We start from the raw sequence: 122,338 nt of genomic DNA, 5'->3' as shown, positions 1-122,338 counted from the left end.
TAAACAAAAAGTGTGAAGTAGAGGAGCGCGACATACGCCTATTTTCCTGAAATAAGTCACATTTGTGTACAGCTTCTTATTGGTCGATTCTGATACTTTCTTAGTGGGAAAAATCACACCAAATGTTCCTACAACAAGTTTCCAACTCGGAAATGTCAGAGTTTTCAAGTTCTCTTGAACACGGCATTATACACAGTGGCCATTTTGTGTCAATATACAGCATCTTTGTGACTGATACAGGGGGAGCCATTTTGTGCCTAAATGGTCATCCGGGGAGCCACACAAATTAGAGACCGCAGCACAGACACACTGTTTACCTGGGAGGTCTGCAGCTGAGTAATACATAACAGGACACTGATGTGTTTAGTACAACAGCTAAATATTTGTGAAGCTTCTGTCGTTGTCAGTTTTGGGGGCCAAATGGGAATTCACATTTTTTAGGCCAGGCCTAGCCAGATATCCACAGATGGCATGACTAAGGGCAAATGAGTTGAGTTAGAAGACTCACATGTTCGTTCACTTGTCACCCTAGTTTACATTACACGGTGAAACCAAACACAGCAAAGTTTGGAGTTATTCATTTGAACAGGATACACCCTAATGCTTTAGAGATTCAACTCAATACATCTGTCCACTTAGGTCTCAATAGTCCCACTCTCCTCTCCTCTTGATACTTATTCAAGATGAGGAGACGAGGAGAGGAAACCACTTTAGATTATTGAGATGAACCCTCTGCATCTAGCATCCTGTCCAGGGGGTGTACTTGTACATACATCTGCCTGTGTGTGTGTGTGTGTGCTGTCCAGGAGAGGAGATGGGTCATTCCATAGAGGAACACATCAACTTCCTGGATAAGTCGTGTGCAGCAGTCCACTTCACCTGGCGGTCATGGGAGGCAACAAGGACATCATTGAGTTCTGCATCCACAAAGGAGCCAAGATCGACCAGCAACAGGTACATTAAGACAGGGGGATCATGTGGTTGTTTCAGTCACCATTATTTGAATAAATATAGGCCTACTACAGCCACATTTAAGTCAGTCTAAATACAATAAATGTGACCGAATCGGTTCGGTTCAGCGTTATGCAGCAACATTTTAACTCTTCGAGTCTGGAGCTTTTTGGCCGTTTTTGGGTACCTTCAATTTTTGCCCTGATATACTACGATAAAGAAATGTTTACCAGACCAATGTCGGGTATCTTTTTTTTTCAGCACAACCTCACCTATATGATCTGTTAGTAAGTTTTCACTTTGACATACTATTTCAACACACTGGACCCAAACACACACAGAAAACACAAGTCTGTTTAGAAAAAGATGGTTTTTTTATTGTAAAACCCTCAAACATGGTGAACCAAGCATTTAAAAAAGCTTCAAATTGAACCACAAGGTGCAAATATGAACATATAAAAGTATTTTGGTGATATATACAAGCAATACACAACTATTTACAAAAAGTAGGTATAGCCACTGGCCTTACCCTATTTGTCACTCTTCAAAACAGTTCCTGTCCACAATGACACAGAGAGCCACATCACAGGCCTTGCACTTCCATGGTGTGACAAACCTCTTCTTGTCAACTTGTTTACAGCGTTGACAAACCCTGCGGCCTGCTGTGGCTTTGTCTTTGGCCTCTGCAACATTGGCAATGGCCACAGAAACATGGCTGGTGCTTTTTTGAAGTGGAACCCCTGTCTGGGTCACTCCGCACAGCTGGGCCACAAGTTCTGCCACAAAGTTCTTGGTGCGTCATGGGTGTGACTTGTTGGTCGCACTGATGTCACAGTGCAGGGATGTATGCATTTGTTGTTCCCATGTCCAAAAATGCAGGAAGAGGGTACGTACCAGCGAGCAGTTCTGCGATGGGTTGAGTAATACTGGAGAAGCTGGTCTGACAGGTCAACCCCCTCCCATGTACTTATTGTAGGCCATGATGGGGGGGTAGGGCAGGGAATGTCTTTTGCTACCCAGCCCAGGTCCTTCCTTCACCTTCCTCTTGATTGTCTCGCCCGAAAACGCTGGGTGGATTGTGGAGCACACCGACACCTCCCGCGTATCCATCCACTTCACAAAGACCAGGCGATCCTCTCTGATCCATCTCACAGACCCCCTCTTCGATTTGCTGGTGAGGGCATTTTCTCTGCCACTAGGACACCCCTTTTCTGTTGCTTCTGTAGGTCCCACAGGCTCCAAACTTCATACTTCCCAAACTCAGGAACAGTTTGGGCTGGTGTAGAAATTGTCCATATAAATATGGTATCCTGTACCAAGATGTGATGGCTGAATGAGGTCCATAACAGCATCATATGAAAGTCCATGCACGCTGGGTGTGTGTGCTTTCCCAACATACACGTTGAAGTTTAGAGTGTAGCCATTGTTAGACTCTGCCAACACAAAGAGCTTGATCCCCATTTGTTAGGCTTGTCTTCGTGTACTGGGTCATGCCAGTTTTGGCTTTTGTAGCCACTCATCCTCTCAGCCGACTGACAGTTCCTTCTTAGGATGGTAATGAGCCTGGCAGGCAGTGCGAATGTCGTCCATCAGAGGTTTGACCCTGAACAGTTTGTCATGCTGGGGTGTACCTTTGCGCTGGTCATTTATGACATCCTCCTCTGGATCACTTAGGTGGATGTTCCATGAGATGGACCGGAATCTGTCTCTTGGCATGACCTTCGCTGGCAATGAAACAGACAATATGTGGCTTTGTTTCCAGTAGTCCTGGATACTAGGCAGAGTCACCAATGAGGTGTAGATGAGGAGACCCAGAAATCTGTGCAGTTCCTCCACATCAACGTCAGTCCACTGATATTTGCTCCCCTTCTCGCTGATTTCTTGCTGCCTGTTTGTTGGTGTTTCTGCAGATTGTCCTCATTGTATCTGCGGCGAAGTAGAGCAGGAAGAGGTCCTTTGGTGTGTGCCCTGAATGCAAATCCACCTGGGCTCCTGGTGGTCTGGGGCATGAACCTACTGGCTTGTGGGGCAGTGTCAGGATCAGTCTCTGTTTTCCATGGCTCAGAGCTCTGTTCTGGCTGTGCTGCTGACTGGGCTGGAGATCTTGACCTGGTCTTGGCCTGATCCTTCCCTTCCACGCCCCCTCTGTGATGGCCTCCGTCGGCTTGTTGTGGGGGGTGGGGGCTGTTGATGGCCCAGGCTGCTCGTCGTCGTCGTCGTCACTATACAAAACAGGTAAACGGATTCAAGATTATTCAAAGTTCAAGATGTTCATTGGCATTTGCACTACAGTGAAGTAGAATAGAATACTATAGTAAGATAAACGAAAGCAATAAAACAAATTCATTTTTAGAAAAATGTTTGTCTTCTTACCTCACGTTTTCAGCAACAAAATCAGGGTCCTCGAAGTCATCCTGGCCACTTTCATTGTCTGACGACGAACTTTCCAAAGTTTCTTCATCGCTCATTTGGAATAACAAGTCGACGGCTTGTTCAACGTGAAGTGTGCGCCTCATATTGCTTCACAAAAACGATACTGCTGACAATAAAACTCTTGAAATACTAACAATTGAAATACTAACTCGTGAAAAACTCTCCAAAACTACTCATGAACTGAACTAATTCCTCTCGTTCGTTCTTTCGCAATGGCTAGTTGTCGTGGGGAATGAATGTTTATATACTCGTGTGCATCCTGAAGAACCGGGTTAGCACAAGCACACGTTTTTTTCCGTTCCTTTTTATCACAAAAAGACGACAAAGTTATTATAATAAATGCAAAGCGCTCATAAAAGAGCGCATATTTTGACGCACTTTTTTCATGGAATTGAAATTATCATAACTTTGGTTTTAGTTGGTGTATTTACATGAAACAAACACTCAAAACGTAGCTTCGGGTCTCCATTTCTGCATGAAATCGACGCAGCCCTCTGCGTCACTTGGTTTGGATGCTGCGCGGTCCTAAAGCCGGCCCGCGATTTGAACGCGCCGAAGCGTTCGCCGACTCGGAAGAGTTTTAAATTGTGTTTTTTACATTGGATAAAAGTAGAGACCCAGAGCTAGAAAATGGCACATCATACACTACAGTTGAGGAACAATGGAAAAGTAATTCTGCTTTGAAAGTTCATAAACTTGTAACCCCACTTTTGAGAAAAATGGACCTTTGAATGTTTGGGTACACCTACTGAGAGCTCTTCTTTGTCTACACCCATTCAGCATCGTTCACACCCTCTTAAGCCTTAGCCCCACCCATCTCTTTAAGGATTCACATGTGAGGCCATGTGGTAAACAGACGCTATATCAAATAAAATCTAAGTTTATTTGTCACATGCACAGGATACAGAAGGTGTAAACGTTACACTGAAATGGTTACTTGCATAGTAGATGGGTCATGTGAAGGAAATGCTATAACCCACACCCCAGCCACATCTAGCTAAGTGGATGGGTCACTATTGTCTAGATATGTACACATGTTCATGAAATACAATAGATGACCGTAATCACCACCAGACACACCCTGGCTAATTTGATGGGTCATGTAATAATCCGGCCGAAGTGGAGTCTTTTGTTTAGACATGTTCAGTGCCTTGTAAAAATATTCAACCCCCTTGGCGTTTTTCCTATTGTGTTGCATTACAACCAGTAATTTAAATTGATTTTTTTGGGGATTTCATGTAATGGACATACACAAAATAGTCCAAATTGGTGATGTGAAATGAAATAAATTACTTGTTTCAATAAATTATAAAGAATAAATAACGGGAAAGTGGTGCGTGCATTGTATTCACCCCTGGGCTATGAAGCCCCTAAATAAGATTTAGTGCAACCAATTACCTTCAGAATTCACATAATTAGTTAAATAAAGTCCACCTGTGTGCAATCTAAGTGTCACATGGTCTCAGTATACAGTGGGAAAAAGGTATTTAGTCAGCAACCAATTGTGCAAGTTCTCCCACTTAAAAAGATGAGAGAGGCCTGTAATTTTCATCATAGGTACACGTCAACTATAACAGACAAATTGAGAAAAAAAATCCAGAAAATCACATTGTAGGATTTTTATGAATTTATTTGCAAATTATGGTGGAAAATAAGTATTTAGTCACCTACAAACAAGCAAGATTTCTGGCTCTCACAGACCTGTAACTTCTTCTTTAAGAGGCTCCTCTGTCCTCCACTCGTTACCTGTATTAATGGTTATCAGTAAAAAAAATACACCTGTCCACAACCTCAAACAGTCACACTCCAAACTCCACTATGGCCAAGACCAAAGAGCTGTCAAAGGACACCAGAAACAAAATTGTAGACCTGCACCAGGCTGGGAAGACTGAATCTGCAATAGGTAAGCAGCTTGGTTTGAAGAAATCAACTGTGGGAGCAATTATTAGGAAATGGAAGACATACAAGACCACTGATAATCTCCCTCAATGTGGGGCTCCACGCAAGATCTCACCCCGTGGGGTCAAAATGATCACAAGGACGGTGAGCGAAAATCCCAGAACCACACGGGGGGACCTAGTGAATGACCTGCAGAGAGCTGGGACCAAAGTAACAAAGCCTACCATCAGTAACACACTACGCTGCCAGGGACTCAAATCCTGCAGTGCCAGACGTGTCCCCTGCTTAAGCCAGTACATGTCCAGGCCCGTCTGAAGTTTGCTAGAGTGCATTTGGATGATCCAGAAGAGGATTGGGAGAATGTCATATGGTCAGATGAAACCAAAATATAACTTTTTGGTAAAAACTCAACTCGTCGTGTTTGGAGGACAAAGAATGCTGAGTTGCATCCAAGGAACACCATACCTACTGTGAAACATGGGGTGGAAACATCATGCTTTGGGGCTGTTTTTCTGAAAAGGGACCAGGACGACTGATCCGGTAAAGGAAAGAATGAATGGGGCCACATATCGTGAGATTTTGAGTGAAAACCTCCTTCCATCAGCAAGGGCATTGAAGATGAAACGTGGCTGGGTCTTTCAGCATGACAATGATCCCAAATACACCGCCCGGGCAACGAAACAGTGACTTCGTAAGAAGCATTTCAAGGTCCTGGAGTGGCCTAGCCAGTCTCCAGATCTCAACCCCATAGAAAATCTTTGGAGGGAGTTGAAAGTCCGTGTTGCCCAGCGACAGCCCCAAAACATCACTGCTCTAGAGCAGATCTGCATGGAGGAATGGGCCAAAATACCAGCAACAGTGTGTGAAAACCTTCGTGAAGACTTACAGAAAACGTTTGACCTGTGTCATTGCCAACAAAGGGTATATAACAAAGTATTGAGAAACTTTTGTTATTGACCAAACACTTATTTTCCACCATAATTTGCAAATAAATTCATAAAAATCCTACACCTGTTCTGAAAGGCCCCAGAGTCTGCAACACCATTAAGCAAGGGCACCACCAAGCAAGCGGCACCATGAAGACCAAGGAGCTCTCCAAACAGGTCAGGGACAAAGTTGTGGAGAAGTACAGATCAGAGTTGGGTTATAAAAAATATCAGAAACTTTGAACATCCCACGGAGCACCATTAAATCCATTATTAAAAAATGGAAGAATATTGCACCACAACAAACCTGCCAAGAGAGGGCCACCCACCAAAACTCACGGACCAGGCAAGGAGGGCATTAATCAGAGGGGCAACAAAGAGACCAAAGATAACCCTGAAGGACCTGCAAAGCTCCACAGCGGGGATTGGAGTATCTGTCCATAGGACCACTTTAAGCCATACACTCCACAGAGCTGGACTTTACGGAAGAGTGGCCAGAAAAAGCCATTGCTTAAAGAAAAAAATAAGCAAACACGTTAGGTGTTTGCCAAAGGGCATGTGGGAGACTCCCCAAACATATGGAAGAAGGTACTCTGGTCAGTTGAGAATAAAATTGAGCTTTTGGCCATCAAGGAAAACGCTATGTCTGGCGCAAACCCAACACCTCTCATAACCCCAAGAACACCATCCCCACAGTGAAGCAAGGTGGTGGCAGCATCATGCTGTGGGATGTTTTTTCACTCGGCAGGGACTGGGAAACTGGTCAGAATTGAAGGAACGATGGATGGCGCTAAATACAGGGAAATTCTTGAGGGAAACCTGTTTCAGTCTTCCAGAGATTTGAGACTGGGAGGGAGGTTCACCTTCCAGCAGGACAATGACCCTAGGCATACTGCTAAAGCAGCACTTGAGTGGTTTAAAGGGAAACATTTAAATGTCTTGGAATGGCCTAGTCAAAGCCCAGACCTCAATCCAATTGAGAATCTGTGGTATGACTTAAAGATTGCTGTACACTGAAGTGGAACCCATCCAACTTAAAAGAGTTGGAGCAGTTTTGCTTTGAAGAATGGGCAAAAATCCCAGTGGCTAGAAGTGCCAAGCTTATAGAGACATACCCCAAGAGACTTGTAGCTGTAATTGCTGCAAAGGTGGCTCTACAAAGTATTGACTTTGGGGGGGTTTGAATAGTTATGCATGCTCAAGCTTTCTGTTTTTTATTTTTATTTCTTCTTTATTTCACAATAAAAATATTTTGCATCTTCAAAGTGTTAGGCATGTTGTGTAAATCAAATGATACAAACCCCCCCAAAATCAATTATTTTAATACCAGGTTGTAAGGCAACAAAATAGGAAAAATGCCAAGGGGGGTGAATACTTTCGCAAGCCACTGTAGATAGCTAGTTAGGTAGCTAGCTAGCTAAACAATGAACTGGCATAATCCCAACTCATACTACTACCAATACAAACATTGTCATAGCTGTAGTATGAATCTGCAGGTAGCTAAAGCTAACAAACTAGGTTCAGTGTTAGCGAGCTAGCATTAGGCTATAACTAGCAATAATATTACTACACATATCATACACTTAACATTAGCTAACGAGCCATCAAGCTAACGTTCACTAGCTAACTAACAGTATGCTTTAACTTACAATAAAAACGACTTTCTGACAAAATTAGAAACGTATATGTGAAAACGTAGCTAGACTCTTACCCATATACATGGATGAATGCTTCACGGCAGACTGGAACCATTTAACTCTGTTTTGTTTGTAGCTACATCTTGTTTGGACAGCGTTGTGTCAAGTCACTCCATTTCACACTGACCGTGGCGTGTGCAGAAAGCGCCCATCACTTTTTCCAACTGATCTGTCGATAGCGCCTACTAAATTCAGGGCATCAATGTTGTTGAGAAAAGTAGCACAACTTTTGTAGTTCTCGATGGCTAACATTATATCTTTCAAAAACGGCGCGCGGTAGAAAGGACTGTCAATGCATACTGAACAGCTCACGGTATAGACAGAAGCATGCTACATGGCAGACCAATCGAAACTCATCTCCAGGCATGTCCACTCCATCCATTATCTCAGCCAATCATGGCTAGTGGAAAGGTTCCTCTCTTTTTCCGTGGCTAAACCAACTAGGCTCGTAATTTAACAATTGTATTCATATTTATGGATGGAATACAAGTTTGTTATTAAGGCACATGAAAGTTTACATGTTCCAGATGACATTTCTGCCCAAAAACGCATTTTGATAAAAAATACATGTTCACGCTCAAATGCCTCTCCTGTGAAGTAGTGATGCGACATATGCCTGGTTTACTGAAACGAGTCACAAATCATCCAAAAGTTTCCCAATGTATTAGCTACCACAGGACGATTAGAATCATAAAGATTCTTGGGTTTGTGCTAATTATTTCTCTCACGTTTGAAAAATTATTTTAAATTGAATCGTATTTACAGTAGGGGCTTTTCTTTTGTGCACATGTAGACCACTTTGTAGGCAAGGGATCTGCTTATGGTCTTCTTAGGATCTTCAAATGGCTTTACTCACAGACAGACACAGGGGCATCCCAATGGCACCCTTTTCCCCTATATAGTGCACTACTTTTGACCAGGGCCCTATGTGCTCTGGTCAAAAGTGCACTTTAAATGGAAAAGGGTGCCATTAAGGACTGAACTCCAGTTCAGATGCAGGAGCAGAAGTCTAGAGAGTGCAGACAGACAGTAATAGCCCCAGATAGCTCGATTGATACTAATAACCTCCACTTACTGTATTTAACTGATCACTTATTAACGTACTGGAACTGACCTCCACTTACTGAGATGATCTCCACTTCCTGTACTGACCTCCACTTCCTGTACTGACCTCCACTTCCTGTACTGACCTCCACTTCCTGTACTGACCTCCACTTACTGAACTGACCTCTAGTTATTAATGTACTGTACTGACCTCAACTTATTAATGTACTGTATTGATCTCCACTTCCTGAAATGATCTCCACTTCCTGTATTGAACTTCACTTATTGTACTGATCTCCACTTCCTGTACTGACCTCCACTTCCTGTACTGTACTGTACGTGGAGGTGAGTACAGTGACCTCTGCCCTGTTCCTGCAATTCATGCACATCTCATTAAAAGGCTTGTATTACTTCTTCTCTCTACCTCCCTGGGACATAGCCTTACTTTACACTGAGATGCCCATCTCTATTGCCTAACTCTTCGCTTTATGTCTCTATGGTTACACATACAGGACTAGATAAAAGGAAATAGGTCTGTGTTTTCTGATTATTATTATTATTATTTTTCACATTTCTGTGTCTGCAATTCCGTGATACACTTAACCAGCGTGTGTGTGTGTGTGTGTGTGTGTGTGTGTGTGTGTGTGTGTGTGTGTGTGTGTGTGTACTGTGTACTGTACTCCAGGTGGACCGGTCCACAGCGCTTCACTTTGCCTGTTCCCAGGGAGCTACAGAAGCTGTTAAACTGATGCTGTCCTCCTACAGCAGACTGGACCGCATCATTAACCTGCCTGATGGAGCCAGCCAGACACCTTTACACAGGTGGGAGAGTTTGTTCATTCATTCATTCATTCATTTATATATTTGTTCATTCATTCATTCATTTGAATGTTATTTAGTTCATATATTTATTAGACTCATGAAGTGATCCATGATAACCAGACATCCTAGACATTCCATTCTATTGTGAACAGAACCAAACACGGTTCAGGAGTCAGGACAATGTTTGCTCGTGACAAAGGTTGTGTTTACAAATGAACCATTAGTCATAGTGTAAGGGTGGTGACCTCACAACTGGCCTAATACCTACGGTGCGTCCCAAATCACACCCTATTCCCTATTTAGTGCACTACTTTTGACTAGAGCCCTAGACCACGTGTAACCACGCCATCCCAGGACCCCCCACATCCGGCTTTCGACCTTTGGGATCGTCTGAGGGGGGCCTGGCTCTCAAAGTGGGTGGGTCTATGCCCTCCCAGGTCCACCCATGGCTACACCCCTGCCCAGTCATGTGAAATCCATAGATTAGAGCCTAATTTATTCATTTCAATTGACTGACTTCCTTATATGAACTGTAACTCAGTAAAATCTTTGAAATTGTTGCATGTTGCGTTTATATTTTTGTTGAGTATATTAATTGGGCAAAGGGCAGTGTAAGCAAACAAAAGACTGTTTATAGCTGTGATATAATGCATGTTATTTTTCCAGGGCAACTATATTTGATCACACAGAGTTGGCGGAGTACCTCATTTCAAAGGTAAATACAGTACATAAGCACACACACACACACACACACACACACACACACACACACACACACACACACCAGAGTTGGCGGACACCTAATTTCAAAGGTAAACACACTACAAGAATATTGCCCATAAACTATTCCATATAAGGTGCCGGTTTGAGCTACTGCAACTGTATTGTAATATCTACATCCCAAATGGCACCCTATTTCCTACACAGTGCACTACTTTTGACTAGGGCCTATGGGACCTGTTTGGCCAGGGCACTGGTCAAACGTAGTGCACTATATAGGGAATAGGGTGCCATTTGGGACTCAAATGTATTGAATTCTGTGTTGACAGGGTGCAGACATTGACTACCTAGACTGTAAGGGTCTTCCCCCCCTGCTGCTGGCTACTAGCTGTGGAGCATGGAGAACTGTGGCTCTTCTGCTCTCCAAAGGTCAGCTTTTACAGATTCAGAGATTCAGAGTGTTTAATAGTACAGGGTTGCAGGTGTGATTGCAGGGTACTGTATTCAAACATCAACATGTCTGTGGATCAAAACTGAGGTTTTGACGTGTGTGTCTGTGTGTGTCTGTGTGTGTCTGTGTGTGTGTGTGTTTGTTTGTCTTTTTAAGGTGCCAACGTGAACATAAAGGACAAATCTGGATGTAACTTCCTCCACCTGGCCATCCTGCAACCCAAAGGCCTCAAAACCTTGCAGGAGACATCTTACAGGTAGATGATGTCCAATGGTAGTAGTGCTTGGAAAGGTATGTTGTTACGGAAACTTAAGTTTAGGAATAGGGGTTGAAATTCATCAAGGTTAGGGTTAGGAACCAGGGTTACGTTGGTTCGGGCAGCGGGTTAGGAATCAGGGTTACGTTAAGGGTTAGGAACCTGGGTTACGTTAAGGTTCGACGCGGGTTAGTAACCAGGGTTACGTTAAGGGTTAGGAAACGAGGGTTACGTAAGGTTCGGTGCGGGTTAGGAACGAGGGTTACGTTAAGGGTTAGGAACGAGGGTTACGTTAAGGTTCGGCGGGGTTAGAAACGAGGGTTACGTTAAGGGTTAGGGAACGAGGGTTACGTTAAGGTTCGGCGCTGCAGTGGAGTCCATGTTACAGACTTTTGTGTGTTCTAAGGCAGTTTTTTTGCCGTTTTTCCACTACCATGACATTCTGGCGTTATACAGACAGTTTTTCCACTACCATGACATTCTGGCTTATACAGACAGTTTTTCCACTACCATGACATTCTGGCTTATACAGACAGTTTTTCCACTACCATGACATTCTGGCTTATACAGACAGTTTTTCCACTACCATGACATTTTGGCTTATACAGACAGTTTTTCCACTACCATGACATTCTGGCTTATACAGACAGTTTTTCCACTACCATGACATTCTGGCTTATACAGACATTTCTGTAATAGGCCCCATCAAGTTTTAGGTTAATTGATTCACCACACTGTCAGCTACAAGAACTATAATGTCATAACATTTTGAGACACTTAAATGAGTGATAATAATAATAATAATTAGGTGCCTACATTTGTCCTATTGCACACCCTAGGAGAGTAGGGTCAGAGCCAGGGATCAGCCATTATTGACGGCGACCCTGGAGTAATTAGGGTTAAGTGCCTTGCACAGACAGATTTTTCACCTAGTCGGCTCGGGGATCTGAACCAGCGACCTTTCGGATACTGGCCCAACGCTCCTAACTGCTAGGGTTACCTGTCGCCATAAAGGCACAACAATCTAAAAACGCACGTTGAAATTCTTTGTTTTTTTATTTTACTTTCCAGGACATAGACATGTTTTATATGGGCAGAAAGCTTAAATTCTTGTTAATCTAATTGCACTGTCCAATTTATAGTAGCTATTAGAGTGAAAAAATACCATGCTATTGTTTGAGGAGAGTGCACAACAACAAAAAACGTATCACGGCAACTGGTTTCATACATTCACCTCTGAAGGTAAATAATGTACTTACATTCAGTAATCTTGCTCTGATTTGTCATTCTGAGGGTCCCAGAGATAAAATGTAGCATCGTTTGTTTGATAAAATCAATTTTTATATTCAAATGTAGGAACTGGGTTCTACAGTTTGAACCCCTGCTGTCTCTGGCTCCACACCCACCCACCCGGCCATCTAGATGTGTTAAACTTATTGTATGAGCTAATGATCCATCATGTATGACATTCCTGGGAGTGTGTAAACTTACATTTTGTATTACCTTATCATTTTTGTATGTTCTCTATAGTCATGTACTTGAAAATGTCCAGTATTGCAAAGCTTCACTGGATCAATCGTTTCCCACGTGGGGAATAAAATAATGTATGCACTCACTAACTGTAAATCGCTCTGGATAAGAGCGTCTGCTAAATGACTAAAATGTAAACGTAAATCAATTTGAAACTTTGCCTACACACTTCTGCCATCTAGTGGCCAAAATCAAAATTGCGCCAAAACTGCAATATTATATTGTGGCCTTTCTCTTGCATTTCAAAGATGATGGAACAAAGAAATAAATAGAAAACCCATGTTTTTTTGTCTGTATTATCTTTTACCAGATCTAATGTGTTATGTTCTGCTACCTTACTTTCACATTTCCACAAACTTCAAAGTGTTTCCTTTCAAATGGTATCAGGAATATGCATATCCTTGCTTCAGGTCCTGAGCTACAGGAAGTTAGATTTGGGTATGTCATTCTAGGTGAAAATTGAAGAAAAAAAACGAGGTAAGAGGTTAATCCATTTTAGAACAAAATGTGGAAAAAGTCAGGGGGTCTGAAAACATTACAAATGCACTGTATATATAATGTCTATATATATGCAGAGTCTGTTGTATGTGATGTAGCAGTTGGTCACAGCAGAAGAAGAAGATGGCTGCCGTTTTACAGCCCTCTAACCAATTGTACTATTATGTGTGTTTTTCCGCGTTATTTGTAATTTATTTTGTACATAATGTTTCTGCCATCGTCTCTTATAACCAAAAAGAGCTTCTGGATATCAGGACAGCGATTACTCACCTCGTATTGGACGAAGATTTTTTCTTCAACGAGGCGGCCGCGAAGGATATCATACAGACACCCGACAAGGCCCAAATCCCCGTCATTCGCGTGAGGAAGAGACGGAGATATCGTGGACGGAGATCGGGTGCCTTGTAAGGATCCGACGGCGAGCAGTAAACTGCCTCTTCCATCAATCCTATTAGCCAACGTTCAATATTTTGAAAATAAAATGGACGATTTAAGATTACGGTTATCCTACCAACGGGACATTAAAAACTGTAATATCTTATGTTTCACCGAGACGTGGCTGAACGACGACAATGATAACATTCAGCTAGCAGGCTATACGCTACATCGGCAGGACAGAACGGCTGACTCTGGTAAGACAAGGGGTGGCGGTCTGTGTATATTTGTAAACAACAGCTGGTGCACAAAACCAAATACTAAGGAAGTCTCGAGGTTTTGCTCGCCTGAGGTAGAGTATCTTATGATAAGCTGTAGACCACACTATTTACCAAGAGAGTTTTCATCTATATTTTTCATAGCTGTCTATTTACCACCACAAACCAAAGCTGGCATTAAGATTGCACTGAATGAGTTGTACAAGGCCATTAATCAACAGGAAAACGCTCATCCAGATGCAGCGCTCCTAGTGGCCGGGGACTTTAATGCAGGGAAACTTAAAATCCGTTCTACCTAATTTCTACCAGCATGTTAAATGTGCAACCAGAGGAAAAAAAACTCTAGACCACCTTTACTCCACACACAGAGACGCATACAAAGCTCTCCCTCGCCCTCCATTTGGCAAATCTGACCATAACTCTATCCTCCTGATTCCTGCTTATAAGCAAAAACTAAAGCAGGAAGCACCAGTGACTCGGTTAATAAAAAAGTGGTCAGATGACGCAGATGCTAAGCTACAGGACTGTTTTGCTAGCACAGACTGGAACATGTTCCGGGGATTCTTCAGACAGCATTGAGGAGTACACCACATCAGTCACTGGCTTCATCAATAAGTGCATCGATGATGTCGTCCCCACAGTGACCGTACGTACATACCCCCAACCAGAAGCCATGGGTTACAGGAAACATCCGCACTGAGCTAAAGGGTAGAGCTGCCGCTTTCAAGGAACGGGACTCTAACCCGGACGCTTATAAGAAATCCCGCTATGACCTCCGACGAACCATCAAACAGGCAAAGAGTCAATACAGGTCTAAGATTGAATCGTACTACATTGGCTCTGACGCTCGTCGGATGTGGCAGGGCTTGAAAACTATTACAGACTACAAAGGGAAGCACAGCCGCGAGCTGCCCAGTGACACAAGCCTACCAGACGAGCTAAACCACTTCTATGCTCGCTTCGAGGCAAGCAACACTGAAGCATGCATGAGAGCACCAGCTGTTCCGGATGACTATGTGATCATGCCCTCCGTAGCCGATGTGAGTAAGACTTTTAAGCAGGTCAACATTCACAAGGCCGCAGGGCCAGACGGATTACCAGGACGTGTACTCCGAGCATGTGCTGACCAACTGGCAAGTGTCTTCACTGACATTTTCAACATGTCCCTGACTGAGTCTGTAATACCAACATGTTTCAAGCAGACCACCATAGTCCCCGTGCCCAAGGACTCTAAGATAACCTGCCTAAATGACTACCGACCCGTAGCACTGACGTCTGTAGCCATGAAGTGCTTTGAAAGGCTGGTCATGGCTCACATCAACAGCATTATCCCAGAAACCCTAGACCCACTCCAATTTCCATACCGCCCCAACAGATCCACAGATGATGCAATCTCTATTGCACTCCACACTGCCCTTTCCCACCTGGACAAGAGGAACACCTACGTGAGAATGCTATTCATTGACTACAGCTCAGCATTCAACACCATAGTGCCCTCTAAGCTCATCAGTAAGCTAAGGATCCTGGGACTAAACACCTCCCTCTGCAACTGGATCCTGGACTTCCTGACGGGCCGCCCCCAGGTGGTAAGGGTAGGTAACAACACACCTGCCACAATGATCCTCAACACAGGGGGCCCCTGAGGGGTGCGTGCTCAGACCCCTCCTGTACTCCCTGTTCACCCATGACTGCATGGCCAGGCACGACTCCAACACCATCATTAAGTTTGCCGACGACACAACAGTGGTAGGCCTGATCACCGACAACGATGAGACAGCCTATAGGGAGGAGGTCAGAGATCTGGCCGTGTGGTGCCAGGACAACAACCTCTCCCTCAACGTGACCAAGACAAAGGAGATGATTGTGGACTACAGGAAAAAAAAGAGGACTGAGCACGCCCCCATTCTCATCGACGGGGCTGTAGTGGAACAGGTTGAGAGCTTCAAGTTCCTTGGTGTCCACATCACCAACGAACTATCATGGTCCAAACACACCAAGACAGTCGTGAAGAGGGCACGACAAAGCCTATTCCCCTTCAGGAGACTAAAAAGATTTGGCATGGGTCCTCAGATCCTCAAAAAATTCTACAGCTGCACCATCGAGAGCATCCTGACTGGTTGCATCACCACCTGGTATGGCAACTGTTTGGCCTCCGACCGCAAGGCACTACAGAGGGTAGTGCGTACGGCCCAGTACATCACTGGGGCAAAGCTTCCTGCCATCCAGGACCTCTATACCAGGCGGTGTCAGAGGAAGGCCCTCAAAATTGTCAAAGACTCCAGCCACCCTAGTCATAGACTGTTCTCTCTGCTACCGCACGGCAAGCGGTACCGGAGTGCCAAGTCTAGGTCCAAAAGTCTTCTCAACAGCTTCTACCCCCAAGCCATAAGACTCCTGAACAGCTAATCATGGCTACCCGGACTATTTGCACTGCCCCCCCCACCCCATCCTTTTTACGCTGCTGCTACTCTGTTAAGTATTTATGCATATGTCACTTTAACTCTACCCACATGTACATATTACCTCAACTACCTCAACTAGCCGGTGCCCCCCGCACATTGACTCTGCACCGGTACCCTCCTGTATATATAGCCTCCCTACTGTCACTTTATTTTTACTTCTGCTCTTTTTTTCTCAACACTTTTTTTGTTGTTGTTTTATTTTTACTTTTTTGTCTAAAATAAATGCACTGTTGGTTAAGGGCTGTAAGTAAGCATTTCACTGTGATGTCTGCACCTGTTGTATTCGGCGCATGTGACCAATAAAATTTGATTTGATTTGATTTGAAATGAAGAAAAATAAGGTTTTGTGGTGCACAGAGTAGTACTGTAGTGTCCATCCACCTAGTAAAGAGGAGGTTGACATCTCTGATCATACCCAAATGTCTCCCGAGTGGCGCAGTGGTCTAAGGCACTGCATCGCAGTGCTAGCTGTGCCACTAGAGATCCTGGTTCGAATCCAGGCTCTGTCGTAGCTGGCCGCGACCGGGAGACCCATGGGGTGGCGCACAATTGGCCCAGCGTCGTCCAAAGTAGGGGAGGGAATGGCTGGCTGGGGATGTTGGTTTGCAACGCCAGGGTTGTGGGTTCGATTCCCACGGGGGGGGGGCCAGTATGAAAAAATAAAAAAATATAAAGTATGCACTCACTAACTGTAAGTTGCTCTGGATAAGAGCGTCTGCTAAATGACTAAAATGTAAATGTAAAACCCCAGTGGGGTGGTTGGTTGGTCTGGATCCTGGACTTCCTGACAAGTCGCCCCCAGGTGGTAAAGGTAGGGAACAACACATCCGCCGCGCTGACCCTCAACACGGGGGCCCTTCTCTACTCCCTGTTCACCCACATTAAGTTAAGTTTGCTGACGACACGACATGGTTGGCCTCATCACCGATGACGATGAGACAGCCTATAGGGAGGTCAGTGACCTGGCAGCGTGGTGCCGCGAAAACAACCTCTCCGTCAACATCAGCAAGACAAAAGGAGCTGATCGTGGACTACAGGAAACAGAGGGCCGAGCACGCCCCCATACACATCGCAGTTGAGCGGGTCGAGAGCTTCAAATTCCTTGGTGTCCACATCACTAAGGAATTATCATGGTCCACACACATCAACACTGTGGTAAAGAAGGCATGACAACACCTCTTCCTTCCAGGAGGCTTAAAAGATTCGGCATGGGCCCTCAGATCCTCAAAAAGTTATACAGCTGCACCATTGAGAGCATCTTGACTGGCTGCATCACTGCCTGGTATGGCAACTGCTTTGCATCCGACCGCAAAGCGCTACAGAGGGTAGTGCGTACGGCCCAGTACATCACTGGGGCCAAGCTTCCTGCCATCCAGGACCTCTATACCAGGCGGTGTCAGAGGAAGGCCCTAAAAAGTGTTAAAGACTCCAGCCACCCAAGTCATAGACTGTTCTCCCTGCTACCGCACGGCAAGCGGTACCAATGCACCAGGTCTGGAACCAACAGGACCCTGAACAGCTTCTGCCCACAAGCCATAAGACTGCTAAATGGTTAGACAAATTGTTGACCAATAGCCATCCGGACTATCTGCATTGACTCTTTTTGCACAAAACTCTTATGACTCGTCACATATGCTGCTGCTACTGTTTATTATCTATCCTGTTGCCTAGTCACTTTATCCCTACCTTTATGTACATACTGTATCTTCCTCAATTACCTCGTACCTCTGCACATTGACTCTGTACTGGTACCCCGTGTATACAGCCAAGTTATCGTTGCTCATTGTATATTTTATTCCTCGTGTTATCATGTTTCTGTTATTTCTCTCTGCATTGTTGGGAACAGAACATGAGTAAGCATTTCACTGTTAGCCTACACCTGTTGATTACGAAGCAAGTGACAACTACAATTTTATTTGATTTAGATACTGTATAGTTTCACTGAGGTTATGGTTCAGCCCAGTCAAAACTGTTCGCTGCTCTGGCACCCCATTGGTGGAACAAGCTCCCTCACGACGCCAGGACAGCGGAGTCACTCACCACCTTCCGGAGACATTTGAAACCCCACCTCTTTAAGGAATACCTGGGATAGGATAAAGTAATCCTTCTACCCCCCAAAAAAAAAAAAAAAAAAAAAACTATTGTAAAGTGGTTACCCCACTGGCTATAGGGTGAATGCACCAATTTGTAAGTCGCTCTGGATAAGAGCGTCTGCTAAATGACGTAAATGTAAATGGTTGGCAAGGAGGGTTACGTTAAGCGACTAGACTAGTTTTCGAGGTTAGGGAAAGGCATAAACGTTAACGGTGGGATAGCGTACCGCTTTCCGCCACCATTCATTTTCTTGCCAGCTACAAGTACACTGCCAATTGTTATTAAAGATATTTGTTATGTTCTCTCTACCTCTACAAACCATTATGAGTCTGTTCCTAGAGTCCAATAGTGTGTATCCCAAATGGCACACTACACCTTTTATAGTGCACTACTTTTGACCAGAGCTGGTAAAAAAGTAGTGCACTATAAAGGGAATAGGACGGGCACCAAGGCTGACTGTTGAACTGTATTACCATCTCTCCAAGGCTGACTGTTGAACTGTATTACCATCTCTCCAAGGCTGACTGCTGAACTGTATTACCATCTCTCCAAGGCTGACTGCTGAACTGTATTACCATCTCTCCAAGGCTGACTGTTGAACTGTATTACCATCTCTCTGACTGTTGAACTGTATTACCATCTCTCTGACTGTTGAACTGTATTACCATCTCTCCAAGGCTGACTGTTGAACTGTATTACCATCTCTCCAAGGCTGACTGTTGAACTGTATTACCATCTCTCCAAGGCTGACTGTTGAACTGTATTACCATCTCTCCAAGGCTGACTGTTGAACTGTATTACCATCTCTCCAAGGCTGACTGCTGAACTGTATTACCATCTCTCCAAGGCTGACTGTTGAACTGTATTACCATCTCTCCAAGGCTGACTGTTGAACTGTATTACCATCTCTCCAAGGCTGACTGCTGAACTGTATTACCATCTCTCCAAGGCTGACTGCTGAACTGTATTACCATCTCTCCAAGGCTGACTGTTGAACTGTTTTACCATCTCTCCAAGGCTGACTGTTGAACTGTATTACCATCTCTCCAAGGCTGACTGTTGAACTGTATTACCATCTCTCTGTGCCAAATCATAGTTTATTAAAACCATTTAGAGCTTTGCCAAGCGTCTCCGGCCAGGCCAGAATGAAGCAGAGATAATAGACTTCAGCTGACCCTTTAGGGTGGCAGAGAGCATCTGTCTATCTGCTCTTGGGAAGTCAGGGATCAAGTGTGTGTGTGTGTGTGTGTTTGTACTGTTTTCTTACACGTGTGTGTCCTGCCCCCCCCCCTACAGCACAGCAGTGTGCAGGATCTGTTGAGTACTGAGGACAATGAGGGCTGCACTCCGCTCCACTACACCTGCAGACTGGGCATCCACCACTCTGTCAACAACATCCTGGTTCTACAGGTCTCTCTGGAGCATAAGTCCAAGGACAAGAAGTCTGCCCTACACTTCGCTGCCCAGTCAGTGGTGTTATTAACAGGGTAACATACTAGGCCAAATCATCACTGCCCAGTCAGTGGTGTTATTAATAGGGTAACATAACTAGGCCAAATCTTCACTGCCCAGTCAGTGGTGTTATTAATAGGGTAACATACAAGGATGATCTTCACTATCCTGTCAGTGGCGTTATTAATAGGGTAACATACTATGCTAATATACATTTAGCTGATGCTCTTCTCTGCAGCTCCACAGTGACTGGTTTCAGCCAAACTTGCCTTTAATAGCCATTAAAGGTCAAAAGTTTTGAGATTGACACAAGTATTTGTCTTCACAAAGTTTGCTGCTTCAGCGGTATGAGATATTTTTGTCAGATGTCACTATGGTATACTGAAGTAGAATTACAAGCATTCCATAAGTGTCAAAGGCTTTTATTGACAATTACATTGAGTTTATGCAAAGAGTCAATATTTGCAGTGTTGACTCTTCTTTTTCAAGGCCTCTGCAATCCTCCCTGGCATGCTGTCAATTAACTTCTGGGCCACATCCTGACTGATGGCAGCCCATTCTTGCATAATCAATGCTTGTAGTTTGTCAGAATTTGTGGGTTTTTGTTTGTGCACCTGCCTCTTGATGGTTGAACACAAGTTCTCAATGGGATTAAGGTCTGGGGAGTTTCCTGGCCATGCACCCAAAATGTTGATGTTTTGTTCCCCGAGCCACTTAGTTATCACTTTTGCCTTATGGCAAGGTGCTCCATCATGCTGGAAAAGGCATTGGTCGTCACCAAATTGTTCTTGGATGGTTGGGAGAAGTTGCTCTCGGAGAATGTGTTGGTACCATTCTTTATTCATGGCTGTGTTCTTAGGCAAAATTGTGAGTGAGCCCACTCCCTTGGCTGAGAAGCAACCCCACATAAGAATGGTCTCAGGATGCTTTACTGTTGACATGACACAGGACAGGATGGTAGCGCTCACCTTGTCTTCTCCGGACAAGGTGTTTTCCGGATGCCCTAAACAATCGGAAAGGGGATTCATCAGAGAAAATGACTTTACCCCAGTCCTCAGCAGTCCAATCCCTGTACCTTTTGCAGAATATCAGTCTGTCCCTGATATTTTTCCTGGAGAGAAGTGGCTTCTTTGCTGCCCTTCTTGACACCAGGCCATCCTCCAAAAGTCTTTGCTTCACTGTGCATGCAGATGCACTCACACCTGCCTGCTGCCATTCCTGAGCAACCTCTGCACTGGTGGTGCCCCGATCCCGCAGCTGAATCAACTTTAGGAGACGGTCCTGGCGCTTGCTGGACTTCCTTGGGCGCCCTGACGCCTTCGTCACAACAATTGAACCTCTCTCCTTGAAGTTCTTGATGATCTGATAAATGGTTGATTTAGGTGCAATCTTACTAGCAGCAATATCCTTGCCTGTGAAGCCCTTTTTGTGCAAAGCAATGATGACGGCACGTGTTTCCTTGCAGGTAACTATGGTTAACAGAGGAAGAACAATGATTTCAAGCACCACCCTCCTTTTTAAAGCTTCCAGTCTGTTATTCTAACTCAATCAGCATGACAGAGTGATCTCCAGCCTTGTCCTCGTCAACACTCTCAGCTGTGTTAACGAGAGAATCACTGACATGATGTCAGCTGGTCCTTTTTTGGCAGGGCTGAAATGCAGTGGAAAAGTTTTTTGGGGATTATGTTCATTTTCATGGCAAAGAGGGATTTTGCAATTCATTGCAATTCATCTGATCACTCTTCATGACATTCTGGAGTATATGCAAACTGCCATAATCAACACTGAGGCAGCAGACTTTGTGAAAATTAGTATTTGTGTCATTCTCAAAACTTTTGACCACGACTGTAGTTTACAAACAAATTTCTGTGCAGGGAGTCTATCATTTATTTTGTACACTATCCAAAACCATTATTTGATATTGTCTTTAGTGGCTAATATTTTTCTAATCTCCTATGAAATTGATCTAAAAGAATGGAGAAGAGATCATAAATCCCACTGTATTGCTTTCATCTATTCTGTCTTTCCAGCTCAGCACAGGTGAAGGGGAGGAGGCCACTTTAGACGATTGACACCCATAGAGCTCGGTGGTGTCCCAAATGGCAAGCGGCACCGGAGTGCCAAGTCTAGGTCCAAAAGACTTCTCAACAGCTTCTACCCCCAAGCCATAAGACTCCTGAACAGCTAACCATGGCTACCCGGACTATTTGCACTGCCCCCCCACCCCATCCTTTTTACGCTGCTGCTACTCTGTTAATTATTTATGCATAGTCACTTTAACTCTACCCACATGTACATATTACCTCAACTACCTCAACTAGCCGGTGCCCCCGCACATTGACTCTGCACCAGTACCCCCCTGTATATATAGCCTCCCTACTGTCACTTTATTTTACTTCTGCTCTTTTTTTTCTCAACACTTTTTTTTGTTGTTGTTTTATTTTAACTTTTTTCGTTAAAAATAAATGCACTGTTGGTTAAGGGCTGTAAGTAAGCATTTCACTGTAATGTCTGCACCTGTTGTATTCGGGGCATGTGACCAATAAAATTTGATTTGATTTGGTGCCCTATTCCTTGTAAAGTGCACTAAGGCTCGGGTCAACAGTAGTGCACTATATAGGGAACAGGGTGCCATTTGGGACAGTCGTCATCTCTGATTCATTACATCTAGGTGAAACCTAACGAGTCTGATTTGATCATTAACCAATTTATTAATAATACACAATGGAGTGTTTGCTACAGTGGAATCCAATTAAGGATGAACATGTAATGGAATGCTCCTGATAGTGTGAAATGAGGGGACATTAGCCAATATTAATTGTTTGATGATGTATTTTACAACACTGATCATTCCCTGAATTAGACAAGTGAAACAAGTGGCATTCAGTGATACCTTAGCCTCAAGCCCGGTATCACTTATACTGAACGATAAACCACAGGGTCAAATCCTCCTCCTCCCCATCCTCCAACCCAACCTCTTCCTATAGTTGGTATAGTAGGTATGGTAACATACCTGTTGTTGAAGTTGGTGCAGTAGGCCTTTCACTCTTCTCTCTTTTCCTCCTCCTCTTACTCCATCCATTCCTCTTCCTCTTCCTGTTACTCCCCTCCTCTCCCTCTTCCTCTTACTCCATCCATTCCTCTACCTCTTCCTGTTCCTCCTCATCCTCCTCATCCTCCTCCTCTTACTCCATCTATTCCTCTTCCTCTTCCTGTTACTCCCCTCCTCGTCCTCTCTCTCCTCCAACACACATTTTGCTCCTCTCTCCTGTCTCAGGTATGGTCATATACAGATGTAGGATCTTAATTTGATCACTCTGTTGCAGGATAACTTTCCTGCAACGCAGGAAAAGTAAAACGTGCAGTGTATTTGAGGTTTAAAAAGGCATCTGAAGTTTGTAATTTCCACATTGAAATTTCAGACTTGATTTTCCCTCACAAAAAATTTATCAACCCCTACAAAAATGGCCATGAATTACACCTTCCTAATATTGATTTGACCCCCCTTTTGCCCTCAGAACAGCCTCAGTTCGTTGGGGCATGGACTCTACAAGGTGTCGAAACAGTCCACAGGGATGCTGGCCAATGTTGACTCCAGTGCTCCCCACAGTTGGCTGGATGTCCTTTGGTTGGTGGACCATTCTTAATACACACGGGAAACTGTTGAGCGTGAAAAACCCAGCAGGGTTGCAGTTCTTGACACACTCAAACCGGTGTGCCTGGCACCTACTATCATACCCCGTTCAAAGGCACATCAATATTTTGTCTTGCCCATTCACCCTCTGAATGGCACACATACACAATACATGTCTCAATTGTCTCAAGGCCTGTGTCCTCCCTTTCATCTGCACTGATTGAAGTGGATTTAACAGGTGACATCAATAAAGGATCAAAGCATTCACCTGGATTCACCTGGTCAGTCAATGTCATGGAAAGAGCAGATGTTCCTAATGTTTTGTACACTCAGTGTATAATCAACATAATAATTACCTGTTGCTGCAGGATTATTTTCCTGCTGGAGCAAACTTTAAGATCCTACATCTGTTGTATTAACACCAGGTATACCCATAACCCTCCTCTCCTCTTCCGTCTCATCAGGTATGGTCATATTAACACCAGGTATACCCATAACCCTCCTCTCCTCTCATCAGGTATGGTCATATTAACACCAGGTATACCCATAACCCTCCTCTCCTCTTCCGTCTCATCAGGTATGGTCATATTAACACCAGGTATACCCATAACCCTCCTCTCCTCTCATCAGGTATGGTCATATTAACACCAGGTATACCCATAACCCTCCTCTCCTCTTCCGTCTCATCAGGTATGGTCATATTAACACCAGGTATACCCATTACCCTCCTCTCCTCTCATCAGGTATGGTCATATTAACACCAGGTATACCCATAACCCTCCTCTCCTCTCATCAGGTATGGTCATATTAACACCAGGTATACCCATAACCCTCCTCTCCTCTCATCAGGTATGGTCGTGTCAACACCTGCCAGCGTCTGCTGGAGACCATCCCAGACTCCCGCCTGCTGAACGAGGGGGACGAGAGAGGCTTGACCCCGCTACACCTGGCCTCTGGAGGGGGACACACCAAGGTGGTGGACCTGCTGCTTCGTAAAGGAGCCCTCTTTCGCTGGTACCAACACTAACAACATCTGTACATTAATAGGCCTACTGTTCATAGTTATGAAGACAGTTGCTCTGGTTTTTTGGCACGGATTTTCAAATCAAATCAGATGTTATTTGCCACATGCGCCGAATACATTACAGTGAAATGCTTACTTACAAGCCCTTAACCAACAATGCAGTTTATGAAAAAAAATTAAAAAGCAAATATTTAAAGAGCAGCAGTAAAATAAAATAACAGTAGGGAGGTTATATACAGGGGGTACCGGTACAGAGTCAATGTGCGGGGGCACCGGTTAGTCGAGGTAATTTAGGTAATATGTACATGTGGGTAGAGTTAAAGTGACTATGCATAAATACTTAACAGAGTAGCAGCAGCGTAAAGAGGATGGGGTGGGGGGGCAGTGCAAATAGTCTGGGTAGCAATGATTAGCTGTTCAGGAGTCTTATGGCTTTGGGGTAGAAGCTGTTAAGAAGCCTTTTGGACCTAGACTTGGCGCTCCGGTACCGCTTTCCATGCGGTAGCAGAGAGAACAGTCTATGACTAGGGTGGCTGGAGTCTTTTTAGGGCCTTCCTCTGACACCGCCTGGTGTAGAGGTGCTGGATGGCAGGAAGCTTGGCCCCAGTGATATACTGGGCCGTACGCACTACCCTCTGTAGTGCCTTGCGGTCGGAGGCCGAGCAGTTACCATACCAGGCGGTGATGCAACCAGTCAGGATGCTCTCGATGGTGCAGCTGCATAACTTTTTGAGGATCTGAGTACCCATGCCAAATCTTTTCAGTCTCCTGAGGGGGAATAGGCTTTGTCGTGCCCTCTTCACAACTGTCTTGGTGTGTTTGGACCATGATAGTTTGTTGGTGATGTGGACACCAAGGAGCTTGAAGCTCTCAACCTGTTCCACTACAGCCCCGTCGATGAGAATGGGGGCGTGCTCAGTCCTCTTTTTTTCCCTGTAGTCCACGATCATAATTGGGTCTCTAACTGTTTGCAACCCACATTCAAATCAATCTGTAAATATTGTCTTAGGAGTTGGGTCACCAACATTTCTGTAAATGTCCCAAAAGTCCCTGGTTATCCAGAAATCCCAGTTGGAATATTACTAGAATCAGGAGGGAATAAACAGAAAATCTGGCAATTCTTCAACCAGGATTTATGGGAGACCTGTGAATTTTGAGGACGTTAGTTGACCATAGAAATAGAATGAATAGAACTGGTGTCCCCATTCAAGTCAATGATGGCATAATGGGTTGACTGGCGGCCATTGCAGTTACCCATAACTCTGAGTATGGCAAACTGCATACTTGGAGTGTGTCTGAAAGTGGGCGTTGCAAAAGAAGTGGGTGGATCAATAGTGATCGGTGTGACATCAGTGGGTGGATCAACAGTGATCGGTGTGACATCAGTGGGTGGATCAACAGTTATGTGTGTGACATCAGTGGGTGGATCAACAGTGATCGGTGTGACATCAGTGCTCCAGGTTGAACACCAGACGGGCTGCGGCATTCTGGATGAGTTGTAGGGGTTTAATGGCACAGGCAGGGAGCCCAGCCAACAGCGAGTTGCAGTAATCCAGACGGGAGATGACAAGGGCCTGGATTAGGACCTGTGCCGCTTCCTGTGTAAGGCAGGGTCGTAGAAGGTTAGGATAATTAACGTGGCATGTTAGGAGAATGAGGTTAAGGTTAGGAAAAGGGTTCGCTAAAATGCTACAGTTGTCAACAATCGACTCGTTGTGCAGCCCAATCAGCCTCTCAAAACAGTTGAGTGGCAACAAATCTGCCCAGTTAGCTGATTCGCTTTCCATACACCCACTTCTGTTGACAAGCCCACTTCATTTGAACAAACATTCTACATTACCACGGAAATGATTGCATCACAATACCAGGCAGCCATTGGGACTTTACCCATGAGTTCACCAGTCAAACAGCCAGGGTTAGGGGCTCCAGTCTCCATTCTATGCATTTGATTTCTACAGTTGCAACCCCACATAGGAGGATGTCAGTGTGATATTGTAACTAAGTCCTGCTGTATTTGTCCTCAGTGCTGTCTGTATGTCTGTCTCTCTATTCGTTAGTGATTACAAAGGGTGGACCTGTCTACACCATGCCGCGGCGGAGGGGTACACTCGGACCGTGAAGATCGTCCTGGCAACCAACATCAAACTACTGGACAAGCTGGACGAGGATGGGGTTCGGACAACCTTTATGTTTCATTCAGACCACCTTTATGTTTCATTCAGACAACCTTTATGTTTCATTCGGACAACCTTTATGTTTCATTCAGACCACCATTATGTTTCATTCAGACAACCTTTATGTTTCATTCAGACCACCTTTATGTTTCATTCAGACCACATTTATGTTTCATTCAGACAACCATTATGTTTCATTCAGACCACCTTTATGTTTCATTCAGACAACCATTATGTTTCATTCAGACAACCTTTATGTTTCATTCGGACAACCTTTATGTTTCATTCGGACAACCTTTATGTTTCATTCGGACAACCTTTATGTTTCATTCAGACAACCTTTATGTTTCATTCAGACAACCTTTATGTTTCATTCGGACAACCTTTATGTTTCATTCAGACAACCTTTATGTTTCATTCAGACAACCTTTATGTTTCATTCAGACCACCTTTATGTTTCATTCAGACAACCTTTATGTTTCATTCAGACAACCATTATGTTTCATTCAGACCACCTTTATGTTTCATTCGGACAACCATTATGTTTCATTCAGACCACCTTTATGTTTCATTCAGACCACCTTTATGTTTCATTCGGACAACCTTTATGTTTCATTCAGACCACCTTTATGTTTCATTCAGACAACCTTTATGTTTCATTCAGACAACCTTTATGTTTCATTCAGACCACCATTATGTTTCATTCAGACAACCTTTATGTTTCATTCAGACCACCTTTATGTTTCATTCAGACAACCTTTATGTTTCATTCGGACCACCTTTATGTTTCATTCAGACAACCATTATGTTTCATTCAGACAACCATTATGTTTCATTCAGACCACCTTTATGTTTCATTCAGACAACCATTATGTTTCATTCAGACAACCTTTATGTTTCATTCGGACAACCTTTATGTTTCATTCGGACAACCTTTATGTTTCATTCGGACAACCTTTATGTTTCATTCGGACAACCTTTATGTTTCATTCAGACAACCTTTATGTTTCATTCAGACCACCTTTATGTTTCATTCAGACAACCTTTATGTTTCATTCAGACAACCTTTATGTTTCATTCAGACAACCTTTATGTTTCATTCAGACCACCTTTATGTTTCATTCAGACAACCTTTATGTTTCATTCAGACAACCATTATGTTTCATTCAGACCACCTTTATGTTTCATTCGGACAACCATTATGTTTCATTCAGACAACCTTTATGTTTCATTCAGACCACCTTTATGTTTCATTCGGACAACCTTTATGTTTCATTCGGACAACCTTTATGTTTCATTCGGACAACCTTTATGTTTCATTCAGACAACCTTTATGTTTCATTCGGACAACCTTTATGTTTCATTCGGACAACCTTTATGTTTCATTCAGACAACCTTTATGTTTCATTCAGACCACCTTTATGTTTCATTCAGACAACCTTTATGTTTCATTCAGACCACTTTTATGTTTCATTCAGACAACCTTTATGTTTCATTCAAACAACATTTATGTTTCATTCAGACCACCTTTATGTTTCATTCAGACAACCATTATGTTTCATTCAGACAACCTTTATGTTTCATTCGGACAACCTTTATGTTTCATTCGGACAACCTTTATGTTTCATTCGGACAACCTTTATGTTTCATTCAGACAACCTTTATGTTTCATTCAGACAACCTTTATGTTTCATTCGGACAACCTTTATGTTTCATTCAGACAACCTTTATGTTTCATTCAGACAACCTTTATGTTTCATTCAGACCACCTTTATGTTTCATTCAGACCACCTTTATGTTTCATTCAGACAACCATTATGTTTCATTCAGACAACCTTTATGTTTCATTCAGACAACCTTTATGTTTCATTCAGACAACCTTTATGTTTCATTCAGACAACCTTTATGTTTCATTCGGGAGGGCCATGTAGCTGCAGTCTCACTGCTGCTGCGGAGAGGGGCGGAGATCAGCCTCAACAAGAACCACGCCTCCTTCTTCCACGAAGCACTGCAACATGGGAGGAAGGACGTGGTTAACTCCATCATAGACAGTGACAGGTCGGTCCAGAAGACAAAATACTCTATCGATCCAGTCCACGGAAATTATTTATAATGTTCTTGGGTCCTTCCAGATAAAGATATGTTCATGTGTATGTGTTTGCTGTTTGTGTATTACAGATGTACTCACATCCTGAGGACGTTCAAACATGAAGCTGGCCAACGTTGTCCAGTGTTGGACCTGGTTGACTTGCTGCCAGAGTCTTGCAAGGTTTGCTCCGACTTTCTTGGTAAAATAGGGGTTAGTGATGATACGTTCGAGCATCGACTTTTTTAGGTAGGTGAAGGAAGAAAATATATTGAGAAAAGAGAGCAACGTAGCAATATGCCTACTGTATGTAGTTATCATGGGTGTCCTGAGAACAAATATATTATATCCCATTGCTGAAAACTAGAAGTTCAAGTTCTCAGTCAACTTACTTGATAAAATAAGGGTTCATGATAATATGCTTGTGCGTTGACTTTTGCAAATACATAAATGTGGAGGAAAATCCCAAGTGACCATTAGGTTAACCAGGTGATTAACCAGGTGATTAACCAGGTGATTAACCAGGTGATTTCACCTCATCTCCCTGTACCTGTTAAGCGCCTGCTGGACCGCTGCATCAGAGAATCAGACGACGACATCAAAAGTCCTGATTACCACGTGAGTATATTCTACACATTTAATACCAGGGATGCAAAATGACAGTAACTTGAAAGAAATTCCCTGGTTTTCCAGAAATCCGGGTTGGTGGATTCCCTGTTTCCCCTGCCTATTCCCTCTAGATTCCGGGAATCTTCCAACCAGTATTTCATGGAAAACCTGAACAGTTTTGGGAAAGTGAATGGAATTTTGCAACCCTACTGTACGATTGCAATTTGGACATTTCTTACAATTTCAAATGTTTTTTATTTTTTTTTATTTTGTGTAGATCGAGTACAATTTCCAGTGGCTTCAGGCTCCAATAGCACTGAAGAAGCATGCGAAGATTAACAAAAGCCTGAAGATCCAGCCTCTGGCAACTCTGAATGTAAGAACAATACACTACACTATCTTACCTCAGCTTTACTGTAAAAAGCAAGCCTATACTGTTCAGAAACAGTGAGCTCCTGTGGCAGCGAGAGGTCTAACGAGAACGAGTTTCACCTCGCTGTAAAATAGCCCGGTGAAGGTATATTAAGACAGAAATGTCGGGGGTACAAAAGATCCATTAACTGTTGGAAGCATCAAGATCACCAGTGTGCTGGAGTTTTCTTTTTAATTAAGAGAGAGATTATTATCCGATACAGTGATCCAAATAATCGCCAACCTGTTATTCTCTCTCTCAGGCCATGGTGAAATACAACCGCATAGAGCTCCTCTCACACCCCGTCTGCAAGAAATACCTGCAGATGAAGTGGTCAGTATTCAGAGTAATCTAGGACCCTGTTCCATATAGCAGGGGTCGGAACTGAAATTATTTTCCCAATCGTTTCGTTTTGAACAGAACCACCATTTTGTTCGTTCCTTTCCACTGTTCCGACCAGCAAAATAAAGTTATGAACTGGTTAGAACCAAAAAAAAAAAAAAAGTACAGGTTTAAATCAGTCCTTTTTAATCTAGGAAATCATTTTTTAAATTACATTTAGCTCATTAAACTACCTCAGCCAAGCTGGTTGTTTACATGCGTGATGGACAGACATGTGTAGCCTATGGCGCAAGATGCGACTGACATTTTGAGGGTGGGTAGAGAGCGAGAGAGGGTTGAGGAGGAGGCTTGAAGCGCTGCGCATCTTGTTATGACATACATTATCTGAATTAGGTCCACAGAATTATACCTTGGAGGAGCGGCTTCTATGGAGGAACTTTGAATGTCCTTTGAGCTAGCGAGCGAACAAGCTTGTGTGTGCAGAGCGGCACCAGAATTAAAAACACCTCTTACCTTTTTGTAGTTAATAAACTAGGACTATAGTATCCTTAACTAGCATTGAAAAAGTTAATCCCATTCTTCTCTAGCCAATAAAACATCTCCACATCTTCTGAATCACGATTATAACGTCAGTACAGTAGCCTATGCTTCGGAGGGGGGAGGGGCAGTTAGCCTAAACACGCACACACTGGCAAAGATTTTCAATTTGCAGGCAGACACTGGTTTTGCATAGGCGCTTTATTTCAATTTTTTGCGTGACTTTATGCCTGGAACGTTTTATTTATTTAGTATTTAACCTTTATTTAACTAGGTAAGTCAGTTAAGAACAAATTCTTATTTACACTGACGGCCTCCAAGAGGCTAAAGGCCTCCTGAGGGACGAAGGCTGGGATAAAAAAATAAAAAAGTAGGACAAAACACACATCACAGCAAGAGAGACGCCACAACACTACATAAAGAGAGACACCACAACACTACATAAAGAGAGACACCACAACACTACATAAAGAGAGACACCACAACACTACATAAAGAGAGACACCACAACACTACATAAAGAGAGACACCACAACACTACATAAAGAGAGACACCACAACACTACATAAAGAGAGACGCCACAACACTACATAAAGAGAGACGCCACAACACTACATAAAGAGAGACACCACAACACTACATAAAGAGAGACACCACAACACTACATAAAGAGAGACACCACAACACTACATAAAGAGAGACACCACAACACTACATAAAGAGAGACACCACAACACTACATAAAGAGAGACACCACAACACTACATAAAGAGAGACGCCACAACACTACATAAAGAGAGACACCACAACACTACATAAAGAGAGACACCACAACACTACATAAAGAGAGACCTAAGACAACAACATGGTAGCAATACAACATGACAGCAGCACGACATGGTAGCAGCACAAAACATGGTACAAACATTAGAGAATGTTATTGACCGGTTCCAATGCTTTTAAAATAACGTTTCTGTTCCGGAACAGTATGGATCACTTTCGTTCCAGGTTTCGTTCCTTGAAAAATGTTGTTATTTTTCCGGTTTTCGGTTCTGTTCCCTGAACCGGTTCCAACCCTTGCTATACAGTACACTGATTTTTGACCAGGGCCCATAAGGCTTTTATGATTCTTCTGTTCCCAACTGCAGGGTGGCCTACGGGAGCGCTGCTCACCTTCTGAACCTGTTTGTGTACCTGCTTGGCCTGCTTCCTCTCACCCACCTCATAGTGAGCCTGAGACCCAGCCTGGACTACACCGGCCCTGACAACACCACAGTTGTCGCTATGGTGCCCATTTCCTTCAGAGAGGTACCGCACACTAATACTCGCTGCATGGCTGTCAGATTCCAGGTGCTGTGGGCTCCGCTGTAATGGTATGCGTGTGTGTCAGGAGGAATTATAATGAAAGGAGCAGATGCTTTTGTGTTAACAAACAAAAGAAAGCGAGTGCATGGGGGAGACCTTGCCAAAAATGGATTGGCTAGTGAATAACACAACCTGTATCAATTTACTAGTGGGAATAAAAATGACCTGATTCTCACAATCGGCCTTAGTAAAGGTCTAGTGGTCAAACAGTTCAATGGAGGTGATTTGCATTATGCATTCGCTTGTATATTGTATATAAACAACACACTGTTATAGAACAGGGTTTCCCAAACTTGGTCCTGGGGACCCAAAGGGTTGCACATTTTCGATGTTTACCCTAGCACTACAAATCTGATTCGCTGAACACTGCATCTGAACGCTGCTATAGAAAGACAGATTCCGTTTAGTCAAGGTTACAGGTTATTGAGGCGATTCGTACAGTACATTACAACTGTCCCTATGTATTGCACTATATAGGGAATAGGGTGCCATTCTCTGGTCTAAAGTAGTGCACTATATAGGGAATAGGGTGCCATTTGGGATGCATCCCGAAGGTCTCTGGTCAGGGCCCGCAGGTCTCTGGTCAGGGGTCGCAGGTCTCTGGTCAGGGCCCGCAGGTCTCTGGTCAGGGGTCACAGGTCTCTGGTCAGGGCCCGCAGGTCTCTGGTCAGGGCCCGCAGGTCTCTGGTCAGGGCCCGCAGGTCTCTGGTCAGTGCCCGCAGGTCTCTGGTCAGGGCCCGCAGGTCTCTGGTCAGGGCCCGCAGGTCTCTGGTCAGGGCCCGCAGGTCTCTGGTCAGGGCCCGCAGGTCTCTGGTCAGGGCCCGCGGGGTCTCTGGTCAGGGCCCGCAGGTCTCTGGTCAGGGCCCGCAGGTCTCTGGTCAGGGCCCGCAGGTCTCTGGTCAGGGCCCGCAGGTCTCTGGTCAGGGCCCGCAGGTCTCTGGTCAGGGCCCGCAGGTCTCTGGTCAGGGCCCGCAGGTCTCTGGTCAGGGCCCGCAGTAGTTTGTACATCGTATTTACTATTTCTAATTGCTACTAACCATCTTTTGCATCTCTATGTATCTTTTACCGGAAGACGGTTACATTACATACCTTCTTCCCTTGATTTCCTTTATAAAGTGCAGCCAGGGACCGAACACCAGCCTGCTCTTACTACCGTCTCTGTTTCCACTGTGTATAACTAACTTTACCTGCGATATTCCTAACTCTATCAACTTTCGCACCAGCTCCTTCTTCCACCAAATAAAACTGACAACAAGCTCCATTTAAGGGCATATTGTGACCAGAGTGTACCCCACGAGGGCACAGTTGTTACCCACCTCCACTGCTGTGGCAGTCAGCTACATAAAATAATTATATAAAATAATCGCAAATGTTTTAGGTGGAAAAGTACACATTTTCTGACTCAAAACCGAAAACAAAAATATTCGGCCGCAAGCTTTCAATAAAACAATGAATTTGTCCACAGTCGCGGATTTGTGAATCATGCATTCACTGACAACGGAGCAGAGCGGGGTCCTGCATCCAGCAATGTCATGAGTCACATGACCCGTTTTTGCAGCTGTCTCAGTTCTGCAATCCAGGGAGAGAGAGAGGGGGAGAGGGCAAACTCGTACTGAACTAGTTTCAATATATGGAATCACTTGGGAGTTTAGGTATTTTGGGTAAACTTCTCCTTTAAATCTGAAGACCTTTGACCTTTGTTGACCTTTGCCCCACAGCAAGGCTCCTTCCTGTTCAGCTGCATGGTGATGGTGCTGGTGATGAACATTTATTCCATGGGGAAGGAAGTGATGCAGATGTACCACCAGGTAGACCTCCATTTACATCTCCAGGCAGACATACATCTCCAGGCAGACATACAGACCATCGCTGTTGATGGATCAGGGGATCTCTTATTTAGACCTGTTGTCACGATCGTTGGTTAGAGATGAGGACCAAGGCGCAGCGTTGCAGGCAAACATACATTAATTTAGTGAATACACGATCAAAAACAACAAAACGATAACGTGACAGTTCACGGTCTAACACAAACCAACTAGAAACAAGATCCCACAAACTCTGTGGGGAAACAGGCTGCTAAAGTATGGTTCTCAATCAGAGACAACAAGCAACAGCTGAATCACGTTGCCTCTGATTGAGAACCACACTGGCCAACATAGAACAACAATACTAGAATGTGAAACCTAGAACAAAACACATAGACTTTACACACCCTGGCTCAACATATTAGAGTCCCCAGAGCCAGGGCGTGACAGTACCCCCTAAAGGCGCGGACTCCGACCGCGCCCCACCAAATACCACAGGGGAGGGACCGGGTGGGCACTCCGCTTAGGCGGCGGATCCGGCTCGGGCCTGATCCCCGCTCCCTCTCCAACCCCCCAAAGTACCCCTGGTCCGGTCTGGCCCCGCTGGCCGGAGCTGGACTGCACACTGGTAGAGCGGATTGCTCTAGCTCCGGCGTGAAGCATCTGACCGGTGCCGGACCAGCCACCGGTGGAACAGGCACGGGCCGTGCCGGACTGACGACGCACACCACTGGCTTGGCGTGGGGAGCAGGAGCGGGCCGAGCCGGGCTGACGAAACGCACCACTGACTTGGTGCGGGGAGCAGGAGCGGGCCGGACCGGGCTGACGAAGCGCACCACTGACTTGGTGCGGGGAGCAGGAACGGGCCGTGCCGGGCTGACGAAGCGCACCACTGACTTGGTGCGGGGAGCAGGAACGGGCCGGACAGGGCTGACGAAACGCACCACTGACTTGGTGCGGGGAGCAGGAACGGGCCGGACCGGGCTGGCGACGCGCACCACAGACTTGGTGCGGGGAGCAGGAACAGGCCGGGCCGAGCTGGCGACGCGCACCGTAGACTTGGTGCGACTGGCAGGAACAGGCCGGACCGTACAGGGAACACACACCACTGGCCCTACGTGGGGATCAGGAACAGGCCGGACCGGACTGGCAACACACGCCAGTACCTCTCGCCGTGCCTCTACATCCTCCTTCCCCCTGGTGACCAGTGACTCCCGTAACCTGGCGGCCTCCTGCTGCCCCGTCGTCCACGGCGTTAGCCCCCCCCCTAAAAAATGTATGGGCTTCACTCCTACCCGGTGGACCAGGTCTCCATGCTTCTCACCAGCCTTTCGCCCTTCTGCCTCCACGTCAAGCCCCTCTCTTCCTCACCCGGCTTGACCCAGTCGAGGAGGCGCTGGATATCCGCTAGGGATTTCCCTGGCGATGGGTCCTCGACCCGCTGCTTGGTCCAGTTCTGGTGGGATCTTCTGTCACGATCGTTGGTTAGAGATGAGGACCAAGGCGCAGCGTTGCAGGCAAACATACTTTAATTTAGTGAATACACGATCAAAAACAACAAAACGATAACGTGACAGTTCACGGTCTAACACAAACCAACTAGAAACAAGATCCCACAAACTCTGTGGGGAAACAGGCTGCTAAAGTATGGTTCTCAATCAGAGACAACAAGCAACAGCTGAATCACTTTGCCTCTGATTGAGAATCACACTGGCCAACATAGAAAAACAATACTAGAATGTGAAACCTAGAACAAAACACATAGACTTTACACACCCTGGCTCAACATATTAGAGTCCCCAGAGCCAGGGCGTGACACCTGTGACCACAGTAAAGATGTGCAAAAGACGAACGTTTACAACTGCAATGATACAGGTTACTGGTGACTGGTGCCAGTTACTGCCTGTAACTTGCTATTTGCTATTTATTGGTTGTCACGATCGTCATAATGAGTGGACCAAGGCGCAGCGTGATATGCGTACATCTCTTTAATAGTGTACTTAGCAACACGATACAAATAACAAAACAAAACTAAACTAAACTAAACTAAACTAAACGTGAAGACCTCGGTCACACACAAACCTACACGGAACAAGATCCCACGAATCACAAGTGCACAAAAGGCAGCCTAAGTATGGTTCCCAATCAGAGGCAACAAGCAACAGCTGATTCTCGTTGCCTCTGATTGAGAACCACCCCGGCCAACATAGAAACACATAACCTAGAACAGAACATAGGAAACGAAACATAGACACTACACAACGAAACTAACACCCTGGCTCAACATACAAGAGTCCCCAGAGCCAGGGCGTGACATTGGTGGTGTCAAGAACATTGTAGGGCTTTTATGCAGAAGGCGCTGGTTAAACAGTGGACTATTGTCAGTTCTTCCGTGTGTGATCAATTGGGCTAATACAAAAGCAACAATCTTTGCAGTAGGCTTCATAATTTGAATACTCACTCAGCTCAAGTAAAGTTTTGTCAGTCTTGCATTAAAGTCAATTGGAGGCTCATTCTAAAAAGAGAGTTCCAGTCGTGTACCTGATACTCATGTTTTCTCTCCATAGCGTTTGAGTTACTTCAAGGACCCCTGTAACTGTCAGGACTGGGTGGTGGCGGCCATCTTCTCTCTTCTCTTCGTCATCCCCCTGTACTTCAACGCTGAGGGGTCCTGGCACTGGCAGGCTGGGGCAATGGCAGTCTTTCAATCCTGGATTAGCTTCCTCCTCTATCTGCAAAGGTATTTACCAACTGTCCAAAAACAATGTAGCTGACTTTTCCTCGGTCTAGACCAGGGGTCCCCAAACTTTTTCCTGTGAGGGCCACATAACTTTTCCCTTCTCTGATGGGGGGCCGGTGTCAGTTTGTAACAGAAAAAGTGTGACGATCGTAGGGGAGCTTAAAAAATTTATTGTTTTCCAGAAAGCCACACATAACCAAATAACCCTTTCCAGGTTCTTTACAGAAAAAAAGTCAGGAAACAAATAATAACACTATTAATTAAATAAATAATAACTAAATAACCCTCTCTGAGTTCTTCACAGAAAAAACAGGAAATAAATAACACTATTTATGAAATAAATAATAACTAAATAACTCTCTCTGGGTTCTTCATAGAAAAAAAAGCCATGGAACATTAACTTTCTGTTGTGCCATGCACAATCTTAACATATAAAAGTTCAGCTCAGTTGTCAGAGCAGAATCTCTCTGACACATATGAGCAGTCTCTTAAAGTTCTTGTGTTCCTTCCTTATAATCCTTTTGTAGGTTCCAGTAGGCTTGTAGACACCGCTGTTTGCAGCTCTCTCTCATCAACTTCCCTGTGAAAACCACAAAGGAAGCAGGTTGAGAAACTGAACTAAGTGATACAGCACCTACACAGCACAATACATTTCACTACCAGTATGGTTGTAAAGATGGATTTTATCCCAGTAGATTTTATTATGATTATATTTGTTTATGCTCAGAATGACTCATTCAAGTCAGAAAAGTGAGCTTACCTATGTATGTTCATCAGTGTGAACTGTGGGCCTGCATCTGGCTGGTGAGAAGTTGAATATCAGGTTCCATTCTAGTTACAGCCAGTCTCAAGCACTGATGCAAATGTTCATCTGTCAATCTTGATCTCATCGGAGTTTTCAGCAGTTTCATGCGAGAAAAGGTTTTCTCGCAGATATACGTGCTGCCAAAAACTGTGGACATTTTCATTGCGTGTTTTTTTGATGTTTGGATATGTGTGTCGTTTGGGAGGGCGGCATAGAAGTCAATGAGACTGTTGGGCTTGAATGCGTCTTTCAGAACATCACAGTTCTGTAACTCAGCCAACTCAAACTGATATGAAGGCTGGGCTTCATCAATGTCGGCAACAAAGGGGTTCTGAAAAATACGGATTTCTTTTGCATGAACATGTAGTTCACTGAATCGCACACCGAACTCCGCCTTCAGCATTTCCAGTGCTTCCACGCACTTTTCAGCTGGGAACGGGACCGCTGGGTTCTCTGTCGACAGGTTTTGGGTAGCAGGAAGATGGACGAAGTTGCGCTTTTTCACTTGTTCCAAAAGCAGCGCTAATTTCACCTCAAATGCTTTTATGTGTGAATACATGTCGCAAATGAGTTTCCCCTCGCCTTGTAGCTGCAAGTTAAGGCTGTTAAGTATTTCTGTCACGTCTGTTAAAAATGCGAGGTGCCATTTCCATTCTGGGTCGATCAGCTCTGGGACCGTTTTTGTCTTTTAAATGAAGAAATGCGTTAATTTCGGGTAGCAGCTCGTAAAAACGCCTCAAAACTCTGCCCCGGCTCAGCCATCGGACCTCTGTGTAGTACAGCACATCTCCGTGCGTAGACTCCAGTTCAGACAGGAATTCTTGGAACTGCCTGTGTTTAAGTCCCTTTGCTCTGATGAATTTTATGCACGACACCACAACCTTCATTACAGAATCCCACGTCAACACTTTGCAGCACAGTGCTTGCTGGTGAATTAGGCAGTGGACTCGTAGCGGGGCGGTGAGACCCCTTTTTTCCAACTCCCGGTTCATGCGTCCTATTAGACCGCGAAGTTTCGCCCACCATGCTAGGGAGCCCCGTCAGTCGTGATGCTAGCTAGCTTTGACCAGTCCAGGTCCAACTTCTCCATGGTTTGGCACACTTTGTCAAAAATATCCTCTCCCGTTGTAGTCCCTTTGAGACTTTGGAGGGCTGCCAGCTCCTCGCATATCTCAAAGTTTGCGCTAACTCCACGAATAAAAATGAGCAGTTGCGCTGTGTCTTGCACGTCCGTGCTCTCATCCAGTGCTAATGAAAAAAGTCGAATTCTTTCGTCTTCTGCTGCAGCTGGGCATATACATTACTCCCGATTTCTTCAACGCGTCTGGTGATTGTACTCGCCGACAGACTTACGGCATTAAATGCATCTTTCTTCTCGGACACACCTCCTCCGCGACAGCATCCATACATTTCTTAACAAACTCTCCGTCAGTGAAAGGCTTACCGCTGCTTGCTATCAGTTTAGCAACCCGAAAGCTGGCCCGAACGGATGCCTGGTTCAGCTGAGCTTGGCGTACAAATGTATTCTGCTGAGATAGTAGTCCACTTTTTAGCTTTGAGAGTTTGTCTGCTCGTATTTGGCCTTGCAAGCTATCGTACTTGTCTTTGTGACGGGATTCATAGTGTCGGCGAAGATTGTATTCTTTGAATACCGCCACCGTCTCTTGACAGATGAGACAAACAGCCTTTTCTTTGCATTGAACAAAAAAATTATCGTTTGTCCACTGCAGGTTAAATACCCTGCATTCTGAATCAATTTTTCTCTTACCTAACCTTTTCGCCATTATTCCGTTCTCTCTTTGACAGGGCCGGGCCTAGGATTTTTTTTCTGGAGGCCAAATAGGAAAAAAATCCGATAGCGTCTCTGGTATTGTTCAGAGGGCCGGGCCAAATGTGCTGACGGGCCGTATCCGGCCCGCGGGCCGTAGTTTGGTGACCACTGGTAGACTCTAGACTGACAATAATGTTTATTTTTATTTTTTGACAGTCGTTTTTTTGACTATTGTAAGTGGTGCACAAATCAATGGAGTTACTTGATTGATTGTTTGACATATCAAATGTTATTAAAATCCTTACTCTGTCCAGGTTTGAACACTTTGGGATTTACGTGGTGATGTTTAACGAGATTGCGAAGACATTGTGGAAAATCCTACTGCTGTTCCTCTTTCTGATGCTGGCTTTCGCCTTGGTCTTCCACGCCCTCATGCTCAACCAGGTGAGAAGAGACATCAGAAACACTGGTCCCACTTTAAATGACACAACGTTTTTTTAAAGGTCAACTGCCCTTGACAACCAACTTCTCCTTTTTGATAACGGCCTCGATGTGGCATCGATATGAGTCAGAAACATTTATTCTAGTGTCAAAAATTGACAAAAAAAGTGTAATAGGATAATTTTGGTCATAAAGTCAGCCTCGTCCAAAACTGAGTTCTGTAAGTGAGTTCATCACGATTTACTGGAGGGTTTGGGATTACTTACATACCCACTTTTGCCAACGATGACCAATTGCCAAGAGACAACACGTTGTCAAGTCTGCATAGGGGTGCAACGCACGCATATTCTCTCGGCAAATGGTCCTCTGTAGCTCAGCTGGTAGAGCACGGCGCTTGTAACGCCAAGGTAGTGGGTTCGATCCCCGGGACCACCCATACACAAAAAAAAAAATGGATGCACGCATGACTGTAAGTCGCTTTGGATAAAAGCGTCTGCTAAATGGCATATTATATTATTAAATAGGAGTGAAAATGGGCTTCCATAAACTTGGTGGAAACTTCCAATGCATTTCAACAATGTTGCCAGATGGCCAGTAATGGATTACATCCGACACGGTCAGTTCTGCTGCCTGTCAACCGTCAAACCACTGGTGTTGGTGAGTACGTTAACTAAGTACATAGCTGGTACTAGCTAGCTAGCTTGCTAGTAGCTACTTTTGGTTATACAACATTTGATAATGCCAGCGAGCCAAGCTAGCTATGATACCACAGATGAAAGGAGAATGATACTGTAGCTAGCTAAATACATCAAGCTAACATGTAATGTGATTTAGAATGTCAGAGGAAGATGTGCTTAGCTCACATTAGCTAGATGCCATGCTAACAACAGCTAACTGTAGCCCATTGGCATTTAGAGTCAATACAGGTCAGGCACTTGGATACTATATAGATTGCAAGCTAATCATAGGATGTAGCCAGCTTGCTTTCAATACTTTTTCAACTCGAACTGGCTAGCTAATGTTAGAAAGTTATTTTTCTCGCTAAATGTTTATTGAGTGATTATATATTTGATTTCATTCACAGGCTATGTACGGAACCTGGTGGGAACCCCTCTAGCATATCAGGAGCTGCCCCAGAAGACTGAGGCAGTAACCAGACACCAGACCCGCTTCAGAGTACTGGAGGACACCTGAATCAGGTTGGTCACATTTTGATCTGGTCAATGGTCAAAATACTATCTGTCCTGGAAATTACCTAACCACCACTGATAATGTAATCAGTGCTGTGTGTGTGTATATGTGTGTCTTTGTATCTTGTAAGGAGGTGCCCCCTTCCACTGTGCCAATGGACAACTCCAAGGCAGAGTGAGTTATGCCAACCAGTCAGTGCCATGCTGGCACGTGTCCCTTGTGAATTAGCTGTGAATCAGGATCTCTGATTGGCTATGTTCAACCGTGTATTTACTGTTGGTCTCCATGACTGTATGGTGACAGCTGGGTCGGATATATGAGGCTCCTTCATGACCAGTATCTGCTGTGACGAAAGGGGCCTGAAGCTGATCTATGCCCATCAGGCCAACACTTCAGAAGGGACAAAAGGAGATTACTAATTTATTTATTTTTATTTCACCTTTATTTAACCAGGTAAACCAGTTGAGAACAAGTTCTCATTTACAACTGCGACCTGGCCAAGATAAAGCAAAGCAGTGCAATAAAAACAACAACACAGAGTTACATATGGGGTAAAACAAAACAAAGTCAAAAAATACAACAGAAATACATATAATATACAGTGTGCAAATTTAGCAAGTTATGGAGGTAAGGCAATAAAATAGGCTATAGTGCAAAATAATTACAATTAGTATTAACACTGGAATGATAGATGTGCAAGAGATGATGTGCAAATAGAGATACTGGGGTACAAATGAGCAAAGTAAATAACAATATAGGGATGAGGTAGTTGGGCGGGCTAATTTCAGATGGGCTGTGTACAGGTGCAGTGATCGGTAAGGTGCTCTGACAACTGATGCTTAAAGTTAGTGAGGGAGATAAGTGTCTCCAGCTTCAGAGATTTTTGCAATTCGTTCCAGTCATTGACAGCAGAGAACTGGAAGGAATGGCGGCCAAAGGAGGTGTTGGCTTTGGGGATGACCAGTGAGATATACCCGCTGGAGCGCAGACTACGGGTATTAGACTACTAATAAGCCGTGTTGTGTTGGAGACCACCTAAAGCGAGACCGATTCAAGACCAAGACCGGAGGGGGAACTAAGTCAAGACCGAGAGGGGGACGAGACGTCCGAGACCGAGTCAAGACCGAGAATAGAAAAATGCGAGTCCAATTCAAGACCATGACTGTAATTTTGTAAAATCGTCACCATAATAAATGTTCAAAATGTCCAGTATTTCTGTGTCCATATTTCAGAAGAACATTTGGATTCTTTAGACATTCAGAATGGTAAAATAATGCATGCGGAGGGTAAATTGAGCCACTACAAGTTGTTACTAACCCAAACACAGTGGGGGGCCTTCTACACTTTCAGAGAAAGGCTAATGATTTATACAATTATACAAATTATTATATTATTTTCAATTATGTTCTGATTTAATCTCTTCAGTTTTTGTTAGAAAGGAAAAGGTTAACATTAAAGAGAAAACAAATATCCAATCAGAATTTTTCTTTGGTGGTCTCTGGGCAGATAAATCTAACTAGCTAAGTCAGCCATTGGCTAGGCCAACAGAAGCTTGATAGAAGGCATCTGTCATTCAACTGTTTTAGGGCAAAATGTTGGAGTGAGTGGAATCAGCCAATCACATTGACTTGAAATGGCCAACATTTCGAAAGGCCAACAGGTCACTGTGCAATAGAGAGCAGTAGTTTTCCCACGGTCTAGCTAGCTAGCTTTTGATGTAAGCTAGTTTGCAGCAGCTGCAGCAGGTGTTATCGAAGAGGATGTTGTTGCTAATTTGTTAGCTTCTCCCTTTTCAAGAATAACTTCAGCAAGAAGTTAAGTTTCAAATGATCATCATCTGGTGAGTGGAACTTTGTTTTTTATTGCAGCTCGCATTGCTGTTGTTAGCCATCTCTTTGAAAATAACTTGTGTGTGAAACATTGTTGCATTTAAACTTCAGATCACCGGTTACTTTGTGTGCTAAACGTGAAATGTGTTTTTGGGAAGTAATAGCTGTTTCAATTGGGAAATGTTTAGCCTAATGGTTGTGTTTTTGTATTCTTGTGATTGGGATCCACTGGCTTATTATGTCTGAGTTGATGGACTGCTGTCTTTCCATCGGCCCTTTGCCTGGAGAAGTGGATCCTGTGTGAAGGAAACACGCCCTATGTGAAAAATCTTGTTTTCCTATAGATTTTTCAGATATTCTCCAAACACTTTTTCAAATAAAGAAAATGACAAAGATGTTTTATATCCACAACAAGCTTAAACCACATCAGGAGATCATTTTTGATGTGATGTTTTAAATCCACAACTAGCTTAAACCACATCGGGAGACCATTTTTGATGTGATGTTTTAAATCCACAACAAGCTTAAACCACATCAGGAGTTCAATACATTGTGACAATAAAATAACAACAAAACTTATAAGCAGTATAATGGCAAAAGTCTTACTAGACTTGATAAATATCCATCAAACAGGGTTTATTAAAAATAGACACTTACAAACAAATAAAAAAACATGTTTCAGTTTAATACAATACGCAAAAAAAATCTAGATTTATCAATAATGGCTGTTGATGCCGAAAAGGCTTTCGACCGTCTTGAATGGCCTTTTCTATTCAAAACTTTGGAAGCTTTCAACATTCCAGCTGAAATAATACATGTAAAACAAATATATTGTGTTAATGTCCTAAAGCTAAAATATACACAAATAATACATTATCTGATGAAATTGCTTTAGAAAGGGGCACAAGACAGATGTCCCCTCTCCCCCTCCTATTTGCTCTGGCAATTGTACCGCTTGCAGAAAGAATGAGACAGGACCCAAACGTAACAGATATCAGTATTGGTAAACATTAATCTAAACTAAACTTATTTGCAGATGATCTCCTGATATACCTGACCAATATTGAAAACTCAATGCCCCCTCTGCTAAAGATATTTTCAGAATACTCTAAAACCTCAGGATATAAAATGAATGTGGGAAAAAATGAAATAATGGCAATAGGAAAATAAAAATAATAACTCATCTGACGATCTACAGATATCCTTAAGTGGACCACAACAAATATTAAATACTAAGAATACTTAATACAGTGGGGGAAAAAAGTATTTAGTCAGCCACCAACTGTGCAAGTTCTCCCACTTAAAAAGATGAGAGAGGCCTGTAATTTTCATCATAGGTACACGTCAACTATGACAGACAAAATGAGAAAAAATATCCAGAAAATCACATTGTAGGATTTTTAATGAATTTATTTGCAAATTATGGTGGAAAATAAGTATTTGGTCAATAACACAATTTTCTCAATAGTTTGTTATATACCCTTTGTTGGCAATGACACAGGTCAAACGTTTTCTGTAAGTCTTCAAGGTTTTCACACACTGTTGCTGGTATTTTGGCCCATTCCTCCATGCAGATCTCCTCTAGAGCAGTGATGTTTTGGGGCTGTCGCTGGGCAACACGGACTTTCAACTCCCTCCATAGATTTTCTATGGGGTTGAGATCTGGTGACTGGCTAGGCCACTCCAGGACCTTGAAATGCTTCTTACGAAGCCACTCCTTCATTGCCCGGGCGGTGTTTTTGGGATAATTGTCATGCTGAAAGACCCAGCCACGTTTCATCTTCAATGCCCTTGCTGATGGAAGGAGGTTTTCACTCAAAATCTCATGATACATGGCCCCATTCATTCTTTCCTTTACACGGATCAGTCGTCCTGGTCCCTTTGCAGAAAAACAGCCCCAAAGCATGATGTTTCCACCCCCATGCTTCACAGTAGGTATGGTGTTCTTTGGATGCAACTCAGCATTCTTTGTCCTCCAAACACGACAAGTTTAGTTTTTACCAAAAAGTTCTATTTTGGTTTCATCTGACCATATGACATTCTCCCAATCCTCTTCTGGATCATCCAAGTGCACTCTAACAAACTTCAGACGGGCCTGGACATGTACTGGCTGTCACACCCTGGCTCTGGGACTCATTAGGTTGAGCCAGGGTGTGTTCATTCTATGTTTGTATTTCTATGTTGGCCTGAGTGACTCCCAATCAGAGGCAACGAGTGTCAGCTGGTGCTGGGTGTCTCTGATTGGGAGCCATATTTAAACTGTGTCTTTCCCTTTGTGGTTGTGGGTTTTTGTTCATATTTGGTTTGTGTGAAACCGTTAGACATCACGTTATCGTCTGTTGTTTTGATCGTGTGATCATTCGTTTAATAAATATGTTCACCCTCAACGCTGCGCTTTGGTCTCTCCCTGACGATCGTGACAGAAAAACCCACCAGAACTGGACCAAGCAGCCTAGTGAGGAGCAGAAAGGGTGGACTTGGGAGCAATGGAGGAAGAGCTTCGACTGGGTCAAGCCTATTGAGGAGCTGAATAGCGGGAGTTGGAGGCAGAAGAGCGAGAGTTGGGCGAGGACTATAGAGGCCTGGCCCACGGGGAGGAGAGACCCCCAGAAAATTTTTAGGGGGGGGCTCACGACGTCGGGGCAGCAGGAGGCCGTGATAGAGCGGTCCAGCGGGTTGGCAGAGGAGGCCGCCAGGTTACGGGAGTCACTGGTCACCAGGGGGAAGGAGGATGTAGAGGCACGGCGAGAGGTACTGGCGTGTGTTGCCAGTCCGGTCCGGCCTGTTCCTGATCCCCACGTAGGGCCAGTGGTGTGTGTTCCCAGTACGGTCCGGCCTGTTACTGCCACTAGCACCAAGTCAGTGGTGCGTTTCGTCAGCCCGGCGCGGCCCGTTCCTGCTCCACGCACCAAGTCAGGGGTGCGCGTCGTCAGCCCGGTCCGGCCCATTCCTGCTCCCCGCACCAAGCCTACGGGGTGCGTCGCCAGCCCAGCCCGGCCTGTCCCTGCTCCACGCACCAAGCCTACGGCGTGCGTCGTCAGCCTGGTAAGGCCCGTTCCTCCTCCACGCACCAAGCCAGGGGTGCGCGTCGCCAGCCCAGCCCGGCCTGTCCCTGCTCCACGCACCAAGCCTACGGCGTGCGTCGTCAGCCTGGTAAGGCCCGTTCCTCCAGCACGCACCAAGCCAGGGGTGCGCGTCGTCAGCCTGGTAAGGCCCGTTCCTCCTCCACGCACCAAGCCAGGGGTGCGCGTCGTCAGTCCAGCACAACCCGTGCCTGGGTCACCGGTGCCTGGTAAGGTCCCGGTCAACTGCTCCACTACGGAGCTGAAGCTATCCGCTCCACCAGTGTGCAGTCCAGCTCCGGTCAGCAGGGCCAGACCGGACCAGGGGTACTTTGGGGGTTTAGAGAAGGAGTGGGGATCAGGCCCGGCGCTGGATCCGCCGCCAAGGCGGAGTGCCCACCCGGTCCCTCCCCTGTTTTGTTTAGTTGAGGCGCGGTCGCAGTCCGCGCCTTTAGGGGGGGGTACTGTCACACCCTGGCTCTGGGACTCATTAGGTTGAGCCAGGGTGTGTTCATTCTATGTTTGTATTTCTATGTTGGCCTGAGTGACTCCCAATCAGAGGCAACGAGTGTCAGCTGGTGCTGGGTGTCTCTGATTGGGAGCCATATTTAAACTGTGTCTTTCCCTTTGTGGTTGTGGGTTTTTGTTCGTATTTGGTTTGTGTGAAACCGTTAGACATCACGTTATCGTCTGTTGTTTTGATCGTGTGATCATTCGTTTAATAAATATGTTCACCCTCAACGCTGCGCTTTGGTCTCTCCCTGACGATCGTGACACTGGCTTAAGCAGGGGGACACGTCTTGCACTGCAGGATTTGAGTCCCTGGCGGCGTAGTGTGTTACTGATGGTAGGCTTTGTTACTTTGGTCCCAGCTCTCTGCAGGTCATTCACTAGGTCCCCCCGTGTGGTTCTGGGATTTTTGCTCACCGTTCTTGTGATCATTTTGACCCCACGGGGTGAGATCTTGCGTGGAGCCCCAGATCGAGGGAGATTATCAGTGGTCTTGTATGTCTTCCATTTCCTAATAATTGCTCCCACAGTTGATTTCTTCAAACCAAGCTGCTTACCTATTGCAGATTCAGTCTTCCTAGCCTGGTGCAGGTCTACAATGTTGTTTCTGGTGTCCTTTGACAGCTCTTTGGTCTTGGCCATAGTGGAGTTTGGAGTGTGACTGTTTGAGGTTGTGGACAGGTGTCTTTTATATTGATAACAAGTTCAAACAGGTGCCATTAATACAGGTAACGAGTGGAGGACAGATGAGCCTCTTAAAGAAGAAGTTACAGGTCTGTGAGAGCCAGAAATCTTGCTTGTTTGTAGGTGACCAAATACTTATTTTCCATTATTGTGATTTTGTGATATTTTGATTTATTGTGATTTTCTGGAGAAAAAAAATCTCAATTTGTCTGTCATAGTTGACGTGTACCTATGATGAAAATTACAGGCCTCTCTCATCTTTTTAAGTGGGAGAACTTGCACAATTGGTGGCTGACTAAATACTTTTTTCCCCCACTGTAAGTGACAACAAGATATATATATATATATATATATAAAGATAATTAATAATAATAATAATTAATAAATCTTACAGCTAGAATAAACCTCTTTAGAATGGCATGGCTGCCAAAGTTTTTGTATTTATTTTAGGTAATACCAATTACCGCATCGAAGACATTCTTTAAACAAGTATACTCGGTGATAACTTACTTTATATGGGCAAATAAAATTCATAGAATAAAAAGAAAAGTTAAACATCTTCCTAAGTCTGAGGGTGATTTTTAACCTTCCACCCTTGGTATTGTACCAACTCGCTACCCAAGGCTTTTACTTGTGACATATAGTTAAATCCACTAAAGAGGAACAATGGGTCCATATTGAAGATGCGCATGCTCATCCCCAGAATCGTTTTACGTGTCTATTTTCAAAAGATAAAGCTTAGAACATTAACAACTTCATAGTTAAGAACACTTTAACAATATGGAAGATAATGAAACATATTCTACAAGAACCAAAATCACTCCCTTAAAACACAACCTTATGGAACAATCCTTGGATAGTTTTTCAGAATTCACTGATAAATTGGTCCACGTGGAAAACTAAAGACATAGAAACCGTATATGACTTGCTAACAGGAAATATATTTATTTCCATGACAGAATTAAAAAGTAATAGATAGTTTCAAATAAAACTTAACAGTTACATATCACATTATGGACATCATAGCAACCTTGAGGGAATCCTATTTGAGTCAAAAAAGGATGCTCATATGATAGGGAAAATATACAAAACCTTGCAGACAGCATATCCAACTGACAATCTCTTAAAAAATATATATATATATATAACTATTGGAACCAAGGCTTAAAAAGAACTGATGGCACAAGATGGAGGGCGTGTTGGAACATAACTAACTAAATTACAGTTAACTAAAATGTACGCTTAATCCAGTATAACCTACTGTATAGAATTTATTATACAAGATACAAAATTCACAATTTCTACAGCACAACGGCAGAGTCATGTCTTAAGTGTAAAACTAATAATGACTCAATAATCCATGCCTTCTGGGAACGCTATAAAGTCCAAAAGTTATGGGCGGAGTTAGAAAGATGGCTGTCAGAAGTATTACAATCCGTCTGTCTGCATATTTCAAGACATGGCATATGGGGGTGTAGTGAGAGACCCAATCGGCTGGATGATTCTCTTCTCATCATTCAACTAGAAAAAACATATACTAAGAACTAGGAAATCAATCAATCTGCAATCATTAATACAATGATTTTATTATTTTAATATTGAAATAGCATGGGCGACCGAGGAAAAAAACAATTGTACAATTTAAGGCCATGTGGCAAACAACAATGCAGACATTAGTTATGGAGCTGTGAGCATGCAGGTCTGGGCAGGGATGGGGGGGGTGAGCATGCGGGTCTGGGCAGATGAGATGTAGTCATTGTTTGTGTGTGTCTGTAAGTTGTTGTTCGTATGTATAAGTTTGTATATGGAGTAATAAAATTAAAATGGGAAAAAAAAGGAAAGAAGAAAAAATATATTGAAAGAAACAAAACTAAAATATTGACACCATACAGAAAGGTATGACGACTGACATGTTTGGCAAGATAGCCCCAGCACCACCAGACAACATGTCGATAGGGTACAATATCTGTATTGGCTGTGAATGACAAAAGATGAAATAAAAGTGTCATATTTGCACGTTGTTATATTAGAGGAACTCTGCTTCTACAGTGTTATGTGAAGTATGGTCTATTCTACACCTGGTACACTTGAAAGTTATCAAAACACTTTGTTTAGAATATCTACATAAGTTCAGCAATTTCATTCTCATATGTCCCTGCAGGCTACTCGGTATGAGAAGAGGGCCATACCTGCTGGACCCATGGGTAGAAGCAAAGCCCGGTCATATCCAGGAAGGAGTGTCGTGCACATTTATATTTACGTCATTTAGCAGACGCTCTTATCCAGAGCGACTTACAAATTGGTGCATTCACCTTATAGCCAGTAGTACAACCACTTTACAATGTTATTTTTTTTTTGATGATGTTTATTTTTTTTTTTAGGGGGGTGGGGGGGGTGGGTTGGGGTAAGGGGCGGGGTAGAATGATTACTTTATCCTATCCCAGGTATTCCTTAAAGAGGTGGGGTTTCAAATGTCTCCGGAAGGTGGTGAGTGACTCCGCTGTCCTGGCGTCGTGAGGGAGCTTGTTCCACCATTGGGGTGCATTACATTGATGGAATGGGACTTCATCACCCACTGGAGACTTGAAGACAGACGAATCCTTAGATTTTGGGCAGATAGACCATAGAAATCTAAATTCCATTCTAGTTCTGGTTAGACAGCTGAAGTTGTACTCTACACATAACATTGTTTTTATTTGTTATGTAAAGTGTGGTATACGGTCTATAAGCACATCAATTAGATAGCTACAACAGAACATGTTTTTGTCTTTAACGCAAACATCGATTTTAGTTGTATCTACACTCAAGCTGGCCGATGTTTGTGCAATGTCCACATGTAGCCTACACCTGTAAGGATATTAGTTCTGGGATTATGTCAACATGTAGCCTACACCTGTAAGGATATTAGTTCTGGGATTATGTCCACATGTAGCCTACACCTGTAAAGATATTAGTTCTGGGATTATGTCAACATGTAGCCTACACCTGTAGGGATATTAGTTCTGGGATTATGTCAACATGTAGCCTACACCTGTAAAGGGATATTAGTTCTGGGATTATGTCAACATGTAGCCTACACCTGTAGGGATATTAGTTCTGGGATTATGGCAACATGTAGCCTGTAACCTGTAAGGATATTAGTTCTGGGATTATGTCAACATGTAGCCTGTAACCTGTAAGGATATTAGTTCTGGGATTATGTCAACATGTAGCCTGTAACCTGTAAGGATATTAGTTCTGGGATTATGTCAACATGTAGCCTACACCTGTAGGAATATTAGTTCTAGGATTATGTCAACATGTAGCCTGTAACCTGTAAGGATATTAGTTCTGGGATTATGTCAACATGTAGCCTACACCTGTAAGGATATTAGTTCTGGGATTATGTCCTCATGTAGCCTACACCTGTAGGGATATTAGTTCTGGGATTTGTCCCCCAGGACAGATCTAACAGCAGACGTGAGGAGAGACAAGACCAGTTATAGAATATTATGCAAGGTGTAGAACGAGTGTCTTATGAAACACATTCCAGTCACTAGCTCTTACTATCTAGCCATAACTGATTAATATAGACATAGAAATATAATCTAGATAGGATCAGGGCTGTGGCGGTTAACGAAATTTCGTCAGCCGGTGATTTGTCAAGCAAATAACTGTCGGTCTCACGGTAATTGACGTTAATGAACATAAAAACATTTTAGCATCTCCTGGCTTCCACGCACAGTCTACAAGCCACTGATGCAGACCTTTGGAACATCTACATTTTATAAAGTCTAATAAATCCATGTAATATAGCCTACACCTTCACAATAAATCCATTGTTTATTTTAGACAGGTCTAAAGAAGCATGATATGAAGTTAATGTAGTCCATTTCAGAAGAACAGAATAGCATACTCTTGAGTTGTCCTGATGTTAGTTCCTTATCTGGCTATGCGGTTAACAAAGAAATAGGTCCTCCTATATGCTTAATTTAGAGTTATTAATGTAACTTTAGTTGTTCTACAAACGTTGGGCTATATGTTTTGATTTTTAATACATTGTAAGACTGCATGATGCGACTTATGATCATTTGAAAAAAGTAACTTGAAAGGAATGAATGCTGCTTTGTTTTTTGCACAGGCTGAACACACTTTATCAGTCTCTAATTCACAACTTGACAAGCATAATGATGATGCCTCGAATTTCACGGCGGCATCCCCTTTGTGTGGCCGTAATGCACACGCACAAGACAACTCTCGTTTGCCTTCAGTCATGGCCGCTAGCATTTTCTTAATGAGCATGGATGGAAAAACTAATCAGGAAGTGCAGTCGCTCTTTAAGGCCTAATGACGCCTTCATTAAACCCTTCATAAGGTCTACGTAGTTCATTTTGTAATTTCATCAAATCAATGAAGATTTCTGAGCTGGAAGTAAGATCTGCTTATGTTAAGTCCTCTGTCATCACATTTCTCTTGCTCTCTTTTGTTGTTTCAGAAAGAGTTTGAGCGACTGGACCTGTCTGTGGTCCAGATCTTTGTGATGATGGTCGGAGAACTGAATTACCAAAGCAACATTAGGGATATTCGTTCTGGGATTATGTCCTCATGTAGCCTACATCTGTAGGGATATTAGTTCTGGGATTATGTCCACATGTAGACTGTAACCTGTAAGGATATTAGTTCTGGGATTATGTCCACATGTAGCCTACACCTGTAGGGATATTAGTTCTGGGATTATGTCCTCATGTAGCCTACACCTGTAGGGATATTAGTTCTGGGATTATGTCCTCATGTAGCCTACACCTGTAGGGATATTAGTTCTGGGATTATGTCCTCATGTAGCCTACAACTGTAGGGATATTAGTTCTGGGATTATGTCCACATGTAGCCTGTAACCTGTAAGGATATTAGTTCTGGGATTATGTCCACATGTAGCCTACACCTGTAGGGATATTAGTTCTGGGATTATGTCCACATGTAGCCTACACCTGTAGGGATATTAGTTCTGGGATTATGTCCACATGTAGCCTACACCTGTAGGGATATTAGTTCTGGGATTATGTCCACATGTAGCCTGTAACCTGTAGGGATATTAGTTCTGGGATTATGTCCACATGTAGCCTACACCTGTAGGGATATTAGTTCTGGGATTATGTCCATATGTAGCCTACACCTGTAAGGATATTAGTTCTGGGATTATGTCCACATGTAGCCTACACCTGTAGGGATATTAGCTCTGGGATTATGTCCTCATATAGCCTACACCTGTAGGGATATTAGATCTGGGATTATGTCCACATGTAGCCTACACCTGTAGGGATATTAGTTCTGGGATTATGTCCACATGTAGCCTACACCTGTAGGGATATTAGTTATGGGATTATGTCCACATGTAGCCTGTAACCTGTAAGGATATTAGTTCTGGGATTATGTCCACATGTAGCCTACACCTGTAGGGATATTGGTTCTGGGATTATGTCCACATGTAGCCTACACCTGTAGGGATATTAGTTCTGGGATTATGTCCACATGTAGCCTACACCTGTAAGGATATTAGTTCTGGGATTATGTTCTCATGTAGCCTACACCTGTAGGGATATTAGTTCTGGGATTATGTCCACATGTAGCCTACACCTGTAGGGATATTAGTTCTGGGATTATGTCCACATGTAGCCTACACCTGTAGGGATATTAGTTCTGGGATTATGTCCACATGTAGCCTACACCTGTAGGGATATTAGTTCTGGGATTATGTCCACATGTAGCCTGTAACCTGTAAGGATATTAGTTCTGGGATTATGTCCACATGTAGCCTACACCTGTAGGGATATTAGTTCTGGGATTATGTCCTCATGTAGCCTACACCTGCAGGGATATTAGTTCTGGGATTATGTCCTCATGTAGCCTACACCTGTAGGGATATTAGTTCTGGGATTATGTCCTCATGTAGCCTACACCTGTAGGGATATTAGTTCTGGGATTATGTCCACATGTAGCCTGTAACCTGTAAGGATATTAGTTCTGGGATTATGTCCACATGTAGCCTACACCTGTAGGGATATTAGTTCTGGGATTATGTCCACATGTAGCCTACACCTGTAGGGATATTAGTTCTGGGATTATGTCCACATGTAGCCTACACCTGTAGGGATATTAGTTCTGGGATTATGTCCTCATGTAGCCTACACCTGTAGGGATATTAGTTCTGGGATTATGTCCACATGTAGCCTACACCTGTAAGGATATTAGTTCTGGGATTATGTCCTCATGTAGCCTACACCTGTAAGGATATTAGTTCTGGGATTATGTCCTCATGTAGCCTACACCTGTAGGGATATTAGTTCTGGGATTATGTCCTCATGTAGCCTACACCTCTAGGGATATTAGTTCTGGGATTTGTCCCCCAGGACAGATCTAACAGCAGACGTGAGGAGAGACAAGACCAGTTATAGAATATTGTGCAAGGTGTTGTAGAACGAGTGTCTTATGAAACACATTCCAGTCACTAGCTCTTACTATCTAGCCATAACTGATTAATATAGACATAGAAATATAATCTAGATAGGATCAGGACTGTGGCGGTTAACTAAATTTCGTTAGCCGGTGATTGTCAAGCAAATAACTGTCGGTCTCACGGTAATTGACGTTAATGAACATAAAAACATTTTAGCATCTCCTGGCTTCCACGCACAGTCTACAAGCCACTGATGCAGACCTTTGGAACATCTACATTTTAAAAAGTCTAATAAATCCATGTAATATAGCCTACACCTTCACAATAAATCCATTGTTTATTTTAGACAGGTCTAAAGAAGCATGATATGAAGTTAATGTAGTCCATTTCAGAAGAACAGAATAGCATACTCTTGAGTTGTCCTGATGTTAGGTCCTGATCTGGCTATGCGGTTAACAAAGAAATAGGTCCTCCTATATGCTTAATTTAGAGTTATTAATGTAACTTTAGCTGTTCTACAAACGTTGGGCTATATGTTTTGATTTTTAATACATTGTAAAACTGCATGATGTGACTTACGATCATTTGAAAAAAGTAATTTGAAAGGAATGAATGGTTCTGGGATTATGTCCACATGTAGCCTACACCTGTAGGGATATTAGTTCTGGGATTATGTCCACATGTAGCCTACACCTGTAGGGATATTAGTTCTGGGATTATGTCCTCATGTAGCCTACACCTGTAGGGATATTAGTTCTGGGATTATGTCCTCATGTAGCCTACACCTGTAGGGATATTAGTTCTGGGATTATGTCCTCATGTAGCCTACACCTGTAGGGATATTAGTTCTGGGATTATGTCCACATGTAGCCTGTAACCTGTAAGGATATTAGTTCTGGGATTATGTCCACATGTAGCCTACACCTGTAGGGATATTAGTTCTGGGATTATGTCCACATGTAGCCTACACCTGTAGGGATATTAGTTCTGGGATTATGTCCACATGTAGCCTACACCTGTAGGGATATTAGTTCTGGGATTATGTCCACATGTAGCCTGTAACCTGTAGGGATATTAGTTCTGGGATTATGTCCACATGTAGCCTACACCTGTAGGGATATTAGTTCTGGGATTATGTCCATATGTAGCCTACACCTGTAAGGATATTAGTTCTGGGATTATGTCCACATGTAGCCTACACCTGTAGGGATATTAGTTCTGGGATTATGTCCTCATGTAGCCTACACCTGTAGGGATATTAGTTCTGGGATTATGTCCACATGTAGCCTACACCTGTAGGGGATATAGTTCTGGGATTATGTCCACATGTAGCCTACACCTGTAGGGATATTAGTTATGGGATTATGTCCACATGTAGCCTACAACTGTAAGGGGGATATTAGTTCTGGGATTATGTCAACATGTAGCCTACACCTGTAGGGATATTAGTTCTGGGATTATGTCCCATGTAGCCTAAGCACCTGTAGGGATATTAGTTCTGGGATTATGTCCACATGTAGCCTGTACACCTGTAGGGGATATTAGTTATGGGATTATGTCCACATGTAGCCTGTAACCTGTAAGGATATTCGTTCTGGGATTATGTCAACATGTAGCCTACACCTGTAGGGATATTAGTTCTGGGATTATGTCCTCATGTAGCCTACACCTGTAGGGATATTAGTTCTGGGATTATGTCCACATGTAGCCTGTAACCTGTAAGGATATTAGTTCTGGGATTATGTCCACATGTAGCCTACACCTGTAGGGATATTAGTTCTGGGATTATGTCCACATGTAGCCTACACCTGTAGGGATATTAGTTCTGGGATTATGTCCACATGTAGCCTACACCTGTAAGGATATTAGTTCTGGGATTATGTTCTCATGTAGCCTACACCTGTAGGGATATTAGTTCTGGGATTATGTCCACATGTAGCCTACACCTGTAGGGATATTAGTTCTGGGATTATGTCCACATGTAGCCTACACCTGTAAGGATATTCGTTCTGGGATTATGTCAACATGTAGCCTACACCTGTAGGGATATTAGTTCTGGGATTATGTCCTCATGTAGCCTACACCTGTAGGGATATTAGTTCTGGGATTATGTCCACATGTAGCCTGTAACCTGTAAGGATATTAGTTCTGGGATTATGTCCACATGTAGCCTACACCTGTAGGGATATTAGTTCTGGGATTATGTCCACATGTAGCCTACACCTGTAGGGATATTAGTTCTGGGATTATGTCCACATGTAGCCTACACCTGTAGGGATATTAGTTCTGGGATTATGTCCTCATGTAGCCTACACCTGTAGGGATATTAGTTCTGGGATTATGTCCACATGTAGCCTACACCTGTAGGGATATTGGTTCTGGGGATTATGTCCACATGTAGCCTATTCACCTGTAGGGGATATTAGTTCTGGGATTATGTCCACATGTGCAGCCTCACCGGTAGGGATATTGGGTTCTGGGATTATGTCCTCATGTAGCCTACACCTGTAGGGATATTAGTTCTGGGATTATGTCCACATGTAGCCTACACCTGTAAGGATATTAGTTCTGGGATTATGTCCTCATGTAGCCTACACCTGTAAGGATATTAGTTCTCGGATTATGTCCTCATGTAGCCTACACCTGTAGGGATATTAGTTCTGGGATTTGTCCCCCAGGACAGATCTAACAGCAGACGTGAGGAGAGACAAGACCAGTTATAGAATATTGTGCAAGGTGTTGTAGAACGAGTGTCTTATGAAACACATTCCAGTCACTAGCTCTTACTATCTAGCCATAACTGATTAATATAGACATAGAAATATAATCTAGATAGGATCAGGGCTGTGGCGGTTAACTAAATTTCGTTAGCCGGTGATTGTCAAGCAAATAACTGTCGGTTTCACGGTATTTGACGTTAATGAACATAGAAACATTTTAGCATCTCCTGGCTTCCACGCACAGTCTACAAGCCACTGATGCAGACCTTTGGAACATCTACATTTTAAAAAGTCTAATAAATCCATGTAATATAGCCTACACCTTCACAATAAATCCATTGTTTATTTTAGACAGGTCTAAAGAAGCATGATATGAAGTTAATGTAGTCCATTTCAGAAGAACAGAATAGCATACTCTTGAGTTGTCCTGATGTTAGTTCCTTATCTGGCTATGCGGTTAACAAAGAAATAGGTCCTCCTATATGCTTAATTTAGAGTTATTAATGTAACTTTAGTTGTTCTACAAACGTTGGGCTATATGTTTTGATTTTTAATACATTGTAAGACTGCATGATGCGACTTATGATCATTTGAAAAAAGTCACTTGAAAGGAATGAGCGCTGCTTTGTTTTTTTCCACAGGCTGAACACACTTTATCAGTCTCTCATTCACAACTTGACAAGCATAATGATGATGCCTCGAATTTCACGGTGGCGTCCCCTTTGTGTGGCCGTAATGCACCATAAAAGAATCCATGCCTTTTGCGGCCAGTGGCTGTTGTGCCCTTGGCCCGGAGTGCTGCGTTATCATAGGACGGCCAAGCTACGCTAGCTAGCTGCTGTCCGCTTGGATAAACACAAGGTCAGCGCAGGCTTTAGCCTACACCAGGGTTATTCAATTCCGGTCCTGGAGGGCCGAAACACTTCTGTTTTTTATTTCTACCTGGTAGTTAATTGCACTCACCTGGTGTCCCAGGTCTGAATTAGCCCCTGATTAGAAGGAGAGGATGAAAAACAGAGGTGTTTCGGCCCTCCAGGACCGGAATTGAAGAACCCTGGCCTACACATAGAACTGACCATGTTGAGATGGGCGAGTCAGTCAGGAGGGGAGAAGTCCTCAACTTCAAAACTTTGTTCTCTCCATAGCAAAGCTAGTTTAGCTTACCTGGCCGTATTACCTGGCCGTATTACCTGGCCGTATTACCTGGCCGTATTACCTGGCCGTATTACCTGGCCGTATTACCTGGCCGTATTACCTGGCCGTATTACCTGGCCGTATTACCTGGCCGTATTACCTGGCCGTATTACCTGGCCGTACTCACTACTGAATGGCAAAGACACACCCAAGAAACCCCCCACATCAAACCACACCCACAAGACAACTCTTGTTTGCCTTCAGTCATGGCCGCTAGCATTTTCTTAATGAGCATGGATGGAAAAACAAATCAGGAAGTGCAGTCGCTCTTTAAGGCCTAATGACGCCTTCATTAAACCCTTCATAAGGCCTACGTAGTTCATTTTGTAATTTCATCAAATCAATGAAGATATCTGAGCTGGAAGTAAGATCTGCTTATGTTAAGTCCTCTGTCATCACATTTCTCTTGCTCTCTTTTGTTGTTTCAGAAAGAGTTTGAGCGACTGGACCTGTCTGTGGTCCAGATCTTTGTGATGATGGTCGGAGAACTGAATTACCAAAGCAACTTTCTGGACAAATACCTGGACAACAAACTTCCATTTCCCTTCCTCACTTTCCATATGTTTGTGATGCTTGTTATCCTCATGCCCATCCTGCTGATGAACATGATGGTAAGCCTCTCCATGACCTAAAGCGTGTCCAGCTCATTCACTGGAGGGACCAATGTCTCAGGGTTTTCACTCCTCCCGTGTACATGATTGGAACTCCCCTCACCTGGTTATTTAGGTCTTAATTAGACACAAATTGAAAAGAAATAACAAAAAACCAGCACACACACGGCCCCCTCCATGGAATGACCTTGACACCCCTGGTTCATCTCAACAGTCCAAAATGGCTTCCCTCTCCTTGTCTCCTTTCCTGTTGACGAATGGAAGGAAGGATGAGGCGAGAAAGCCACTTCAGATTATTGAAATGCAGCCTCACATTTCACAGGAAAGATGGTTCTTATTTGGTTGTGTTGTAGGCAGGTCTATTGGGATGTCTTATCCTGGAGGCAAAACTGAGCTATTTCCACTAGATGGGTCAGCTGCAAAGTCATAATTGGATATATTGTAAAAAATTCATGAAAACAAAAACTAGCTTTTTGGTCTTCATTTAAGGTTAGGGTTAGGCATTAGGGTTAGCAGTGTGGTTAGGGTTAGGGTTAGGTTTGTATGACTTTGTGGCTGTGCCAGCTAATGACCACTCTGCAGAGCTGCCTCCATAAACAAGATTCATGACTAAAAACGCTAACCTACGTGTTGTAGATCGGTTTTGCGGTCGGAGACATCGCTGAGGTACAGAGAACCGCAGCTCTGAAGAGAATAGCCATGCAGGTATGTAGCTGACCCTCAGTCCTTTTTATTAAGATAAAATTACAGACAGAATACATAACATCTAATGGATTCTTGTTCAGTGTGTTGCATCTTTCCTCAAAGTCCTCATTTTATCAAATCCCTTTAGATGTTATTCACTGAAGTGCATTGTAGTATTGTAAAGTTGTTCTGATGGGGTCAATATCACTTCATCATACTGTAGCTAATTATAGACTTCAAAATATTCCTTAACCGTTCTTCTATATAACAAAATGCCATTCTTGCTGATTTTGTTGACTGAAGGCGTTGATGTATTTATGTCAGATTGAGCTCCACACCAATCTGGAGGAAAATATGCCGTACTGGTTGTTGAAGAGAGTGGACCAGTCATTCATCACCATCTACCCCAATCACAAGTGCTCCAAGGTGGGTATGGCTCCTGGTTAGGGTTGCAAAACGCTGGTAACTTACCCAAAATTCCCAGCTTTTCCAGAAAACCCGGTTAAAACATTCGAGGAATCAGGAGGGAACAAGCAGGATTCTTCAACCAGGATTTTGGTCAAGTTACCGTCATTCTGCAACCCTATTAACTGGTGCTTACCAGTGATGTGGTGGAAAGAAAAAGGTTGGTAGGAATAAACGCTGATCACCGTTTGAGGTGAATAAAGCAATGCTCCCTGTCTTTTCAATGCATTTTTACGCTCGCACAAAATACGAAAAAATTGTGTAAACAGCGTTCACCATCCCAGTGTGGAAACTAAAACAGTGTTCACCCTCTACCAACATAAGTGAATGGTGTGTAGATTGATGTCACCCTCCAATATCCCACTGTAGGTGAATGGTGTGTAGATTGATGTCGATTGGTGTCTATGTCAATATAGAGATAGAGGTTGATATAGATTATATATATATTTATTATACACACACACACACACATATATATATATATATATATATATATATATATATATATATATATATATATACAGTATACTGTATATAGTGTATATATAAGACTTACTGAGCTCAATCTCTATGCTAAATAATAACAGACTGTGTAGAAGGCAGGGTTTGGAGTGATCAATGGTTCCTTGTTCTTTTTTTCAAAAGGCCTCAATACTTAATTATTTCTGGAGTCAAGGAGAAGCAAACAAAGTGCGTACTCGTCTAATGACCAGCTCATCAAATTCAACCCCTGTCGAAGCTCAACTACGCAAACACAAGTACAGGTGAGTCGCACACACACGCGATCAGAGATCTGGATTGTTTTGTATGGTGCGTCAGCAGCCTCTAGTGGTCTAACGTCAACACCAGTGGCTCTCTTCGAGGTAGACCATAGCCACAGCACAGGTTGATTTGACCAAATGTTGCTTTTTATGTTTTACCTGTTTTTAAAAGCAACTCAGTTTGTAAGAAAGGGCATGTATGCTGTTAACACTAAGAGTATTGTAACTAAGCAGAGCAACAAGGAAAGCCTCCCTACTGTAACTAAGCAGAGCAACAAGGAAAGCCTCCTTACTGTAACTAAGCAGAGCAACAAGGAAAGCCTCCCTACTGTAACTAAGCAGAGCAACAAGGAAAGCCTCCCTACTGTAACTAAGCAGAGCAACAAGGAAAGCCTCCCTACTGTAACTAAGCAGAGCAACAAGGAAAGCCTCCCTACTGTAACTAAGCAGAGCAACAAGGAAAGCCTCCTTACTGTAACTAAGCAGAGCAACAAGGAAAGCCTCCCTACTGTAACTAAGCAGAGCAACAAGGAAAGCCTCCTTACTGTAACTAAGCAGAGCAATAAGGAAAGCCTCCCTACTGTAACTAAGCAGAGCAATAAGGAAAGCCTCCCTACTGTAACTAAGCAGAGCAACAAGGAAAGCCTCCTTACTGTAACTAAGCAGAGCAACAAGGAAAGCTTCCTTACTGTAACTAAGCAGAGCAACAAGGAAAGCTTCCTTACTGTAACTAAGCAGAGCAACAAGGAAAGCCTCCCTACTGTAACTAAGCAGAGCAACAAGGAAAGCCTCCTTACTGTAACTAAGCAGAGCAACAAGGAAAGCCTCCCTACTGTAACTAAGCAGAGCAACAAGGAAAGCTTCCCTACTGTAACTAAGCAGAGCAACAAGGAAAGCCTCCCTACTGTAACTAAGCAGAGCAACAAGGAAAGCCTCCCTACTGTAACTAAGCAGAGCAACAAGGAAAGCCTCCCCTACTGTAACTAAGCAGAGCAACAAGGAAAGCCTCCCTACTGTAACTAAGCAGAGCAACAAGGAAAGCCTCCCTACTGTAACTAAGCAGAGCAACAAGGAAAGCCTCCCTACTGTAACTAAGCAGAGCAACAAGGAAAGCCTCCCTACTGTAACTAAACAGAGCAACAAGGAAAGCCTCCCTACTGTAACTAAGCAGAGCAACAAGGAAAGCCTCCTTACTGTAACTAAGCAGAGCAATAAGGAAAGCCTCCCTACTGTAACTAAGCAGAGCAATAAGGAAAGCCTCCCTACTGTAACTAAGCAGAGCAACAAGGAAAGCTTCCTTACTGTAACTAAGCAGAGCAACAAGGAAAGCTTCCTTACTGTAACTAAGCAGAGCAACAAGGAAAGCCTCCCTACTGTAACTAAGCAGAGCGACAAGGAAAGCCTCCTTACTGTAACTAAGCAGAGCAACAAGGAAAGCTTCCTTACTGTAACTAAGCAGAGCAACAAGGAAAGCTTCCTTACTGTAACTAAGCAGAGCAACAAGGAAAGCCTCCCTACTGTAACTAAGCAGAGCAACAAGGAAAGCTTCCCTACTGTCACCCTCCAATATCCCACTGTAGGTGAATGGTGTGTAGATTGATGTCGATTGGTGTCTATGTCAATATAGAGATAGAGGTTGATATAGATTATATATATATTTATTATACACACACACACACACACACACATATATATATATATATATATATATATATATATATATATATATATATATATATATATATATATATATATATATATACAGTATACTGTATATAGTGTATATATAAGACTTACTGAGCTCAATCTCTATGCTAAATAATAACAGACTGTGTAGAAGGCAGGGTTTGGAGTGATCAATGGTTCCTTGTTCTTTTTTTCAAAAGGCCTCAATACTTAATTATTTCTGGAGTCAAGGAGAAGCAAACAAAGTGCGTACTTTCGTCTAATGACCAGCTCATCAAATTCAACCCCTGTCGAAGCTCAACTACGCAAACACAAGTACAGGTGAGTCGCACACACACGCGATCAGAGATCTGGATTGTTTTGTATGGTGCGTCAGCAGCCTCTAGTGGTCTAACGTCAACACCAGTGGCTCTCTTCGAGGTAGACCATAGCCACAGCACAGGTTGATTTGACCAAATGTTGCTTTTTATGTTTTACCTGTTTTTAAAAGCAACTCAGTTTGTAAGAAAGGGCATGTATGCTGTTAACACTAAGAGTATTGTAACTAAGCAGAGCAACAAGGAAAGCCTCCCTACTGTAACTAAGCAGAGCAACAAGGAAAGCCTCCCTACTGTAACTAAGCAGAGCAACAAGGAAAGCTTCCTTACTGTAACTAAGCAGAGCAACAAGGAAAGCTTCCTTACTGTAACTAAGCAGAGCGACAAGGAAAGCCTCCCTACTGTAACTAAGCAGAGCGACAAGGAAAGCCTCCTTACTGTAACTAAGCAGAGCAACAAGGAAAGCCTCCCTACTGTAACTAAGCAGAGCAACAAGGAAAGCCTCCCTACTGTAACTAAGCAGAGCAACAAGGAAAGCTTCCCTACTGTAACTAAGCAGAGCAACAAGGAAAGCCTCCTTACTGTAACTAAGCAGAGCAATAAGGAAAGCCTCCCTACTGTAACTAAGCAGAGCAATAAGGAAAGCCTCCTTACTGTAACTAAGCAGAGCAATAAGGAAAGCCTCCCTACTGTAACTAAGCAGAGCAATAAGGAAAGCCTCCTTACTGTAACTAAGCAGAGCAACAAGGAAAGCCTCCCTACTGTAACTAAGCAGAGCAATAAGGAAAGCCTCCCTACTGTAACTAAGCAGAGCAACAAGGAAAGCTTCCCTACTGTAAGTAAGCAGAAACCTTGAGAAACCAGTCAGACTGCTAAAACCACACGTTTCTATATGTTCCAAACTGAAGGAGATACCCAATGTGCACGTTTCTATGTTCAAAACCATATGTATATTTCCATATAATCCTATACAGACTAAAGGAGATATCCAGTGTGCTGGAGAAGCAGCACGACCTGATAAAGCTGATGATCCAGAAGATGGAGATCACCTCGGAGGCAGACGAACATGACGGGCCCACAGAGGTCAAAGGTAACAGGCAGAGGTCAAACTGGGGCCAAGCAAAGGGCTCCAACTGGATCCCGCTGATGAAGGTCCTTGAGCGCAAGAAAGTTTGAGTCCTTCACCTTACTGGTGACTAGGGTTGCAAAATTCCATTCGTCGGTTTTTCAGAAATCCTGGGTGGAAGATCCCCGGGATCAGAAGGGAATAAACAGGAAAATCAGAATCCTCCAACCAGGATTTGTGAAAACCAGGGGAATTTTGGGAAAGCCCAGAATTGCGCATCCTTATTGATGACCATCAACTATATTACATTTACATTTTAGTCATTTAGCAGACGCTCTTATCCAGAGCTGACTTTTACAGGAGCAATTAGGGTTAAGTGCTGCTCAAGGGCACATCGACAGATTTTTCACCTAGTCGGGCTTGGGGATTAGAACCACTGACCTTTCGGTTACTGGCACAACGCCTTAACCACTAAGCCACCTGCCGCACTTATCTGGAGATACTGGTGTAATTTCATGCAAGCAAGTTTTAACAAATCGTGAGTTAAAGGGATACTTCTGGATTTTATCTACTTCCCAGAGTCCGATGAACTCGTAGATAAAAATTGTATGTCTCTGTCCAGTATGAAGGAAGTTATAGGTAGTTTTGCAAACCAATGTTAACTCAGTGTTAAGCATGGCTTTGAAGTCTATGGGTATGTGCTAGTAAGCTAGCAGATACCCATAGACTTCAGCCATTGCTCCAACTATCCAAGTAGTAAGTTAACCATGTCAAACTTGACATGCTCTACATACACACAAAGACATACGGCTGCAATACCTTAAAATAAATCCTCGTCATTGCATTTACCCCCTTCCTTTCACAGTTCACTCCCTTTCCTGATGCCATTCTTGACATTGAGCGACTTGACGTGCTTGCCATGACCTTATCCCTGTGGAAACTGTGGCTCCCAGCATGTATGTGTGCAATATTAGCTGATCAGATGAATTTAGTATCACCCTTGCCAACTTGGGACCATTTACGAAAACCCCTGGCCTACTTCTACCCCATCAACCCTCCTACACAGGCTTCTCTCAATGGCTGTCATTGGTCAAGTCCTCTGGCCAGTACTGGTCCTGCATGTAGTGGTTTGAGGTGGCGGGGTCTGGGAGAGTGCCTGTGTCTCGGTCCCTCATTCTCTCTTGCATATCCTGTTCCCACTCCCCCTCCACGAGTTTATACAGGTCCAAGGAAGCGAGAGCGTCCTCCACTGAACTGTGGCCCCTCCTTCCAACCTGTATTTTCCTGTTTAGGAGGCTGTTGGCCAGGATCTTGAGTGAGACACAGCGCTTTGTGGGGAAGCCAGCCAGTCGCCTGAGCAGACGCATACCACTTGTGTCCCTGATCATGTGACATGGGTGGGTGAAGTCCAAGGCCTGGAAGTCATTGTACAGAGCGTGACCGATCACCACTTTCCCATCCAGTATTCGTAGTATCTCTGTCCTAGCCTTGGGAAAGGGCAGAGCGTTCTGTAAATGGTGCCTCTGGATGCCACTCCAACGGGTCCTGTAGTCAGTCACAGCCTGGCACGGACGGATGTACTTATCGTACAGGACGTTGCCATGGTAATCCACCAGGCTGCAGCGTGCCAATTCACTAGTGCGCCCGCCCGGCCCTGTACCAACCATCTCGCAGTCCATGGCCACCACGGTGGTTGGGCTCATTGTGTGGCAGGGAGAACTACGTCCACTAGTTGGAGGGCTGGCCTCAGACACAACCACTGTCCACCTCCCATCGTTCACTCAGAGTGGCCCCAACCAGCTTTGTGCCTTTTGAAGTCTGCTGGTTGGCTATGCTGTTGTCCCCAGAAGCAGCTATTGGCAAACTCTCTACTGTAGGGGGCAATGGCAGTCCAAATTTAGCAACATGAGTCCATGAGTCTGTGGGTTTTAGAGTGCTATCAACTTCAGACACGTGTCATTCTCAGGTAATTTTATATTTTTTTACTCTTTGGATAGTGTCCTGCGTTTCATTGTTTTCTCTATATGAAAAACTATATGACAACTCAGATATTAACGCTAGTCAACATAAGCCATATTATTAAAGAATATTTAAAATACAGAAAATTGTCATCTTTATATATACAATACTTGAACTGATATTGTTTTTAAAATGTACTGTAGAAAACTTTGATTAGCATGAATGACTTATCAGTAGGGATACTAGTGCTGATGCACTTTTGATTATTAATTATGGATCTCTCTCTCTCTCTCTCTCTCTGCAAACGCTATACTTGTATTTTTAAATGCGTTGATAGATTTCTGTATGCATGTAATAATAATTGCATGTGATTGAAATAATTTGAATATTCTCTGTATCTTTTATCTTATAGTCTGAAACGTATTGGAACTGAACGGTTGCATTTTGGATGGAACCAATAAAACACAAATCAAACCATGCTTATATATGTGTGAGGAAATCACACGACAGAACCATTATCCACAAACTAGTCAGCAGCATAAACACATTTCTTATAGACCTACTAGTGTTGCAGAAATCTGATAACTTTTCCAAAATTCCCAGATTTGACAGAAATCCTGGTTGTAAGATTCCTGGAATCAGCATGGAATAAGCAAGAACTCTGGGAATCCTCCAACCATGATTTCTGGAAAACCTGGGAATTTTGGGAATTTTTGCAATCCTATAACACCCCAGAAACTTCCTCCAAAAGGGACAGGCCTTGGTTTTGTGTGTATAATGAGATTAGGGGGAAGCGCATGAGGAAGATATGGATATAGGTCAGCAGTCCTGTGTGACCGATGGGTCTTCTCCGGGCAGATTGAAAGAGGAAAGCCTTAAACCGATCCACACTAACCACAGCAGCCTTAAACAGATCCACACTAACCACAGCAGCCTTAAACCGATCCACACTAACCACAGCAGCCTTAAACCGATCCACACTAACCACAGCAGCCTTAAACCGATCCACACTAACCACAGCAGCCTTAAACCGATCCACACTAACCACAGCAGCCTTAAACCGATCCACACTAACCACAGCAGGAACACATTTACAATAACTCCTGAGAAGAGTATCTCTCTCTCCATCTGTGTGTGTGTGTGTGTAAAGAAACACTGCTCTGCTGAGGGAACCTCTCAACACTTTCTTTTGAAGCGAGGGATGTGAAAAAGAAAAGAGAGAAAAATAGAAAAACCTTGTACAAACAAGATCAGATTAGCCTTTACCCAGCCCTACTCAAAACCCAACATGCTAACAGACTAGCCTTTACCCAGCCCTACTCTAAACCCAACGTGCTAACAGACTAGCCTTTACCCAGCCCTACTCTAAACCCAACGTGCTAACAGACTAGCCTTTACCCAGCCCTACTCTAAACCCAACGTGCTAACAGACTAGCCTTTACCCAGCCCTACTCTAAACCCAACGTGCTAACAGACTAGCCTTTACCCAGCCCTACTCTAAACCCAACGTGCTAACAGATTAGCCTTTACCCAGCCCTACTCTAAACCCAACGTGCTAACAGATTAGCCTTTACCCAGCCCTATTCTAAACCCAACGTGCTAACAGATTAGCCTTTACCCAGCCCTACTCTAAACCCAACGTGCTAACAGACTAGCCTTTACCCAGCCCTACTCTAAACCCAACGTGCTAACAGACTAGCCTTTACCCAGCCCTATTCTAAACCCAACGTACTAACAGACTAGCCTTTACCTAGCCCTACTCTAAACCCACCATGCTAACATACAAGCCTTTACCCAGCCCTACTCTTAACCCAACATCCTAACAGGCTGGCCTTTCTTTACACCAGCCCACACCCCCTGGCTCTCATCCAGCTCCAGTCTTAACCCAACATGCTAACAGGATAGCCTTTCGCTACACCAGCCCACACCCCCTGGCTCTCACCCAGCTCCAGTCTTAACCCAACATGCTAAAAGGCTAGCCTTTCGCTACACCAGCCCACACCCCCTGGCTCTCACCCAGCCCGGCTCTGAAGTGTGTGAGAATAGTAGCACTCAACAACTGTGTCAAGGCTCTGGAATTAGACCGGATTCTCACACGCACACACCCCCAAAACCAAAAGTGGTTCACACACAAAGTAGGCAAATACATGAAGACGTGTCTTTGGCAATTGTAATGAGTTTTCATCAGGAAAATAGTTCATTCAGATGTTTGGCTTACATCCTTCTACAGTGTGAAATGCTTAACATCTGTGTGTAGGGTTTCTCTTTGTCAGACCCCCTCGAACCAACCTGACCCTTAAACACAGAGTGAGTCCTCAAACCGGGATTGCTGTGAACCCTGGGAATGTTGGTAAAGGTACAATGTAACATATTAAGTGGTTTGTTAAAAAATAGATTGGTCAAAGCACAATACATCTTAAAGTTGACAACTAAACCATTTAAATCTACATCAAAAATAGCTTGGTCAAAGCGTAATAGCTACATCTTAAAGTTGACTACCAAACCATTTTAAATCTGGTCTCTAACACAGGATGACTCTGTTAAAATGAGTTGCAGATATCCTCCTCACTGATTCCATGGCTGGGACCTAAATGACACCCTATTCCCCATAGAGCTATTCCCCATAGAGCTATTCCCCATAGAGCGAGCTATTCCCCATAGAGCGAGCTATTCCCCATAGAGCTATTCCCCATAGAGCGAGCTATTCCCCATAGAGCTATTCCCCATAGAGCTATTCCCCATAGAGCGAGCTATTCCCCATAGAGCTATTCCCCATAGAGCTATTCCCCATAGAGCTATTCCCCATAGAGTGAGCTATTCCCCATAGAGCTATTCCCCATAGAGCGAGCTATTCCCAATAGAGCTATTCCCCATAGAGCTATTCCCCATAGAGCTATTCCCCATAGAGCTATTCCCCATAGAGTGAGCTATTCCCCATAGAGTGAGCTATTCCCCATAGAGCTATTCCCCATAGAGCTATTCCCCATAGAGCTATTCCCCATAGAGCGAGCTATTCCCCATAGAGCTATTCCCCATAGAGCTATTCCCCATAGAGCGAGCTATTCCCCATAGAGCTATTCCCCATAGAGCTATTCCCCATAGAGCTATTCCCCATAGAGTGAGCTATTCCCCATAGAGCTATTCCCCATAGAGCTATTCCCCATAGAGCTATTCCCCATAGCGCGAGCTATTCCCAATAGAGCTATTCCCCATAGAGCTATTCCCCATAGAGCTATTCCCCATAGAGCTATTCCCCATAGAGTGAGCTATTCCCCATAGAGCTATTCCCCATAGAGCTATTCCCCATAGAGCTATTCCCCATAGAGCGAGCTATTCCCCATAGAGCTATTCCCCATAGAGCTATTCCCCATAGAGCTATTCCCCATAGAGCGAGCTATTCCCCATTGAGCTATTCCCCATAGAGCGAGCTATTCCCCATAGAGAGAGCTATTCCCCATTGAGCTATTCCCCATTGAGCTATTCCCCATAGAGCTATTCCCCATAGAGCTATTCCCCATAGAGTGAGCTATTCCCCATAGAGCGAGCTATTCCCCATAGAGTGAGCTATTCCCCATAGAGCTATTCCCCATTGAGCTATTCCCCATAGAGCGAGCTATTCCCCATAGAGAGAGCTATTCCCCATTGAGCTATTCCCCATAGAGCGAGCTATTCCCCATAGAGCGAGCTATTCCCCATAGAGCGAGCTATTCCCCATAGAGCTATTCCCCATAGAGCCATTCCCGATAGAGATTTTCCCCATAGAGATATTCTCCATAGAGCTATTCCCCATTGAGCTATTCCCCATAGAGCTATTCCCCATAGAGTGAGCTATTCCCCATAGAGCTATTCCCCATAGAGCTATTCCCCATAGAGCTATTCCCCATAGAGCGAGCTATTCCCCATAGAGCTATTCCCCATAGAGCTATTCCCCATAGAGCTATTCCCCATAGAGCTATTCCCCATAGAGCTATTCCCCATAGAGCTATTCCCCATAGAGTGAGCTATTCCCCATAGAGCTATTCCCCATAGAGCTATTCCCCATAGAGCGAGCTATTCCCCAATAGAGCTATTCCCCATAGAGCTATTCCCCATAGAGCTATTCCCCATAGAGCTATTCCCCATAGAGCTATTCCCCATAGAGCTATTCCCCATAGAGCGAGCTATTCCCCATAGAGCTATTCCCCATAGAGCTATTCCCCATAGAGCTATTCCCCATAGAGCGAGCTATTCCCCCATTGAGCTATTCCCCATAGAGCTATTCCCCATTGAGCTATTCCCATAGAGCGAGCTATTCCCCCATAGAGAGAGCTATTCCCCATTGAGCTATTCCCATTGAGCTATTCCCCATAGAGCTATTCCCCATAGAGTGAGCTATTCCCCATAGAGTGAGCTATTCCCCATAGAGCGAGCTATTCCCCATAGAGCGAGCTATTCCCCATAGAGCGAGCTATTCCCCATAGAGAGAGCTATTCCCCATTGAGCTATTCCCCATTGAGCTATTCCCCATAGAGCTATTCCCCATAGAGTGAGCTATTCCCCATAGAGCGAGCTATTCCCCATAGAGCGAGCTATTCCCCATAGAGCGAGCTATTCCCCATAGAGCTATTCCCCATAGAGCCATTCCCGATAGAGATTTTCCCCATAGAGATATTCTCCATAGAGCTATTCCCCATTGAGCTATTCCCCATAGAGCGAGCTATTCCCCATAGAGCGAGCTATTCCCCATTGAGCTATTCCCCATAGAGCTATTCCCCATAGAGCTATTCCCATTGAGCTATTCCCCATAGAGCTATTCCCCATAGAGCTATTCCCCATAGAGCTATTCCCCATAGCGAGCTATTCCCCATAGAGCTATTCCCCATAGAGCTATTCCCCATAGAGCTATTCCCCATAGAGCGAGCTATTCCCCATTGAGCTATTCCCCATAGAGCTATTCCCCATAGAGCTATTCCCCATAGAGCGAGCTATTCCCCATAGAGAGAGCTATTCCCCATAGAGCTATTCCCCATAGAGCTATTCCCCATTGAGCTATTCCCCATAGAGCGAGCTATTCCCCATAGAGAGAGCTATTCCCCATAGAGCGAGCTATTCCCCATAGAGCTATTCCCCATTGAGCTATTCCCCATAGAGCGAGCTATTCCCCATAGAGAGAGCTATTCCCCATTGAGCTATTCCCCATTGAGCTATTCCCCATAGAGCTATTCCCCATAGAGCTATTCCCCATAGAGTGAGCTATTCCCCATAGAGAGAGCTATTCCCCATAGAGCTATTCCCCATAGAGCTATTCCCCATAGAGCGAGCTATTCCCCATAGAGCTATTCCCCATTGAGCTATTCCCCATAGAGCGAGCTATTCCCCATAGAGCGAGCTATTCCCCATAGAGCGAGCTATTCCCCATAGAGCGAGCTATTCCCATAGAGCGAGCTATTCCCCATAGAGCGAGCTATTCCCCATAGAGCGAGCTATTCCCCATAGAGCTATTCCCCATAGAGCCATTCCCGATAGAGATTTTCCCATAGAGAAATTCTCCATAGAGCTATTCCCCATTGAGCTATTCCCCATAGACGAGCTATTCCCCATAGAGCTATTCCCCATAGAGCTATTCCCCATAGAGTATTCCCCATAGAGCTATTCCCCATAGAGCGAGCTATTCCCCATAGAGCTATTCCCCATAGAGCTATTCCCCATAGAGCTATTCCCCATAGAGCTATTCCCCATAGAAGCGAGCTATTCCCATTGAGCTATTCCCCATAGAGCTATTCCCCATAGAGCTATTCCCCATTGAGCTATTCCCCATAGAGCTATTCCCCATAGAGCTATTCCCCATAGAGCTATTCCCATAGAGCGAGCTATTCCCCATATAGCTATTCCCCATAGAGCTATTCCCCATAGAGCTATTCCCATAGAGCTATTCCCCATAGAGCTGAGCTATTCCCCATTGAGCTATTCCCCATAGAGCTATTCCCCATAGAGCTATTCCCCATAGAGCGATTCCCCATAGAGCAAGCTATTCCCCATAGAGCGAGCTATTCCCCATAGAGCTATTCCCCATAGAGCTATTCCCCATAGAGCGAGCTATTCCCCATTGAGCTATTCCCCATAGAGCTATTCCCCATAGAGCTATTCCCCATAGAGCTATTCCCCATTGAGCTATTCCCCATTGAGCTATTCCCCATAGAGCGAGCTATTCCCCATAGAGTGAGCTATTCCCATAGAGAGAGCTATTCCCCATAGAGAGAGCTATTCCCATTGAGCTATTCCCCATAGAGCTATTCCCCATAGAGCTATTCCCCATAGAGCGAGCTATTCCCCATAGAGCGAGCTATTCCCCATAGAGCGAGCTATTCCCCATAGAGCGAGCTATTCCCCATAGAGAGAGCTATTCCCCATAGAGCGAGCTATTCCCCATAGAGCGAGCTATTCCCCATAGAGCGAGCTATTCCCCATAGAGCGAGCAATTCCCCATAGAGCTATTCCCCATAGAGCCATTCCCGATAGAGATTTTCCCCATAGAGAAATTCTCCATAGAGCTATTCCCCATTGAGCTATTCCCCAATGAGCGAGCTATTCCCCATAGAGCGAGATATTCCCCATAGAGCGAGCTATTCCCCATAGAGCGAGATATTCCCCATAGAGAGAGCTATTCCCATAGAGCTATTCCCCATAGAGCGAGCTATTCCCCATTGAGCTATTCCCCATAGAGCTATTCCCCATAGAGCTATTCCCATAGAGCTATTCCCCATAGAGCGAGCTATTCCCATAGAGCGAGCTATTCCCCCATAGAGCTATTCCCCATAGAGCTATTCCCCATTGAGCTATTCCCATAGAGCGAGCTATTCCCCATAGAGCGAGCTATTCCCCATAGAGCGAGCTATTCCCCATAGAGCCGAGCTATTCCCATAGAGCGAGCTATTCCCCATAGAGCTATTCCCCCATAGAGCCATTCCCGATAGAGATTTTCCCCATAGAGATATTCTCCATAGAGCTATTCCCCATTGAGCTATTCCCCATAGAGCGAGCTATTCCCATAGAGAGAGCTATTCGGCCCCATAGAGCTATTCCCCATAGAGCTATTCCCCATAGAGCTATTCCCCATAGAGCGAGCTATTCCCCATTGAGCTATTCCCCATAGAGCTATTCCCCATAGAGCTATTCCCCATTGAGCTATTCCCCATAGAGCTATTCCCCATAGAGCTATTCCCCATAGAGCTATTCCCCATAGAGCTATTCCCCATAGAGCGAGCTATTCCCCATAGAGCTATTCCCCATAGAGCTATTCCCCATAGAGCTATTCCCCATAGAGCGAGCTATTCCCCATTGAGCTATTCCCCATAGAGCTATTCCACATAGAGCTATTCCCCATAGAGCGAGCTATTCCCCATAGAGAGAGCTATTCCCCATAGAGCTATTCCCCATAGAGCTATTCCCCATTGAGCTATTCCCCATAGAGCGAGCTATTCCCCATAGAGCGAGCTATTCCCCATAGAGCTATTCCCCATTGAGCTATTCCCCATAGAGCGAGCTATTCCCCATAGAGAGAGCTATTCCCCATTGAGCTATTCCCCATTGAGCTATTCCCCATAGAGCTATTCCCCATAGAGCTATTCCCCATAGAGTGAGCTATTCCCCATAGAGAGAGCTATTCCCCATAGAGCTATTCCCCATAGAGCTATTCCCCATAGAGCTATTCCCCATAGAGCGAGCTATTCCCCATTGAGCTATTCCCCATAGAGCTATTCCCCATAGAGCTATTCCCCATTGAGCTATTCCCCATAGAGCTATTCCCCATAGAGCTATTCCCCATAGAGCTATTCCCCATAGAGCGAGCTATTCCCCATATAGCTATTCCCCATAGAGCTATTCCCCATAGAGCTATTCCCCATAGAGCTATTCCCCATAGAGCGAGCTATTCCCCATTGAGCTATTCCCCATAGAGCTATTCCCCATAGAGCTATTCCCATAGAGCTATTCCCCATAGAGCGAGCTATTCCCACATAGAGCGAGCTATTCCCATAGAGCTATTCCCCATAGAGCTATTCCCCATAGAGCGAGCTATTCCCCATTGAGCTATTCCCCATAGAGCTATTCCCCATAGAGCTATTCCCCATAGAGCTATTCCCCATTGAGCTATTCCCCATTGAGCTATTCCCCATAGAGCGAGCTATTCCCCATAGAGCTATTCCCCATAGAGAGAGCTATTCCCCATAGAGAGAGCTATTCCCCATTGAGCTATTCCCCATAGAGCTATTCCCCATAGAGCTATTCCCCATAGAGCGAGCTATTCCCCATAGAGCGAGCTATTCCCCATAGAGCGAGCTATTCCCCATAGAGCGAGCTATTCCCATAGAGAGAGCTATTCCCCATAGAGCGAGCTATTCCCCATAGAGCGAGCTATTCCCCATAGAGCGAGCTATTCCCATAGAGCGAGCAATTCCCCATAGAGCTATTCCCCATAGAGCCATTCCCGATAGAGATTTTCCCCATAGAGATATTCTCCATAGAGCTATTCCCCATTGAGCTATTCCCCATAGAGCGAGCTATTCCCCATAGAGCGAGCTATTCCCCATAGAGAGAGCTATTCCCCATAGAGCTATTCCCCATAGAGCTATTCCCCATAGAGCGAGCTATTCCCCATAGAGCGAGCTATTCCCCATTGAGCTATTCCCCATAGAGCTATTCCCCATAGAGCTATTCCCCATAGAGCTATTCCCCATAGAGCGAGCTATTCCCCATAGAGCGAGCTATTCCCATAGAGCGAGCTATTCCCCATAGAGCTATTCCCCATAGAGCTATTCCCCATTGAGCTATTCCCCATAGAGCGAGCTATTCCCCATAGAGCGAGCTATTCCCCATAGAGCGAGCTATTCCCCATAGAGCGAGCTATTCCCCATAGAGCGAGCTATTCCCCATAGAGCGAGCTATTCCCCATAGAGCGAGCTATTCCCCATAGAGCCATTCCCGATAGAGATTTTCCCCATAGAGAAATTCTCCATAGAGCTATTCCCCATTGAGCTATTCCCCATAGAGCGAGCTATTCCCCATAGAGAGAGCTATTCCCCATAGAGCTATTCCCCATAGAGCTATTCCCCATAGAGCTATTCCCCATAGAGCTATTCCCCATAGAGCGAGCTATTCCCCATTGAGCTATTCCCCATAGAGCTATTCCCCATAGAGCTATTCCCCATTGAGCTATTCCCCATAGAGCTATTCCCCATAGAGCTATTCCCCATAGAGCTATTCCCCATAGAGCGAGCTATTCCCCATATAGCTATTCCCCATAGAGCTATTCCCCATAGAGCTATTCCCCATAGAGTGAGCTATTCCCCATTGAGCTATTCCCCATAGAGCTATTCCCCATAGAGCTATTCCCCATAGAGCGATTCCCCATAGAGCGAGCTATTCCCCATAGAGCGAGCTATTCCCCATAGAGCGAGCTATTCCCCATAGAGCTATTCCCCATAGAGCTATTCCCCATAGAGCGAGCTATTCCCCATTGAGCTATTCCCCATAGAGCTATTCCCCATAGAGCTATTCCCCATAGAGCTATTCCCCATTGAGCTATTCCCCATTGAGCTATTCCCCATAGAGCGAGCTATTCCCCATAGAGTGAGCTATTCCCCATAGAGAGAGCTATTCCCCATAGAGAGAGCTATTCCCCATTGAGCTATTCCCCATAGAGCTATTCCCCATAGAGCTATTCCCCATAGAGCGAGCTATTCCCCATAGAGCGAGCTATTCCCCATAGAGTGAGCTATTCCCCATAGAGAGAGCTATTCCCCATAGAGAGAGCTATTCCCCATTGAGCTATTCCCCATAGAGCTATTCCCCATAGAGCTATTCCCCATAGAGCGAGCTATTCCCCATAGAGCGAGCTATTCCCCATAGAGCGAGCTATTCCCCATAGAGAGAGCTATTCCCCATAGAGCGAGCTATTCCCCATAGAGCGAGCTATTCCCCATAGAGCGAGCTATTCCCCATAGAGCGAGCAATTCCCCATAGAGCTATTCCCCATAGAGCCATTCCCGATAGAGATTTTCCCCATAGAGATATTCTCCATAGAGCTATTCCCCATTGAGCTATTCCCCATAGAGCGAGCTATTCCCCATAGAGCGAGCTATTCCCCATAGAGAGAGCTATTCCCCATAGAGCTATTCCCCATAGAGCTATTCCCCATAGAGCTATTCCCCATAGAGCGAGCTATTCCCCATTGAGCTATTCCCCATAGAGCTATTCCCCATAGAGCTATTCCCCATAGAGCTATTCCCCATAGAGCGAGCTATTCCCCATAGAGCGAGCTATTCCCATAGAGCGAGCTATTCCCCATAGAGCTATTCCCCATAGAGCTATTCCCCATTGAGCTATTCCCCATAGAGCGAGCTATTCCCCATAGAGCGAGCTATTCCCCATAGAGCGAGCTATTCCCCATAGAGCGAGCTATTCCCCATAGAGCGAGCTATTCCCCATAGAGCGAGCTATTCCCCATAGAGCTATTCCCCATAGAGCCATTCCCGATAGAGATTTTCCCCATAGAGATATTCTCCATAGAGCTATTCCCCATTGAGCTATTCCCCATAGAGCGAGCTATTCCCCATAGAGAGAGCTATTCCCCATAGAGCTATTCCCCATAGAGCTATTCCCCATAGAGCTATTCCCCATAGAGCTATTCCCCATAGAGTAGTGCCCTCTAAAAGAGAATAGGGGGACATTTGAAGACGCATCCCTTCTCTCTTATGGCCGTGCGTTTAGCTGTTGTCACACATCATTCGTTCCACCCTGCAGCTGTGAAACCACCTCGGTGACCATGGAAACCAAGAGTCGGTTGGTGGGAGGGAAAAACACAAAATGGCCACAGCTGATGTCATAGCCTGGGAATGGCACCTGTCTCCTCCATCTATCAGGCACACTACATCGAGTGGACTGGCCTGTGTCCCAAATGACACCCTATTCTGTTTACTACCCTACTGTCGATAGGGCTCTGGTGAAAGGTAGGGAATTTGAGACGCACAAAAGGGCTTCGATGGAGGTCACAACCTCTGAGAGACCATGTTGATGGACAAATGCTAAAATGTCCCCTTCAAGCCATGATTCCCATGGCCAAAACAATAAGCATGTAGTCATCCATTATCCTGATGGTTTGGGACCGTATTTGAGGGATTATTTAGAGTTTAAAAAAATTTTTTTGCTTGACTAAATAGAGTAACAAATGATAAATGCATTCCACATGGTTTCAGATAGCCTTATGACTTCGCTCTCTGACTGGAATGAATGTGTGCATCCCAAATGGGCCCTGGTCAAAGGTAGTGCACTATATAGGGAATACACTCTCAGAAAAAAAGGTGCTATCTAGACCCTAAAAGGGTTCTTCGGCTGTCCCCCTATAGGCTAACTCTTTCTATAATCCTTTTTGGTTCCGGGTAGAACCCTTTCCACAGAGGGTTCTACATGGAACCCAAAAGGGTTCTACCTAGAACCAGAAAGGGTTCTACCCGGAATCAAAAATGCTTCTCCTAGGGGGACAGCCAAATAACCCCTTTGGAACCATTTTTTCCTAAGAGTGTATGGTGCCAGTTGGGACAGAGACAAAGTTGTGCTTGGGCTGAAATATGCTCCTTGTAGCCAATACCTTTTCAAGCTATTTTGAAAAATATGACAGTGAACCAGATGATACATAAATCCTATTATAAAAGATGAAATCCCAGCTTGCACTTCTCTGGTTGAGTCAGTGTGTTGAATCCCTGACCCGGTGGATGGATGGTCCTGGTGGAAAACGGGGTGGCAGACGGACGGTCTACCAAGGACAGAGGAAGTCAATATCTCACCATGATATACAGACATAGGGTCAGATGTTTTTTATTCCCAAAAAACGTTAACCTATTCATGTTTCACTATGTATAGCAGGGATGGGCAACTCCAGTCCTCGGGGGCCTGATTAGTGTCACAGTCTTGCCCCAGCCCCAGCTAACAAACCTGACTCCAATAATCAACTAACTAACCGAGTGGCGCAGTGGTCTAAGGCACTGCATCGCAGTGCTAGCTGTGCCACTAGAGATCCTGGTTCGAATCCAGGCTCTGTCGTAGCCGGCCGTGACCGGGAGACCCATGGGGCGGCGCACAATTGGCCCAGCGTCGTCCAGGGTAGGGGAGGGAATGGCCGGCAGGGATGTAGCTCAGTTGGTAGAGCATGGCGTTTGCAACGCCAGGGTTGTGGGTTCGATTCCCATGGGGGTCCAGTATGAAAAAAAAAATATATATATATAATAATAATGTATGCAATCACTAACTGTAAGTCGCTCTGGATAAGAGCGTCTGCCAAATGACGTAAATGTAATCATGATCTTCAGTTTAGAATGCAATATGTAACTTTTTGAAGTAGTAGATCTGGTCTATGTGCCCTAATTTCTATGCTCCCCTTTCTTTGCATCTTCTAATTTAGGTTTTGTACTCCAGCTTCAAACAGCTAAAAATACAATATCTTTGGTTATTGAAAATATATATATTTCACAGCGGTTTAGATGGTACAATGATTTTTGCTTGTTTTGCCACATGAACTGAAATTAGGCTCTAAGAATTTTAGCAACCAGGAAACGGCAGAGCGATTTCTGCTCATTGCACCTTTTTAAATCAGCTGTGTTTGCTAGGGATGAGGAAAAAGGGTGATACTATACCGGCCCCCCGAGTACTGGAATTGCCCATCCCTGAGCTGGATGTAGAGCATTATGATACAGAATCACAACGTGACGTACAGACATAGGGTCAGGTTTAGCAGTCGCTAAGTGAACAACCCTTATTCACTTGTCACTATGTTTAGCTAGATGCATAGCGGTATGATAGAGAATTACAGCAACACTTATTCACTTGTCACTATGTTTAGCTAGATGCATAGCGGTATGATAGAGAATTACAGCAACCCCTATTCACTTGTCACTATGTTTAGCTAGATGCATAGCGGTATGATAGAGAATTACAGTTAATAACACCTCTATTCAGGATTTAGATTGGAGCTATTGTGAAGGGAAGGGAATTGAACACTCTACATTCAACTCAGCCATCAGGTCCAGAATAGGAGGAAGCGTCAGAGAGTAGGATCAATTCCTCCCTGTCCATGTCTAATCTTATTAATCTAATTAAGCCTAATCTTATTCTTTACAATCTAAAAGGCAAAACCGATCCTAGATCAGGCTTTATGAACACGGGCCCAGAATCAGGAACGTGTGATGTTAATGTTCAAGGGTGAGCTGGACAAACGATATTCCCGAAGGTCCCTGCTGATGGGAAGTTTTCATGTGGAAAACGGTCCCTGCTGATGGGAAGTTTTCATGTGGAAAACGGTCAGAGAATAAGTAGGGTTAACGGAAGCATGGGAATGGTCCTGGATTAAGGAACATTCCTGACCAATGAGAGAGAGGGAAATGTGAGAAATACAAAGTGGAGGGAGAGAGAAGGCAGGAAACGTATGCCCTCTCATTGATGCCATGAATGAATATGTGTGGTGACCTTGGAGACAAAAGGACAACATGACTGTATATAGGCCTAAAGGTCAGGAATAGGGTTGACAATATTATTTTGGGGGGGGCTACCGGAATTTTACAAACTCTAAAACAAATGTTTACACTAACACTGTGTTGCTCTGTGAAGTTCCTAAGTTCCCAATGGAACGCTCTGTCTCAAGAGGCAATTCACTGGTACATTGGAGAAAATAAAGGAACTGACAGCAACCACTCACATAGGCTTAATGAATGAATGGTGTGTCTATTAATTCATCCGACTGTATTTTAACCTATACAAGTACAGATAAATTAGATCCAGATACAGTGGGGAAAAAAAGTATTTAGTCAGCCACCAATTGTGCAAGTTCTCCCACTTAGAAAGATGAGAGAGGCCTGTAATTTTCATCATAGGTACACGTCAACTATGACAGACAAATTGAGAAAGAAAAATCCAGAAAATCACATTGTAGGTTTTTTAATGAATTTATTTGCAAATTATGGTGGAAAATAAGTATTTGGTCACCTACAAACAAGCAAGATCTCTGGCTCTCACAGACCTGTAACTTCTTCTTTAAGAGGCTCCTCTGTCCTCCACTCGTTACCTGTATTAATGGCACCTGTTTGAACTTGTTATCAGTATAAAAGACACCTGTCCACAACCTCAAACAGCCACACTCCAAACTCCACTATGGCCAAGACCAAAGAGCTGTCAAAGGACACCAGAAACAAAATTGTAGACCTGCACCAGGCTGGGAAGACTGAATCTGCAATCAGTAAGCAACTTGGTTTGAAGAAATCAACTGTGGGAGCAATTGTTAGGAAATGGAAGACATACAAGACCACTGATAATCTCCCTCGATCTGGGGCTCCACGCAAGATCTCACCCCGTGGGGTCAAAATGATCACAAGAACGCCGCCAGGGACTCAAATCCTGCAGTGCCAGACGTGTCCCCCTGCTTAAGCCAGTACATGTCCAGGCCCGTCTGAAGTTTGCTAGAGTGCATTTGGATGATCCAGAAGAGGATTGGGAGCATGTCATATGGTCAGATGAAACCAAAATATAACTTTTTGGTAAAAACTAAACTCGTCGTGTTTGGAGGACAAAGAATGCTGAGTTGCATCCAAAGAACACCATACCTACTGTGAAACATGGGGGTGGAAACATCATGCTTTGGGGCTGTTTTTCTGCAAAGGGACCAGGACGACTGATCCGTGTAAGGGAAAGAATGAATGGGGCCATGTATCATGAGATTTTGAGTGAAAACCTCCTTCCATCTGCAAGGGCATTGAAGATGAAACGTGGCTGGGTCTTTCAGCATGACAATGATCCCAAACACACCGCCCGGGCAACGAAGGAGTGGCTTCGTAAGAAGCATTTCACGGTCCTGGAGTGGCCTAGCCAGTCTCCAGATCTCAACCCCATAGAAAATCTTTGGAGGGAGTTGAAAGTCCGTGTTGCCCAGCGACAGCCCCAAAACATCACTGCTCTAGAGGAGATCTGCATGGAGGAATGGGCCAAAATACCAGCAACAGTGTGTGAAAACCTTGTGAAGACTTACAGAAAACGTTTGACCTGTGTCATTGCCAACAAAGGGTATATAACAAAGTATTGAGAAACTTTTGTTATTGACCAAATACTTATTTTCCACCATAATTTGCTAATAAATTCATTAAAAATCCTACAATGTGATTTTCTGGATTTTCTTTTCTCATTTTGTTTGTCATAGTTGACGTGTACATATGATGAAAATTACAGGCCTCTCTCATCTTTTTAAGTGGGAGAACTTGCACAATTGGTGGCTGACTAAATACTTTTTTTCCCCACTGTACAACAATGCTAATTTTCTTGAAGCAAATAACAAGTAAAAAACACGCAGGCAAAAGGTGCTTCAGTATAGTCCTAATACTACGTCCCAAATCATACCCTATTCCCTACTTAGTGCACTACTTTTGTCCAAGGCCCATAGAGATCAAGCTAAGTGGTCAAAAGTAGTGCACTGTGTAGGCAGTACGGTGCCATTTTGGAAGTGGGACGCACCTCTGGTGTGAATTAGACATTCTCCATTCAGCTGTCTGGATGCTGTGGAGAGCGGTGGTGTACAGTAGCTGTCTGGATGCTATGGAGAGCAGTGGTGTACAGTAGCTCCCCTCCCTCCCTCCCTCCCTCCCTCCCTCCCTCCCTCCCTCCCTCACTCCCTCCCTCCCTCCCTCCCTCCCTCCCTCCCTCCATCCATCCCTTTCTCTTTCTAGTGAACTTGGCATGACCCCACCACCAGAACGGAGCATGGATCTCAGCTGCGCCGTTAGATAATCGCTGGCCCAAAGTTACTGTTGTAATAAAAATCACAATTTCACCCTAACCACGGGGAATGACTAGGCCTACTCATAGCTGTCAGATGTACTGGGAATATTCCTTAGAACATGGAGGAGTATTCTGACTGTGCTGCCGTGGCAATAGGTTATCTCCGCTAAACTTGGGAGAGGAATTGTATTTTTTTTAAATCTGAGTCCAGATAAGTAGTTAGGGGCAACTTCAGCCTCGACCTGAAAGGTGGGGTTGAGGAAGGGTTGCGCTGCTTAGGAAGGGAAACAAGGATAGGAAGCATCCCAAAATGTCCCCCCATAGGGCTCTGGTGAAAAATAGTGCACTATATAGGGAATAAGGTGCCATTTGGGACGCAACCCAATGCTGCATCCCCATCCCCTGAGAAAGTGGAGGGTCCCCCCCACCCCCCAACGCCACGCCCCTGTCATGCCAGCGCTCCAGATGTCATGGGAAACGCTGACAGCTGTGACCGAAGCATGTGGGCAGCGTGTGAAAGGACACTACATCTGCAGAAACCCTATCCCTCTGTGAAAACGCACACAGGATTAGCCACTTTTGATAAGGTCTTCGGACATTTCAATTCACCAAAAGGGAACAGGATGTGTGAGAGAGGCACACTCGACCCAGTGGATCGTGCTGTAGACTGCCATGTAGCTAGCATGAGGAGGAGAGGATGACAAAACTTTTTCTGTGAATGAAGTAGTCTGCTGTAAAAATAAAATGACTGTTTACAAGACAATGCGATAGCTGATTTAATAATAATAATGTGCCATTTAGCAGACGCTTTTATCCAAAGCGACTTACAGTCATGCGTGCATACATTTTTGTGTATGGGTGGTCCCGGGGATCGAACCCACTACCTTTTTATTTATATATTTTTTTTATTTCACCTTTATTTAACCAGGTAAGCCAGTTGAGAACAAGTTCTCATTTACAACTGCGACCTGGCCAAGATAAAGCAAAGCAGTGCGATAAAAACAACAACACAGAGTCACATATGGGGTAAACCTTGGCGTTACAAGCGCCGTGCTCTACCAGCTGAGCTACAGAGGACCACATGATTTACATGGGTGAATGAAGTAGTCTGCTGTAAAATAAGAGACAATAAGATAGCTGATTTACATGGGTGCGTCGCCTGGTCAAAAGTATTTCACTATATAGGGAATAGGGTGCCTTTTGGGACACTAAAATGGTACAGTAGGTTTTCGCTTTGCCCCTGACCCAGTAGATAAAAATCAACCTCTAATGTAACCTTATCATTACACTACAGTGCAGTAGGTTACAGTGTGTCCTTAGATCAGGGGTTTCCCAAACTCGGTCCTGGTCATACATTGTTTATCGATGACTAATAAGTATCAAAGAAGTAACTAGTCATCCCCACAGTATGCTGGATGAGAGGTCCCTCTGGTTTGGCGAGAGAGCGAGAGAGGGGGGGGGGCTTTTCCTGAAAACACTGTCGCCCTGCTAATTCCAGGACACTTAAATTAGCCGGGTGAGAGAGCGGGCAGGTTTCAGTTTTACAGAGACTTGCTATAGAGAAGGTAAGAGAATACACACTTAGTTCTGAACTAAACTTTAGATCTACTGGCATGGAACAATGGCTATATTCCTAAACTAGGAATGACATACTGAAATCTGAGTATGAGATGGATCAACTATAGGGACTTTTTTAAATATGTTTTATTTTATTTTAATTTTGGTTGAAGAAGCAGCCTTCACACTCCTGGAGCAGAAGAAGTGGAACATCTATTTCTAAACCACCTATACACAGGCACAGCATCAAAGTAGAGAGTCTATTGTTGAGGTAGTTCAATCAGTTATAGCTCACCTGTACCTCTCCAGTGACTCCTCTGTCCCGCTACAGGGCACAGGTGAAACTGACAGACATGTCCACCGGCTCAGTAAGCGATGGAGAGGACATTGAGACGCGTCACAAACGGACAGATGCACCGTTCGACAGCGGCAAAACCAAACGGAACATTGCACAGAGCCACTACACTTCCGCCGAGTACTCAGACAACGAGTTCGGTAACGATGGCAGTTATGAAGTCAAGACCAAGCGAGCGCGCGTCACTGCTGCCGGAGGAAAACAACTTGTGAAGGGGCGGCAGACGCAAAGGAATGCTGCAAACGCCAGAGAGAGGGCGAGGATGAGGGTGCTGAGCAAAGCGTTTACCAGACTGAAAACGAGCTTGCCGTGGGTACCGGCCGATACCAAGCTGTCCAAACTGGACACGCTGCGTCTAGCATCCAGTTATATTTCACACCTCCGACAGCTATTACAAGACAACGTCTTCGAGAGCAGCTTCGTACACCCTGTCAACCTGGTATGAAGCATTATATTATTAAACTTGACCCTGTAAACTTGACCCTGTAAACTTCGGTATGAAAGACACACATTTACATTTTTACATTCACATTTTGGTCATTTAGCAGACGCTCTTATCCAGAGCGACTAATTCAATTGTGTGTAGAAAAATGTGCAGTGTAAAGTGTGTAGAAAAATGCAACAAACAAATGATGTAGCTATGCATGTTTTTCAACTTTTGCAAGTTGCATCCATTGCCTTTTGATTATGCTGTGAAACGGTGTGGTGAGAGTCAGACCATTTATGACCCATAATGACAATGTGGAATTATGTTTTCAGAAATGTTTACAATTTAATTAAAATTGGAAAAGCTGAAATGTCTTGAGTCAATAAGTATTCATTACACCCAGTCACTTCAAAGATACAGGTGTCCTTCCTAACTCAATTTCAGGAGAGGAAGGACACCGCTCATGGACGTCACCATGAGGCCAGTGGTGACTTTAAAACATTGAAGATGGATCAACAACATTGTATTTACTCAACAATACTATCCTAAATGACAGAGTGAAAATAAGGAAACTTGTACAGAATAAAAATATTCCAAAACATCCATCCTGTTTGCAATAAGGCACTAAAGTAATACTGCAAAAAAATTGGCATAGAAAGTAACTTCATGTCCTGAATACAAAGCATTATGCTTGGGGCAAATCCAACACATCACTGAATACCACTCTTCAAATTTTCAAGCATGGTGGTGGCTGCATCATGTTATGGGTATGCTTGTCATCGGCAAGGACTAGGGAGTTTTTTAGGATAAAAAATAAATGGAATAGAGCTAAGCACAGGCAAAAATCTAGAGCAAAACCTAGTTCAGTCTGCTTTCCAACAGACACTGGGAGACAAATTCACCTAAAACACAAGGCCAAATCTACACTGGAGTTGCTTACCAAGACAACATGGGATGTTCCTAAGTGGCTTAGTCACAGTTTTGACTTAAATCGGCTTGAAAATCTATGGCAAGACTTGAAAATGGCTGTCTAGCAATGATCAACAACCAACTTGACAGAGCATGAAGATTTTAAAAAAGAATAATGTGCTAATATTGTACAATCCAGGTGTGCAAAGCTCTTAGAGACTTACCCAGAAAGACTCACAGCTGTAATCACTGCCAAAGGTGATTCTAACATCTATTGACTCAGAGGTGTGTATACTTATGTAAATAAGATATTTCTGTTTTTCATTTTCAATAAAGTTGCTAACATTTCTAAAAACATGCTTTCACTTTGTCATTATGGGGTATTGTGTGTATATTAGTGGGGGAGGGGGAAGTATTTATTCCATTTTTAATTCAGGCTATAATACAACAAAATGTTGAATAAGTAAATGGGTATGAATACTTTTTAGCAGGCACTTTAGGCTAAGATACCATAATAACATGCCTATAAATAAAATAACATAATTAATAAATAACGTATGATCCCTATTCCTGCTGCTTTTTTTTTTTTGCTATATGTATTCACATATCCTGTGTATTTATTACATCTATCTCTCCGTCTGTCCACAGACTTGGCCATTTGTTGTAGGTAGATCAGAGGACAACAAGGACATCTCTACAGACAGACTCTGTGGCGCTACATCATAGGACAGGAGGGACTGTCTCTCTGCTGGGACTGTCTCTCTGCTGGGACTGTCTCTCTGCTGGGACTGTCTCTCTGCTGGGACTGTCTCTCTGCTGGGAGTGTCTTCTTCTACCACTACAGTACTGCACTATATAGGGAATAGGGTGGATGCCATTTGGGACAAATTCCAAGTATTTTTTTTGTCCTATGTCTAATAATATTAGGCTATTCCATATCGGTGATTTCTTTATGGACTTTTATGGATCATTTTATTGTCTTAGATTGGCAGGTTGATGTTGCTTTCATATCCAGTCCAGACAGTGATGAGGAAACAGGACAGTGGAAAAATAAGACTAACAGCATTGATCTCTCTCTCTCTCTCTCTCTCTCTCTCTCTCTCTCTCTCTCTCTCTCTCTCTCTCTCTCTCTCTCTCTCTCTCTCTCTCTCTCTCTCTCTCTCTCTCTCTCTCTCTCTCCCTCTCTCTCTCTCTCTCTCTCTCTCTCTCTCTCTCTCTCTCTCTCTCTCTCTCTCTCTCTCTCTCTCTCTCTCTCTCTCTCTCTCTCTCTCTCTCTCTCTCTCTCTCTCTCTCTCTCTCTCTCTCTCTCTCTCTCTCTCTCTCAACTGAAAACAACAGTGACAACAATAACAATAGTAGATGTAATACTAATTAATATGTAAAACAAATAAATAAACATTAAAATGGCTGGTGCTCTACACTGAGTGTACAAAACATGAAGAACATATTCCTAATATTGAGTTGCACCCCCCCTTTTGCCCTCAGAACAGCCTCAATTAGTCGGAGCATGGACTCTACAAGGTGTCGAAAGCATTCCACAGGGATGCTGGCCCATGTTGACGCCAATGCTTCCCACAGTTGTGTCAAGTTGGCTGGATGTCCTTTGGGTGGTGGACCAATCTTGATACACATGGGAAACTGTTGAGTGTGAAAAACCCAGCAGCGATGAAGTTCTTGAAACACTCAAACCCGGTGCACCTGGCACCTACTACTTTACCCCGTTCAAAGTACTTCAATATTTTGTCTTGCCCATTCACCCTCTGAATGGCACACATACAAAATCCATGTCTCAATTGTCTCAAGCCTTACAAATCCTTATTTAACCTGTCTCCTCCCCTTCATCTACAACTGATTGAAGTGGATTTAACAAGTGACATCAATAAGGGATCACAGCATTCACCTGGATTCACCTGGTCAGTCTATGTCATGGAAAGAGCACTCAGAGTATATTGTCTATGATTTATAATCCATGGAGAGAATAGTACATGATGTTTCCTCCCTTAACTTGTGACCAGCTGGGTCATACTGTGCTGCCAACTCTATCACATCACATCAGACCTTTCTCCCAAAACTATACAAAGTTGATCTTTGTTTGATTGTTTTGTGAATGTATAACTTTTCATTTTGAATTTAGGGAAGAAGGAGTCTCTAATTAATATATGGGGCAGGTGATTAGAAAGTGTTGTTCATTTTGAGCCTGTCCTCTCTTGCTAACCACGCTACGATCACTATTTTCGGTATTTGGTTAAGGTTTTTCTTTTGTTTGGGGTCTTTTACACGGGTTAAGTATTCAGCTAAAGTGAAGTCTCTTTCAAATGTTCGACAGCGTTCCATCTTTTCTCTGACCTTCGACCTCACTCCGCCAATAGTTGATGTATCTGTTCTCATTATTCACCTGTAGCTGTTTACATTTTGCCCTTGGAGCCAGATCACTTGTGTTCATTTCAATCTTGTGTTTCTGGGCCAGTTTTGTTAAGGGGTCACAACTCTCTGGGTGGAGATTGTTGTCCATAAATGCTCTTTGTTTTGTACGACCGTTCATTTGATTGGGCTACGGGCACCCAGAATTTGCCTGCCCTTTTTATCAGTGGGCAGTAGAAGAGGTAGTATTGCTAGTTCTGCCCTGCATGCGTGGTTAGTGGAATTTCTGTGTACATGTAGGATGTTTTTGCTAAATTCAAGGGGCAGTTTTTCTGTGGGTGTTTTGTATCATGATGTGTATTTTGACTGTAATAGTGAGCCCCATATTTCATACAGGAGGATTGGTTGGATTATGCAGTCAAATATTTGTAGCCAGATGTTGATAGGAGGGTTAAATGTGTCTATTGTTTTTATTTATTGAGTAGTATGCTCTCCTTGCTTTCTCTGACAGTGTTTTGATAGCAGTGTCAAACCGCGCTGATGTTAAGACTGAGGTAGGTGTAATTAGTGGTGTGGTCAAGTTTGGACTCTCCCAGGGTGAACTGGTATTTATTTCCTTGAAACCTGTTCTGTTGGAGGCATCTAACACTGACAGGTTATGATGTAACCCCCGTTCTGTTGGAGGCATCTAACACTGACAGGTTATGATGTAACCCACGTTCTGTTGGAGGCATCTAACACTGACAGGTTATGATGTAACCCCCGTTCTGTTGGAGGCATCTAACACTGACAGGTTATGATGTAACCCCCGTTCTGTTCGAGCTGTAGATCGCTACAACTGTTTTGCAAATTCATCAATATAGATATTAAACCATGTCAGGCTCAGATTGGTGACCCCTTGCCCATGTGTGAATTTTTTTTTACACATTTATTTTAATTGTACATTGATTTAATAACTTTATAGGTTCTCCCTCTAATTCCACTTTGTGTGCGTTTGAGAAAGAGTCCTTTATGCCAGATGGAATCCAAAGCTTTTTGGAAGTCAATAAAGCAGGCCTATATTTGACCCTTGGTGGATTGATAAGGGTGTAGATGTGGTCAGATGTTATTTGTTTCGGTAGGAAGCCAATTTGTCATGCACTTAAAACACTGTTTTCATTGACATGCACTTAAAACACTGTTTTCATTGACATGCACTTAAAACACTGTTTTCATTGACATGCACTTAAAACACTGTTTTCATTGACATGCACTTAAAACACTGTTTTCATTGACATGCACTTAAAACACTGTTTTCATTGACATGCACTTAAAACACTGTATTCTAGTATTTATTATACTGCGGAAACCTCCCCTAGATTGCTGGTCATGCAGTTACTGCAATAAGTATTAGGGTCATATTTGTCTTCACTTTTGAATATGGTTCTTTATTCCATATTTCTGGAAAGTATCCAACATTCAACACCTCGCTCTCGCTCTTCTCTCTCTCTCCTCTCTGTCTCTCTGTCTCTCTCTCTCCAGAGTAGGCTATTCGCTTTGAACTCTATTTCTAGTTTTAATGCACTGAGGAGAGTCTTTGTGAGCATGTTCATCATCTTATAATAAATCTGCTGATAAGAGTCCGGAATGGCCACCTTCTTCAAAGCGACAGAGGGGACACTCTTAAAGCAACATATGAGAAAGGTCTATTTGGAAGAGGAAACAGCTGTTTTTATATGGTTGTTTCATTGTTATGCAGCGTCTGTTCTGTTAGTGGTCCAAGCACAGTCCTCTGTGTGTTGTTATTTTAAACCATGCCGTAAATAGTACCGAACAATAATGCTTTACACTAGATGCAGTTTTGTGTTTTATTTCCATTCATGTGGAGAACAGAGAATAAGGAACTATATCATACAGTTACAGATTGTTGATGTCCAATGCCATACAGACTCCCAAGAGATATTGCAATATCCAGTGTCCAATAGATATACAGCGGGTGGGGTTGGCACTTTCCCAGTGTCAGTTCGCCTGTGTGAAAGAGTTAAAGTCTTCCAATCTGAGTTATATTTGTTTCACGTCATAAAAGTACCTTTATGCTGTCACAGTACTTCTGTGCATTCAACCGTTCTGCAATCAATTATATCCTCCCAAAGCCTTTTAGACGCAGCCCAGTTTTACGGACTACGACAGAGGGCACTCTCTATCAAAGAGTTATCCACATTGGCTGCGTTCCAAATGGCACCCTATTTCCCTTTAGCCTGTTCTGCACTACTTTCAACCAGAGAGACAATTTGGATCTAGTCAAAAGTAGTGCACTTTAAAGGGAAAAGATTTGGTACACATCATGGTTATTACATCTTATGGGACCACCTAGACACATAAACCCATCTATCTTGAAGTGGGCCCTAGGTTTTCCTTTAATAGGTGGAGTCTATGATGATGATGATGTGGTGAGGTCTATGATGATGATGTGGTGAGGTCTATGATGATGATGTGGTGAGGTCTATGATGATGATGTGGTGAGGTCTATGATGATGATGTGGTGAGGTCTATGATGATGATGTGGTGATGTCTATGATGATGATGTGGTGAGGTCTATGATGATGATGTGATGAGGTCTATGATGATGATGTGGTGAGGTCTATGATGATGATGTGGTGAGGTCTATGATGATGACTTACATTTACATCATTTACCAGACGCTCTTATCCAGAGCGACTCACAGTTAGTGAGTGCATACATTATTTTTTATTTTTTCATACTGGCCCCCCGTGGGAATCGAACCCACAACCCTGGCGTTGCAAACGCCATGCTTTATCAACTGAGCTACATCCCTGCCGGCCATTCCCTCCCCTACCCTGGACGACGCTGGGCCAATTATTCGCCGCCCCATGGGTCTCCTGGTCGCGGCCGGCTACGACAGAGCCTGGATTCGAACCAGGATCTGGCCTTAGACCACTGTGCCACTCGGGAGGTATGTGGTGAGGTCTATGATGATGATGTGGTGAGGTCTATGATGATGATGTGGTGAGGTCTATGATGATGATGTGGTGATGTCTATGATGATGATGTGGTGAGGTCTATGATGATGATGTGGTGATGTCCATGATGATGATGTGGTGAGGTCTATGATGATGATGTGGTGAGGTCCATGATGATGATGTGGTGAGGTCCATGATGATGTGGTGATGTCTATGATGATGTGGTGATGACTATGATGATGATGTGGTGAGGTCTATGATGATGATGATGTGGTGATGTCCATGATGATGATGTGGTGATGTCCATGATGATGATGTGGTGATGTCTATGATGATGATGTGGTGATGTCTATGAGGATGTGGTGATGTCCATGATGATGATGTGGTGATGTCCATGATGATGATGTGGTGATGTCTATGATGATGTGGTGATGTCTATGATGATGATGTGGTGATGTCTATGATGATGATGTGGTGATGTCCATGATGATGATGTGGTGATGTCTATGATGATGTGGTGATGTCTATGATGATGATGTGGTGATGTCCATGATGATGATGTGGTGATGTCTATGATGATGATGTGGTGATGTCCATGATGATGATGTGGTGATGTCTATGATGATGTGGTGATGTCTATGATGATGATGTGGTGATGTCTATGATGATGTGGTGATGTCTATGATGATGTGGTGATGTCTATGATGATGATGTGGTGATGTCCATGATGATGATGTGGTGATGTCTATGATGATGTGGTGATGTCTATGATGATGATGTGGTGATGTCTATGATGATGATGTGGTGATGTCCATGATGATGATGTGGTGATGTCTATGATGATGTGGTGATGTCTATGATGATGATGTGGTGATGTCCATGATGATGATGTGGTGATGTCTATGATGATGATGTGGTGATGTCCATGATGATGATGTGGTGATGTCTATGATGATGTGGTGATGTCTATGATGATGTGGTGATGTCTATGATGATGTGGTGATGTCTATGATGATGTGGTGAGGTCTATGATGATGATGTGGTGAGGTCTATGATGATGATGTGGTGATGTCTATGATGATGATGTGGTGAGGTCCATGATGATGTGGTGATGTCTATGATGATGTGGTGAGGTCTATGATGATGATGTGGTGAGGTCTATGATGATGATGTGGTGATGTCTATGATGATGATGTGGTGATGTCCATGATGATGATGTGGTGATGTCTATGATGATGTGGTGATGTCTATGATGATGTGGTGATGTCTATGATGATGTGGTGATGTCTATGATGATGTGGTGAGGTCTATGATGATGATGTGGTGAGGTCTATGATGATGATGTGGTGATGTCTATGATGATGATGTGGTGAGGTCCATGATGATGTGGTGATGTCTATGATGATGTGGTGAGGTCTATGATGATGATGTGGTAATGTCTATGATGATGATGTGGTGATGTCCATGATGATGATGTGGTGATGTCTATGATGATGTGGTGATGTCTATGATGATGATGTGGTGATGTCTATGATGATGATGTGGTGAGGTCCATGATGATGTGGTGATGTCTATGAGGATGTGGTGATGTCTATGATGATGTGGTGAGGTCTATGATGATGATGTGGTGATGTCTATGATGATGATGTGGTGAGGTCCATGATGATGTGGTGATGTCTATGAGGATGTGGTGATGTCTATGATGATGTGGTGAGGTCTATGATGATGATGATCTGGTGATGTCCATGATGATGATGTGGTGATGTCTATGATGATGTGGTGAGGTCTATGATGATGTGGTGATGTCTCTCTGGGTGTTACAGGGACTGGGTGTTACAGGGACTGGGTGTTACAGGGACTGGGTGTATAGGGACTGGGTGTTACAGGGACTGGGTGTTACAGGGACTGGGTGTTACAGGGACTGGGTGTATAGGGACTGGGTGTTACAGGGACTGGGTGTATAGGGACTGGGTGTATAGGGACTGGGTGTATAGGATACAGGATTCATTGCAGTGAGAACCAATTGTTCTCATGTTGCATAATACACACACATACATGATTAAAGGGTGATTGTCCCTGACCAATCATGTTATCAGAATAAAATGTGGAACTATCACCTTCTCCCTCCCTCCCTCTCTCTCTCGCTCTCTCTCTCTCTCCCTCTCTCTCCCACAGTCCTCCTGACTAGGTCAAAGCCCTCCTGACTAGGTCACAGTCCTCTTGAGTAGGTCTCAGCCCTCCTGACTAGGTCACAGTCCTCTTGAGTAGGTCTCAGCTCTACTGACTAGGTCACAGCCCTCCTGACTATGTCACAGTCCTCCCGACTAGGTCACAGTCCTTTTGAGTAGGTCTCAGCTCTCCTGACTATGTCACAGTCCTCCGACTAGGTCTCAGCCCTCCTGAGTAGGTCTCAGCCCTCCTGAGTAGGTCACAGTCCTCCTGGCTAGGTCACAGTCCTCCCGACTAGGTCACAGTCCTCCTGAGCAGGTCTCAGCTCTCCTGACTAGGTCACAGCCCTCCTGACTATGTCACAGTCCTCCCGACTAGGTCAAAGTCCTCCTAAGTAGGTCTCAGCTCTCCTGACTAGGTCACAGTCCTCCGACTAGGTCTCAGCCCTCCTGAGTAGGTCTCAGCTCTCCTGAGTAGGTCACAGTCCTCCTGACTAGGTCACAGTCCTCCCGACTAGGTCACAGTCCTCCTGAGCAGGTCTCAGCTCTCCTGACTAGGTCACAGCCCTCCTGACTATGTCACAGTCTTCCCGACTAGGTCACCGTCCTCCTGAGTAGGTCTCAGCTCTCCTGACTAGGTCACAGTCCTCCGACTAGGTCTCAGCCCTCCTGAGTAGGTCTCAGCTCTCCTGAGTAGGTCACAGTCCTCCTGACTAGGTCACAGTCCTCCCGACTAGGTCACAGTCCTCCTGAGCAGGTCTCAGCTCTCCTGACTAGGTCACAGTCCTCCTGAGTAGGTCACAGCCCTCCTGAGTAGGTCTCAGCTCTCCTGACTAGGTCACAGCCCTCCTGACTATGTCACAGTCCTCCCGACTAGGTCACAGTCCTCTTGAGTAGGTCTCAGCTCCCCTGACTAGGTCACAGCCCTCCTGACTATGTCACAGTCCTCCCAACTAGGTCACAGTCCTCTTACATTAGGTCACAACCCTCCTGACTATGTCACAGTCCTCCCGACTAAGTCACAGTCCTCCTGAGTAGGTCTCAGCTCTCCTGAGTAGGTCTCAGCTCTCTTGACTAGGTCACAGCCCCCCTGAGTAGGTCTCAGCCCTCTTGAATAGGTCTCAGCTCTCCTGACTAGGTCACAGTCCTCATGAGTAGGTCACAGCCCTCCTGAGTAGGTCTCAGCTCTCCTGACTAGGTCACAGTCCTCCTGACTAGATCTCAGCTCTCCTGACTAGGTCACAGCCCTCCTGAGTAGGTCACAGCCCTCCTGAGTAGGTCTCAGCCCTCCTGAGTAGGTCTCAGCTCTCCTGACTATGTCACAGTCCTCCTGAGTAGGTCACAGCCCTCCTGAGTAGGTCTCAGCTCTCCTGACTAGGTCACAGCCCTCCTGACTATGTCACAGTCCTCCCGACTAGGTCACAGTCCTCTTGAGTAGGTCTCAGCTCCCCTGACTAGGTCACAGCCCTCCTGACTATGTCACAGTCCTCCCAACTAGGTCACAGTCCTCTTACAGTAGGTCTCAGCTCTCCTGACTAGGTCACAGCCCTCCTGACTATGTCACAGTCCTCCCGACTAAGTCACAGTCCTCCTGAGTAGGTCTCAGCTCTCCTGAGTAGGTCTCAGCCCTCTTGAATAGGTCTCAGCTCTCCTGACTAGGTCACAGTCCTCATGAGTAGGTCACAGCCCTCCTGAGTAGGTCTCAGCTCTCCTGACTAGGTCACAGTCCTCCTGACTAGATCTCAGCCCTCCTGACTATGTCACAGTCCTCCCGACTAGGTCAAAGTCCTCCTAAGTAGGTCTCAGCTCTCCTGACTAGGTCACAGTCCTCCGACTAGGTCTCAGCCCTCCTGAGTAGGTCTCAGCTCTCCTGAGTAGGTCACAGTCCTCCTGACTAGGTCACAGTCCTCCCGACTAGGTCACAGTCCTCCTGAGCAGGTCTCAGCTCTCCTGACTAGGTCACAGCCCTCCTGACTATGTCACAGTCTTCCCGACTAGGTCACCGTCCTCCTGAGTAGGTCTCAGCTCTCCTGACTAGGTCACAGTCCTCCGACTAGGTCTCAGCCCTCCTGAGTAGGTCTCAGCTCTCCTGAGTAGGTCACAGTCCTCCTGACTAGGTCACAGTCCTCCCGACTAGGTCACAGTCCTCCTGAGCAGGTCTCAGCTCTCCTGACTAGGTCACAGTCCTCCTGAGTAGGTCACAGCCCTCCTGAGTAGGTCTCAGCTCTCCTGACTAGGTCACAGCCCTCCTGACTTGTCACAGTCCTCCCACTCACAGTCCTCTTGAGTAGGTCTCAGCTCCTGACTAGGTCACAGCCCTCCTGACTATGTCACAGTCCTCCCAACTAGGTCACAGTCCTCTTACATTAGGTCACAACCCTCCTGACTATGTCACAGTCCTCCCGACTAAGTCACAGTCCTCCTGAGTAGGTCTCAGCTCTCCTGAGTAGGTCTCAGCTCTCTTGACTAGGTCACAGCCCCCTGAGTAGGTCTCAGCCCTCTTGAATAGGTCTCAGCTCTCCTGACTAGGTCACAGTCCTCATGAGTAGGTCACAGCCCTCCTGAGTAGGTCTCAGCTCTCCTGACTAGGTCACAGTCCTCCTGACTAGATCTCAGCTCTCCTGACTAGGTCACAGCCCTCCTGAGTAGGTCACAGCCCTCCTGAGTAGGTCTCAGCCCTCCTGAGTAGGTCTCAGCTCTCCTGACTATGTCACAGTCCTCCTGAGTAGGTCACAGCCCTCCTGAGTAGGTCTCAGCTCTCCTGACTAGGTCACAGCCCTCCTGACTATGTCACAGTCCTCCCGACTAGGTCACAGTCCTCTTGAGTAGGTCTCAGCTCCCCTGACTAGGTCACAGCCCTCCTGACTATGTCACAGTCCTCCCAACTAGGTCACAGTCCTCTTACAGTAGGTCTCAGCTCTCCTGACTAGGTCACAGCCCTCCTGACTATGTCACAGTCCTCCCGACTAAGTCACAGTCCTCCTGAGTACGTCTCAGCTCTCCTGAGTAGGTCTCAGCCCTCTTGAATAGGTCTCAGCTCTCCTGACTAGGTCACAGTCCTCATGAGTAGGTCATAGCCCTCCTGAGTAGGTCTCAGCTCTCCTGACTAGGTCACAGTCCTCCTGACTAGATCTCAGCTCTCCTGACTAGGTCACAGCCCTCCTGAGTAGGTCTCAGCCCTACTGAGTAGGTCTCAGCTCTCCTGACTATGTCACAGTCCTCCCAACTAGGTCACAGTCCTCTTGAGTAGGTCTCAGCTCTCCTGACTAGGTCACAGCCCTCCTGACTATGTCACAGTCCTCCCGACTAGGTCACAGTCCTCCTGAGTAGGTCTCAGCTCTCCTGAGTAGGTCTCAGCTCTCCTGACTAGGTCACAGCCCTCCTGAGTAGGTCTCAGCCCTCTTGAGTAGGTCTCAGCTCTCCTGACTAGGTCACAGTCCTCCGACTAGGTCTCAGCTCTCCTGACTAGGTCACAGTCCTCCTGACTAGGTCTCAGCTCTCCTGACTAGGTCACAGCCCTCCTGAGTAGGTCACAGCCCTCCTGAGTAGGTCTCAGCTCTCCTGACTAGTTCACAGTCCTCCTGAGTAGGTCACAGCCCTCCTGAGTAGGTCTCAGCTCTCCTGACTAGGTCACAGCCCTCCTGACTATGTCACAGTCCTCCCGACTAGGTCACAGTCCTCTTGAGTAGGTCTCAGCTCCCCTGACTAGGTCACAGCCCTCCTGACTATGTCACAGTCCTCCCAACTAGGTCACAGTCCTCTTACAGTAGGTCTCAGCTCTCCTGACTAGGTCACAGCCCTCCTGACTATGTCACAGTCCTCCCGACTAAGTCACAGTCCTCCTGAGTAGGTCTCAGCTCTCCTGAGTAGGTCTCAGCTCTCTTGACTAGGGCACAGCCCCCCTGAGTAGGTCTCAGCCCTCTTGAAGAGGTCTCAGCTCTTCTGACTAGGTCACAGTCCTCATGAGTAGGTCACAGCCCTCCTGAGTAGCTCTCAGCTCTCCTGACTAGGTCACAGTCCTCCTGACTAGATCTCAGCTCTCCTGACTAGGTCACAGCCCTCCTGAGTAGGTCTCAGCCCTCCTGAGTAGGTCTCAGCTCTCCTGACTATGTCAGAGTCCTCCTGACTAGGTCACAGTCCTCTTGATTAGGTCTCAGCTCCCCTGACTAGGTCACAGCCCTCCTGACTATGTCACAGTCCTCCCAACTAGGTCACAGTCCTCTTGAGTAGGTCTCAGCTCTCCTGACTAGGTCACAGCCCTCCTGACTATGTCACAGTCCTCCCGACTAGGTCACAGTCCTCCTGAGTAGGTCTCAGCTCTCCTGAGTAGGTCTCAGCTCTCCTGACTAGGTCACAGCCCTCCTGAGTAGGTCTCAGCCCTCTTGAGTAGGTCTCAGCTCTCCTGACTAGGTCACAGTCCTCCTGACTAGGTCTCAGCTCTCCTGACTAGGTCACAGCCCTCCTGAGTAGGTTCAGCCCTCCTGAGTAGGTCTCAGCTCTCCTGACTAGGTCACAGTCCTCCTGAGTAGGTCACAGCCCTCTTGAGTAGGTCTCAGCTCTCCTGACTAGGTCACAGCCCTCCTGAGTAGGTCTCAGCTCTGCTGACTAGGTCACAGTCCTCCTGACTAGGTCACAGCCCTCCTGAGTAGGTCTCAGCCCTCTTGAGTAGGTCTCAGCTCTCCTGACTAGGTCACAATCCTCTTGACTAGGTCTCAGCCCTCCTGACTAGGTCACAGCCCTCCTGAGTAGGTCTCAGCCCTCCTGAGTAGGTCTCAGCTCTCCTGACTAGGTCACAGTCCTCCTGAGTAGGTCACAGCCCTCTTGAGTAGGTCTCAGCTCTCCTGACTAGGTCACAGCCCTCCTGAGTCTGTCTCAGCTCTCCTGACTAGGTCACAGTCCTCCTGACTAGGTCTCAGCTCTCATGACTAGGTCACAGCCCTCCTGAGTAGGTCACAGTCCTCCTGAGTAGGTCTCAGCTCTCCTGACTAGGTCACAGTCCTCCTGACTAGGTCTCAGCTCTCCTGAGTAGGTCTCAGCTCTCCTGACTAGGTCACAGTCCTCCTGAGTAGGTCTCAGCCCTCCTGAGTAGGTCTCAGCTCTCCTGACTAGGTCACAGTCCTCTTGAGTCGGTCTCAGCTCTCCTGACTAGGTCACAGTCCTCTTGAGTAGGTCACAGTCCTCCTGAGTAGGTCTCAGCCCTCCTGAGTAGGTCTCAGCTCTCCTGACTAGGTCACAGTCCTCTTGAGTCGGTCTCAGCCCTCCTGAGTAGGTCTCAGCTCTCCGGACTAGGTCACAGTCCTCTTGAGTAGGTCTCAGCCCTCCTGAGTAGGTCTCAGCTCTCCTGAGTAGGTCTCAGTCCTCCTGACTAGGTCTCAGTCCTCCCTGAAGTCCCTATTACCCTCTCCAGATGGTATGTTAATTAGGCTATCCCACAGTCAGTCCCAGGCCAACCATAACACACCACTTCAACAAACTCTTTGAACCTTAGTCAGTGTTCCAGGCCTGAATTAAACTCAGTCTACGTAAAAAACACTGCACCCAAACATTACAGGGATCTCTTGATCTACCAGCAGTTTATTTGGTATAATCCCCAAATTATACATGTTGGGAGCTCTGTTGGGACGCATACAAACACGAGCACACACACACACACACACACACACACACACACACGCACAGTGATAATTAGAACTATTGCAGACTTAGGAGAGGAAAAGAGAAGAGAGGAGAGAAGAGAGAAATACTTGATCGGGCTCCTGGAGGGTTGCAGCTGTTGGGTGGTTGGTGAGTTTCCCAGGGCTGTGAACCGGTCCCATGGGACAGATGAGGCACTCTACTGGGCTTGGCCAGCTAATGAGCCAGCCTCTCACATTCACCCCCTGGTTCTTCCTCACACCAACCATCCACAGTGGATATGTACAATGACAAGGGAAACAAAGCTAGAATGAATCGGGGTGGGAAATGGGGTTGCTATTTAATCAAGACTTTTATAGGCATCACCACCAAGCGTCCACAGGTCCTCATCTGCATTGAGGCATCACCACCAAGCGTCCACAGGTCCTCATCTGCATTGAGGCATCACCACCACCAAGCATCCACAGGTCCTCATCTACATTAAAGTTGCATCCACTTTTCAACCTAATTTTTCAGTATCTCCAGCACCATACCGGCAGGGTGGGAAAATATGTTTTGGGTCCCCCAGCCACAGTGGCAGGTAGAAAAAAACACATATACCAGACAAAATTGGTTTTTCGCCATAAGGGGGGTCATGTTTTTTTTCAATTTCAGTCAGGGGGAGGGTTTACATTTTAAATTTTTTTAGTCCAGGGGAGGGTCATGTAATTTGTAATCGATTAAATGTCATATTGCTCAGGGTTTGAGAATACGTTTCTTATTATAGTATCTCACGTGTGCCCGATGATGCCACTTATCCCTGATTCCCTGCTGTGGGCCTAGTGTGGTGTCAATAATATTATCCATACAGTGCCTTTGCAAAAGTATTCATCCCCCTTGGCGTTTTTCCTATTTTGTTGCATTACAACCTGTAATTTAAATGGATTTTTATTTGGATTTCATGTAATGGACATACACAAAATAGTCCAAATTGGTGAAGTGAAATGAAAAAAATAGTAAAGTCCCCATATTGATCGGTGCCTTCAAATCTTTGTTGTGACTTACTACCATATATGGGCATAAGAATTTACAAGGGCAGGGCGAGCCAATGACCTCATTCCAAGATGGCTGCTACCTACATTCCTGTTAGCATTGTGAAGCATAAAGGAAATAAACATGGCATACGTTGATACACACCGAAAGCCGGGACTCCACAGATCATGAAGAGGTCTTATTTGTCTGCCTGTGACCTACTGTTATTGATCACCAGCCCAGAGAGTCAAAATGTTTATTTTACACAACGTTTTCACCAAACAGCAAACATCTTGCAAGGTAAGCTTAGATTTGGTCTGTGTTTGAGATATAGCTACATGGGGGTTATCAAATCTAGCCTATTGCCAATGTTATCTGATGATGTATGACTTAATGGCAACATCGAATGTCCACCAAGTGACTATATCTTTGCGCATCAAAAATATGACGTTGCTGAAGGCATCCACTACACAGGGGATTGGCTACTATGGCACCTTGACAGTCTTGTAGCCAATGAGAAGCTTTCCAGGCATATGCAGTTGACCTGGGTTGGACAAAGCAAGGCCTAGAACCTTTTATGCGTAATGCGAACTATTGCTACCTGGCTCAGAGACGAGACGCACCGAACACGCTACGTTGCATTGTAAACAGATTTCATCGCTTTAGCATAAAAGATGGCTTCTAAAGGGGGGTAAAAAAAGTTAAAAACTAAGAATATTGAACAGGAAGCTAAAAAGAAGGCAGCTATGAATAAGTATACCAACATAGAAGCTTTGAATAAAATACTGGAGTCGGACTCAGATCAGGGGAGCGATTTGGACAACGAGGATTTCGACTTGGCTGACGAAGATTGCTTTCTAGAAGGAAGAAAATTATTTTCATTACTATATATAGCTAAAATGTATTTCACTTTAAATAAGCTTAGGATTTAGTTTACATAGGCCTATGTAACAGGTCATTTCAATGTTATATAAGTAGTTATTGCCTATGTTTCATATTAGTTGACTGTTTGCTGTTCTAAGTTTCATCCTTGTAACTTTGGAGAGGCCACTAAACTCTCATGGCCATTGTTTATTTGTGGTTCTCACCTCTGCCTTTGTCTCCAAAGTGTTTCTGTTTGCATTGTGTGTGTGCTTCACACCTTCTATGTAAGTCACTGTACAGATAAAGTTCAGGCTTGGTGTTTTTACTTTACAGTAATGTCGTTTTGTAAATTTAGTCAACTGTAATTCTGTGTGTCTTACAACAATATATCCCTTTATGGAGGATGCAGAGGATGCAGAGGATTTGGATGATGACGTTTGGGAGCTACCCCTCCTCAGCAAGCGCCCCCGCCGGTCAAGGTCTTCATCCCCCCCCACTGCTATGTCAATCACCCCGTCTGATTGTTTTACATACACTACTCCGCAAAGACCCCACTCCTCTTCAACCACCCCCACTGCAGGCCCTGGCACCACTCCCCTCTCTCTTTCTGCAAGTTCATCTGGAGGTGTGGGGGCAGGGAGGAGATCTAGGCCTCAACAGAGGAGAGGGAGAGGGAGAGGAAGCAGCACAACAGAGGAGAGGGAGAGGAAGCAGCACAACAGAGGAGAGGGAGAGGGAGAGGCAGTGGAAGCAGCACAACAGAGGAGAGGGAGAGGCAGTGGAAGCAGCACAACAGAGGAGAGGGAGAGGCAGTGGAAGCAGCACAACAGAGGAGAGGGAGAGGGAGAGGCAGTGGAAGCAGCACAACAGAGGAGAGGGAGAGGCAGTGGAAGCAGCACAACAGAGGAGAGGGAGAGGGAGAGCAGTGGAAGCAGCACAACAGAGGAGAGGGAGAGGGAGATGCAGTGGAAGCAGCACAACAGAGGAGAGGGAGAGGCAGTGGAAGCAGCACAACAGAGGAGAGGGAGAGGCAGTGGAAGCAGCACAACAGAGGAGAGGGAGAGGCAGTTGAAGCAGCACAACAGAGGAGAGGGAGAGGGAGAGGCAGTGGAAGCAGCACAACAGAGAAGAGGGAGAGGCAGTGGAAGCAGCACAACAGAGGAGAGGGAGAGGGAGAGGCAGTGGAAGCAGCACAACAGAGGAGAGGGAGAGGCAGTGGAAGCAGCACAACAGAGGAGAGGGAGAGGCAGTGGAAGCAGCACAACAGAGAAGAGGGAGGGGCAGTGGAAGCAGCACAACAGAGGAGAGGGAGAGGCAGTGGAAGCAGCACAACAGAGGAGAGGGAGAGGCAGTGGAAGCAGCACAACAGAGGAGAGGGAGAGGGAGAGGCAGTGGAAGCAGCACAACAGAGGAGAGGGAGAGGGAGAGGCAGTGGAAGCAGCACAACAGAGGAGAGGGAGAGGCAGTGGAAGCAGCACAACAGAGGAGAGGGAGAGGCAGTGGAAGCAGCACAACAGAGAAGAGGGAGGGGCAGTGGAAGCAGCACAACAGAGGAGAGGGAGAGGCAGTGGAAGCAGCACAACAGAGGAGAGGGAGAGGCAGTGGAAGCAGCACAACAGAGGAGAGGGAGAGGGAGAGGCAGTGGAAGCAGCACAACAGAGGAGAGGGAGAGGGAGAGGCAGTGGAAGCAGCACAACAGAGGAGAGGGAGAGGCAGTGGAAGCAGCACAACAGAGAAGAGGGAGAGGCAGTGGAAGCAGCACAACAGAGGAGAGGGAGAGGCAGTGGAAGCAGCACAATAGAGGAGAGGGAGAGGCAGTGGAAGCAGCACAACAGAGGAGAGGGAGAGGCAGTGGAAGCAGCACAACAGAGGAGAGGGAGAGGCAGTGGAAGCAGCACAACAGAGGAGAGGGAGAGGCAGTGGAAGCAGCACAACAGAGGAGAGGGAGAGGCAGTGGAAGCAGCACAACAGAGGAGAGGGAGAGGCAGTGGAAGCAGCACAACAGAGGAGAGGGAGAGGCAGTGGAAGCAGCACAACAGAGGAGAGGGAGAGGGAGATGCAGTGGAAGCAGCACAACAGAGAAGAGGGAGAGGCAGTGGAAGCAGCACAACAGAGGAGAGGGAGAGGGAGAGGCAGTGGAAGCAGCACAACAGAGGAGAGGGAGAGGCAGTGGAAGCAGCACAACAGAGGAGAGGGAGAGGCAGTGGAAGCAGCACAACAGAGAAGAGGGAGGGGCAGTGGAAGCAGCACAACAGAGGAGAGGGAGAGGCAGTGGAAGCAGCACAACAGAGGAGAGGGAGAGGCAGTGGAAGCAGCACAACAGAGAAGAGGGAGGGGCAGTGGAAGCAGCACAACAGAGGAGAGGGAGAGGCAGTGGAAGCAGCACAACAGAGGAGAGGGAGAGGCAGTGGAAGCAGCACAACAGAGGAGAGGGAGAGGGAGAGGCAGTGGAAGCAGCACAACAGAGGAGAGGGAGAGGGAGAGGCAGTGGAAGCAGCACAACAGAGGAGAGGGAGAGGCAGTGGACGCAGCACAACAGATAAGAGGGAGAGGCAGTGGAAGCAGCACAACAGAGGAGAGGGAGAGGCAGTGGAAGCAGCACAACAGAGGAGAGGGAGAGGCAGTGGAAGCAGCACAACAGAGGAGAGGGAGAGGGACAGTGGAAGCAGCACAACAGAGGAGAGGGAGAGGCAGTGGAAGCAGCACAACAGAGGAGAGGGAGAGGCAGTGGAAGCAGCACAACAGAGAAGAGGGAGAGGCAGTGGAAGCAGCACAACAGAGGAGAGGGAGAGGGAGAGGCAGTGGAAGCAGCACAACAGAGGAGAGGGAGAGGCAGTGGAAGCAGCACAACAGAGGAGAGGGAGAGGAGATGCAGTGGAAGCAGCACAACAGAGAAGAGGGAGAGGCAGTGGAAGCAGCACAACAGAGGAGAGGGAGAGGGAGAGGCAGTGGAAGCAGCACAACAGAGGAGAGGGAGAGGCAGTGGAAGCAGCACAACAGAGGAGAGGGAGAGGGAGAGGCAGTGGAAGCAGCACAACAGAGGAGAGGGAGAGGCAGTGGAAGCAGCACAACAGAGGAGAGGGAGAGGGAGATGCAGTGGAAGCAGCACAACAGAGGAGAGGGAGAGGCAGTGGAAGCAGAACAATAGAGAAGAGGGAGAGGCAGTGGAAGCAGCACAACAGAGGAGAGGGAGAGGGAGAGGCAGTGGAAGCAGCACAACAGAGGAGAGGGAGAGGCAGTGGAAGCAGCACAACAGAGGAGAGGGAGAGGCAGTGGAAGCAGCACAACAGAGGAGAGGGAGAGGGAGAGGAAGAGGCAGTGGAAGCAGCACAACAGAGGAGAGGGAGAGGGAGAGGAAGAGGCAGTGGAAGCAGCACAACAGAGGAGAGGAAGAGGCAGTGGAAGCAGCACAACAGAGAAGAGGGAGAGGAAGAGGCAGTGGAAGCAGCACAACAGAGGAGAGGGAGAGGGAGAGGCAGTGGAAGCAGCACAACAGAGAAGAGGGAGAGGAAGAGGCAGTGGAAGCAGCACAACAGAGGAGAGGGAGAGGGAGAGGCAGTGGAAGCAGCACGACAGAGGGAGATTAAACTGAGGACAGGTGGCACACGGTCCTTGAAGATGAGGAGGAGACAGAACAATTTAGGTTTAAACCCCAACGACCTGAAGGCCCACAGTTGGTTGGTGATGAACCATACACCCTTTACAGCTGTTTCAGCTCTACTTTACCACCGCTGTACTGGGAACACTAATTAGTCATACCAACAAGTATGGGGACAGGAAGCAGCAGGGGGGAAGGAAGAAGTCCTGGAAACCTGTCACCATGGGTGACATGCTCAACTACGTTTCCTTGGTGATTTACATGGGACTGGTAAAGGTTTCAAGACTAGTTGACGACTGGAGCAAGTCCCGACTCTATCGGTTGGAGTTCCCCACCTCCATCATGAGTGAAAACCGATTATTGGCCGTCAACCGTACTCTTCACACGAGTGACCCACAGAGGGATCAGGAGAATGTCCAGAAGAAGAGGACTGCTGGGTATGATCGTCCTGTAAGAGTCAAGACCCATATGAGATTCGTTTATATGAACGAGACATGACATGGTGGATGCATGCAAAACGTGCTTAGTTATGACTGTCATTCAGCTGATGGACATCCCCTTACTTGGCAGTGGGTACAAGCTCTTTGTGGACAATTTTTATACTAGTCCCTAGCTTTTCATAGACCTCTTGAAAAAGAAAATAGGGTCATGTGGTACCATTCGTCCTAACAGAATCGGTTTCCACAAGACCAAGGTAAACCACATGACAAAGACAGCGGAGAGAGGGACCATACGTTGGATAAGGACTAACAAGACCCCCCACTCAAGGTGAGCGCCACTATCCAACACACATGCCAAAAGACAAAAAGACTGAACTGCAAGCATTGCACAAAACACAGGGGGGAAAAAAAGGGTGAAATGCCAGATCTTCTGTCCGAAATGCCAGTTCGCTTTTTGTTTCCTGGCAGAGAGGGACCGCTTCAAAGACTATCACGACATGCACAAGCTACGGTGAAAATGAAATCTAATCATCTACACCTGGTGTGTAAAACGAACACGAATGCCATTTGTAAATAGTGCCGCTTATTTCTATTTTTGCACCTTTTTTAGTGAAGGACACGTGCATAACCAAGTTTGTGTTTGATAAGACATTTGAATATATATTTTTTAATGTATATCTGTTGCTTTTATATTGTTTTTGTAAACAGTTCATTTGTATGTGGGACCAATACATTGGATATGCCTAGGCTAAACGTTCAGGCACTTTGGAGAGGTTGAAAAAACATTTGGATATCCCCTGTACGTCCCCCGACACCACCACAATGTTTGAGAGAGGTTGGTGTTGTAGAAATTTAGTTTTTATAGTGAACAATAACTTTTAGGCACATCCAGTGTGCAAAAACAGTGCAATTTCCACATTCTGACACTTTGGAGAGGTTGAAAGGTCACTTGAATGTACCCTGGATACCCCATAACACCACCACAATGTTTGAGTGAGGTTGATATGGTAGGAATTGTGTTTTTATACTGAACAAATAGCATTTAGGGATTGCAAATATGTAATAGCACTGGAATTATCTAATTTAACCCTAACCTGCCACTTTGGCGAGGTTTAGGGACACTTGGAAACGTCCCGTGAACACACCTGACACCACTTACTGTTACCGTGGTAACTTGGGCAGTCGCTTGTCTGTGTTGAACAAAATCTCAGACTGCATGTCTTCCTAGCAGAAGACAGTTGCAGAAAACTCAAACTAACACTGGAAAAACAACAGAACAAAGTATTTTTTAGTTTAGTAGCCATTCTTGTCAATTCGACCAACTTCTACATGTGGCCTTTGTAGAAGAAAAACTGTTCCCAAATACTCTGTGTGACCACCCACCAATATTTATATTACAGCATATTGGGTGACTGTCATTCATATTCCTATCCATCCAGTTCAATGTAACAGCGATAAGTTTAGGCTACTGCGTGATACTCTAATGTTCCCTATACCCATCATTAGGTTGCTACAACCTAGCCTATTAATTAAAGTTTCCAACGTAGGTGCACACAGGTCGAGAGACACATTTGAGGTGACAGACAGTGACACATGGACAGACAGGGACACATTCAATACCGCCTTGCACACTCTTGCCTGCATCTAGCTGATCTAGGGTGTAATCATTAGTCCAACAGTTGCAAACAAGAGTTTCTGTTGGACAAATTCAGGTGTAAACACAGTTCACTTTCATAGCAGCCGCGTTGTATTCCTTCTCGCATCTATGCGCTCTCCTCCTTTCACCTTTTCCCTTCGCTTGTGGACTTCAATGCACAACACATCTGCTGTATGTGACCAGGCGAAAAAACCTTTCCAAGCCAAACCATATCAAACCTGCTACCCACAGCCTACATCGTTGTCACCATTATATCTAAAGTAACGTCATAGTCAGCATAGCTAATAGAACTAACGCGTTAGTAAACCCGCTACAATCACGCAGTAACGTTACAGTGTACAGTCAGTTAGCAGTTACACCGGCAGGCCCCGGTGGCAATACATTTGTAAAACCAAAACCTTACCTTGACTTGGAAGAGTTCCAGTGTTGTGTTGGATAGTCATAGCCAGCTAGCTAACATAGCATCCCTCTGTTTGAGCCGGTTGTTTGAGTAATGTGACGTCACGAGAGGCTACACAGCTTTCAGCGGGATTGCTCAAGTAGTGCAAGGAGACAAGGTTCAAACAAAACAAGGATTTTATTAAAGGTCTTGGGAAACTAACGAAAGTATAACACAATTCTGTTCTCTTGTGGCTCTTTAAGGGTTAACAGTTCAGGGATGTCTCTTCCACATCCAAAATCATAACTCTCACTCGCTCAAATAACTTTTCCCCAGTCTTACTGTATTCCACGTTGCAGCTAGTGGCCAACCCAGCAAAACGTCCTTCCAAATGTCCCACACGTATTTCCACCGGCGCATATATCCAAAGGTGAGTATTTCCCCAAAGGTAAGTATCTCCAAATCCTTATATTCCTCCTGGAAGTGGACGTGCAGCACTCTTGTCCTCCAGAGAGCCCAGCCTGGAGACTGTGTCTCTTCCCTTCCCAAACCTTCAGCTCATCAGCTCCTCATTTGTTTCAGCTGCGTGGGAAGATTGGCCATAGAGGGGTGGAGTTCCCGACCATACCAGCAGATGGAGCCATAGCTGTCTGGGTTTGCAGCCACCTCAGGGGGATGTAACGTCCCTCCAGGACACAGCCTCTCGTGACATCACAGTAACTAAACTAGCTAGCTGCATTTGCTAGCTATGTAAGTGAAACTGAAAGTGAAAAATTAATTACGAAATCTCTCTCTCAATTTCTCTCTTGCTTCTCCTTCATTTTGGAAGAAACTAATTTAAAAACTGTTCAACTACTGTCTTTCTCTCTTTTTGAGTCAACTACTCACCACATTTTATGCACTGCAGTGCTAGCTAGCTGTAGCTTATACTTTCAGTACCAGATTAATTATCTGATCCTTTGATTGGGTGGACAACATCTCAGTTCATGCTGCAAGAGGACGTTGGAGGACGTCCTCTGTAAGTTGTCATAATTATTGTGTAAGTCTATGGAAGGGGGTGAGAACCATGAGCCTCCTAGGTTTTGTATTGAAGTCAATGTACCCAGAGGAGGACGGAAGCTAGCTGTCCTCCGGCTACACCATGGTGCTACCCTACAGAGTGCTGTTGAGGCTAATGTAGATCTTCTCTGCAAAATAGTGTGTTTTAATCAATTATTTGGTGACGTGATTATATTTAGTATAGTTTTATCTAAAAAGGATAACTTCTTTAAAGTTTTACCATTTTTATTTTTATGAAATTCAATGAGGAGGATGGTTCTCCCCTTCCTCCTCTGAGGAGCCTCCACTGGTATACATACTGTATGTTGAAATGGCCTTTTCTATGATCTGTGGTTTAAAAAAAGAAGAAAAAAGGTCCTGAAAAAATGCTTATCTGTGACATCACAGGGTAGCATTAAAAGTAAGAAAAACAATGATTTTCAAAACCTGGAAGGAGTTTCTAGCCAGAGGAAGGCTATTTTCTTGCTCCCCACATCACCATTTTAAAAATGTTTTAACTTTTGATGGTGGGGTCATCAGGTGGAACTTTTTAACCTGATATTTTTTTTCTACTAAATGTATGTAGATATGTAGATATTGGTATTGTGCTAGAGATAATGAATATGAGGTTGAAACGTGGTGGAGTTGCCCTATTATAAAGAATAAAGGCTGCAGTAATTAAGGGAATCTTATGAAGCCATGTGGCTTGGTTTTCCATATAAATAAAGATTTACATTTGGACCTTTTATTCATTTAGATCCTAACAGACGCTCTTTTCCAGCCCAAAATAGCTAGATGCAAGTGTCTGGGATGTACTATAGATGGACCTGCCAGTACTATAGAAATACCTGTCAGTACTATAGAAAGACCTGCCAGTACTATAGAAAGACCCATCAGTACTATGTAAAGACCTGCCAGTACTATGCAAAGACCTGCCAGTACTATAGAAAGACCCATCAGTACTATGTAAAGACCTGCCAGTACTATAGAAAGACCTGCCAGTACTATAGAAGGACCTGCCAGTACTATAGAAAGACCTGCCAGTACTATAGAAGGACCTGCCAGTACTATAGAAAGACCTGCCAGTACTATAGAAGGACCTGCCAGTACTATAGAAGGACCTGCCAGTACTATAGAAGGACCTGCCAGTACTATAGAAGGACCTGCCAGTACTATAGAAGGACCTGCCAGTACTATAGAAAGACCTGCCAGTACTATAGAAGGACCTGCCAGTACTATAGAAAGACCTGCCAGTACTATAAAAGGACCTGCCAGTACTATAGAAAGACCTGCCAGTACTATAGAAAGACCTGCCAGTACTATCGAAGGGCCTGCCATTACTAAATAAGGACCTGCCAGTTTCCTTACAATGCAGTTTGTCATTAATAAAAAATGACTGTCACAACCATGTATTTGTCTGTCTTTGGCAATGCTATTATTTACAGGGGCTGAACAGTTTCTCTAGACCCACAATGTTGCCAATGTTCCGGAATATACAGTACTAGGCCTGGGACTGAATGCCTTCCAAACTGCTATAACAGCACCATCTAGTGGAAGAGGAAGCTCCGGCAGGGGGAAATATCCTTTTCCACCTGTATGACATACTTTTTACAGCCAGGACCCCGAGTCAGTTAACCTAAAGAGGAGTGCTAATATAAACAGATAAAACAGCCTTTCCTTACCTCTAAAATAAGATAGCAAGATGATCAACTACCTTGATGAGCAATCAGGTGTTGTGATGCTGTCCAGCTGCTGTGCTGAAACAAAATCCTGCATATTCCTGGCCTATACAGAGCCAGGGCAAAGTAGCAGGCACTGTAGTAGTGACCCAGTGGTATGAAAATGGGATTGAATGCATCTTTAGAGATATTTATAAAAGGAACCAGTAAATACTCTTTGATATAAATCTTTAAAGAGATTCTCTGGTACTTTTGTATATTTCTTAGCCAGTAGTTCTGAAAGTAGCCTTCACGAGCCAAAAGTGGTCCCTGAAGATTGAGTACTACATCACAAACGTGCAGATATGTGCGCCACGTCATTGCTCTCTCTCTCTCTCTCTCTCTCTCTCTCTCTCTCTCTCTCTCTCTTACTCTGTGTGAATCTTGCTAGCTGTCACTCAAATTGCGAGGGGCTGAAGCTCATTGGTTAGGACTCTAATTGCTAGGGGGATGGTCCACGTGGGGGGAAATCAAATCAAACTTTATTTGCCACATGTGCCGAATACAACAGATGTAGACCTTACCGTGAAATGCTTACTTACAAGCCCTTAACCAACAATGCAGTTCAAGAAGAAGTTAAGAAAATATTTACTAAATAAACTAAAGTAAAAAACAATAAAAAGTAACACAATAAAATAAGAATAACGAGGCAGAGGGAGGTGTTTAGGACCCTGAACTTCCTGACGGGCCGCCCCCTGGTGCTAAGGGTAGGAAACAACACATCCGCCACGCTGATCCTCAACATGGGGGCCCCTCAGGGGTGCGTGCTCAGTCCCCTCCTGTACCCCGTGTTCACTTATGACTGTATGGCCACACACGACTCCAACACCATCATTAAGTTTGCTGATGACACAACAGTGGTAGGCCTGATCACCAACAACGACGAGACAGCCTATAAGGAGGAGGTCAGAGACCTGGCCGTGTGATGCCAGTACAACAACCTCTCCCTCAACGTGATCAAGACAAAGGAGATGATTGTGGACTACAGGAAAAAGAAGAGGACCGAGCACGCCCCCATTCTCATCAACGGGGCTGTAGTGGAGCAGGTTGAGAGCTTCAAGTTCCTTGGTGTCCACATCACCAACAAACGAACATGGTCCAAGCACACCAAGACAGTCGTGAAGAGGGCACGACAAAACCTATTCCCCCTAAGGAGAATGAAAAGATTTGGCATGGGTCCTCAGATCCTCAAAAGGTTCTACAGCTGCACCATCGAGAGCATTCTGACTGGTTGCATCACTGCCTGGTATGGCAACTGCTCGGCCTCCGACCGCAAGGCACTACAGAGGGTAGTGCATACGGCCCAGTACATCACTGGGGCCAAGCTTCCTGCCATCCAGGACCTCTATACCAGGCGGTGTCAGAGGAAGGCCCAATAATTGTCAAAGACTCCAGCCACCCTAGTCATAGACTGTTCTCTCTGCTACCGCACGGCAAGCGGTCCAAGAGGCTTCTAAACAGCTTCTACCCCCATGTCATAAGACTCCTGAGAGTTTGCCCTCCTCTCTGCCAATAACAGCTAGTTTTCAGGTTACATATCCCTCCCATTAGGCTACTCCAATTAGGCCCCTCACTGAGGCCATTCCCAGATAGTCCTGGCAAAATTCTTGCTTGGGAAATTGCTTGTTGCTAATAAGCTATTTTTTGTTTCTTTTTGACAATTGTAATTGAAAACAATCACAGTAAGGTACTTACTTAATTGTTACGCAGAAATGATTTGGTATTTGTCACGTCTCCTCCCGTTGCTCCCCTCCGGTGCTCTGATTCGCTGGTCTACTGAGCCACCGGTCTGAGCGCACCACCTTGGCAAACACAGGAATGGAAACCCAACGCACCCTAATCACCTCCAGCGCACCTGCACCTCATCATCTCATCACCACCCCTATTTAGCCCTGGACTGTTGGTTCATTGTTGTGTGTGGTTGTTAAGCGTCGTGTCGTTTGCTCTCTCTTTGTTATTTCTCTTTCTCATTATTAAGTAAACCTTGACCTTGTTAATTCCTGCATCTGCGTCCTGCCTCTTCGTATATCAGTACTCATCACAGAATCACACACCACGAAAATGGATGCAGCAGGAGTTTCCCAGTGCCGCGACCAGCACCAGCAGCAGCTTGCCCAGTTGAACGCCACCATGCAGGTAGTGCTCCAAACTCTGCATAATCTGCCCAGCGCTACGGTTCCACCTCAGGGAGCGGCGAATGCACCCAATCCACCTGTTCCCGTGCTATCACCCACTTCTGAGGGAACCCTCGCCCTACCGGAGCGCTATGACGGTAAAACTACTAAATGTAGCGGCTTCCTGCTACAGGTTTCACTTTATCTGGCGCGTCAGCCTGGGGCAAATCCATCTGACCAAGCCAGGATAGCACTGGTGATTTCGCTACTTAAAGGAAAGGCGCTGGATTGGGCCACGGCAGTCTGGGAAGGAGAGGAGGCAGTGGCGCTTCCCTACCCCACCTTCCTCGCTCAGTTCTGGGCGGTGTTTGATCATCCCACGGAGGGAAAGGATGGGGGTGAGCGTCTCCTCCAGCTACAACAGAGAGAGGGGCCCGCGTCCGAGTACGCTCTGAGCTTTCGCACGGTGGCGGGTCTTCCGGCTGGAATGAGCGTGCTCTGCGCACGGCCTTCAGGAGAGGCTTACGGGAGGACATTAAGACGGAACTCGCATGTCGGGACGACGAGATGGACCTTGATACCCTCATCACCACGTCCATCCGTCTTGACGACATGTTGAGAGAGAGACGGCGTTCCCAACACCTCCCAGAGCCTCGACGCTCACCCCATCTGAGCTATGGAAGCCGTCCTGCCTCCGAGTCCTCACCCATGGAGGTGGGCAGCACCCCCTACACCACCACAGACCACATATCTCCTGGCAGCTCCCTGTCTAGGCGGTATGACTCCCGTAGCCGCTCCGTGAGTGTTACGTTATCTCCTATCACAAAACCATTGTTTTTAGTTCCCATAACGGTGACTGGTTATTCCTTCTCTTCCATTTCTACTGCAATGATAGATTCCGGATCAGCGGGGAACCTTATAGATAGGGAGCTGATCTCTGAATGGGGGTTGCCCACCAAGCCAGTGCCATCTCCGCTACACGTCACCTCACTGGACAATAAACCCCTTGGATCAGGCACCATTACACACGTCACTCTCCCCATCACCATCACCATACCCACACTACCGGAGCACCACGAGGAGCTGTCATTCCACATCGTGACGTCTGTGGATTGCCCTGGCTCAGACTACACAACCCCACCATCAATTGGATCACCAAGAGGATCACAGCCTGTTCCACCTCATGCCGGAAGACCTGCCTGCTGGTGGTTTGTTGTTCCACGTCAGGGGAGAGTCGGAGTCCGCCCTCCAGCCCAACATTCCACGTGAGTACGCAGATCTCTCCGATGTCTTCTCTTCATTAAAGGCAACGTGTCTCCCTCCTCACAGGCCCTGGGACTGCGCCATTGACCTGCTGGAGGGACAACACCCCCCGACGCGTCGCATTTACCCCCTTTCCATAGCGGAGACTGAGGCCATGGAGAAGTATGTGGCAGAGACCCTGAAACAGGGGTTCATCAGACGCTCTACCTCTCCTGCCTCCGCCAGCTTCTTCTTCGTGGCCAAAAAAGACGGACACAGTCACCACCAAGTACCAGTACCCCCTCCCTCTGGTTCCATCGGCCATCGAGCAGCTACGAGGGGCCCGGTACTTTACCAAGTTGGACCTGAGGAGTGCCTACAACCTGATCCGAATCCGGGAAGGAGACGAGTGGAAGACGGCATTAAGCACTACCTCAGGCCACTATGAATACTGCGTCATGCCCTACGGCCTCGCCAACGCACCTTTTGTGTTCCAGTCCTTCGTCAATGATGTGTTCCGGGACATGCTGAGTAGACAGGTGGTGGTGTACATCGATGATATCCTGATCTACTCGGCTACTTTCGAGGAGCACGTCAGGGACGTCCGAGCTGTCCTACTCCGCCTCCGGGAACACAGACTGTTGGTGAAGGGGGAGAAATGTGAATTCCACCAACAGGCCATCTCCTTCCTGGGATACAGGATCAGTCCTCAGGGGGTGTTCATGGAAGGAGCGAAGACGGACGCCGTCAGGTCATGGCCAGTCCCCAACACCATCAAGGGCCTACAGAGCTTCCTGGGCTTCGCCAATATCTACCGGCGTTTCATCAGGTCCTTCAGCTCCATAGCCGCCCCGCTCACCTCTCTCCTTAAGGGTGGGTCTCAGAAGCTGGCCTGGAACCCTGAGGCTGACACTGCCTTCAAGAGGCTGAAGGAGAGGTTCACCACAGCGCCCATCCTAAAACACCCAGGTCCATCTCGTCCTTTCATCCTGGAGGTGGACGCATTGGAGGAGGGCGTGGGTGCGGTCCTCTCCCAGCGGCACGGTAAGCCAGAGATAATGTATCCCTGTGCCTTTTTCTCTAAAAAGCTTACCCCCGCAGAGAGGAACTATGGAGTTGGAGACAGGGAGCTGTTGGTCGTGGTCCTCGCTCTGGAGGAACGGAGACACTGGCTGGAGGGTGCAGTCCATCCATTCCTGATTCTTACTGACCACCGGAATTTGGAGCACATACGGGCAGAGAAACTCTTGTCAAGCCAGGTGGGCCCAATTTCGTACTCGCTTTCAATTCATTCTTTCCTACCGCCCAGGATCCAAGAATGTGAAAGCCGACGCACTCTCCAGGATGCACCATTCCGGAGAGAGGAAGGATCTGGGGGGTCGTATCCTGCCCTCGTCTCTCATCATTGCACCTGTCGTTTGGGATGCGGACGAAGACATCCGCCTGGCGGCTCAGGAGGACCCAGCACCTGCCAACGCCCCACCGGGGCGCGTGTATGTACCCACCAGTGTCTGGGACCGCCTGCTGACCACCCTTACGGCAGGGTACTCTGGTATTACGCGCACCCTGTATTCTCTCTCACAAAAATACTGGTGGCCCACCTTGGCTTCTGATGTCTCCTGCTATGTCAACTCCTGTTCTGTATGTGCCCAAACGAAGACACCTCGGAACGCCCCGGCAGGCAAACTAGTTCTTCTACCAGTGCCTCAGCGACCTTGGTCACATCTGTCCATAGACTTTGTCACCGACCTCCCACGTTCTGACGGCTTCACCACAGTCATGGTGGTCGTAGATCGGTTTTCAAAATCATGCAGTTTTTTGCCACTAACTGGTCTTCCTTCTGCTCTCCAGGTCGCTGAGGTCCTGTTCCAACAGGTCTTCCGGCACTATGGACTTCCGGAGGACATCGTCTTGGACCGTGGCCCCCAATTCACCTCCCGAGTGTGGAAAGCTTTCCTGGAGAAGATCGGGGCCACAGTCAAATGGGTAGGTGGAGCGCATGAACCAGGAGCTGGGGAGGTTTCTTCGTTGCCACTGTCTGGACCGGCAGGGTGAGTGGTCGAGGTTTCTTTCCTGGGCAGAATATGCCCAGAACTCCCTTGTTCACTCCTCCATGGGGCTCACTCCCTTCCAATGCGTCCTGGGGTACCAACCGGCCCTGGCCCCTTGGACACCCAGCCAGACCGATGCACCTGCTGTCGACCAGTGGTTCCGCAGGGGCCAGACAGGTCTGGGACGCCGCCCATGTCCGTCTCCAGATGGCCATTAGTCGGCAGAAGGACCAGGCCGACCACCACCGCAGTGAGGCTCCCGTATTCCAGCCTGGTGATCGCGTCTGGCTGTCCACTCGAAACCTCCCTCTCCGCCTGCCCTGCAAGAAACTGTTTAAGGTCCTCCAGCGGATTAATGAGGTGTCGTACCAGCTGCTCCTTCCCCCTCACTACCATGTCTCACCCACTTTTTATGTGTCTCTCCTCAGGCCGGTGGTTCCTGGTCCTCTGGCGGATGTCGTCCCCTGGGGTACGCCTCCTCCGCCCCTGGACATTGACGGGAGTCCGGCGTATGCTGTGAGGGATCTGCTGGACTCAAGGTTCCGTGGGGGACGGCTCCGTTACCTGGTGGACTGGGAGGGGTATGGCACTGAGTAGAGGAGCTGGGTTCCGGCTGGGGACATTCTGGACCCCAACCTAATTCAGGACATTCGGAAGGGGGGGTTCTGTCACGTCTCCTCCCGTTGCTCTGTCATGAGAATTTCTATCTCTAATTCAACCTAAGCTTGAATCATTACCAGAGGTTGTAAGGCTCTGGTTTTAATCATAAATGATTCAAGGTCCACAACCAGCAAGAATGATCTGTAACTTTATTCATGGAGAGCTCTGGCGCCAAAACCCATACACTCCTGTTTTATACCTCTTGACACACAAAGGCACTTTGCTCCACCCACCTTTAGGAGGCTTTCTTAAACAGTTTCCACCTTCTCCTTCACCCTGGAATGTTTAGTCTCACCCCCCTCTGTTAGTGGGTTGATACTACATTATAATTATAACACAGTTTACACATTTATACTGTATTTGAGGTGAAATCCTTTAGTCATTATTCTTAAAATACAAATTAATCTAACATGCTCCCCTCCAGCGCTCTGATTCGCCGTTCTACTGAGCCACCGGTCTGAGCACACCACCTTGGCAAACACAGGAATGGAAACCCAACGCACCCTAATCACCTCCAGCGCACCTGCACCTCATCATCTCATCACCACCCCTATTTAGCCCTGGACTGTTCTGGATGATGTTGTGTGTGATTGTTTAGCTTTGTGTCGTTTACTCTCTCTTTGTAATTTCTCTTTCTCATTATTAAGCAAACCTTGACCTTGTTAATTCCTGCGTCTGCGTCTTGCCTCTTCGTGTACTCAGTACTTGTCACAATATTGAAAAAAAATGGCTGCATTGGATCTTTAAGGCCGCACCACTATGTCCACCCTCTCTGAGACATATGGTTGTCATTAAATGTAAACTTCAATTAGGGGTAGAAGCAAACCGCAAATATAGGGATAAAACAGCCTTTCCAGATAGGAAGTGATGATCAAATCATTGATGAATTCATTGAATCAATCGGGGTCACGTTCAGTTGCCAAACATTGTCGAACGTTGAAACGTTGCAGATAGAAATGCCATGAATAGAGCAGATATGAGTCGGAGTGGCATGTTTGTTCTACATAATATATTTCTATCTGAATGTTTCAAAATGTCCTGCTGAACGGTGTTTTGTTGTGTTATGGCTGGTACAATTATCGTATAATCGTGTAACCGACAATTATGGACAAAAAACGGCTATTAAAAACAATCGTCATAGCTAATCGTCTCAATACAATCATTTTAGGAGAAGGGGGGGATTCAACTTCATTTTAGGAGAAGTGGGGATTACACTTTATATTCAAGAAGTTATAGTTTACCCAATAGCAGTTTAAATGAAGTGGGTAGAGTTGGTCATGATTTTAGGGCACGGTTGGCTTCATTTCCAAGCGGTGTCACCAAAGCTGTGTTTTATAGCTTTTGTCATAGCTCATTTTCAAAGATGCATTACAAGTTCAAAATGTTTTTCAACAACAATGACAATCACGACAAACAACCGTGGCCATTTGCATGACAATTAATCGTTACCCAAAATTCTATAACTGTCACAGCCCTAGTTGTAGTGCTGTGCTGGAACAAAAGCCAGCGCACCCTGGACTATAAAGGGCCAGCCCAATGGTTTGTGTAGTAGCCTTCTGTACCTCATGGAGGGTACGCAGTTCAGTCATTTCACCAGCAGAGGTCAGTACAGGTCTGCAATAGAATCATGTCAATTTGTAGGCCCCTATAAAAAATAGTTTAATTTTTTGCATGATTCCTTTTTGTTTTTTCACAAATTCCGTTTTCTACATTTTGTTTTTCCAGGTTTCCGGTTTTCCAGTTTTCGCTATTAAAATCAGACTTTTTTTTCTTTCTAGAAAAACAACAAATTTGATTTTTTAAGTCCAGAAAAATTCTTAAGCCACATCAGGAGACCGCTTTTGAGGTCTAGGAAAAATCTAAGATATTTATATTTTTGTGTAGAGTTATCCTTTAATTCGCACCAGCAAGATACCATTGAGCTCATGAGTTTGCAAAACAAAATGGCCACTGGATGGATGTAAATAATCATGACATCATTCTGCCAGGTAGGCGTAGGCTACGTGTAGTTAACATTGAATTGAGAAGGTTTATGGGAAAGGCTTTCCATCTCTACCAGAAGACGGTTATCATTAGCATCATCGCTACAGAAAGTGCAGACATGTGAGCACACCGCACACACAGACAGGGGCATTCCTGTGCCATTCCAGAGAGTTGCAGGAAAATACAAATTATTGATGCATTTTGTTCATGTCTTATGATTAACTTGGGCAAATGTAATGAATTTGCTACAAAGTTCAATACGTTTAGTTGATTCCCTACTAAGTTCAATACATTGTTGAATTCAGTTTTAATGTCTGGATTCCGTGATTCCATCCACATCCTCCAAAACGGATTTTTATAGGGCCCTGCATTTGAGGAACCCTGGAAAGACATTCCTCGATCACTTTGCTCCAACAGCCCTTGGGTCGTTCCACGAAATGAGTCCCTTTTGCGTCCCTTTTGATATTTGAAGTCGAAATTGTGCACCATTGTTGAATTTTAAAAGCATGTTATATTAAATGAAGTGCCCTTTTAATATAGTCCACATGGAAAATTAAATAAATCTGATTTCTGCAGAATTCTGCACTTTTACATGTCCCTCCATGCACCCACTGTGACTTCTAGGAAGATTTTAACCTACTTAACCCCACCATTTCTCCAGGTTTTTCCCTAGTTATTTTGTTGCATTTACAAAGTCATTTCTGAAGATTATTATTTATCTCATGTGATTTAGTGATTCATTTTAAAGGTCCAGTTCAGTCAAAAATGTGATTTCCCTGTGTTTTATATATATATATATATTTCCACACTGTGAGGTTGGAACAATACTGTGAAATTGTGAAAATGAGGATGATGCTCTTTTAGTGTAAGAGCTTTTTGAAAAGGCCGCCTGAAATGTTGGCCTGTTTTGATTGGATGGAGTTTTGGCCTGCGTGGTGACATCACCAGGCAGGTAAATTTGTTCATTGACCAATAAGAAAGATAGCTCCAAACCTCTCTGCCAATAACAGCTTGTTTTCAGTTTTCCCCTCCCCCGCTCAGACCACTCCCAGACTCCTGCTTGAGAAATTGCTCTTTGCAAAGAAGCTATTTTTGTTTCTTTTTGAACATTTTCATTGAAAACAATCGCAGTGAGGTAGCCTAGCATTTAAGAGTGTTGGGCCAGTAACCAAAAGGTCGCTGGTTCGAATCCCTGAGCCAGCAAGGTGGAAAAAAATCTGCCGTTTGCCATTGAGCAAGGCAGTTAACCCCCAACAATAACTGCTGCCCGGGCGCTGATGACGCCGATTAAGACAGCCCCCCTCACCTCTCTGATTCAGAGGGGTTGGGTTAAATGCGGAAGACACATTTCAGATGAATGCATTCAGTTGTTAAACTGATTAGGTATTCCATTTCCCTTAATTGTTACCCAGAAATTATTTGATATTTTGATAAAAAACGGCTGAATTGGACCTTTAACTGTTCCTCATTTTAAGGTCAACCCTGTTAGTGAATTGAACTCATTTATTTATTACCCCTTTTTCTCCCCAATTGTTAGTTACAGTCTTGTCCCATCGCTGCAACTCCCCTATGGACTCGGGAGAGGCATGCATCCTCCGAAACGTGACCCTGCCAAGCCGCACTGCAAGGAAATCCCGGCCGGCCAAACCCTCCCCTAACCCGGACGACGCTGGGCCAAACCCTCCCCTAACCCGGACGACGCTGGGCCAAACCCTCCCCTAACCCGGACGACGCTGGGCCAATTGTGCGCCGCCTCATGGGTTTCCCAGGTCACGGCCTGCTGTGACACAGCCTGGGATCGAACCCGGGGCTGTAGTGACGCCTCAAGCACAGCAAATGCCTTAGACCGCTGCACCACTCTGGAGGCTGAATTTAACTCTTGTTTGAGTATTGTCAAACTATTACGGGACAAGGAACGAGAAGAAAATTACTGTCGGGGGAGGTTCTCTTCTGCACTGTTGAACCAATTCAGTTAATGTGTAGGAGGAGTTAAGATGGCGTGTCGCCAAAAGATTGTCTATAATATCGACAAGATAACCAAGTGACCACTCTAACAATGGAAACAGTATGAAAAAATGCACTCACTAACTGTACGTCGCTCTGGATAAGAGCGTCTGCTAAATGACTTAAATGTAAATGTGAATGAAACACAATGATTGAAGTCAGGCAAGATCAGGTGGGACCATTCCAGCCAATGAGAAGGCAGATACGCATGTGAACAACAGGCACGACTAAAGTTATTTTTCTCAGTTGCCGGAAAAGCAACGTGTATCCACTTACATCAGTATATTTGTAACAACCTAAACATGAACAACATTTCTATTCGATCAAAATAAGCCTCACGTAATTCAACACTCTCCCATAGACCTACATACAAAAAAAGGGCTTATCTCACACGGACAGATTTTTTTGGCGGAGTAAATCCTTTTTTCGCTTCGCTTCTCTTCCTCTGGTGTCACCTTGTTAACCTCCAAAAGTGGAAGTCGCGTCACCGGCTCTCTTTCCATTTCCCCTGAAATCTGGTTGCTTCCGGTTGTTTCTGACCCTTCAGAGGTGCCCATAGATGGACAAGCAAGAAATGTTTTAACAATTATATTTTCTTAATAAAAAAAACAAAAAAAACTTGCATTCAATTGCCCCTCCTTGATGCACACAAAAAGCACAATGGGATTCATGGCCGATTTTAAGAACCCTGTTATGGCCAACCTCTTTAGATGCAGTTTTTTTGTCATGAATTCTGTTCTGGAGGCAGCTCTCTGGTCTGGAGGCAGCTCTGGAGGTAGCTCTGTGGAGGCAGCTCTGTGGTCTGGAGGCAGCTCTGTGGTCTGGAGGCAGCTCTGTGGAGGTAGCTCTGTGGTCTGGAGGCAGCTCTGTGGAGGTAGCTCTGTGGTCTGGAGGCAGCTCTGTGGTCTGGAGGCAGCTCTGTGGTCTGGAGGCAGCTCTGTGGAGGTAGCTCTGTGGTCTGGAGGCAGCTCTGTGGTCTGGAGGCAGCTCTGTGGTCTGGAGGCAGCTCTGTGGAGGTAGCTCTGTGGTCTGGAGGCAGCTCTGTGGTCTGGAGGCAGCTCTGTGGTCTGGAGGCAGCTCTGTGGTCTGGAGGCAGCTCTGTGGAGGCAGCTCTGTGGCCTGGAGGCAGCTCTGTGGCCTGGAGGCAGCTCTGTGGAGGCAGCTCTGTGGAGGCAGCTCTGTGGAGGCAGCTCTGTGGAGGCAGCTCTGTGGAGGCAGCTCTGTGGAGGCAGCTCTGTGGTCTGGAGGCAGCTCTGTGGAGGCAGCTCTGTGGCCTGGAGGCAGCTCTGTGGTCTGGAGGCAGCTCTGTGGCCTGGAGGCAGCTCTGTGGTCTGGAGGCAGCTCTGTGGCCTGGAGGCAGCTCTGTAGTCTGAAGGCAGCTCTGTGGCCTGGAGGCAGCTCTGTGGTCTGGAGGCAGCTCTGGAGGCAGCTCTGTGGTCTGGAGGCAGCTCTGTGGCCTGGAGGCAGCTCTGTGGTCTGGAGGCAGCTCTGTGGAGGCAGCTCTGTGGCCTGGAGGCAGCTCTGTGGTCTGGAGGCAGCTCTGGAGGCAGCTCTGTGGTCTGGAGGCAGCTCTGTGGCCTGGAGGCAGCTCTGTGGTCTGGAGGCAGCTCTGTGGCCTGGAGGCAGCTCTGTGGTCTGGAGGCAGCTCTGTGGCCTGGAGGCAGCTCTGTAGTCTGAAGGCAGCTCTGTGGCCTGGAGGCAGCTCTGTGGCCTGGAGGCAGCTCTGTGGTCTGGAGGCAGCTCTGGAGGCAGCTCTGTGGTCTGGAGGCAGCTCTGTGGCCTGGAGGCAGCTCTGTGGTCTGGAGGCAGCTCTGTGGCCTGGAGGCAGCTCTGTAGTCTGAAGGCAGCTCTGTGGCCTGGAGGCAGCTCTGTGGCCTGGAGGCAGCTCTGTGGTCTGGAGGCAGCTCTGGAGGCAGCTCTGTGGTCTGGAGGCAGCTCTGTGGCCTGGAGGCAGCTCTGTGGTCTGGAGGCAGCTCTGTGGCCTGGAGGCAGCTCTGTAGTCTGAAGGCAGCTCTGTGGCCTGGAGGCAGCTCTGTGGCCTGGAGGCAGCTCTGTGGTCTGGAGGCAGAGTGGTCACCAGCTGGCACAGCCACAAAGTCATACAATCTGATTTTAAACCTAACCTTAACCACACTGCTAACCCTAATGCCTAACCCTAACCTTAAATGAAGACCAAAAAGCACATTTTTTAAAATATATATATTTTTATAATATAGACAATTTTGACTTTGCAGCTGGCCCATCTAGCAAAAAATCTCACAGTTCTGCCTCCAGGGACAAGATTCATGACAGTAAGTCAACTTGCTCTTGAGATGGAAAAAACATGTTTTTTATCAAGTTGAACATGACATAATGTTAAAATTAGGTGAAATAAAATGTTTTGTTTTATTTTTACCAAGTTACACTACCCAAAAGGAACTTAGTTTTCTCTCCCGATTCGGTCACCCGATGTCAATGCATCTCTGTTAAATGTGAATATTTATTTGAAAACTGTGCATAGTTATTAGAATAAACTTTAAATTAGCACTTTAACTAACCACAAGTGTATATTTAGTCTTGAACGTAAAAAAAAGTTCCCAATCCCAATTTTAATTAAATTCTTGAAATGCTCTAATTGTTTGGCCCTGGCTTTATTCATATGGAAGACATTTAGGCCTAGTTAATATAAAACTGTGTTTTCAGCCATGATAAACCAACACAACCCACATTTGAGAGAGAGAGAGGGAGAGAGAGAGAGAGAGAGAGAGAGAGAGAGAGAGAGGGAGAGAGAGAGAGAGAGAGAGAGAGAGAGAGAGAGAGAGAGAGAGAGAGAGAGATTCACTAAGGCTGTCTTTGTAGTTCCCCCAAAAGCAGGCTTCTCAAATGCCCCCATTCCCTTGAAAGTGCGCTACTTTTGACCAGAGCTGACAGGGTTTCCATAGGGCTCTTGTCAAAAGTAGTGCACTACATAGGGAATATAATGCCATTTGGGATGCATCCCAGGCCTTAGGGCCGGCAGCGATCCAACACTGAGCCTTTGAGGTTTCCAACCTCACTGAGAGCGTGTTTTTTATTTAATACCCAGTCACTCATGTTTAATATTATATATTTATACACTAACTTCCTTTTCCTCTAAAAGGTCCATCCTCAGCAGTGTTCTAGTTCTGACGTTTGTTTATCAAATACATTCTTCTCCAAGTACGCTTCCTCCTAAAATTGAAAATACATTAAGAATTATAACAATAGGAAATGCTTCCCAGTGCTAGAGGTGCCAATATCACCAATATCGCTGCTATTGTACTCTAGCATAAGAATGTCAAGCTAAGCTGGGGCTGCAGAGCTGGTGCCCTCCACGTGGACTTAAGCTATGGTTGGCTGGCTGGGTGGTTGATAGGGCAACGTTTGGGCATAATCTTTTTGGTCAATGTTGACTTGAGAAGCAGAAGGACACACTGTGAGAAAGATGGAGTCACGTTGAGCGTTGCTGCTACTGTGCGTGTGCGTGTGCGTGTGTGTGTGTGTGTGTGTGTGTGTGTGTGTGTGTGTGTGTGTGTGTGTGTGTGTGTGTGTGTGTGTGTGTGTGTGTGTGTGTGTGTGTGTGTGTGGTGTGTGTGTGTGTGTGTGTGTGTGTGTGTGTGTGTGTGTGTGTGTGTGTGTGTGTGTGTGTGTGTGTGTGTGTGTGTGTGTGTGTGTGTGTGTGTGTGTCCTGGCTGCTCCTCTCTGTGGCAGGATGATAAGCTGAAGAATGCTCCGAGGCGGGAAGGTCGAGTTGATGAGCGAGGGAGAGGTGGACTAGGAGGCATAAGGGGTGAGGGAGGTGTGGAGGGCTGGGGTAAAGGAGGAGGGAGGTGTGGAGGGCTGGGGTAAAGGAGGAGGGAGGTGTGGAGGGCTGGGGTAAAGGAGGAGGGAGGTGTGGAGGGCTGGGGTAAAGGAGGAGGGAGGTGTGGAGGGCTGGGGTAAAGGAGGAGGGAGGTGTGGAGGGCTGGGGTAAAGGAGGAGGGAGGTGTGGAGGGCTGGGGTAAAGGGGGAGGGAGGTGTGGAGGGCTGGGGTAAAGGGGGAGGGAGGTGTGGAGGGCTGGGGTAAAGGGGAGGGAGGTGTGGAGGGCTGGGGTAAAGGAGGAGGGAGGTGTGGAGGGCTGGGGTAAAGGAGGAGGGAGGTGTGGAGGGCTGGGGTAAAGGAGGAGGGAGGTGTGGAGGGCTGGGGTAAAGGAGGAGGGAGGTGTGGAGGGCTGGGGTAAAGGAGGAGGGAGGTGTGGAGGGCTGGGGTAAAGGAGGAGGGAGGTGTGGAGGGCTGGGGTAAAGGACTGTGGAGGGGAGGATCACCATGTTGGCTTGGCACGCTGTCTGCCTGTCTGTCTGTCTGCCTGTCTGTCTGTCTGTCTGCCTGTCTGTCTGACTGGCTGTCTGTTATATGGATGGAGTATCTTGGTTCCACTGCTAACAACATGACTTCAGAAACAGAGATTTGTTTGTTTGTGTAACTCTCCTAGCCCCAGTTCACAAGTAATGGCTATTATCCCCAAACCATCCATTCTCTCTGGTCACAAAGGGTTTACACCAGGACCTGTCCTCAATAGGCTAGTTCTTCCCTCCACACTGTCTGAAGGACTGACTGCATATTCCCACCTATTGTT

At 45.4% G+C, this 122,338-nt stretch overlaps 2 protein-coding genes and 1 pseudogene across 2 annotated transcripts; 2 read left to right on the top strand and 1 right to left on the bottom strand.

Moving 5' to 3' along the window:
- Positions 1–806: 806 nt before the first annotated feature.
- Positions 807–63,138, top strand: LOC121549452 (annotated as a pseudogene).
- A 740-nt stretch (positions 63,139–63,878) lies between these two features.
- On the bottom strand, positions 63,879–64,608 carry LOC121566725 (apoptosis-enhancing nuclease-like). The gene has a single exon (XM_041876657.2). It carries the CDS (start codon positions 64,548–64,550, stop codon positions 63,921–63,923), a length of 630 nt encoding a protein of 209 aa, XP_041732591.2. The 5' UTR covers positions 64,551–64,608; the 3' UTR covers positions 63,879–63,920.
- Positions 64,609–82,120: 17,512 nt separating this feature from the next.
- On the top strand, positions 82,121–84,944 carry LOC121549625 (musculin-like). Its single transcript, XM_041861405.2, has 2 exons — positions 82,121–82,946; positions 84,492–84,944. Exons 1-2 carry the CDS (start codon positions 82,506–82,508, stop codon positions 84,567–84,569), a joined length of 519 nt encoding a protein of 172 aa, XP_041717339.2. The 5' UTR covers positions 82,121–82,505; the 3' UTR covers positions 84,570–84,944.
- Positions 84,945–122,338: the final 37,394 nt, after the last annotated feature.

This window comes from Coregonus clupeaformis, unplaced genomic scaffold (genome assembly GCF_020615455.1).
Source record: "Coregonus clupeaformis isolate EN_2021a unplaced genomic scaffold, ASM2061545v1 scaf0924, whole genome shotgun sequence".
In the NCBI taxonomy this organism is placed as follows: Eukaryota; Metazoa; Chordata; class Actinopteri; order Salmoniformes; family Salmonidae; genus Coregonus; species Coregonus clupeaformis.
The sequence above is the reverse complement of the archived record's forward strand: the minus strand, read 5'-3'. Positions and strand labels throughout refer to the sequence as shown.

Coding starts and splice junctions, on each gene's coding strand:
- LOC121549625 (XM_041861405.2), top strand. CDS start 82,506: ATGTCCACCGGCTCAGTAAGCGATGGAGAGGACATTGAGACGCGTCAC. Junction 82,947..84,491: donor TCGTACACCCTGTCAACCTG/GTATGAAGCATT, acceptor GTCTGTCCACAG/ACTTGGCCATTTGTTGTAGG.
- LOC121566725 (XM_041876657.2), bottom strand. CDS start 64,550: ATGAGCCCAACCACCGTGGTGGCCATGGACTGCGAGATGGTTGGTACA.